This window comes from Panthera pardus, unplaced genomic scaffold, assembly GCF_024362965.1.
Source record: "Panthera pardus isolate Hobbes unplaced genomic scaffold, ASM2436296v1 HiC_scaffold_27, whole genome shotgun sequence".
NCBI classification, from domain to species: domain Eukaryota; kingdom Metazoa; phylum Chordata; class Mammalia; order Carnivora; family Felidae; genus Panthera; species Panthera pardus.
This window is the reverse complement of record NW_026526843.1, coordinates 98,747,789-98,882,046: the sequence shown is the minus strand read 5'-3', so window position 1 is coordinate 98,882,046 and position 134,258 is coordinate 98,747,789. Positions and strand designations below refer to the sequence as shown.

Below are 134,258 nucleotides of genomic sequence, written 5' to 3'. Positions count from 1 at the left end.
TGCCTCCCTGTTTTGCTTTCTGAGGACCCACCAGACGGTTTCCCAGCGCAGCTGCACCGGTGGACATTTGCTGGCAAACACAAGTGCTCCAATTTCTCCTTATTCTCGGCAGCACTTAGTATTTTCTGGGTTGTTTTTGTTTTTGTTTTGTTTTTTGTAAATAGCCATCTAGTAGGTTTGAGGGTTGTATCTTCGCTGTGATTTTAGTTTGCAATTCCCTAATAATCAGTAACGTTGGACATCTTTTCACGTGCTTCTTGGCCATTTGTCTCTTTTCTTTGTAGAAAGGTTTATTCAAGGGGCGTGTGGCTGGCTAAGTTGGGAGAGCATGCAACTTTAAGTTTTCTTTGTCTTTTTCTTTTTCTTTGTTTTTTGAGAGCCAGAGAGAGAGAGCCCCAAGCAGGCTCCGCTGACAGGGCAGAGCCGGACGCAGGGTTCGAACTCACCAACCGTGAGATCGTGACCTGAGCGGAAGACTCAGACGCTTCATGGACTGAGCCACCCAGGTGCCCCATTTTAACCGGGTCTCTGTTGTTGTAGAATAATGGATCATATAAGCATGGGGTTATTTCTGGCCTTTTTATTCTGTTCCTTTGATCTACGTGTCTCTTTTTTGTGCCCGTATCATACTGTTTTGATGACTACAGCTTTGTAGTATATCGTGAAATCTGGGATTGTGATGCTCCCAGCTTTTTCCTGTCTTAAGTTTGCTTTAGCTATTCGGGGTCTTTATTGGTCCCCTACTGATTGTGGCATTATTTCTTCTAGTTCTGTTGCAAAAGTCGGCACGTGGATAGGGATTTAATTGAAAGTGGAGGTGGCTTTGGGTAGTACAGACACGTTTAATGATGGTAATTCTTCCAGTCCGTGAGCATGGAATGTCTTTTCATGAGTCTGTGTCCTCTTTAATGTCTTCGTTTACGTACTTTGATTTCTTTTCTTTCCTTTGTCGTTACACCTAAAGGTTTCTGAAGTTTATTTTTCTTTTCAGAGCGCCAAATTTTGGTCTCGTTGTTTCGCCTATTTTTGTATTCTCTACTTGGTTTATCTCTGCTTCGGTCTGTATTATTTACTTTCTTCTGCAAGCTTTTCATCTAGTTTGTTCTTCTTATATTCCTGAAAGTGGAAATTTAGCTTACTGACTTGAGATCTTGGCAAGGTTTTTTTTTCCTAAGACAGGTACTGATGGCTCTAACTTCCTCCAAATCCTTAAAGATGAATCAAAAAGAAAATACAACTACCAAGTCACTGTATCAGCTTTTGCTGCTTAACCAAAACCCCCAAATCTTAATTGTTAAAAAAAAAAAAGCTTTGGTAGTTGTATTTTCTTTTTGATTCATCTCTAAGGATTTCCTTTTTTCCGTTGTGATTTCTTCTTTGATGCGCTGGTTGTTGAAGAGTGTGCATTTCCACATACTTGTGAATTTTCCAGTTTTCCTTTTTTTTTTTTTTTTAATGTAATGACTAATTTTACTCCATCGTGGTTGGAGAAGATACTTTCTGTGGTTTCAGTCTTTTAAAATTTATTGAGACTTGTTGTGTGACCTCACATATGATCCATCCTGGAGAAGGTTCCATGTGCACCTGTGAAGACCATATTTTCCAGGGTTGTTGGATGGAGTGTTCTTTGTGTCTGTCGAGTGTAGATAGTTGATAATGTTGTTCCTTTTCTCGATTTCTTTATTGAGTTTCTGTCTGGATGTTTTATTCATAACGTATGATGTTGGACTGAAGTCTCCAACTGTTTGCTGAACGATTTCTCCCTTCGGTTCTGAAAGTTTGCTTCATAGGTTTCCTAATAAGAATAGCCTTTTTAAAGTAAAAAGGACATAATGATAATAGCCAACAGCTTTTGAGGATTTAGATTATACTAGGAACTATTCTGTGGGCCTCAAATACAGTAATTCATTTCCTCTTCGCAACAACCCAGGGAAATGGAGTGCTGTTACTATCCATATTTCACAGATGAGGTGACTGAGCTTGAATGAAACAAAGCAGTTTGGAGAAGATCCTCTAACAAAGACAGAACACCGTTGGAAGAAATTGTGTGGCATAAAATCGATATATACAGTTTGTGTGCTTATAAGTCGAGGACTATGGTTATTTTAGAGAGTAAACACAAACGGAGGCATGAATGCGATGCTTGATTCATCATAGCTGCTCAGCGGGTAAGCTTCGGTTCTTTGTACCTAAACGTTAATCCTAAGGGTAATTCGTATTTGCTCTTGGAAACTAGCATATTGACTCACTTCTGAGATGAAAATGTTCTGGGATAGATCGTCAGAAATTGTAACTTTCTGGGCCCTAGAGAACTACCCTATCGCATTAAAAATAAAATGGACAAGATTTGGTAAGGTGGGAAAGGTACCATTTGCTTGACGGTAATCTGGGTAGGTCCTGTAATGGTGTCTCACAGATTCCTAAACGAGGACAGTCCCATCCCACATCACCTCTTCATTTTTCCGTACGTTTCTTGATACTGATTAGAATGAAACTCTTAAATGCCCATTAAAAATAACAACAGTTCCAGTATGCACTTGCTTACGTTAAGGCGCGGTCCCTCTAAACTCATTTTGCTCAGAGTTTGTGTCATAAATACATGTTGGATTTTGTCAAGTGGTTTTTTCTGCATCTATTGAGACGATTAGATGGTTTTCATCTTTCCTCTTGCTAATGCGATGCGTCACATTCGTTGATTAATCAATTTTGAACCACCTTAGTATCTCTGGAATAAATCCTGCTTGATCTCGGTGAATGATGATTTAATGTATTGCTGAATTCAGTTTGCTACTATTTCAAGGAGGATTCTTGCATCTGTGTTTATCAGACATATTGGTCTGTAGTTTTCCTCTTCGTAATGTCTTTGGTTTTGGTATTAGAGTAATGCTGACCTTACACAACGAATTTGGCTATTTTCCTTCCTCTTTAATTTTTTGGAGGAGTTTGAGGAGAATAGGTATTCTTTTTTACATGTTGGCTAGAATTTACCTTTGAAACCATGTGATCCTAAACTTCTGTGTGTTGGGAGTTTTTTTATTCCCGTTCAATTTCATTACTAACAATTGGTCTGTTGAAATTTTCTCTTGCTCCCTGATTCACTTTTGAAGGATTGTACATTCCTAGGAATTTATCCACTTCTTCTAGGTTGTCCAATCTGTTTGCATATAATTTTTCATAACATCCTCTTACAATTCTTTGTATTTCTTGGTAGCCATTGTTATTTATTTCTCCACGTTTATTTCGTTTTTTTCAAAGCCTATCTTTTTTTATTTTTTAATGTTTCTTTTCTTTTCTTTTTTTTTAACGTTTATTTATTTTTGAGACAGAAGAGAGAGAAAGAGCTTGAGTCGGGGAGGTGCAGAGAGAGAGGGAGAACCCACAAGCTGTGAGATCTTGACCTAAGCCAAAATTGGACGCTTAACCCAATGAGCCACCCAGGTGCCCCTGCTTATTTTCTTTTTGAGAGAGAGAGAGAGAGAGAGTGTGAGCAGGGGAGTGGCAGAGAGATGCAGGGAGAATCCCAAGCAGGCTTTGCATTGTCAGTACAGAGCCTGACTTGGGGCTCGACCTCATAAACCATGAGATCATGACCTGAGCCAGAATCAGGAGTCAGACACCCAAACAACTGAGCCACCCAGGCGCCCCTCTCCACCTTCATTTTGTTTATTTCAGTCCTCTCTCTTTCTTTCTTGATGAGCCTGGCTAAAGGTTTATCAATCATTCATTTATCAAAAGAACTAGCTCTTGGTTTCATTGCTCTTCTGTATCGTTTTTTTTAGTCTGTATTTATTTCCGCTCGATCTTCATTATTTCCTTCCTTATACTAGCTCTGGGCGTTATTCTTCTTTTTCCAGGTCCTTCAGGTGTCAGGTTAGCTTGTTGGAGGTTTTTCTGGTTTCTTAAAGTAGACCTGTGTCGCCATAAAGTTTCCTCTTAAAGCAGCATGTGCTACATCCCAAATATTTTGGACACTTAGGTTTTCGTTTTCATTTGTCTCCATGTATCTTGTTAATTCCTCTTTGATCGCATTGTTGACCTGATTGTTGTTGAGTAGCATGTTTAGTCTGCATGCATTTGTGTTTTCTCCGCATTTTTTCCCCTGTAATTGATTTCTAGTTCCATACTGTTGTGGTTGCCGAAGATGCTTGGTGTGATGGCAGTCTTAAATATATTGAGACTTGTTTTGTGTCCTAACATGTGATCTCTCCTGGAGAATGTTCTACGTGCACTTGAAAAGAATGTGCATTCTATTGCTTTAGGATGGGCTATTTCTATATATCTCTTAGCTCCATCTGGTTTCATCTGTCGTTCAAAGCCACCGTTGCCTTGATGTTATATTGGGATGATCTATCCATTGATGTAAGTGGGGTGCGAAAGTCCCCTATTATTACTTTATTACTGTCACTTTCTTCCTCTGTCCTTTTAGATCTGTTAAAAGTTGCTTTATGTATTTAGGTGCTCCTCTGTTCTGTACATGGATTGATATTTCTGTTGTTACATAATGCCCTCCTTCTTTACCTGATGTTAAGTATTGCTACCCCTCCCTTTTTTTTTTTTTCCACTCCCATTTGTATGCTATGTTTTTCCAACATTGCACTTTCAGTCTGTATGTGTCCTTAGGTATGTAGTGAATCTCTTGTAGCCAACCTATACGTGGGTCTGGTTTTTTTAACCATTCCGTGTTTTGATTGGAGCATTCAGTTCCTTTACGTTTAATGTTTTTAATGTTTGTTTGTGAGAGAGAGAGAGTGCGGGAGCAGGGGAGGGACACAGAGAGAGGGAGACAGAGAATCTGAAGTGGGCTCCAGGCTCTGAGCTGTCAGCACAGAGCCCGACGTGGGGCTCAAACCCCTAACAACGACATCATGACCTGAGCCGAAGTCAGATGCTTAACCGACTGAGCCACCCAGTTGCCCCGAAAAGCACTGCGTTTTTACTCCCCCCTCTGCATTTTACCAGTCTGATGTCACGTTTTACATCTTTCCTTGTGTGTATTCCTTGACTACATTTTGTAGGGCTTCTTGATTTTGCTACTGTTGTGTTTTATGCTCCCTATCGGCTTTATAAGTGATTAATCGCCTACCTTTATGTTTGCTTTTACGTGTGCAATTTTTTTCCTTGCATAATTTTCTACTTGGGGTTTTTCCCTTAAAGAATCTCCTTTAATATTTCTTACAAGGCTCATTTAGTGATGATGAACTCTTCATCTTTTTGTTGGGGAAACTTTTTCTCTCTGCTTTTAGTTTGAGTGCTAACCTTGCCCGGAAAAGTGTTCTTGGTTGTAGGTATTTTCCTGTCAGCACAGAGGATATATCTTGCCACTCCTTTCTGGCTGGCAAAGCACTGAAAAAAAGCAGTTGACGGCCTTAGGGGCCTTCCCTTGTATGTGATGGAATTGTCCTTTTCTCTTACCACTTGTAAAGTTTTTTCTCGATCATGGCTTTTTGCCATTTTCATTGTTACGTGTCTTGGTGTGGACCTCCTGGGATTGATTTCATTGAGGGCTCTCTCTCCCCCTTGGATCTGGTGGTCTTTTTCCTTCCGCGGTAATTTGGAAAGTTTTCAGGTATTACTTCTTGAAGCAAGTTTTCTTCTCGCTCCTCTTTTTGGGACCTCTGTAACGCAGACGTGGCTGTGCTGGATGACGTTGCCGACTTCACTCGCCGCGTTCCCGTTTTGCATTCTTGGCCTGGCCTTCGCTCTTGAGCTCGGTTGCTTTCCATTCCCCCGTCTTCCAGATGGCCGCCCGCTTGTTTCTGTATCCTCTGATTCGCTGTCAAGTCCTTCTCGTGTATTGTTTTTAATTGCATTTGTTGAATTCTTCATCTCTGACTGGCTCTTCTTTACATTTCCGTCTCGTGGCTGAAGTTGTCACTGGGATCTCCCAACCTTTTCTCCAGTCCAGTGAGTATCTTGATGACCATTGACCGTTACTCCGAATTGGACCAGGCACATCGGTGATCTCCGTTTCATTTCGCTCTTCTACTCTGGTTTTGTCTTGTTCTTTGGTTTTGGAAATACTCCTCCGTCTCTGTTTGGTCTTTCTTTCTGTGTTGGTCTCTTGAAAGCAGTGGCCTTGCTGTTTCTTGTGGCCTACCATCCCCCACCCCCCAGTGGGCAGAATCAGGTGCTCCGTGGGGTATCCGTTCTGTGGGCTACACAGACAATACGGTTGTAGCTGGGCACCGATCGTCTTCGGCTGAGCCAGCTGCAGTGAGCTCCTTCGACGGCTATGGGTGCACTGCCCTGGCTTTGGTCCCCGCGTTGTCGACAGGTCTGAGGCCACCGTGAGCTCTTCGGTGGACAAGGCTGGCAGTCCGCCTCGGTGTCTGTAATTAGCCTCTAGGCCACAGTTACAGATGCACCAACCATCAGGGTTTGCTCCCTGGGCAGCCAGCTAAGAAGCAAGGCTGCGGAAACTTCTGGCGTGTGGGGTTGTACCACCTCTCCCGAGGGCAGGAGTCACTTGGGAGTGGCACTGGTCCCTGCTAGGGCTGCCTGAGGTTGTGGCAGGGCAGGAGCTGCTTTGGAGGGGACACTTACTCTGGCACGTGGGTCGGATGGGATGAGTCCGTGGGGGACCATGGGCTTCCAGCTATCTAGGCTGGGGGAGGAGAAGGAAAATGGCGCCCACTAGCACTCGTCTTCCTGGAGATACTTCCCGGAGATCCCTGCCCCTCCAGCATGTTCTAGGATTAGTCAACACCTCTCCTTCACATAAGCCCCACGCGCTTTTCAAACTGCCGCTTCTGTGCTGTGTCTCGGGGGCAGTTATTTGACTCTTGAAGGGCAGGGACTCCGTTTCTTAGAGCCCTCCTGTTCTGCTGGAGGTAAGCCCTCTGATTTTTAAAGCTCTCAAAATTAAACCAAACTGGTTGTCCTCCCTCTCTCTCTCTCTCTCTCTCTCTCTCTCTCTCTCAAGAACAAATAATTTTAAAAAGGGGGAGGGAGGTGCCTGGGTGGCTCAGTCAGTTGAGCGTCCGACTCTGGCTCAGGCCACGATCTCGCTTTTGTGGGTTCGAGCCCCCGCGTCGGGCTCTGTGCTGACAGCCCGGAGCCTGCTTCGGATTCTGTGTCCCCCTCTCTGTCTCTGCTCCTCCCCTGCTCGTGCTCTCTCTCTCTCTCTTTGAAAAATAAATTAACGTTAAAAAAAAAAAAACACAAAACCAACTGTTTTTCAAAGCCAGACGTTAAGGGGAGTCATCTTCCCAGCGTGGGTCCCCAGTGGCGGGGGCACCCCAGGTGTGGGGTCTGCTCTTGGTTGTGTGGGCTTGTGGTGTCTCTCCTGTTGGTGGGTGGTCTTACCGTGGGTTGGGTTCCCAGCTGCGTCTCTGCCTTCCTGTGTTTTTTGATGTGGCCTCTTCTCTACGATTAACTGGAAGCTCCACCAGTCTCCAGGCCATTTGCAGAGTTAGGCGCATGCATGGATGTGTCTGTCTCGCTGTGTCCGTAGGAGGCAATGAGCTGAGGATCCTCCTCTTCTGCCATCTTCCCCCGCAGTCTAGCCTTTCTTCTTCCTTTTTCCTTTTTCTTCTTTTTCTTTCTTTCTCTGTTTTTTTTTTTTTTCCTTTTTAGAGAGAGGAAGAGGACGCGCTGCAAGCGAGCACAGGCGGGGGTGCGGGGGGCAAGGAGAGAGAGAATCTCGAGCAGGCTCCACACCCAGCACAGCCCAATGCAGGGTATCAGGCTGTGGCGACGCCCTCGGCTGAAACCAAGAGTCGGACGCTTAACCCATGGGGCCCCGAGCCTTTCTTGGCGATGAGATCAGTGGTTTGGGTTGAACTGGAGTTCTTCCACAGATAATCACCTATTTATGTTTTTTTCCTACATGTGTGTGAGAGGAAAACTAGAGACAACGCATGCCTGTCTGTGGGTATGACACACGAAGGGCTTCCGTCTAGTATTCCTATGACCTGATAGGCCGGTGTGCTGGTGTGGGCATAGCTTTGCCATAGACCTATGGCTTCTTACTGCCATGTGTCCCTGCATGAATTTTGAGATTAGCAGAAGTTGTAAGTTGTAGATAACATACATCACATTTATGGGTTTTTTTTTTTCACCCCAAATGCTTGCGATTCTGGATGAACAACCAGCTTTTTTTTTTTAATTTTTTTTTAACGTTTCTTTATTTTTTAGACAGCGTGAACGGGGGGGAAGGTCAGAGAGAGAGGGAGGCACAGAATCCGAAACAGGCTCCAGGCTCTGAGCCGGCAGCACAGAGCCCGACGCGGGGCTCGAACCCACGGACCGTGAGATCATGACCTGAGCCGAAGTCGATCGCTTAACCGACGGAGCCACCCAGGCGCCCCGAAAAACCAGCTTTTTTAGCAAAGGCTTGATCACATAATTCACTTTCGTATGGTTTCTCAAGTGTATGGCTGGCTCCTGACATGGCTTTTTAGCTGGTTACATGGGTGACTATCTTTCCACACACGTGGCAGCCATAGAATGTGACTCCTTTGTATTTATTCACATACCTTCTCAAGCTCTTGGCTCGTATAAACACTTTGCCATATGTGACGCATCAGCCTGGCTTTGGAATATGGGGATCGCTGGCTTTTGTGCAATATCCCACTTTGGTTTTAAAAAATTCATACAGGTTTCTGCTGACCAAAAGAATTGGGAAGAGGACTTGAACTCTGATCAAAAAAAAAAGGCAGCACAAAGTGTTCGGCATGCAACCCAAGTGGTGAGAGGGGACCCACCAAGCCCCCTTCCTGGGAACCACTCTCAGCAGCTCAGCGTCGAGCCAACCATAGCTTTAACGTGGGAGCACCTGTGCTCGATCCCGATTTATTTTGTGCGTCTGTTAGCAAGATGTGTCCGAAAGGTATCAGAAGAACCTTAAAAGATGTTATTTGGGAGACGGTGGCGGGGGGGGGGGCGGTCTGGGAGGGCTCAAAAACTGTTGCCTAGAAATGAAGGGTAACCGCTTCTTTGCTCTTTGCCATCTCGGCTTGCAAAGGTTTTCGTAGGAATGCTCGACTTTTGGGTAGCCAGGAAACCCGGACCCCGATCCGGCTTTTCCTCAGGATTCCCGACACTGGTCACATTAGATGCAGCGCGTTCTTTCAGAGCGCAGTCGAGCTGCGCCTTGCCGCATGTCTCCTTCGCTGTTAAGAGTCGCCACCAAGATGCCTTGTGCCGCAAATGTCTTTCACTGAGTTCGGAATGATCGTGTCTTGGTGCGACTGGTTCTGTTACGGGTGTGGACAGTTGATTTGCGTGTAGACCTTCAACAGGTGCGTTCTCTGAAACAGAGACGGTGTCATCTTTCATTCTGCCCCGTTTTCTGGGACCTGAAGGCCGCCTTGTCAGTCGGAGACACCATCTGGCCTAACGCCCCTTGTTGAGGATTTGCCTCCTCTAAATCTGGTTTAATTCCAGCTCTTCATCAGGAGCTGGGTAGAAGAATTTTTCGTTTTCTTTCTGGTGGCTTGATTGGTTTTCAGATACCGTGTCTTGCAGTCAGAACCATGGGGCCTGAGTGTTTGAAAGATCGGGGTTCTCTCGATTGAAAAGAATCGGCAAACATTGGAAAGACCATTTGGTTCACGTGAGCTAGATAATTTTATCGTATGGAGATGGAACTGAGCCGACTCCCATACGTCATTTTGTCTGTTTTGCACGTCAAACTTCGTCCCGTTCAAGTTGTACCGAAATGTGGGACGATTCTGATACCACGTGCGTTCATCTCTGGAGGTAAGTGTTTGTTTAACTGCCCCACGCCCCCGTTTTTATGTATTGCTTCTTGGTCTGCTGTTCATTCCGTCTTGCGTTTTTAACGACTTCTTCTCCGAGGTCTCACATTTGTTGTGGGTCAGCTCTTCATTGCTGTCGATTGTGTTCGGGATTGACATGGGAAGTTCAGGTTTCCTCTTCGGCTGCGATTCTGGAGGATGAACTCCTTCTTTCAGAGGGCTGTATCTTTCCATACGGTTACTCATTTTTAAGGAGTTTTAGAAAAGATTATGTGGGTCACACTGTTCAAACCTCGTAATCCTTGATGAAAAACGAAGCTCAGAGCTTTCTCCTTTGTTCCTGGGGATTGTCCTTGATGAGAAGGTCCTTGGTTACAGAGTATAGGAAAGATCAGGAAGTTTCCTGTTCTCCTAGGCACTTGTTTCTAGCCACTCAGTAGGCAGGCAGCACGGGTACCGCGTTTAGGTGTTTACTGGGGGGTTGAAAATTGTTCGCTGGAATCCTTAGCGAGGCCACACCAGGTTTTCCCCCACGTTCGTCGTGGGACCTTGAAGTCACTCAATGCGTCCTGCCCCTTATCTCAGGGACCAAACCACGCCTTTATGGGCCTTGCTTTTTTTTTTTTTTTTAAAACGTTTATTTTGAGAGCGAGCATGTGAGCCCGGGAAAGGCAGAGAGAGGGAGAGAGAATCCCAAGCAGTCTCTACGCTGTCAGCACAGAGCCTGACAAGGGGCTTGACCTCACGAGCACGAGATCCTCACCTGAGCCGATGCCAAGAGCCGGACGCTTAACCGACTGAGCCACCCAGGGGCCTTGGCTTCTCGAATGAGCCATGCTGCAAGTGAGGGAAAGACAAAAGCTGCTGTCTCCTTGCTTCCTGTCCAGCACAACCTTCTCCCATTTGTGTGCTGCCCAGAGTTTGGGGGTCTGCACAGGCTCTACTGGGGAATCCCCCGGCCCTGCTTTGCCACTTTTCCTCGATGGCTTTCATCCGTGACCGGAATTGTGGGCTGGCTCGTACTCATGGCTTACCACCTTCAGCGTGTCCCCATCTGTGCCTGTCATTTCTGACCCTGACAACCCTTCCCCGTTCTTCAGCCATTAAAGACGTTTTCATTACCTACTTGAGAAGTTGGGAAGAACCACTCAAATTGTCATCTCAAGGTCGTTCCCCTGCCCCGTGTGACCATTTGATTCCTTGTCAAAGCGTACAGGGAATGGAGGCGATTTCGGTACGCTTCACCCAATTTTCCCCTCCCAACCCTAAACGCCGTTCAAATGAAGATCTTTTTTCGAATAAATAAACGCAAGGTGGCAGGCCATTCTTAGCGATTTAAAAGAAATCAAAATTGGAGGATGGGCTTTTAACAAGGCTGTGTTCGTGGTTCTTGAACAGTGGCCCCGTGCTACCTAAAACAACCTGTGTCCCCAGGAGGGTGAATGCACACACAGATCAGTGAACACCAAGCACAGTAATAGAGAATAATGAGCACTTGGTTGGCAAACCACAATGCAAAACTGGAGGAAGGGAGGCTGTGGAAAAATGACCCGATTTCCCCCCAACTTTCTGTATTTCTGAACCAGCAGGTCAGGAAAAGGTGGCCAAAGGCGAGCCGTCACCCTTTAAGAGGCAGAAAAGGGGGAGGTGGTCTGCCTGATGGGAGACCCTGAAACTGGTGAATCAGAATATCATCCACGCATTATATACCTTTATTAAACCCTACAAAACCCCTATCACAAAACGTGACCGGGGCAGTGTCCTAGGAAATGGCCAAAAGGCCAAGGTTAAGTAGAAGTCCTTGGAGGAATGCAGAGGGGAGACCGACACCAGGTGCCCTGTGTCCCTTCTGTGTGGGAAACCAAGCTCCCCCATACCCGGAGAGGCTTGCACCAAGAGTGGGATTACAGTGTAATTCTCACAGATGCCTCTTCATTCCAAAAACGAGCACCGTAAGGAATCAGTGTCGTTAACAGATTTGAAGTAATTTTCTATTTCAAAACAAATCCATTATTTATTAAAGCTTGAGAGAAAGAGGAGAGAGAACGAACCAGTGGGGGAGGGGTAGAGAGAAGGGGGTGGGGGACAGAAGATCTGAAGCGGGCTCCGTGTTGACAGCCCGATGTGGGGCTCGAACTCACAAACCTCGAGATCATGACCGGAGCCGAAATCGGACATGTAACTGAGCCACCTAGGCACCCCACTAAATCCATTATTTAAAAGGGACAACCTGAGCTGTGGGAAATCATAAGAAAGGGGGATAAAAAAATAGTTTCTATGCTGCTTTTAAAGTTAACTTTGCTGTTCTTTCTATGCATTACTGTACTGGAAGATGTGGTGGGAAGGCAACGACATAGTTGACAGAAAGTTTCCTTACGATTTCAGATACGCAGACAAAACACGTATGCAGACTCAAGATGTAAAAGACAATTTCAAGTATTCTACACGAGCCCTAATCTAAATATGCTTGTTGAAAAAAAACATTGTGAGGCTCCTTGGAAAACTTAACACTAGATATTTGATAATATTTTGTCAGACACGATAGGAGTATATATGGTGCTTCTGTTAAAAAAAAAAAAAAAGTTTATTTACAAGGGGTGGGTGCCTGGGTGGCTAAGTCGATTAAGCATCCGACTCTTGGTATTCTGCTGGGGTTATGATCTCGGAGTTGGTAGGATCGAGCCCTGGGTCAGGCTCCTCGCTGACGGTGTGCAGCCTGCTTGGGAGTTTCTCCGTTCCTTGCTCTCTGACCCGCCCCCAATGTCTTTCTCAAAATCAATAAACTTAAAAAGAATAACGTGTATTTACAGACGAATTGCTACGATGCCTGGGATATGATTCAAAATAAGCTGGGGTTAGAGGGATAAGAATACAGATGAAATAAAATTGCTTTTTATAGGGATAATTTTGGAAGCTGGGCAATGAGTAAAATGAAGGATGATTCTACAGTTCTTCGGTATTTGGGTAGGTTTACAAGTTTTCATATATTGAAAGCACGTAGTAGAAACTTTTTCAGATATGCTTACTGAAAAGATCAGAATTGATCCGTGCTGATTTCTGTGTAGACGTTGGAAGGTTGACTACAGACTCTAGCACGAGGAGGGTCACGTCCTCTGTGACTGCTGACCTCTGAAAAGCTATCGCTGACCGTTGCACAACATGGGGGCATGGATGTCCTGCACGGTTGTAAATCTTGTAACTTTGGAGGCTCCCAAAACTTAAACTAATAGTGGATTGTTGACTGGAAACCTTACAGATGGTAAGTCGTTTACTGCATCTTTTGCATATACATTATATACTACATCGTTAAAGTAAGCTAGACTCAAGGAAACAACAGGAAAATCATAAGGAAGACAAAACACATGGGCAGTACGATGCTGGACGTAGGACACAAACCCACATGTAAGAGGACCTGTGCAGATCAAACCCCTAACGTTCAAGGGTCCACTGTAGCTATGGAATGATAAGTAAGTTTGTTTAATCTGGATCTTGCAAGTAATATATTGAAGTAGAATGCAAAATGTAGGTTCCTAACATATTCCACTTTATTAAAATAAAGTTGGTTTTTATATACTTCGACCCAATTTCTAAAATTAACGTACACTTACCCCCAGTCTAACATTACTACAGGTATTAACGGAGGATTCGGAAGAGGAGGTTTTGCAACAGCCTATTTCAGTCGAGTGTGATACCGTATACTGTAAATCATTTCTAACTACACAGAAAAGAAGCAGAATGTAGTGTTTGCTTTTAGTTTATTAATTTATTTTGCAGGAATCTTTGACTTTCCGAATATGTACTGTTTGGAAGTACGATGCATGCATAGCCTTTTAAAATGCCTTTGTACAATTTCACCTCAAAATAATGATTCACAGCATACACGGAAACCTAAAAGAAACATGGTATTTACAAGATTTAATAGGTTCTTGCTGTTTCAATGAAGAAACTGATCAATTCTTTTACAGTAGGGAACCATGGACATTGGGTCTCATTATAAATAAGAATTCAGAATTGTTCAGTCTCAAAGCAACTTTTCATGGCTTTAGAAACTAAAATCGAGTCATCATCCTATTAATCTCTGAATGCCCAAGCCATGCAAAATTCTACTTGTATTAAATATTTGGGGATGCAAATAATAAAGAAAAAAAAGGCAGGTCTAGTGAATGTGAAAACATCATCAGAATTAACTTTCACACTAAGAAAATTCTGTCAATTCTTTCAAAAAGATACAGTAGTGGTGCAACAGACAGTGCCCAATTTATTGATTTTTTTTTTTTTAATCGTAACATTTCAGTGGTCATGGTTCTTGCTCGACTGATATACCAATATACCCTTTCACTACGAAGGGACATCTTCACATTCCAGGATACATGACTGATGTTTTCCAAGGACAATTTTTTTATGCCTTATATTCTTGCTTTTTTGTTTATACTGTCAAAGACATTACAGTTACCTTTTAAAATGCTATAGAAAACTGAGGTGCCACAGAAAGTTGGATATGAACCCTAGATCATGGGGACAAGATGATGACAAAATTGAAGAAACGATACTTTTTTAATAATTAAAAAGTACTAAAACTGAGACCAGCTCCTTAAAAATTAAACTGCCTATCACACTTCCCACTTCATTCAGGGAAATAAACAAATGAGCAACACTTTGCCCCCCTCCTTTTCCTCGTCTAAAACTACCTTTCCTACGACGCAGTTCTTCTGTTTAAAACCCCCTGCCTCTTTCCTCTCCCATACAAGGCCATTATCAATGCAAACATTTTACACTGCTTAGGAAGTTTCTGGCTCCTCTATTACCACTTGAAACTCTTAAGACCTACTCCACACGTTAAGGGACAATGTACTTGGAACAAAACGGCACGTGTGCTTTCTAAAAACCCAGTTTACAAAACCATGAAATAGTGTAAAACGTATAGTCAGGTCTATGTGTTACCAGATACATCAAACTAGACACGTTTTAAGAAAAAAGACGTTTCGCTAGCAACCAGCCGCGCCCCGGCCTACGCGAAGAGCAGCGGGCATGGGCGGACAGGGGCGGCCCGGTGTCCGCCGTCCTGCCGCCGGCCGACTGGGCACGCGCTTCAGTCCGACCAGGACGGCCTTTCCAAAAGGCACCTTGAAAGTTGACCGAGTCCTCCTTCAAAGTGGTCAGAGGCAAGAAGTCTATAGAGGGGACACAGTTAAAGAGCTCAAACGTGTCCGTGGAAAACAATTTTGCTTCCTTTAAAAACTGAACGCAGCCTAACTTGGCCTACGAGACTTGGGCCCAACCAGAAATGAACACATACGGAACTTCTTGAAAAGCCATCTCTGATGCCTCCTACCCCACCGTCTACACCTATCCGAGAGACTGGTTTCTACTCCTTTTTCCTGGCAGGGGCAAACAACGATCGACTAGATAGATCACCAAAGGACTGGAACCATGCATCTACTGTATGACGACAGCTTATTGACCCGGATGTGTGTTCATGCAATAGTTGTAAAGTCACCTACGTGGTTCTAATACGGCATCCGACTGTTTCCAGACATGCTACTTTCATTCTGAACTGACAGGCGCCCAGTTAACTGCTGCCACTTGAGCGTATCTAAGAATACTGGTAAACCTCGAGCTAGAACACCAAGCAGGATAGAGATTTTCCCCCTAAATTGTTATTTAATACCAAGCGGGGTAGATCGTCACCGAAGAGATAGGAAACCATACAAAGGCAAAGGCATTGGCATATTACAGAAGAGTAGGACTGAGAGACGGCTGCTGGAGACAGACACCAGTGTCACAGAAGCTTTTAAAGAAAGCGATTTTCAGGTCGACGCTTTTAAGCCCATCTGCTTTCTCTCTGTTCTTCTCACAGTCTTGCCACAGTCGAGTGAGGGATGTCTTAGCGGCGTAATCACACAGCCACGCGTACTTGGCGAGACGAGTGGATATTTGGGGAATTTTCCACATACGAGACGTTGGCAAAGCGGTAGGTAGAGGGTGAAACGATGATTTTGAAGGAGAATGGCGATGGGTTATGATGCCTTTGGTTTCATTGTGCATTTAGGGACAGCTGGCGTTTCCAGGTCTGCCCGACACCCCTGGTACCTTACAATACAACGACAGCTTCAAGAGTGTGGGTGTGTGTGCGCGTGCACGCGCGTGTGTACAGGGGGGCACGTGGCATGCGAGGGTGGCTACTCCTAAAATCTGAGCCTCAGGTAACATCCTTCAGGATTCAAAGCCCTACTGATCGTATTGCCGTTCACATTCACCCAAATGATGGGAAGATTCCAAAATCCAATTCTAAGCCAGGAAGGAAATTCAATGACGGAGACCTTAAAGAAACGTCCTATGAACGGTCTTCCAGTGGTGCACCCTAGGGGGCCACACGGTTTTCTCTCTCTTCAGTTACTCATACCCTAAAGTTTTGGCTTCACAAATAAGGAGTGCTTTAGTATCACCTGAGCTACCCGAACAAACTCATTATTACCTCTGAATACACCCTGTTAAATTTAAACAGCTCTGAGTTGTCAAGTCCTTTGCGCTCACCTCTCTCTAATCTCGTTTCTTCACCAGCCTTCTCCTCCTCCCAAGTAACACAGTAGGCAACTGGATGACATCGGCCAACTGTAATTTCCCTCACGCCGGTTCATGAACATGTGCAAATAAATCTGTACTGAACAGCTAATGGTGATTTTTTTTTTTCAGCTACGTTAGGATTGTGGCACAAAACACTGTGCTGTAAACATCGTGAATTCGTCACAAAATTGGAAGGAGGGAAAAAAAAGGCCCTATGGACTGCACACATTTCTTACAGAACCGCAGCTGAGCTCAAGATCTCCAAATGGATTCTGGAATGGATTTACATTTGGCATACATTCACTGTGCTATTGGCAAAGCGCAGTTTTATGAGAAGGTCATTCGTAAAATTGTTCTCGGTAAGGACTTGTTATTTTTAAAGCCAATGGCCTAACAAAAGCATGCAGTAACATAAAAATTGTATCTATCGTGGCGTAATTAGGTCTTAGTTACCAGTGTTGATTTAGCTTGATGAATTACTGTACAAGCAACAGGGATCTTCTCACCTCGGATTGTACTCTGGAACAAAGGGCATGAGGTGCCTCATTCCTGACAGTTACGAATCACATTTTGAACTATCGTGTGTGTTTGAAATTACCTCTGAAAAAAGCAGCAATTAAAAATACCCTTATTACTTAGCCCCCGCCCCCCCCAAAAAAATTGTGGGTGCTTTTTCCTGTTCTTCTCTTTACTAGGAAACACCGGGAAGAAGCATGGGGAACCTGGGTTCTCCAGAGAGCTGTGACCAGGTGAGTCTGCTCTGGGAATTCACAGTTTGTCTAATAAACTGTAACAGGTCACACCATGACTGAAAGTTCTGGTTTATAAAGTAAGGGCTACTCAGCAGTAACTTTAACAATTGGGATTCCACAGAAGAGCGCTTGCCCTCTCTGTGTACATTCTTTCAGGAGTGAATCCTTTCCCGGTTTCAAGTATCCCTTTCTATCTCACTCTGCAACGAGTTGAGAAAGGAAAAAAAAAAAAAGAAAAAAGAAAAAAAAACCCCACCAAAAAAAACCCCACCAAAGAGAACTCCCCATTTTTCCTTGAGTGAGCACAACCAGCTCCAGGGTCCTTCCTCCTCCCCCCGTGGAATCTGCCAGGGAAAGGCTGGGCAGATGAACAGCTTCCCAAGGTTTTCTTTTCTTCGAGTGGGGGCTGCAAGTTTCACTCTCGAACTGACGCGGACCCATCGGAGTTCAAGTGTACCGCGGCATCTCGCACTGCTCACAGCGGTTGAGGGCGGGGTGGTTCAGGAAGGTGCAGCTGTCGCAATTCCACGGAGCCCCTTCGTAGTCCTCGTCTCGGGGCTGTGTCCGAGGACTCTGCTTGGAGCCGGATAGATGCTCTGAGGGAAGTTAGGATGGAGAGAGAGAACAGACTGAACACTGCCAGGTATAATCCAAGCGGAAACACTACGAGAAAACAAGGGGGGCGGGGCACAGTTTGCTACTTGACCTCCTGTGAAAGCCAGCTGGTACACAGAGCAACTCGACACAGGCAGCTCAATGGGTTTATGAGACAAATTCTACTTTGTTCAAAATAATGGACTTTTTTCAGAAGAAGATAAACAGAAGCCAAGTACATACGACCTTCCTCATTCATGATCCTAACAGCAGTTATGCTATGTTGTAGCCAAATGAACCAAACGAGAAATCTCACAGAACATGGGAGATTCTTACCATCTCCTTCGGTTTGCCCTGACATCCCCCAGTACTAGCCAAACTGTCATCAACCTCTGCTAGGCTGGCCTCCTCCCTTGAGACCTTCAGCCTCACAGTATGCATGCAGAGTTTTAATCAGAATGGTAAAAAGAGAGACTCCACAGGTTTTCAGAAAAGCTAAACTCATTCAAAATAAGATTATTTTTGATCCTTAGCTTCTTTCCTACCTCTTTGGCATTATAATTTCCTTCAGATATAGTTTTTCAAAATGGATATATCTGAGGGTGCCTGGGTGGCTCGGTCAGTTAAGCGTGAGACTCTTATTTCGGCTCAGGTCATGAGCTCACGATTCTAGAGTTCAAGTGCCCCCGCCCCCCCCCCCCCCCCCACTGGGCTCTGTGCTGACAGTGTAGAGCCTGCTTGGGATTCTCTCTCTCTCTCCCCCCCCCCCTTTTCTCTCTGCCCCTCTCCCATTGGTGCGAGTGCTTGCTTTCTCAAAAAAAAAAAAGGGGGGGGGGCAGTCTATCTGGCCATATAAAATGCTGGCAACCCTTGGTTGGTCCTCAGGATTTTCTTTATAAACACTTGAAACTTAGATTCCTCTTAGGGCCTCACTCCCTCTGGCCTTGTGTTCAAAACGGCTTTTGTCTTCTGCAGTTACTTTGGAAATTCTGCTTTTTGAGGAACATCCCTACTGAACGTGGTATCTGGGACCAGGAGGCTAGAGCCCTCTAGACGGAAATGACCCTGGAATCCGGAGCAACTCAGGAGGCTGGGAAAAATCTACCTGTAAAACAGTCCAAATCCTCACTGTGAACTGGAAAGGAGGTGAAGATCTAAAGTCAGCAGCCTTCCTAAGCAGGTAACAAACTAAGATGAAAGGCTTTCATCAGCCACCATTTGGGGTTAAGTGTATATTCTTTTGGAAATTAACGACCTGACTTGGTGTCAGCAATGTGCCTTTCCTGACAAATGGCTGCAGTGAACATTCGTTCCCCAACAGGTAGAGAGAACTGAGTTTCAGACCCGAACTTTCCAATGGTCATAGTAGGGCTCAGGTTCACCCAAGAAGGAGCTGTGAGCTTGACAAGAGAACAGAAAACCACTGGGTTCGTCAACCTACTTGGGGCTTCTCTTGTTTTATACTATAGGAAAAGAAAAAATAACTTTCCCTTTATCTTTCTGAGTTCTTGACGGAGACCCCTCCACCCCAGGTAAAAAAAGACAAGCGAAAAAACAAAGTTCATCAACATGTGTACCTCACATATCAGGGCAGAGACCTAGGAAAACTAACTCCCCAAAGGGGGCCAAGCGGCCGTTTAAATAGCATCTTCAGCTTAAGACCAAGCAAAATGGTAGAGGGAGGGCAGGGGAAGCCTGTTAGAGGAGGTTATCTGACAAGCACGGGAAATAGGGGTCTATTCCCTAGGCGTAAGTCCCGTCCTTTCTCCACTGATAACCATTCTTTTGATTCAGTCATAAGGCTCTCTCTGGTACAGACAAGGAGACTCCTCTAAGTGGAGACTGCCTTTATAAAGGTCACCCTCATGCATGTGTGGAATTTGAGAAAAAAGAGATGAACAAAGGGGAAGAAAAAGAAAAATAAGATAAAAACAGAGAGGAGGCCAATGGTTAAGAGACTCTTAAATACAGAGAACAAGCTGAGGGTTGCGGGGGGGGCGGGGGGGGGGCGGTGTAAATGGGTGAAGGGCACTAAGGAGGGCACTCTTCGAGACGAGCAATGGGTGTTGTATGTAAGAGATGAAACACTAGGCTCTACCGAAGCCAAAACTACACTGTATGTTAACTAACTTGAGAATGAATCAATGAATGGAATGAATGAATGAACGAACGAGTGAGGGGGAGTGGTAAGTGTACATGTAACTGTTCCTGACAAAAGGGTAACTTCTATTCTGTTGTCACAGCTTCTCCTGCCTTTGCAGTTTCTTACAATAAATCTTGACGGCAAAAATGGCCTATTTTATGGTGCCGTTTTCTCCCCTTCAGGACCACCATGACTGAATTTGGAATAAATCACTCTCAACTGACTTACCAAAATAGTTAAAAGGCACCTAATTTAGAATTAGTATTGGTAAGACACTGTGCATTTCATCCCAAGGAGGTACTGCTGAAATAGAAGCATCTAAAACCCAAAAGACATTTTAGATGTCTGTTTTCATTTGATTTACAGTTGTGAAATCTTTTCTTTCTGTGGCCTGTGTAAGAAGCAAAATCTTTCAAGCCTCCTAGAAAACAAAAACTTAAAAAGAGAACTGAAGTAAATAGGCTTTTCCTTTAAGACTAATTATTTTTAGGGGTGCCTGGCTGGCTCTGTCAGAAGAGCATGTGACTCTTGATCTCGGGCTCCTGAGTTCAAGCCCCACATTGCACGTAGAGATGAACCCATTTAGAAGTAAGCAGTGTTTTTTTTTAAAAGTTTAAAGAGGCCAAACTTCCATACAAATAACCATCTTCACAAATCACACAAATCAAAAGTTAAATCAATAATGTTTATAATATACTCATTAGAATACAGAAAACAAATTGCCTAAAAGGATGCTAGTAAAAACTTCAAAATTGGTAAATAACTTCTACCCAAAGAGAAAAACTCATTTTTCCCTAATGGGAAATATGCCAATGGTAAAAGAGGATTTTTTTTTTTTTTTTTTTTTTTTTTTTAACTAAAATAAAGTACAAGGTAGTTTCATGTTAGGTTGGTTCTTAGGCTGGGATTTTTTCCCCTACTTCTGTAATAGTCAAGTAAAATACTTGTATAAACTCATATATATACAATACTTTTAGAACCCTTATTTTAACTGAATCCCAAGGTAAAATTCAAGAAGCAGGAGAAAACTGCAGTGAGGGGTTATAAAAAAGTAATTAATAAAAGCTTTTTTAAATGTTTATTTATGAGAGCGCGAGAGCACATGCATGTGAGCAACTGGGGGAGGGGCAGAGGATCCAAAGCAAGCTCCACACTGACAGCAGAAAGCCCCATAAGGGGCTCTAACTCCACAACTGTGACATCATGACCTGAGACAAAGTCAGACACTTAACCGACAGAGCCGCTCAAGGGGCCCTCAAAAAGTTATTTAAAAACATTTTTTTTAACCTTTATTTTTGAGAGAGAGACAGAATGAGAGGCGGGAAGGGGCAGAGAGGGAGACACAGAATCCGAAGCAGGCTCCAGGCTCTGAGCTGTCAGCACAGAGCCAGGCGTGGGGCTCGAACTCACGAATTGCGACATCAGGACCCGAGCCGAAGTCAGATGCTTAGCCAACTGTGAGCCACCCAGCAGCCCCAAGAAGTTATTTTTTTAATTAATTACTTGGCCTTGCTTTGTAGATGCTATTCAAGCAATCCATCCAATGTGGTGGACTACTGGCCACTTAAAAAGCGGCCACTTAGATGTGCTCTTACTGCCAAACGTACACCAGACTGCAGCACCTGGGTGGCTCAGTCGGTTAAGCATCCCACTCTGGATTTTGGCTCAGGTCATGAAGTCACAGTCTGTAAGTTCAAGCCCCGTGACGGGCTCAGGCTCCAAGCTCCGCAATGACGGTGTGGAGACCTGCTTGGGATCCTCTCTCTCTGCCCCTCCCCCACTCATGCACGCTCTCAAAATCAATAAAATAAAAAAAAAAACCCCCACCAGATTACAAACACTGTTTGAAATAACATGAAATATTTCATTAATTTATGTGGACTTGCTACTGAAATATTATGTTGTACATACTAAATAATCTAATTTCACTTTTTAACGTAGGAAATTTAATATATCTAGCTTGTGTTGTATTTTTATTGGGCAGCGCAGCCTTAGAAACTCATCAGAGAAGATGAGTTTTAATTTTTTTATTCAGAATCCCTACATGCAATGTGGGGGTCACGCTACCAACCCTGAGGTCAAGAGTCACGTGCTCCATGGCCTGAGCCAGCCAGGCACTCGGAGAGAATAATTTTCTAAAAGGAAAAAAAAAGGCCTTTCCTTGTGGTAACTCTACGTGGGTGAACACGTGTGTTTGGACGTTGTGCACAAACTCCGGACACACAGGTACAAACCATCTGCAGCTGCTGCCTGGGTGTCATGGACGTCTGCCTGTACTTTGGAGGTCACGCTAATTCTCCGGGCTTTCCTCTCAATTGTGCAAGGGTCTGATGAGTCTGCATGAAAAGAAGCAAAGCCAGTAGGAAAGGGATTAAAGCCGTTCATGAGAAGAGTGGACAGGCTCCCAAGGATCTGTCATGGGACACGCACACCTGAATAGTTACCCTATTACTTCACGGCAGCGTCCGCGCTCGGGTCAGGTGCGTGCCCGGTTTCATACTGCTTCGACAACCTATGTAGAACCGTGGCTCTTTCGAGCTTTTCCAGCCTCTACAATTACTTGGAGTCAATGTCTCATTTCACCACTTTGCCACTTTCCTGGTGTAAACTCGGTGAGGGTAATTAAAGGTCAACGTGAAGGCAAAATTTGGGGGGTGATACTTGAGCCGATAGCCTGATTAAGCAACAGTTCTTAGAAAATCATGGGTTGAAAGCACATGATCTGTAAGGCTAGCCGAAGAATCCATTACAGTAATAACAGTAAGCTACAGTACTTCATAATTAATGAGTAAGCAGAGCAGTGATTGAAAAATCAGCACCAACTGAGAGCAGTATGGACTGCAGGCATCCCTTGCTAGAACACTGTTTCTGTGAATGCACACCTTATTCGTAAGCAGTCCTTTGTGTTATCTGCCCTTAGAAACCAAAGAAGGATCTCGGCATTTTCTGATTCGTTCTGAGCCCACAGGCAATCCCCTAGTATGATCCACCTTTGGAGATTACTGCCCCTGAATCCTCAGCCTGGTGCCTAGGTATTTACTCCACTATCAGCGTAAACAAAAGCAGACTAAATGGTCTCCTTAGGCTCCAAAGAATACTATAAACTTCTATTTCTTAAGCTTCTAAAGCACTTTTATAGTGTCATATGCTTACTACTCTCCTAGACCCTTAGGACAGCCATGTAAAATACATAAACTAATGAGGATTTGGACTGATCGCCTCTCCGGTGCACAGACTAGACCTGAACAAGGTCAGGTGGCCGTAATAAGCAGGACCAGGGCTCAAATCATGGGATGACAAGGTCAGTGCTCTCACCGCTGTGTTACCAATGAAAGGTTGGGGAGGACTTTCTAAGGCAGCTGAGAAGCTTACATGTACATGGAATTGCTTCACTACAAAGTTCGGTCCAAAAAGGGTTCTTGGTCACCTTTTTCCTTAGGTTTCTTTTTCTTCCTTCCCTTCCCGCCCCCCCCCCCCCCCCCCCCCCCCGCTCTTCGCCCCCCGAGAGAGACAGACTGTGACCAGGGCAGGGGCAGAGAGAGGGAGACAAAGAATCCAAAGGCAGGCTCCAGGCCGCGAGCTGTCAGCACAGAGCCCGATGCTGGGCTCGAAGCCACGAACAGCCAACTCATGACCTGAGCAGAAGTCGGATGCTTAACAGACTGAGACACCCAGGCGCCCCTCATTCTCTTTTTATTATCATACTTACTATTCAGATAAACATCCATATTCCACTTGGATTTATCCATGTAATAATGCCAAGACATTTATTTCAGCCAATAAACCAATTCTGTCAGTTATTTCTATTTTATCTTAAGTGGCACTGCAAGAAAATCTACCTTAAAGTACATAAATGTTTTTGAGAAGAGGCCAATTTAGGTTTTGAAATGTGAATGCTTAGAAGACAACGCACCTGACTTCACAGAGAAAACCAAACAGCTTTTGATTTCAGCTTCGGTCATGGTCTCATGGTTCCTGAGATGGAGCCCTGAATCAGGCTCTGTGCCATCCATCACATTTCATTACAACTGTCTCCTCTGCCTCTCCCCCATGTGTGCGTGTGTGTGCTCTCTCTCAAAATAAACACACCTTTCACCTTTTGTTTTTTTTTAGTAAGTTTAAAAACTACAAGGTAGGGTACATAACAGGACACTATTAGACTAGTACCACTTTATGTTCTCACCAACAGTATATCTAATGAAAGTTCAATCGGATTTCTCGAGTAGAAATTCATTTCTAGTGAGGATGTTAGTTTTCTAGTCTACTTTGTATTAAAACTGTATGTAGGGGCGCCTGGATTTAAGCGTCCGACTTCGGCTCGGGTCATGATCTCACGGTCCGTGAGTTCGAGCCCCGCGTCGGGCTCTGCTGACAGCTCAGAGTCTGGAGCCTGCTTCGGATTCTGTGTCTCCCTCTCTCTCTCTGCCCCTCTCTGTCTCAAAAATAAATAAAGGTTAACAAAAAAAACCAACGTATGTAGACTAGGATAAGCCACTTGGGGTAAGCGTAAATGATCCATATACCTACTGACTACTGGATACATACTTTACAAGTTGACTACAGTTGGAATTTAATTACAGCTCACTGTGAGGACTACTCAAAGCTGCAAGGACTACAGCCGCCTTACTAAAGGTACTTAGAGTCACACGAAGCTGGATATTATGGCATCCTAACGATATTCCTAACTGAGTAGTCCAGCAAAACAGGAGCTTCCACCTCAAGTATATGCTGTTGGTCTCCAAGGCAGAGGCACAATGACCTGTCTGCAACACCGATATGACCACTGCTAGAACACTCTTCGGGCCCCTGGCAGCTGACCTGCCACGTGACGTCAGGACATTTTCCTCATTTCTTTGTGAGTGCTTAAGGTAAAACTTAGATAGTGAAATACACATACCGTAAGCGTGCCATCTGAGTACTTTTGAAACTTGCACATACACCTCAATAATCCGAATCCCTATCCAGACATTACCATTAGCCCATAAAATCCTCCCATGCCTTTTCCCAGGTAATCCCCAACCTCCACTCCCAGAGACCAAAGCTGTTCTGGTTTTTAATAGAAACTAATTTAGTGTATGAATTGCAGCATGTCAACAGAATCATCCAGTATGTATTCTTTTGGATTTGCTTTCTTTCTTTCAGCATTATGTTGCTTAGGTTCCGGCACGTCGTGTGTGAAAAGAGTTGATTTGTGTTGCTGACTAGTATTCCCTCATGCGCATATAGCAGTCGGTTTCCAGTCACCTGCTGAGGGCCACTTGGGCCGTTCCCAGTGTTTGCTTAATTTGAACACATTCGCTATGAATCTTCTACTACAAGCCACTTTGTGGACATGGTTTTAAATTCTGTTGGATAAATTTTTAGAAGTAGAGTTGATGGGCTACAGGGCAGGTGCATCAAGGTGTGGTTTTACAAGAAATGGTCACACCATCTTCAACTTTTACCAGAAATGTAAGAATTCTGATTGCTCTACATTCTAATGTTTTAGACCTCGTGCTTTAGGAATCTACGGATTTGAATTTGCATTTTCTTAATGTCTATTCAAGTTGAGCATTTTCATGTGTTTATTAGGCCATTTACATATGTTTGTGAAGCGTTGACTCAAATGTTTTGATCTTCGTAAAACTGGATTGCCTTTTAAGGTTTTTTTTCCAACGTTTATTTTTGAGAGAGAGTATGTGCGCGTGTGCCTGAGCACGTGGGGGAGGAGCAGAGAGACCGAGGATCCCAAGCGGGCTCTATGCTGACAGCAGAGAGCCGGATGCAGGGCGGGAACTCACAAACAGTGAGATCATGACCTGAGCCAAAATCAGACGCTTAAGCAACTGAGCCACCCAGACAGATGCCCATGGCTTGTCTTGTTATTACTGTGCTACGGAGGTTCTCGATACATTCTAGATACCACTTTTTGTTTTAACCAGGTATGTTTTCAATATTTCCTCCCAGTCCATGGCTTGCCTTTTCACTTTCTTCACAGTGCGTCTTGACGAGCAGAAATGGTCAACTTCAACGAAGGCCAGTGTACCAAGTATTCTTGCTGTGTTGCTCAAAATTCTTAGCTAAACCCAAGTTGCAAGTATATGTTAGGTTTTGTTCTGGAATCTCTGTAATTTAGCACTGACACTTAAGTATGTATGACCCATCTTAGATTTCCGTGTATAGTGAGAGGTAAGGATCAAAACTGGGTTATTTTTCCATATGGTTAACCAGGTTCTTGAATTAGTTGCTGGAAAGACTTCGCTTTCTCCCTTCACTGCTTTGGTGCTTTTGTCAAAATCTGGCAGTGTAAGTGAGGGTCTCTATCTGGGCTCTCCATTATTCTCTATCTACTTTTTATCCCTATGCCATTAACATACTACGATGACTGTAGCTTTATATTAAGTCCTGAAATGAGTTAGGGCTGAAACTTCCAATTGCATTCTTTTTAGAGATTGTTTTGAGTATTCTATGTCTTAGGCAATAAGGTATGAATTGCAGAATCAGTTTGTTACTTTTGCCCAGTACAGTTAAAATGGGTATAAGTACAAATCACTAGGGGAAGAATAAGTTTCCCACTTGTGATTTAACTGCAAACACGGTGTATTACCCTAATTTCTTCCGGCAATGTTTTGTAGTTTTCAACATCTATCACTGGTGTTGAATTTCTCATTTTTCACTTGTTTGCTGGTACATAAAAATAGGGTTCTTGTAGATTCACCTTCCATCCCAAGACCTTGTTAAAGGCACTTATTAGTTCTAATAGTTGTGTTTTAGTCTCCTTATAGCTGGAATAGGGGCTGACTTTTGTCAGATGCTTTTCCTGTATCTAGTAAAAGGAGCATGAACTTTTTCTCCTTTACTGATAGCACATTCCTGAGCTAAAAGAAACTTGGTCATGATCCATTATCCTTTCTATATATTTTGAAAATTACGAATTTTTTTTTTTTTTTTTTTTTGCTTTAAATTCTGGACAGGTATTGATGTGTAATTTTGTTTTTTTTCTAGGGGTGTGGGGGGTGATGAGTAGATAATACCTTGATCAGGTTTTGGAATCAAGGCTCTGCTGATGATACCCAAAACAAACAAAAAACTGAGAAGCTATCTTTCCTCATCTATTTTCTCAAAAAATTTGCATAAGGTTGGTAGTATCTTTTCAAGTACCAATGAAACCATCTGGGTATAGAGTTAATGGATTCAAATTCTTTAATAGACAGCTATTAATATATCCTGCATCATCTTGTTGTCAGTTTTGGTAGATGTGTCCATTTCATATAAAGGGCTGAGTTTACTGGCATAAAGATGTTGATCACATTCCCTTATTATGTTAATGGAGAGCCATTATTTCTCTTACTATTTTAATAATTTGTGTTCTTTCTATATTTACCTTTCAATCTCCTTGACTTTATTCTTTGCTAAAGGTGGAATTTTAGGTAACTGATCATTAATCTTCATGGCTTGAGTGTGTCTTCACAAATTTCCTTCTAAACACTGCTCAAAGAATTTGGCCTTCCCTGGCATGCATGGGTGGTTCAGTGGGTTAAGCATCCGATTTTGGCTTAGGTCATGATCTCACAGTTTGTGGTTTGAGCCCCACATCTGGATCTGTGCTGACAGCGCAGAGCCTGCTTTCTTTGTCTCCCTCTGCCCCTCGTCTGTCTCTTTCTTAAATTCACATGAAAAAGTAAATTAAGGAAGGTAGGGGCGCCTGGGTGGCTCAGTCGGTTGAGCATCCAACTTCGGCTCCGCTCATGATATCACGGTTTATGAGTTCCAGTTGTGCGTCGGGCTCTGTGCTGACAGCTGGGAGCCTGCTCCCGATTCTGTGTCCCCCCACCCCGGCTTGTGCGCTCTCTCTTTCAAAAATGAATCAACATACATACATACATAATTAAGGAAGGCCAACTTCTTCTTGTTAAAGAGAGGTAGAGCTTTAATGCCCAGCTCCCGGGAGATAACCACTAAAATCTTGGAATTTCCCCAAGCGATAAGGAGTGTCTCTGTTCTTTACGGTGGGCCCTTCAGACCATACCGGAGAGTTCATGCTAATGAGATGGCTCGTGGTGGACACACTGCTCACCAACTTGGTCGCTCTTTCCAGATGAACAACTTGTCAATGCATTCTGTTACATAGGGTGATTCTTTGGTAACAGCCCTTGAATCAATTAACTGAAGTCTGCTGGATTACCAATAGGTAAGACTTCTTTAGTAGATACTCAGGCAACACCGAGTTTAAAGAGACCCATATATATCATTGATGACTTTATCCATTTAGATTAAAAATGTAACTCAGTGACTTTCAACTTGAAACTGTATAGAATGTTGTCACAGTGCCAAACCTGATACTTGGTAGTCATCCACTACATACATACATAGAAAGCTATTCAACTAAAATCAAGGTAACGTTATTTAGCACAGAATTTATCCATTACCTCCTGAGTAGGGAGTCTAACAAGATTTGTAAATATTCTACTGGTCATTTAAAAAAAAGGCATTCTCAGGGTGCCTGGGGGGCTCAGTCAGTTGAGCGACGGATTCTGGGCCAGGTCACGATCTCACAGTTTGTGGGTTCAAGCCCCAGGTCGGGCTCTGCACTAACAGCACAGAGCCTGCTTCGGACTCGCTATCTCCCTCTCTCAAAAGTAAATATGGAAAAAAAAATTAGGGGCGCCTGCTTGGCTCAGTAGCTTAAGCATCTGACTTCAGCTGAGGTCATGGTCTTGTGATCTGTGGCCTCAAGCCTGTCCGTGTGGAGTGTGCTTCAGCTCCTCTTTCTGCCCCTTCCTCACTCGAGCTCTCTCAGAGAAGAAACATTAAAAAATAAATAAATAAAACACCTCATCCCTAATTATTATCTTCACCTGTTGGGCACAGAAGGCTTCCTCTGTGAGCTGCTAACTTAAGAGGCTTAGATCTACAACTCAAACTTTGCATTCTCAGGTAAGACCTTTCAAGTTCTCATTATTTTAGAAGGAGGATTACAGTTAGGATCTAAACTAGGATCCTAGAGTTTAGGATTACAGTTATGACAGAGGTAAGTAATTTTACAATGTTAGCTATCTAATATATTGTTTCACTTAAAAAAATTAAATTGGATATCCCACTTAATTACCTTTGACAACAATTCCAGGAGTCATTAATTTGTAGTGCCTTTGAGAAATTAAAATATGGGGGACACGTGGCACAGGAGTATCACTATGGTAACTTTTTTTGTGCTGAAAAGTTAATCTCGCTGACGGAAATTTCTTCAGCTAAACATTCTGATACTTATTTCTCTGTTTGTGGCATTTCCCTACTCACCTTTTTTAGATGGCTTGGGTGGTACAACTGGGCCAGGTTCTATGTTGTCATAAAAATTATTCATGGCTTTTGGATCAAAGTTTCCTATAAAGAAAATAAAATCACCATATGCATTTAGGGCTCTTGTTCCTATTTGGCTTTTTTGTTAAAGAATATATAGAAATAAAATATGTAAGAAGGGAAACTTTTCCAGGGTTCAAAACTCCTATCCTCTTTCCACTGAAAATGTTTTCCTGATCACTGTGAGAAAAGACCCAAGCAAACTACCCCATCAGTGTTGATCAACAAACCATCACCTGAAGGGATATTTTTCTAACTGCAAAGCTACTCTCTTGCAGGAGGATTATGTATGTGACACACGTAGGGGAGGTAAATGAGGAAAAAGGACGGCTGAACTATTTGGCGTTACTTTGGATTTTAAGGAACAAACCGTGAGAAAGAAGGTATCTTTCATGCCATTCATGGTTTACCTTAACAAGTTACCCATGATAAAGTAAACTGTGGAAGAAGTGAAACAGAAATTGACAAAGAGGAACCAAGTTACCGTAGCAGCGGCTCACAGTTTTCTTATCTTGAAGAAAAGGAGAATACTGAATGGTGCCTACAGATTCATCCAAGATGATAAGGTGCCAATTTCAGAGTAATAAAGACGACAATCCCTGAGAATTTTGTCTTGCTACAAAATTTTCAACTCTCTCAGGATGTTCACTCCCTGGCCTAGTGTCTATTTCAGCCCCACCTCCTGCCATGAGTCCTCCAAGGTGGGTTGTGATGCACTGTCAGCTTTGGGTCCCGCTTCGACTTCTGCAAACCTATCACCGTAATCTGCTTGTTCTGCGCAATTCCAATGAAGGTTCAAAACTACTCCTGCTTATTAGCTACAGAGAATGCTGTAGGGTACTGACAATTCAAATATATTGGATGTCTTGATGTCTAGACATTATTTTGCCCCCACGAAAAGTTTTCCAACATGAAATAATTATTTGCATCGAGGTTCAAGCTCTTCATTTCAGCGTAAAGTTTTTCCGGAGTATGGAAGAGTAGCATTCAGTAGAAAATGGATCTATTTGGACCCCTTATGAAAGGGGATTCAGAAACACTTCAGCACCAAAAAGAGCTGTGTGTGGCCCAATGGAGACCAAAACCCCAGCTCTTTGCTTCTAAAACCTTAATAGTGCTTTCCCTTGCAGGTTTTATCACAAATGCGTTTTTGCATTTGGAAGACAAATGAAAGCCACAATGCTCTAAGATGCTGCCTATGTATTTCCTCAATTAAGTTACAGCTGATGTTTTAATTTCTAGGTCTCATAAGGCTTACTACAAATGTCCCAACCAACTGTTTGAGTGTTCCTTGTTTTGCTTCAAAAAAACACCCAAGCAAAAAAAATGGACGTAGTCTTTCCAAACAGTGACAATACTTAGTATCCACCCCCCACACCACACACAGCAATTCTTCCAGCGCTTAAAGCAAGGAGTCTCTAGGATTACCTTTGGGGGAAAAGTGAAGGGCAGGGGACCAGACTGTGCACCTTTCACACTCAAATTTGCTTCTATTCAGACTGTTCCCTATCTTTTACATCTTGCCTAAACACGGCAACAGGGTAGGTTATTATAATACTCTTAAAATAGGGTAGAAGCTCTCTTAGCTGCCATAATTAAGAAAAGTAAGTGGTGGTAAAAGGGGAGGGGCCGACTGAATCAGACGTCGTAAGAAAAATGACTTGTCACCTTCAATGTCGGCACAAGACTCTAATGTGTGTTGACTAAAAAGTTTGCTATGGTCCTTCTTACGTAAACTGTACACCTCTAAGGTCCCCCAGGGGAATGGGCCAACTCTTTCTCGTGTGAGGTCCGGGGAATAAACGTGTCAGGCTTTGCGGACCTGTGACAGTCTGGAGGCAGCCCTCAACTGTGCTGCAGAAGCACAAAAGCAGCCCCAGACACCATGTCCACAACGGAGTGTGACCGTGTGCCACCAGAACAACCAAAAGAGGCGGCAGGCTACTGCGCTGAACGCTGAACCGACAATTTTGTCTTATTTTGAGTAACGGAAGAGAATCCTCTGAGGTTTTTATGACTTATCCCCTTAACCCTGGGCAGTTTTCACCCGTAACTAGCTCGCAGACCTCCTCCTGCCTTTTTTCTTTTTTTAGTGATCTGCCTTTGGTTTTTTTATAGGAAGAGCAGATCCTCCTGCGTTCATGTGAGCTCAAGAAAGAATAGAGAAATACTGGAAACGGCATATACAGGCGAGGGAAAGGGCACGACTAACTGCCGCGGAGCAGACCGTTCAACTGCCACAAGCGACAGGACAGGCACAGGCCGGTGTGCGGCCTCCCGCTCAGGAGTGCGCAGCGGCTGCGGACTCGGAGCAGGTATCTCGTGGGGGGAATGAACACCTCCGGCCCGGGGAGCTGGGTACACGAGAGTCAGTTAAGAGAGCTTCTACCGTAATACAATTCTATGAAAGAGCCAAACAAGAAAAGAACCTCAAAATCCCGAAGGTATAAAATATAGCTGGATGTTTTCATGTGATGGATACACAAAAAGGACATGGAATTTCTTTTAAAACTGAGGAATCAGACAGTCGGATACGTGATTCCCGATGTTTACAGATACTTTCGATGAGTGACACGTCAATCTAGTAAGTTTTATAATTAAGACCCATCAATATAAAATATTCACAGTAAAGGACTGAAACAGGAGAAATGCAGAGTAACAACACGGAACAGTCTAAACGATAAGAACTTAATGATGAAACTGCCCAAGTATAACTATCTTGCAGCCCCCAAATGTATGGCCATGGAGCAGAGGGATCTCTTTACCAGGATTATAATGGAGAAAAACTCTCTCTTAAATCTGTAAAACCAAAATGACGGCTATTTAAGCAGCTTAACACACCACACTATTACTTATGGTTTACCAAATAATCAAGTCTATACCTCTAGATTGAAGGAGGTCAACTTCTTTCAGTGTACAGTCAACATTTATCTGGAGTTGTCTGTTCATGCTTCTCAATCTTGTCATTTCCTCAGGCTAGTAAGAAAGGACCCAAAATAGCAATTGTGGGAAAGTCATTATCAAGCCCAACATTTAAGAACTGCTATTCACGTTAATCGTTCTGACTGGTTATTACCAAGATATATGGCCTTAGTCCAAAAGAGGGCACGCTGAAGAAGTCCTAAACGCTGAAAGGAACAGTCAGGTAAAACGGGGACATCAGTATGGCCACGTAAACACAAAACGTGCATTGTAATCACAGAGCATGGTAAGGGAAGCTATGAGGATCAATCTGTAAAACAAGCAACGTCCACGATTGTAGTCTCATCCAGGCTTGGAGAAATGACAACAGTACTAAGTTAAATTAATGTGGAGTGTCAGACACTGTTCACCAGAGGTTTCTTACTCGTTCCTCACCACCATCTTTCAGGGCAAGCATCGCCAGTTTATAAATGAGGAAGCCGATGCCCCAAGCAGACCTAAAACTTTTCCAAGGTTATCAAAGAAAGGAAGTGGTAGAACCGGGATTTAAACACACTTTTTCTCCTACATCAAACAAGTGGGCTCCACTCTTCCTCCAACTTCCTTTCCTTTTTCATTGACTTCCAGCCCAACCTACTCCCCTTAGGCGTTTCAGGGGCGTACACGAGACAAATGTAAAGAATGCTCTATTCTTCAGTTCAAGTTTTCTGGAAGACTTGACTTCCTCTGGCCTTCTAAGTTTCTTTACATATATACAGGAAAAAAATAAGTGAGGTTTTAAATTCCAGAGGCATAGGGACTAAAGCGTTCACCACAGCCCAGATATTAACTCAGTTACTAATGTGCTTTGAGCTATATACGGTAAAAGATGAATATCTGTTAGGACAGAAGTTGTTAAAAACCTGTATTTTTCTACACACCATGTTAATATGAGAGTCAAGAAAAATGAGCAAAAAGGCTCTCCATTTACAATAATACAAGCTCTCACACTGGAGGTGTTCTCGGAATAACTGGGACCGCCCCTTAAATTCGCGAGTATGCAACCTTTAAAATAAGGGATAGAACACAATATAATAAGAGCTGCAATTCCTTACACTGCTATGGGAACACGAAAGTCATTCAGAAATATTTATTAAGGACTGCCTGACTTTTTCCTATCTGCAAAACACGGGACATTACCACATAAAATGCTTATACCTTGTCTACCAGGCAATAGCAAGAGTTTAAAATATACGTGGGCATCTTCACTAAAGATAAAGCACTCGGATCAGTGCTAGGAGTATGTAAAAAAAAAAACCTCATTCTTTGTAGAATCTTACCCGGAAAGTCAAGTACCTAAACGAGTTGAATCTTCCTATGAAGGTGCAGGAGGAAGGGGGGGGGGGGGGTGTTTCAGACGCAAGGGTCCTAAATAGTGAAGCTACATAAGTAAGTATGGAAATACTAGAATACACTTGATAGTCCAGAGGCTACGAGCACATTTCCCTGTAAGAATACCAGCAGCTCTAGTCAACAGGATCATTTCCAAAGACAGGAGAACCACCAGAATTCCCTAAAGAAGTAACTTCCCTGTAAGATTCTTAGGTCCTTTTTCATAGCTTCTGATGAAACCAAGGGGTGGGGGAGCTATTTCTGAAAAGTCAGTACCATTTGTAAACAAGTGCACTGTATTTTCGAGGAGGACTTTCAAGATTGGCTGTGTAATTTAGAGTTGTTGTAAAAGACCTGACAAAGTCAAAAATTCTAAGCTTTTTTTCAGAAGGTGGCAGAAATACCTTAAGTCAACTGAGCACTTGAAGAAGTTGTTATCACAGAGAGCAAGGCTGACGACCACTGTTGTTGTTTGGTGGCTTGGCCCTCATTATGCATCTGGGGCTGGAAAATGTAAGTTAGTCCAAAAACCCGCTTAGAACAAGATGAAGGAGAGGAAAAACTTGGGGGAGGGGGAACTGGCAGCTCTCTGCTTAGTGAAACCTTATTTATCCTTCAAGGTTTAACTTGCATTTTCCCCTCCACCATGAAACTGTCTCATCTTTGAACCCTAACAGCAAAAAGCTAACATTGCTATCGCAAAACTCTCAAAGTACTTAATATCCCTACCATTTAGCTGGCCGACACTTCCGATTCTCTTTTCTCTCACACAAAAACACAATGCTTTGCAAAGAACAGACTGAGGCCATCTTGCACTTGTGCCCTCCTTAGATCATTTCACTCTTTCTCTAAATTCTACAACTGCAACCTGTAGCTGGTAACCAATGTGCATTTCAGGCTCCTGAGGTACACACGGTTTTTTTTTAATGCACTGCTTGTTAAGAAGCTGATTTGCAAACTTGAAGGTAGAGATAGGAGCTTAGTAGCGCACGCACACACCAAAACCCCGCAAAACTATTCTCTTTTCTGTAATCCCACATGTGAGTGGGACAAAGACAGCCACTTACCGAGCACTTCACTCCATGCCAAACACTTTTACATATGTTGTCTCTTTATCTTGACAATATTAAAAGATAATTCCCTTTTACAGATAGGGAAAATCAAATGCACAGAAGAGCCAGTGATTGCCAAAACTATTCTGCCTCCAGAGCCTATGTGGACACTCTGTGAACTATGTCCTGGTGCCTCAAGTGAGCCTCCATCAACAATAGGGAATTCTGACTAAATGCTTTACTTCTGGATTAACTTCCTCTGTAACATACCCTTATGTTATACATGTTCCTAAAGCTACAGTTTTGCAAAATGGTTCTCATCGGTGTGTGTTTTTCCAGTGTTGTCCAACCAACACTTATAAGACTATTCACTATTTGCTGGGTACTACATAAATTCATTACTATGTATTATTTAATCCTAACAAAAATCCCAAGAGACAGGTATTCACAGGTATCATAGCTAAGAAAGTTGACAGTGAAGAGAGAGCCACTGTCTGAACATCCATCTAGAACTGTCCCTCACCCATGCGTTGTTAATAGTCCCTCCTTCTACTCTACGGCTGGCAGCACACACGGAAGGGGATCACACGCTTAAATTTCTCGTCTCTCAAATACCGTCAGTTACTTGGCAGGAATTATCCAACAGCCATAGGTCAGTAAACACAGGGCCCACGGTTACGTGAGGGAAAATGCCTTTTATGCTAAGAAAATCTGTTTATGCTCCATAAGTACCTAAAAGACTGCAAAGTGCCCAACCACCAGGGTAGATTCTCGTGTGGGTTATATTCTTCAATACCTCCCTAGTCACAGAATTCAATGAAGATTTTGAGTGGAGGAAAAAAATGAAGAATTCATCACCTTTTAAAGACAGCTTTGTAATTTTCTAAGCATTTTAAGTAAAATCCTCCCTTCTTATAACACTATTCTTTGAAATTCTTTCTAATACTGACTAAATTCCTTTCAATTACTAAATATACCTGTTTATCAATAATTTCTTTCTGGCAAATTCCACCGGTTTCCCCAGGACCAGCAGAATAATCTTCAAACACCTCAGCCTCAACATCTATGCCCCACCCGACCGATGCACATTAACCCGTTAACACTCCAGAAACCTCGCCTTACGAGTGAGACCTGTATGTGCTACCTCCTGAAGGTCTGCGTGTCTTAACTTCACACCTTTGTTAGCTCAGTGCTCTCTTCCCTTAGCAAACGCCCTCCCTGAGGAGTGGGTCTTTGGCCTTTTCCCCTTCCCTCTATTCACCGTAGGAAAATCAGCTGGAAACCAGGGACCTGCTTCCATATAAAAACACATCATGAAACTGCATGTAATTTCAGGAGTTCACAGATTTCCTTTGAGAAGCCACAATTCTCCATTAAAAACTTGTCTACAAAGGCAGAGCCGCATGCTGTCTGCAAGAGGCCCGACACGCAGGCCACTTCTCTAAACTTGGAAATGCTCAGAAACCTCCCTCAGTGTCGACACGTTGGGAAAAGAAGGAACGGCCCTATGGAAAGAAGCCAAGTGTAAGGTGAAGCCCTGAAGAAGACGCAGGACTTACCCATTTAGAGCTCCAGAAGAGGACGCGGGAAGGCAGAAGTGCACAGAGTACACACACAGACGAGGGGCCGGGGGACTTGTCTCATCACCCGCGAGCGTAAACAGCACTGACCCCACTGTGTTAGAATTATCTGTTGACGGATCTACTCGTCTCGCTGGCGGGTATGCGCTAAGCACCCAGCACAGGACCGCATTCATCGACTAAAAACGGCCTGCTGCACAGAGGAATGTTCAAAGGTGAAGTGACAGATCGGATCACAGCAAGCTGGTGTTGTCACAAGATTTTAGGAGGCTGGTTTCAAAACTTGCCAGGTTGCTTAACAATTTTTAGAACTCATCAGCAGTACTAAACATGTTAAAAACATACCGTCTAACTCTTTGCGTGAGAGCAGTGACCGTTAGGACTGCGGTCAAAACTGCTATCTTAGTTTCTACAATTATTTACACTTAACAACACTTCTCTGCCTGGAAATACTCTATGGTCAACACTTTCCAAGATTCATATCGATAGCGTTCTAAGTCATTTGAATTAATGTGCTTAAATAAGTAACTTTTAAACCTTGGCAATTTATATGTATATTACATGCTTAAAAGAAAAAACGGACACGTGAGAACAAATGACAAAATACTTAGTAGGGTGCACTTTCCTACTTTGACAAAAACTTACAGTTAATGAGATGCCATACCTTGATTATAAATGTCAGTTATTTGAAAATACGGATGAATCTATGGAATTCATACAGGTGAAAAAAAAATACAAGCATCGCATTAGTTTGATGAGAACTACTGAAGGCCACAGTCCCTTGTCCGTCGTTTAAAGAGCACAAAGCCCCTGCAGGGAAGAGAACCTGCAAGAGAAACGAGTGACCTGGACAGCCACCATCCCCACCTTCCCATCCACACACCGCCACCGAGGACTTACCGTGGGAATCGCCGTGGTACAGCTGACCCTTCGGAGCCGTCTCTGCATCAGGTCATGCTCCATACCGTTAACTTCGGCCTTCAAGCGCTCGAGCTCCTCTTTCTCGAGTTTCAACTGCTTTGCTAACCTCTCCATCCTTGCTCGCTGATGTAACAGCAAGGCTACAGTGTTACAGACAGAGTCATTGCAGAGAGGAACAGTGAACCAGTGACTGGGAAAGTTCTCCATGCACTGCCAACGCGTAAAATACTCCAAAGGAACCCTGTCCTCAACCTGAGCGGGCACTTACTCTTGTGTCTTGCTAATGCTGTCTTACCTTTCCCAGATCTGCTTGACTTTGGCTCTCGTACCAAAATGACACCCGCCGTAGGTCCCGCTGGCTCTGCCGTCCTTTGTTTCCCTAAGACTGTGTTTTTAACTATGCCTGACTACCAGGCATATTTAATTACAATCGTAATTACTATCCGCCTCACATACTGAAAGAATAAATTCTCAGCTAGCTTGAAATCTGAATAGACTTAAAAAATCCTGTCTTTTTCTTTAGTTAGGCTCACTATTAACTAATCCGACAACGTTCTTCATCACCAGTCCCACTTGTAAGTAGACAGCGCTTATAAATATTACACGCTCCAGGCCATTCTCTAAAACAGACACAAATTCTTTGACTTTGATCAACTACAGCCCACCCTCTTTTTCCTACTGTGTAGTTTGTTTTCTGACAATATTGACTTCGCTTGTCTGTATTTTTGTCCCAATGCACGTTCTTCCTAAAAAACAGCCTTATAAGGTCACCATTATCACGCCTATGTGTTCATATTTTAAAACCGAGAACTCTGAAAGCAATAACCCTATTCTTGACAGCTATGCTACTGCCCAATATTTAATCAACACTAAACATTTAAATAAAACTAAACAGCTAATCCGGGGGCGCCTGGGTGGATCAGTCGGTTCAGCATCCGACTTCAGCTCAGGTCATGATCTCGCAGTTTGTGAAGTTCATGAGGTCAAGCCCAGCATCGGGCTCTGTGCTGACAGCTGGGAGCCTGGAGCCTGCTTTGGATTCTGGGTCTCCCCCCTCTCTCTGCCCCTCCCCCACTGGTGCTCTTTCTCTCTCGAAAAATAAATGAAAACATTAAAAAAATTAAACAGCCAAGAAATGTGTTTTTTTTTTCAACAGGAGACTGCCACCTCACCACAAAGATGAAATTTCATAGTAGGGCTAAATGAAATTACCTTGTGTATAGGCATAGTCATCTGATCCAGAACTAGAACTCCTCTGGTATTTATGGCTTCCCTTTTCTCCCCCAGAACCAGGTATCACTGAAATGGGTTGAATCGGTTCTGGGGCTGCAGAACGTTCTTCTTGGTCCACTAAATTTAAAAGATTTTCAGTCGTCGCTCGACCTACGGTAATTTTAAAAACTGTAGTTGGGTTTGGTATCATTCGAGGAGACGGTGACGGAACACATGAAGGTCCAGTTGGCTGTGTATACGTAATATACACAGGATTAACACTAAATGGAGGTTTTGGTTGCCCGGACATGCCTCTTGAAGGGGAACTTGAAGGTGGCGTGGTGGCTGTGTACAGTGAGTGCTGATTCCGTGGAGACGGCTGATTACTGATAGGTGAAGGACTCCTGTTCATGGCTGTCCCAGGTCTCTGAGAGGGTTCAACTGTAATTTCTATCTTCTTCATGGATCCTTTGGGTAAGCTGGACGGTGCGTACGGGAGATAGGCGACCGAATGGCTCCCCTGTTTCTGATAGCTAGGAGGTCCTTGTTGATACAGATGGGGTGGCGTGGTGGAAGGACTAGGTGGCATAAAGACATGGGAACCTGGATGGCCCAACTGGGAAGGCTGCACTTGATGTTGCGGAGAGCTGAAGGGCGAAGGACACTGAGAAGGGGGCGGTGAATGGTAAGCAGGTTGAGGAATCTGCTGCTGTTTGGGAGAATACTGAGAAGGCTGATAGTTCTGTTGATGTGGATAAACGGGTAAGGGACGCTGGCTGTAATGAGGCACCGGGCCCTGGGGGGAGGACTGCCACGGCGTACTCTGAGGAGTTTGTCTCCCTGATGAACTCTGAGATGTCTGTCTAATATAAATAGAACCAGGAGGCCCATAGAGATTGCTTGGAATCTGTGGCAGGATTTGTAAAGCTCTTGGTACAGTCTGTCCGGAAGGGAGGTTCTGGGATACCGTAACAGTAATGGGATTGGTACCATACCGAGGTATGTGCATGTATGAAGGAGGAGGAGGGGGTGGTGGCGAAGGCCCTTGCATAGCAGATGGACTCATTCCTGTTTGCATGGAAGATGGCTGTTGAGGTGGCTGTGAAGGAGGAGTAGCTGCACTTCTGTTCTGTTCGTTCATAAAAAAGGGATTGTAGTTCGGAGCAGCAGCCACAACAGCTGGAGCTGAGTGTGGTTCCTGAACTAAGCAGATCAGCTGTTTACTTGCCGCATGCTGTGGATCAATATGTCCATCGCTTGAGCTGTGTACCAGTGTTCGACCACCGTTAAGTTGGGCTCCATCTGCTGGGTGGTAGCTACTAGGAGAATGGATACCCAGATTAATATGCAAAAGGCGATTTCGATTCATCCTGTTGTCCTCTGGACTATGGTATTCCATATATAAGTATTTGCTACTCTCCTGGGAAAGGGCTCGGCAACAGGCTTCAAGATTGTTGTTGTTCTAGGGGAAAAAGACAGTAACGTTGGCAAAATTAACAAATCTTAATAGTGGAAGTGAAACTTTGCCGGTTACGCAAATACAACTGTCCTAGAATAAGTAGACGACGGTACTTTCGGCAGAAAAAGCTTCGCGGTCATCTATTCTGACCAGGAGATCCCAAACAATTCATCCGGTTCCACAGACCGGAAGCTCACAGGACTATTACTACCACGACTGCTACAGAAATGTCAAGAACCCGCCAATGAACTTTGTGACTCAACTCCCAGGTTTCTGACTCCAAGTCCAGGGCTCATTTTATGTCTGTTGCATCTCAACAAACTAAAATGTTGGGCTAATCTTGGACTCACCACAACCGCTCTGAAATACAAGTTAAAGTAATACTCGTCATTAATAGTTAAACTGGAAAACATGAAAACAACCATGCTTTAGTTTTCAAAAAGCACTGAAACTACAGAAGGAGAAAAATTATAAAATTCCTGGAGTCAAAACAATAAAAACTCTAAAGCAGTCTTTTTTAACCAAATTGACCCCTACATCACTTCAGTTATCGTTATGAAAGAGTAAGCTAAACAAAGAAATCAGTAAAAACGAATACACTTTTTGAACTATGGTTCCACGACTTTGCCAAAGTTATGGTAAATTCTAACAGGAAACCAGGTCTCAACTGCCTTAATGAAATTCACTCACACTCCCAGAGTCTCAAAATTTTTTACCCACTGAAAGGCTGGTTGCTTGGTAAACCTTCAACATCACTGGAGGGTTTCAATTTTGTGAGTTAGGCACATACTCACAGATGATAATAGCAGAGTGACATTTTAGACACTCCACTCAACAATAATCATTCTGATGAAGGATTCCTTTTTTGATTTAAAATGCTATAAGGTAGTTTTCCGTTAAAATACAAAAATCTCAACTATTTTATCAGCCTCAAGCACCGTATTATTTATTGCCTTCACAATAATAAAGTTTGTCAATTACTGGGACTTTGTAGTTCAGAAATATACACACAGATATGCACATACATACGTGTGTACTGCTACCTATTTTAGGAAAAAGCACATTTTATAGAAAAATGAAAGGAAACACTTTTACTTCTGCTAAGGAGCACATAAGGTTAAACCCAAAACAGAACACTGAGTGCTATAATTTTGCCACTGGAATAACTTCTGGGTTCATCTATTTCAACTCATTTCCACATGAGGAAAGAAATGCCCGCGGAGTTACATGGCTTGACAACAAGCACTCGACTAATTGACGGGGAGCCAGTTCGAGATTCTTGGTGTCTTGCCTCCCACGGCTGCTTCCACTGTAACACAGTCATTTCAAGGGAGAGGATGTTGGGCCAAAAGCAAATTGTTCTAAGGCTTCAGAGGAAGTAAACGCAGATTCAGTTAAGCAACCCTTCATAAAATGAATTCTCAGAAATGTAAAGAATTGGCTTTATCAAAACCCCATACACAACTGGTATCTTTTTCCTTACATAAAGCTTCTGATACTAAAATTCTGAGCCAGAGAAAAAAGTAATTGTTGAAATTTAAAAAGAAAATTATTACAATTCACAGTCTGGCCTTTTTCTTATCCTGCATGAAAATCACTCTGATCTGATCAAGGAAGAAAAGCTAGATATTTAGCAAATTTGGATCCAAAGGATTCAAATCGATTGCCAACTAGAAAATGTCACTGACCGATATCTGAGAGAAAAGAGTATGAGAAGTGAAGATAAAGTATCTCTGCGATTGGATTAAAAGGAGAACAAAAACTAGACAGTTTTATATGAAACCTAAAGCAGTCGTGGGTACTTCACTATTTGACAATTGTCTTAGTACTGTTGAAATTTCGTGTTTTCTACAGTGAATTAGGCAGCCTAAGTAAAACAGTATCCTCACAAGAGGACCCGAATTCAAAATGATACAAGGCTGACTTGCTAGCCTATTCAAATGCGTGTCTACAGTGACAAGGTAAGTCAATTTTCTCATCAAGAAAAAATGTAAACCACAAGTACAGACATTTAAGTATTATTTTTATGAAAGCATTTTTAAAATAAAACCACCAGAATGAAAGATCACATTTAAGCTGCTGACTGCCTTCAAAGAAAAACATGGATATAAAATATACCAGTCAGTATGAAGAATAAATCAAAATTATTTAGTTGGATAAAGACATAAAAATAATTAAGAAAACACATAAAAGGTTTTGAAAAGACTGGGGCAAAAAAGCATATTCCTAAAGTGACTGTAAATTGAGAGGACAGCTCAGAGAGACTTTAAGACTTGTATATTAAATGTAAACTACTCAGTCTTTAAATGTAAACAGAAAAACTTTTCAGAGCCAGGAACTGGTAAGTCTCTCTACCAATAAACTGTATTAATCCCAACGGAACAAAGAAGAGAAAGACTTGGGTCAATGTAAAGTAATAACAAATGATCATTAACTTGAATTTAAAGTCCATTCCTTCAGTTTAGAAAGCGTGATAAAGACACTAAGCCGTGAAAAAATACAGGTGATAATGGGAAAAATTAAATTTGAAAAAACAAAGTCAGAGCTGGGGGGAGCTGGTTAGGACAGGTAAGGAAGGTGATTGCTTGGAAACGGTTTTAACTAGAAGCCTCACTCTTGCTTGATTTCATTCCAGCGGGAAGCACCTTTACTCTACCAGAGACCAAAATGGGGCTAAAATAGACAACAGAAAGACAGACTGGGAATGTGTGCTAGAAAAAACAAAGGCAAGTTATAATACAAAAATCACAACCCAAAGGTCTAGACCTAGTAAAAGGGCTATGAAGCACCACTTTTGCCACAATGATTCTGTGAGTCTCTACTGGCAAATAACCTCAACTGTATACAGGCTTAGGTGATATCCTGAGCCATTCACACTGCAATTAGGTAGAGTTGGCATATTACGCAGTAAGGAACGATTTGAACTGACTGCGTGTGACAAAGACCAGTGGGCAGCAGGATAGTAGTGTAGACCCAAACGTAAACCAAAAAGGGAAATTCTATAACCCAAAACACACCAAGATCCTGTGGAGGATGATGCAAAATTCAACAGGGAGAGAGTATCAGGCCTGTTTCTCTGTTGTCCTTGAATGGGAAAACATATTTTATCCAATATGAAAGATTTATTTTAATATAAGACAACAAAACCAAAGGACTATGGTTAAACTAGAGAAAGTGGCCTTATACTTAAAACTGCATCTTAGTAACCATTTATGAACGAGAAAAACACTAAGAAAGGGACAGGACTCTCTATAGACCTTTAAACATTGGCTCAAAGTTAAAATGATAACTCTGAGATTCAAAATTCAAATGTAAGAATTTGGGGACTGATGAAACAAACTCCAATATGTAAGAAGGCAAATTGTGAACCGAATCATTTTTCCTTTTGCTGCATGCCTTTACTCTTTTCTTAACGGGTTCTTCATGGGGTAGGTTTTGCCTCCCATGAGGACTTTATCAATGTGTGGAGACATTTTGAGTTGTCACAACCGCAGGAATACTATCATCATCTAGTGGTAGAGAGACGAAGAATGCTGCTCACCGGCCTACGAAGTACAAGGCAGGGCCCCACAACAAAGACTACCCACCCAAAATGTCGATGGCACCAAGGTTGAGAAATCCTGCTCTGAATGCTTCCCACTGCCCTCCTCCACACACACAAGAAAGGTGAACTGACTTCTAGTCACCACAACACAAAGCCAGCCCTAATAAGGAGAAATGTAGCTTAATATCACTATCATTGCTGGGTAATCTACCTGTAACATGCATTGAGACACAACACCCTCTGGAATCTCCGGGAAACGTTGTCGGAGGTCATGGAGAACCTGCATATCAAGCTGTGGACTGCTTTGCGCCATGCCAGAACAGATGGTGGTCAAGTATCTGTTAGGAAATTGATGCTAACCGGCCTTCCAATAGTAATGATCTTCCAACACCGCCGTCATTTTCTATTGAAAGAAATCAAAGTTAATCACTGTGCTATACACCTGAAACTCATGTAACATTGTGTCGACAATACTTCAATAAAAAGGTAAAAGAAATGAAACTATGGTTGCATTTAAGTACATATTTCACTTGACTCAAAAAGAAATGACCAATATGTTAAAATGGAAAGACCCAACATGAGCACATTTGATTCCAAAGTTATAAAATTGAGTTCAACTTAGCCAGACTTTTCTGACGTAATATAGCCAATCACCGGTTTCGAAACAAAAAAAGCCAAACTGCATCCCAAAACTTCAGTTTCATTTTAATGCTTAAAAAAAAAAAAACTGCAGCAGCCAGTTTAAACTACAGATTATTAGTTGGCAACCAAGTTTTTCTAGCCTTGAGAAATGCTACTTAAATATAATCACTTATGTTTTACCAAGGGCTATTACATCACTCCTCTAAAGCAGAGTAATCATTTCAAATGTCTGAAAACAAGGACTTGGTAACACCACAAAGCATACTTGTCCTGTCTGCCTTACATTCTGCTCGTATTTTGAGGCCAAAAGGTTTGAATTTCAAGTGTGAGTAAAGGAAACCCAATGTCTAAAGGAAATAACTTAGCAAGCAAAAATGAAAATGTAGACTCCTTTGTTTTTAAAGATGATGCTAGTGGCCCAGCATGAGCCAGACCTAACTAGGTAGGCTTTCACCTACTTCTGATGCCACCAGCAGAAAGGCTAAAATGGAAGGATTTGAGATTACAATTTGAGTGTAGAAAAATAACATCTAATCTCACTGGCACTACTCAAGTTAAGCACTCATATAAACAAGGCAAGGAGTGAAATAATAATGAAATCATAAATTAACTGGCACGGTCAAGGATCAATAAGCCACTACACTTTTTAATACAGCTGACCTTTGAATGACAGGGGGATCAGGGGCACCAACCCCTGTGTAGTCGAAAATCCACATATAACTTTTGACTCGCCAATAACTTTACTAATAGCCTGCTACTGACCTTACTGATAATGTAAACAGTTGATTAACACACATTTTGCATGTTAAATCATGTATTATATATGGTATTCTTACAAAAGTAAATTCAAGAAAAAAATGTTAAGAAAATCACAAGGAACTGAGGTGCCTGGGTAGCTCAGTCGGTTAAGCGGCTGACTTCGGCTCAGGTCATGATCTCACGGTCGGTGAGTTCAGGCCCCGCGTCGGGCTCTGTGCTGACAGCTCGGAGCCTGGAGCCTGTTTCGGATTCTGTGTCTCCCTCTCTCTCTGACCCTCCCCCATTCATGCTCTGTCTCTGTCTCAAAAATAAACAAACATTAAAAAAATTTTTTTTTAAAGAAAATCACAAGGAAGAAAAAATACATTTACAGCACTGTACTGTATTTTTAAAAAAATTTCTTTTAATGTTTATTTACTTTTGAGAGAGAGAGAGAGCGGGTAAGCAGCAGAGAGAGAGGGAGACACGGAATCCGAAGCAGGCTCCAGGCTCTGAGCTGTCAGGAGACAGCACGACGCGGGGCCCGAACCCACAAACTGTGAAATCATAACCTGAGCCGAAGTCGGTCGCTAAACTCCCTGAGCCACCCAGGCACCCCTGGACTATATTTATTTTTTAAAATCCGCATACAAGGGCACGTGGCTGGCTCAGTTGGTAGAGCATGCAACTCCTGGATGGCGGGGCTTTGAGTTCAAGCCCCATGTTGGGTGTGGAGATTACTTAAAATCTTTAAATAAAAAAAAATAATAAAATTTTTTAAAAATCTGCATATAAGTGGACCCATACAGTTTTAGCCTGTGTTGTTCAAGGGTAAACTGTACATATCTCCCATTTCTTTAACGGGAACAATGCAGAATAAACCATACAATCTCATAATATTTCTGCTGTGTTCACTCACTACGTAGTCAAATATTTTTAAGTATAAGAAGTAAACACTTGCATTTTCATTAGAGGCATGGAAACCATGATTATAAGATATGTATCTAAACCACACACATAAGGGAGGGTCATTCCACACCAAATCTTCTATTTCTTGCAAATAAGCCCCAAAACTTTAAATTATAGCATTACTTGGGGGCAATGTAGACAACTACAATCAATGTTTTAAAAATTAAAAATGTTTGCATCGGTCCAAGATCCAAAGCACCACAGGCAGACCCTGAACTCATCTCTTCCCATTGACACACTACGTTTACACCTACATATAGATCCATTCCTCCACAAGAACCGAAGGCTGACTGAACACCTTACGCACAGTAAACGCTAGGGAAACCTCAATCAGAACGGCAAGAGAGACAGATGCACGCTACCAAAGGCAACTCCACCCCGATGTTACAGGATGCGGTAGTGACATCACTGACGGACTGATGCATAGATTCACGTGCCTGGGGCACAGAAAATAAGCTGCAGTTTAAAAGGTAACTAGACCAGAAGTGAAGAAAAACCACTTATTAACTCCAGAACGTCCACCCGACAGTGGGGTAACTACTGGAACTCTCCCAGGGGTTGGAAATGCTGGTGATCTCCACCGTTTACCTCCCCTCTCCACCTTGGGAGTCCAGCCAAGAGCAAGGTCCGGGTGTTCTCGCTGCGCTGCCACTTTGGCTAGTCCCGGCCCCCAAGCACCTACCAGCTCCAGCCATCCAAACGGGGCAGTCCCCGCGGGGCGCACACCGGGGCACGCCAGGCCTTTTTCCGCTACGACTCCAGTCATCTCACCAAGGGGGCTAAGTGCAAAGCAGCCCGACGCCTCTCCCTCCACACCAGCATCGCCCACGGGGGCAGCCCTGACGCAGAGTGCCCCGGGACCCACAGACCACGCGCACTACCGCTCCAGCCAGCCAGCCAGCCAGCCAAACGTGCGTGGAGCACACAGTCGGGACAGGGGATGTACCTACACAGGGCCACTCCTTCAAGACCGGCAGAGGGAGCTGTTCCACCTAATTCATAAGAAATAAGCACAGAAAATCAAAGAAAAAAGGGAGCAGAGGAATATACACAAACAAAATTAACACAAAGTTTCAAGAAAACAACTAAATCAAAATGAGATAAGCAATCTACCTGACAGAAATTTCAAAGTAACGATCATAAAGTTGCTCACCAGACTTGAGAGAGTAGATGAACCAAGAACTTCAAGAAAAATATTTTTAAAAACCTGAAAGACTGAATAACTGAAACAAAAAATACACTACAGGTAATCAACAGGAGATTAGAGGATGCAGAAGAAGAGATCAGCAATCCAGAAAACAGGGTAAGAGAAAACATTCAAAACTGAGGATCAAAAAAAAAAAGGAATTTTCAAAAATGAAGAGGGTTAAGGGACCTCTGTGACAAAATCAAGCATATTAACATTTGCATTATAGGGATTCTCAGAAGGAGCTAAGAAAGAAAGGGGCATAAAACTTACATAAAGAAACAATAGGTGAACACGTCTCTAACCCAGGGAAGGAAACAGACATCCGGGTCCAGGACTCAGAGAGCCCCAAACAAGATAAACCCAAAAAGGTCCATACCAAAACACATAATAATTAAAATGTCAAAGATTAGGGGTGCCTGGGCGGCTCAGTCGGTGGAGTGTCTGACTTCAGCTCAGGTCACGATCATGCCGTGAGTTCGAGCCCCACATCCAGCTCTGTGATCACAGCTCAGAGCCTGGAGCCTGCTTCAGATTCTGTGTCTCCCTCTCTCTCTGTTCTTCTCCTGCTCACACTCTCTCTCTCAAAAATAAACACGAAAAACGTTTTAAAACATAAAATGTCAAAGATTAAACAGAAAAATTGTAAAAGCAACGAGGAAACCAATTATGAACGTACCAATTAGGTACAACAACAAAAAACCCGTGAGGATATCAGCTGATTTTTTCAGCAGAAACTTTGCAGATCAAAAGACAGGGACAAGATATATTCAAACTGCTGAAAGGAAAAAACTTACAACCAACAGTCTACAATACAAGGTTATCACTCAAAAGGAGAGACAGAATTTCCCAAACAAGTTAAAGGAGTTGACCACTTTGACCTCTCTTACCACGAGTGAACCAGCCTTACAAGAAATGTTAAAGGGTCTTAGCCAAGACCCAGAGTTAAGAAAATTATGAAAGGAAAAACTTTCAAGGGTAAAGGCAAGCATATAGTACATCAACGACTTACAATGCTAGTATGGAGGTTAAAAGCTAACAGGAGTTAAATTATTTGTATCTAAAAAATTAAGGGAGTCACAAAATAAAAAGATATAAAATGTACAGAAAAGATAGATAGAAAAGTAAAATGCAGTGCTTTTAGGAAGTATTAGAACTTAAGCAACCATCAACTTCACATAGACTGCTATATACTTAGGATTCCTGTTCTATATGAACCTTTTGGTAACCACAACACAAAAACCTGTAATAGATACACAAAAAAAACTAAAAAGAAAGGAATCCAAGCATAGTATTAAAGAAAGTTACCGATCACAAGGGAAGAGAGCGAGAGAATAAAGAAACAAGAGAACAACAAAAGCAATCAAAAAAATTAACAAAATGACAATAAATACATACCTATCAATAACTACTTTAAATATGAATGGTCTAAATATTCCGATCAAAAGCCACAAGGTGACTGAATCCATTAAAATTGACACCCATCTCTATGCTGCCTATAAGAGACTTAACTTCAGACAAGAAGACACATATAGACTGAAAGTGAAGAGATGGAAAACATTCCATACAGATGAGAGAGAGAGAGAAAAAGAAAAAGCTTGGGTAGCAAGACTTCTAATACTTCTATTGGACATAACAGACTTTAAAACAAAGACTGCAACAAAAGGAAAAGAAGGACATTGTGTAATAATAGAGGGATCAATCCAACAAGAGATTATTACAATTGTAAATATACACCCAACATTAGGGCACCTAAATACACAAAACAAACAAAAAGGGAGAAACTGTGAGTACTACAATAACGGTAGGACATTTTAACATCCCGCTTACATCAATGGATAGATCACTGACACAGAAAACCAATGAAGATACACTGGCTTTGCATGACACATGAGACCAGATGGAGCAAACATATACAGAACATTCTATCCCAAAACAGAAGAATACATAATTCATCTCAAGTGCACATGGAACATTCTCTAAGACAGATCACATTTTAGGCCACAAATCAATTCTCAATAAAGTTAAGAAGCCTGAAGTTATATCCAACATATTTTCTTTTCCTTTTTTTAAAAATTTTTTAGTGTTTATTTATTTTTGAGAGAGAGAGACAGAGCACAAGCAAGTGAGGGGCAGAGAGAGAGGGAGACACAGAATCCCAAGCAGGCTCTGGGCTGTTAGCACAGAGCCCGCCGTGGGGCTCGAACTCATGAACCGTGAGGTCATGATGGGAGCCGAAGTCAGATCCTCAACTAAGCCACCCAGGCGCCCCTCAAACATATTTTCTAATGACAATGATATGGAACTAGAAATCAGTAACAACAGCAACAACAAAAATTAGAGAAACATGACCATACAGAAGCTAAAAAAATATGCTAGTAATCAATGCATCAACAAGGACATGAAAGAGGAAATTTAAAAACACCTAGAGACTAATGAAAATGAAAACACAACAGTTCAAAATCCTTGTGACGCAGCAAAAGCACTTCTTCTAAGAGGGAAGTTCATAGTGAAACAGGCCTACCTCAACGAACAAGAAAAATCTCTACAGCTAAAGGAACCAGAAAAAATAAGAACAAAGCCCAGAGTTACTAGAAGGTAAACACAGTAAGAAACAGAGTGGAAATAAAGGAAGTAGAGGCTAAAACTCAATAAGAATCAGTAAAACCAAGAGCTGGTTCCTTGAAAAGAAAAAAACAAAACCGATAGACGTTTAGCCAGACTCATTTAAAAAAAAAAAGGACCCAAGTACATAAAATCAGAAATCAAAGAGGAGAAATAACAGACACCACAAAAATACAAAAGCTTGTAAGAAACTACTACCATAAATGATATGCCAAGAAACAGGACATCCCAGAAGAGATGGATAAATTCCCCAAACCAAAAAGCTTCCAAGAATGGATCAGGAAGAATAGAACATTTGAACAGAGTGATTACTAGTAACAAAACTAAATCAATAATCACAAAACTCTCCCAAAACAAAAGTCCACCACCATATGGCTACACAGGTAAATTCTACCAAACATTTAAAGACTGAATACCTATATGTTAACTACTTGGACTTACATAAAATTTAAAAAAAAATAGATAATTGAAAACAAAAAACTTAATACCTAACCTCAAAGTATGCAAAAAAAAAAAAAAAAAACAAAACCAAACCAGAAGGAAAACTTCCACATTCATTCTATGAAAGAAGCATTAATGTGATATCAAAACCAGATGAAGACACTATAATAAAATTACAGGGGTGCCTGGGTGGCTCAGTCAGTGAAGCGTCCAACCTTGGCTCAGGTCATGATCTCCCGGTTCTTGAGTTCGAGCCCGGCATTGGGCTCTGCCCTGACAGTGCACAGCCTGCTTGAGCTACTCTCTGTCCTTCTCTCTCTGCCCCTGTCCCGCTCGCTCGCGTTCTCGCTCGCTCTGTCTCTCTCTCTCTCTCACACACACACTAAATAAATAAGCTTGAAAAAAAAGGAAAAGAAGGGGCACTGGGGTGGCTCAGTCGGTTAAGCGTCCTACTTCAGCTCGAGTCATGATCTCGCAGTTCACGAGGTTGAGCCCCACGTCGGACTCTGTGCTGAGAGCTCAGAGCCTGGAGCCGCTTTGGATTCTGTGTCTCCCTTTCTCTCTCTGCCCCTTCCCAGCTTGTGCTCTCTTTCTCTCTCTCAGAAATAATAAATGAATCAACTGTATTAAAAAAAAAAAAAATTAAGGGGCGCCTGAGTGGCTCAGTTGGTTGAACAACTGACTTTGGCTCAGGTCATGATCTCATGGCTTGTGGGTTCGAGCCCTGTGTCGGGCTCTGTGCTGACAGCTCAGAGCCGGGGGCCTGCCTCAGATTCTTTGTCTCCCTCTCTCTCTGCCCCTTCTCTGCTCACATTATGTCTCCCTCTCTCTCTCGTTCAAATACGAAGATAAAAAATTCTTTTAAATTAAAATTTAAAAAAGAAAATTACAGAGCAGCATCCCTGATAAATATAGACACAGACCTCAACAAAATATGAGCAAACCAAATTCTATACATTGAAAAAGTCATTTACCACAATCAATGGGGGTCTATTCCAGGGATGTGAGGATGGTTCAAGATCCAACAACAAATGAACGTGACACACATTAACAGAATGAAAGATAAAAAGTATATGATCATCCTATGGGGCGCCTGGGCGGCTCAGTTGGTTAAGCACCTGACTTCAGCTCAGGTCATCATCTCACAGTCCATGAGTTCAAGCCCCACGTCGGGCTCTGTGCTGACAGCTCAGCCTGGAGCCTGCTTCGGATTCTGTGTCTCCCTCTCTCTGCCCTTCCCCTGATTGCACTCTGTCTCTCTCTCTCAAAAATAAATAAATGTTAAAAAAAAAAAAAAAAGTATATCATCCTAATAGCTGCAGAAAAAAATAGATGACAAAATTCAATAGACATTCATGATAAAAACTCTCAACAAAGTGGGCTCAGAGGGAGCATGACTCAACATAATAAAGGCCATCTATGAAAAACCCACAGCTAACAGCACACTCAATGGTGAAAAAGTGAGAGTTTTTCCACGAAGATCAAGAACAAGACAAAGATGTCCACTCTCACCACTTTTACTCAACACAGACTGGAAGTCCTGGTTGCAGCAATTAGACAGTACAAATAAGAAGCATCCAAAGTGGTAAGGAAGAAATAAAACTGTCACTATTCACAGATGACATGATGCTATATAGAAAAAATGCACACTGGGGCGCCTGGGTGACTCAGTGGGTTGAGTGTCTGACTTCGGCTCAGGTCATGATCTCCCGGTCCGTGAGTTCGAGCCCCGCGTCGGGCTCTGTGCTGACAGCTCAGAGCCTGGAGCCTGTTTCAGATTCTGTGTCTCCCTCTCTCTGACCCTCCCCCGTTCATGCTCTGTCTCTCTCTGTCTCAAAAATAAATAAACGTTAGGGGCGCCTGGGTGGCGCAGTCGGTTAAGCGTCCGACTTCAGCCAGGTCACGATCTCGCGGTCCGTGAGTTCGAGCCCCGCGTCAGGCTCTGGGCTGATGGCTCGGAGCCTGGAGCCTGTTTCCGATTCTGTGTCTCCCTCTCTCTCTGCCCCTCCCCCGTTCATGCTCTGTCTCTCTCTGTCCCAAAAATAAAATAAAAAACGTTGAAAAAAAAAAATAAATAAATAAAAAATAAATAAATAAATAAACGTTAAAAAAAACAAAATTAAAAAAAAAACGCACACAGGACACCAAAAAATTATTAGAATAAATGAATTCAGTCACGTTACAGGATATAAAATATACAGAAATCTGTTGCACTTTAATATACTAATAAAAAAGCAAAGAAAAGCCCATTTACAAGTGCCTCAAAAAAGAAGGAAATACCTAGAAATAAATTTAACCAAGGAGATGAAAGACCTGTAACTCGGAAAACTGTAAGACATTAATGAAATAAAATGAAGATGATGCCAACGAATGGAAAGATAACACCATGCTCATGAAGTTATATAATGAATACTGTCAAAATGTCCACACTACCCCAAGCAATCTACAGGCTCACTGCAAACTCTATCAAAATACCCACAGCAAGGCACCCGGCTGGCTCACTCGTAAGTATCTGACTTTGGCTCAGGTCACGATCTCACAGTTTATGGGAGCTTGTGCCCCACTTCATGTGAGCTCGAGCCCCACCTCGGGTAAAGACAGGAACCGTGCTTCGAGTGAGACCCGCTTCTCTCTCTCTCTCCCCTGCCTCGTGGGATTCTCTCCCTCTCTGATTCTCTCCCTCTCTGCCCTTCTCACTTGTGCTGTCTCTAAAATAAAAAAAAAAAAAATACATAAATACCCACAGCATTTTTCACACAACTAAACAAATAATCCTAAAATTTGTATGGAACCACGAAAGGCTCATGAGAAAGAAGAACAAAGCTGGAGCTATCACAATCGCAGATTTCAAGCTATACTACAAAGGTCTAGTAATCAAAACAGTATGGTACTGGCACAAAAACAGACACAGAGATCAATGAAACAGATTAATCTACGATAAAGGAAGCAAGCATATACCATGGGGAAAAAGTCTCTTCAATAAACAGTGCTAAAAAAACAAAACTGGAGAACTACAAGCATAAGAATGAAACTGGACCACTTTCTTACATCACATACAAAAATAAACTCAAAATAGATTAAAGACCTCAATGTGAGAGCTGAAAGTATAAAACTTCTAAAAGAAAACATAGGCAGTTATGCCTTATACTTTGGCCTTCGCAACACTTTTCTTGATATGTCTCCTTAGACAAGAGAAACAAAAGAGAAAATGAACTATGGGGACCACATCAAAGTAAAAAGCCTGTACACAGCAAAATAAACCATCAACAAAACAAAGACAACCCACTGAAGGGGAAAAAAATATTTGCCAACGATGTATCTCGTAAGGGGCTAATATCTAAAATATATAAAGAACACATACAACACCAAAACAAACAAACAAACAAACCCAAACATTCTGATTAAGACACGGGCAGAAGACCCGAATAGGCATTTTTGCAGAGACATATGAATGGCCAACCAACACGTGGAAAGACGCTCAACATCAATGGTCTTCAGGAAAATGCAGATCAAAATCGGAATGAATTATCACCTCACTCTAGTCAAATGTCTGATATCAAAAAGGCAAATAAGTATTGGCAAGGACGCGGAGAAAAAGAAGCCCTCGTACACTACTGACGAGAATGTAAATTGGTGCGGCCACTCTGGAAAACACTATGGAGATTCCTCAAAAAACTCAAAATATAAATACCATACAATCCAGTGATTCCACTGCTGGGTATTTACCTGAAGAAAATGAAAACCCTAATTTGAAAAGTTATATGCACCCCTATTCTTAGTGCAGCATTATCTACAACAGCCAAGGTACAGAAACAACCCAAGTGGCCACTGACAGCTGAACGCTAAAGAACATGTGGTGTATGTACACAGTGGAATATGACTCAGCCATAAAAAAAAATAGTAAAATCTTGTCATTTACAACAACACGGACCTAGAAGGCATTATGCTAAGTGAAATAAACCATTCTGAGAAAGACCTATACCATATGATTTCACTTACATGTGGAATTAAAAAAACCCAAAACAAATGAATAAGCAAGCAAGAAAACAGAAACAGACTCCGAACCACAACAGAACAAACTGGTAGCTGCCAGAGGGGGAAGGGGATGGGCAAAACACATGAAGGGGATTAAGAGGTACCAACATCCTGTTATAAAATAACTAAGTCAGGGCAGCTTGGGCGGCTCAGTCGGTTACGCGTCCAACTCGTCTTCATTTTGGCTCAGGTCACGATCTCAGGGTTTCTGGGACTGAGCCCCATGGTGGACTCTGTGATAACAGCGTGGGACCTGCTTGGGATTCTCTCTCCCTCTCTCTCTGCCCCTCCCGTGCTCACATGCATGTGCTCTCTCATTCTTTCTCTCACAATAAACAAACTTAAAAAATAAATAAATAAAGTAAGCCACGGGGATAAAAAGTGCAGCATAGGAAATACAGTCAGTAATACTGCAGTAACGTTGTATCATGACAAATGGTAGCTACACTTATCGTAGTAAACACTCCTAATGTACGTAATTGTTCTATCACTGTTGTACACCTGAAACTAATATGACATGGTAAGTCTTCAGTAAAAGAAAATGTTTTTAAAGAAGTGAATGAATCTTTGAAAAACAAATGAAGAAATAAAAATGTTTAAGGCAACTACTCAATTACTTTTGCTCGTTTATAACTAAGTAGATACCCGAAAAACCACCATCCTGTAATCTCAAACTTGATGTTAATTACAGGCAGGGTATTTCATTTTGCTTGCAATCTGTTGGCTTCTACTGGACATCTAGCTTGCTCTCTTCTTCCTTCCAAGCCAAGGCTGTCAAGAGTTACGTACGCTCTTTTTGTCTACAAAGTGGCCCCAAAGCCCCTATGTATCAGACTCTGCCTAGCCACAGGTAAAAAAAGAGTTATTAGTTACTGTTTTAATAACTCCCAGCCACCACATGGAACAGGTCTAATTAACATGAAGAAATACTGACAAGTTGGGGATTACAATAGGTACCCAGATGGGCTTTCTGTCGACCCTGTACTCTTTGGCTCCCTGCAATTCATTCCTTAGTCTGCTTTTATCTAGCTCTTATCACTGTTCCACTGACATGCCATCATCTCCCTGATGCTAAGTCCAGAGGATACACTTTCTGGTCCCTATGCACCCTTGACCTCTGTAGCATCTGACAGTACTGATTGCTGCTGCTTTTTTTTAAGCCTCTGTGACAATATCCTAGCCTGGTTTCTTCCCACCTCTTTTGTCCCATTAAGGTTCCTAGGTTTTTGCCCTAAGCTGCTTCCTCTTTTCATTCTACATTCTTTATTTATTTATTTATTTATTTATTTATTTATTTATTATTTATTTTTAATTTTTTTTTTCAACATTTTTTTATTTATTTTTGGGACAGAGAGAGACAGAGCATGAACGGGGGAGGGGCAGAGAGAGAGGGAGACACAGAATCGGAAACAGGCTCCAGGCTCCGAGCCGTCAGCCCAGAGCCTGACGCGGGGCTCGAACTCACAGACCGTGAGATCGTGACCTGGCTGAAGTCGGACGCTTAACCGACTGCGCCACCCAGGCGCCCCTCTTTTTTTTTTTTTTTTAAGTTTATTTATTTTGGGAGAGAAAGAGAGAGAACACGAGCACAAGCGGGGGAGGGGCAGAGAGAAGGAGAAACAGAATGCCAAGCAGGCTCCGTGCCATCAACACAGAGCCCAAAGAGGGGCTCGAACCCACGAACTGTGAGATCATGAGCTGAGCAGAGATAAAGAGTCACACGCTTAACCGACTAAGCCACCCAGACGCCCCTACATCCTTTTAAACAGCGATCACATCTACTAGTAAGCTTTCAATAACATTTAAAGGCTGATCATTTCCAAACTGGGATCTTGAACATCATGCTCTCTCCGAGACTCCAGACGCATACAGCCAAGTGCCTACTCCAGAGCACCATCTGGATACGCCCAAAGATAATTGTCAATATGTTCAAAAAGGAAACCCTCACCACAACCCTTCCTCAAATGCTCTCTGTTCTGTCCATGAATGTTACCACCATGGAGTCAGTTAACGATACTAGAAACCCAACTGCGATCCCTGACTTCCCATTCTCGTACGACCAACTAGAGCGTGAAATGAAGCGGTCAGGGTTTCTACCCCAGTTCTGCAATTTGTTAGTCTCTATGAAATATACTCAACTCGTATGCCTTGGAAACTTCACCTATAAAATGGAAAGAACGGTAGAGCTGTCATCAAATTCCTACGTCAAACATCAATAAGTCAGAAGGCATTAGTTACTATTATTCAAGGCATTTCTGAATATTGCGGTCATCGGCATTATAGCTGCAACTTCCTGCTGGGCCTTCACCTGTGATCTTGCCTTCGTCCCTCCACATCATGGTCAGAGTATTGGTTTTACAAGATGCCGCACTGAGCATGTCCCCTCCACTCTGCGTCCCAACAGAGCCGTGCCGGGTGTGATCCTGTGCCACCTTCTCTTCAGGCATTAGACTATGATCATCCACCTGCCGTAGATGTTTTCGTATCGTCCTCCCCCTACCACACACACGCACGGTTTCTCGGAGCCACAATGATCCTGTCCATATTGGTACTGATGGTGCTCCTTCTAAGGAGGCTTCTACGGACAACCTCCTCCCCCGAGTCCTGCTGCCAGGCCTCTCCTCCCCTACGCTACGCTAGAGGACCCTCCATTATGCTGCCACAGCAGGTTGGGCTTATCTTCATGGACGCACCAAACACATTATACTGAAGCTGCCTGTGTATCTAAAGGACTCTCATATAAAACTGTAGCTCTACTTGGAACGTGTTGTCATGCCAAAGTGGGGAAGTACTCAGAAAATGATGGGAGCTTGTCATAAGGACCTGGGAGCCAGCCTGAAGAGGCACCCATTGGCCAAACCTGTGACAATCGGAGTACCCAAATAATTAAGGACAGTAATGAATTACAGGCCTCTAGAAAAGAGAAACCCATGAGTCGCTATCAGTATTAAGTACACACATACATAAGTGGAGAAGGGAGGGCTTTTGTTTACAGTAGAATCCAACTGGTAAACACGCAAGGAGTGGTAAGACCTAAAAAATCATTTTGCAGACAACACACTAGAGACCGCTTCAAGCAAAAATCATCAATGGATGCTACATCTTGGAGGAAATTTGGATGAAGAGTAGGATGCATGAATGGTCTTAAAATATCTCCCCCAAAGAACTGCTTATTAGTTTCAAGGGGTAAAAATTATGTGGTAGACAAATCAAACAATGTCATGCCTGGCTGGTCAAAATTAACATCAATGAGGGAAAGACAGACAGTGGGCACTTCCAGATGTGACACCCTGAGAAAACAGAGTAATATGGTTTCTATGCTATACTATTCCAGGCGGGAATGCAGAACCTGAAACTAGTTATGAGGAAATAGACAAACACAGAATGACAAATGTTCTATTATTTAAAAAAAAAAAAAAAAAAAAAAAAAAAAAGAGGGGTGGGGACAGGGTGAGGCTGTCATCTGAAAAATTTCAATGTCATAAAAGAAAAAGGCAAGACAAGTATCACAGATTAAAGGAGACAGAGTACATGACAACTAGATCTAATAACTGATCCTACACTGGATCCCATACGAGGTGGGGAAAGTGTTAGAAAACAATCTGTGGACAAAATTGAAATGGAGATGACAGGTGATGAGTTTTAGGAATTAGGCAATGAAATATTTAGGGGTAAAGGGCATGACAACTTACTCTCAAACGATTCAGGAAGAATCCATACACCATGTATGTGTACACGCACGCATGTACACAAACACACATGCACAGAGAGAGGGAACAAATAAAGCAAACAGGGACAAATGTTAATGAGAGGTGAATATGGACAAAGGATATAAAGTCTTCTTTGCATAATTTTTATTCTTGCAACCGCTGTACTTTTGGAATCATTTCCAAATAAAAAGTCAAAACAAAACAGAACAACAGACAAAAAGTCTGTAGTTATATTCAGGGGCTGTGCCTTGTTCGCCCACGCACTCCCACAGCCCGACGGAGTACTTGCTCAGATGTCTGTTAAATAATGAAGAGTCACTCTTACTGTATGTAGCAAACCAATCTACACATAGAGATGACTCTTGCTCCCTACCTCCTGCACACACCCCCAATAAAATACTGGGGCCCTCAGGGACCACTGATGTAGAACAATCTGTCAATGCTTAGGAAAAAGGAAAAATAGGTTAAGTCACTCCACCAGTGGGTATGTATTTCTAGCTTTTCACTTTTAAAATATCTCAAATTTGAAATGCTAAATTATTCCCCCAGATTAACAACCTAGGCTTAATTTAAAATAAACATTTCAAAGTCCTGGGTGTTAATTCAAACCTGTTTGAATTACCTACATTGTGATCAAAACAAACATTATTTGCCTTTTTCACAGTAAGATAATCTGTAATTTGCATTAGCCACAGGAGTCCTAACTAGATGAGTTAACTCTGCCCAATCACTGAGGCTGTAAGACAGCAGTGTCTAATAAAAATATAATGCAAGTTAAGTGTTCTAGTAGCCATGTGAAGGAAAAACAAACAGGTGACATTTTAATAGATTTTATTAAACCGGATACACCAGAAATAGTACTGTTTTTACATACGATCAATATAGAAATCACTGATGAGCTATTTTACTTATTTCTCTCAAACTAAGTCCTTGAACTCCAGTGTGTAATTTATACTAACAGCATATCCCAGTTCGGAACGGCCACATTTCAAGTGCTCAGCAGTTACCGCCAGTTACCGGCGGCTACCTTACTAGACAGCACACCTCTAAGGCTTTGCGATTTTCATTCGATTAAAAGACTAACATGGAAGCGCCTGTGGGGCTCAGTCGGCTAAGCATCTGACTCTTGATTTCACCTCAGGTCATGATCCCAGGGTCATGGGATTGAGCCCAGTGTGGGGCTCTGCAATGAGCATGCAACCTGCTTAAGATTCTCCCCCCACCGCACTCCCCCCCACCCCCGGCCTCTCTCTCCCTCTGCCCCTCCCCCTGCTCCTGTTCTCTTTCTAAAATAAATAAATAAAAGGCTACCAGGTACAACTCTTTGATTCTAGAATTCAGTATGTCCTCTGACGGTAGACAATCAATCAATTAGGGACAGGGCCTGGCAGAGACTAGGTGTTCAATGAGTCTCTGTAAGGTCAAATAGAAAAGAAAAGTAGAATTCATTGAATTTAAAGGTACGAATGACTTTAGTAATCAGATCCGCTTTGATTTACAGAGATAATGACAACTTTCCCACAGGAAATGACACTTCTAGACTCGAGGGGCTAACCACATTCAGAACACCTGATGGCTACTTAACTGTCATCGCTAAAGAGCTTTCTCTTGAAGCACCCAAAAGCTTAACTCAAGCTGTCCCAGTGGCTCCAAAAACCAGTTTTATTCACTTCTCAACCCTAATTTCAAGGGTTTAAAACGTAAGGATAATACAGTTGACTTTTTGTGAAAAAGCAGCCAAGGGTCCCCCAAAACAAAGAGGCTCCGGGTGCGAAGGGCTTGGGTTCGCTCCTCTTCTCGTCTCTGGAGCCTCCGGCTCCCCGCCGGCTCCCTCCGCCTTTAGAACCTCAGGCGCTACGGAAGCCAAAGTTCCCGTTCATTTCACCGCTACTGCCGTCAGACACCCAAGACGGAACCCGTGTGCCCTAAAAGGCAGCTCTGATGATCTGGAGTCTACAAGTAAGAAAACAAACTCAAAGGACGGGCCTATGGCAGAATCACGACTCAAATCCAAGCCTGCCTTCTCCAAAGGCTGTGTCCTCCCCAGGGGCAGGTATCAAGGACGCGGCCAGCAGGGTGAGGATGAGCGCCTTTGACCGGGAAAACAAAAAACAAGAAACCCCACCAGCTTATCAACCAATTAGGTGGTTATCGGTGTGGGGGGTAGGGCTGGGAGGGGAGGAAAGAATCCTGATATAAATAAGCTGTTTTGGGACACACGAGAAGCAGAGCTAAAAGGAAAAAACTGGCCCTTTTTTAAAGGTTACAATTACTGTACTCTCCTTGGAAAAAAACACTTAAAAGGCATCTTTCAAATCAAAGCCAACAACTTACATACCCACAAAGACGGCTACCACCGGAAAAGATGATTAACAGTAGACAAAGATGAGCCTAAACTGGTAAAAACGTCTGCGCTTAAAGGGATTATGTACATAATCTGAACACTGGACAGCACTCTGCCCTATACAAACACTCATTCACAGTTAGTAAGCACTGACTGACGTGGATCATCATTAAGTGTTTCACAATATACAGCACTCTCAAACTTAATAATTTCCTGATAATCAGAAAATGTTACAAGACTTCTTTAAAAAAAAAAAAGCCATTTCCTTTCTGCTCACTGGGAGGCTAAGACAGATAGTTTACAAACAGAAAATATTCTAGCCAGTAAGATGAGCCTCTTTTCCTAAAAAACAAAGTGAAGCACTACACTATATTTTTGCATTTAATCCCACAGCACGCAACTAAAAGGAAACACTGCCATATAGCATGTTATAGATTTCAATATGACGCTCATCAAAACACACCGTCTATTCTTGTCCATATATTATCAACATGTGCAACGACCATGCAAAATACATACGGACTTTGTTTCTTAACAACACTTTAATGGGCTGCTACTCTTTATACAATTCGAAAGTGGTGAGTGATGATCTGAAACCAACCAGAGGACTCCGGCAGTATGTGAACTGTACTGGCAAGGCTAGGCTGCGACCTAACTCCTGGGACACCCTTGAAACCCCACCACCACCCACTAAAGCACAGATGGCCACAGCTGTGGACTGTGGAACTGTGTAGGCGGTAACCCTAGATCAAAAAAGAAACACTGGAGGCATAACCCCACGATCGTCACAGGGTTCCAAAGCCAGATGAACCAAGAGGTTCTGCAACGTGAAGCCTTTCTTGTCTGTCGGCTTTGCCGGGACTCCCAATTTCTGAGGGCAGGGTGGAGGTGGGGTCGGGGGCTGGGCTCTGACGCTATGCTTAGCAGTGGAATCACTCTGAGGTTTCCTTCAGCGGGGAGGCTACCGTGCCCCCCGCATTCAGGAACGTCGGCACCAAGGCGCAGTGGGTTCTGTTCCTCCAAAAGCAGCTACTGGGATTTCTCCCAACAGAATTATTCCTCCCGGCGGGAAAGCTCCCCCAGAGCTCTGCTCTGATGCTGCCGTTCTCCACACTCTAGAAAATGAGCTCACACCTAGTGCTTTGTGTCCACAGCCTTGCCTGAGATCGGCAAGTATGCAGGGTAGTGCGGTTCCGGGTCTGAGTGTTTACTTCTGCCACACTGTAGCTCACTTCCTAAAATAATTATAGCAGAGGTTATAAACCAATGGTCTGTAGGCCAATCCAGCCCGCTGATGTGCTTGGTCTGACCTCAAAAGTGTTAAAGAAAAAAAGCAAAAAAAAAAGTTGAGTCGTATTTTTTATTTTTATTTTTTATTTTTTTTTAATTTTTTTATTTTATTTTATTTTTGGGACAGAGAGAGACAGAGCATGAACGGGGGGAGGGTCAGAGAGAGAGGGAGACACAGAATCGGAAACAGGCTCCAGGCTCCGAGCCGTCAGCCCAGAGCCTGAAGCGGGGCTCGAACTCACGGACCGCGAGATCGTGACCTGGCTGAAGCCGGACGCTTAGCCGACTGCGCCACCCAGGCGCCCCGAGTCGTATTTTTTAAAAAAGATGTTTTATTTCTTTAAGTAATCTCTACATTCAACATGGGGCTCAAACCCACAACCCCGAGATCAAGAGTGTCATGTTCCACCGAGCGAGCCAGCCAGGTGCCCCAAACACGCTTTCACATAGAGACATTTTACATGACAATCTGGCTATCCAGCTTTCCCCAGAAAAAATGAGAAGCTGGAACAGTATCAAGTGGCGAAAAGTGCAGCATGGAAGAGACACACACTTTCCAGCCTGCCTACTCTGCACGCTCCCTAGGGCGTCCCCAAGTCAGAGGCCCGACTTTGCTGTTACCCGCAATGTGCTCCATAAAAGGTGCAAAGCCAGTACTGTGGAAGTCCAGGCTACTGTGTCTCAACAGTAGGCTGCTGAGGCGGTAATGTGGGGCACAAGAATTCTTCGTCGTGCAAGCCTATCTGATGTATCGTAAGGTGGTGAGCATCCCGGCCCCTCTTGCGAAATTGCCAGAAACACCCCAGGCTTCTTTAGAAAGGCAAAAGCATCTCAGGCTGACACCTACTGCTAGCATGTTAAGTTTGGTGACACGACAACTTCGGAGGATTGAAGAAAAGTTAGCCTGGTCTTGGGAGGACTTATAAGTAAAGGCATCATTCATTTTTCTGATTAGTCTGGCCCAGCTAATAACCAGTGAACAAAAATACGTATACTAGTATAAAACTTTGGAACTTTCATCCATTTCTTGCTGCTTCGGAGGTTTTGGCTTTTGATGATACTTACTGAGCCCTATGTATGTACCAGGCACTGTGCTAAGTGCTTTGTCTCATTTAATCCCCCTTATCCCACAGGAGAGGCCACGATATCACCCACAAATTTGAAAACGAGGAAATAGGAGGTGCAGAGAGGGTAAATAATTTGCCTGTAGTCACATAGTTAATAAGCAGCAAAGCTAGGATACAAACTTAAACATCATTTTCCTTCCACCTCAAGTCAATTAGGACTTAAAATTTCCTTTATTTCCGGGTACGTGGTTAAGACAATGATGTCAAAACTCTGATGATGTCAAAACTCTTTTTTTTTTTTTAGTTTTTAAAAATGTTTTTGGGGCGCCTGGGTGGCTCAGTCGGTTAGGCGTCCGACTTCGGCTCAGGTCATGATCTCACGGTCTGTGAGTTCGAGCCCCGCGTCAGGCTCTGCGTTGACAGCTCAGAGCCTGGAGCCTGTTTCAGATTCTGGGTCTCCCTCTCTCTCTGACCCTCCCCTGTTCACGCTCTGTCTCTCTCTGTCTCAAAAATAAATAAACGTTAAAAAAAAAAAATTTAAAAAAAAAAATGTTTTTATTGCTTTTTGAGACAGAGAGAGACAGAGCATAAGCAGGGGAGGGGCAGAGAGAGAGGGGGAGACACAGAATCTGAAGCAGGCTCCAGGCTCTGAGCTGTCAGCGCAGAGCCCGACGCGGGGCTTGAACTCAAGGAGTGTGAGATCATGACCTCGGCTGAAGTCGGACGCTCAACCGACTGAGCCACCCAGGCGACCCTGATGATGTCAAAACTCTTAAAGACAGTTTGTTTGTTTATTTATTTTTAACATGTGTTTATTTTTGAGAGACAGAGCACGAGTAGGGGAGGGGCGGGGGGGCAGACACAGAATCCAAAGCAGGCTCCAGGCTCTGAGCTGTCAGCACAGAGCCCAACTCAGGGCTCGAACTACAGACTGCAAGATCGTGACCGGAGCCGAAGTCAGCCGCTTAACCAACTGAGCCACCCAGGTGCCCCAAGACAGTTTAAAGTTCAAACCAAAACCTGATTATAAAGTAGAAGAGTTTTTTCAGATGAACATAAGGGAAGGGAGACAAAAATAATATAAAAACAGGGAGGGGGACAAAACAGAAGAGACTCATAAATATGGAGAACAAACTGAGGGTTCCTGGAGAGGTTGTGGGAGGGGGGATGGGCTAAATGGGTAAGGGCACTAAGGAATCTCCTCCTGAAATTATTGTTGCACTATATGCTAACTAATTTGGATGTAAATTTTAAAAAATTAAAAATAAAATGAAAAAAATAAAATAAAATAGAAGAATTTTTTGTAGTAGATAAATTCTTTGAGGTAAACAGCAACAAGAAGTGGCCTGAACAGTGAAACATAAAAAGCATCTTTTACTGGTACAGGTAAGGGTTCCAATTTCGGGACTTTTCATGCATGTATGTAAAGGTGTAACCAATTAACAAGGGAGGGACAGGAACATGATAGTTGTTATTTCCCCTACATGAGGCCTTCCAAATAACTTATAATCGTGTCACAGGATTCTGATTAGAGGGAAAAACGTTTTGAAATAGTCACATTTTCACTGCATCTATCTCATATTCTATTCTCAAAAAATATATATGATGGATCAATATAATATTCATGTTAAAAGAATCAAGAGCATTTTCATGTTAAATATAGTCCCCCAGATGCAAAAAGAAGCAGATTCACTTTTAACTGAACTTAACACCTCCTCCCAAGTGAACATCTGTTTGCCAGCTGTCCCCTATACAGGATCTATCATACATGTCACTCCTGCCTTCCCCCACCAGCCTCCTCAACAAAAACACAAATGAAGGTACTTGGGATCTCCTCCCAATTCTGAGTCTGGTAACCAAAAAGTAGGGTATGATTATTTGTTTTTTTAAGTAAGCTATACGCCCAACATGGGGCCTGAACTCATGATCCCAAAATCAAGAACCGCACTCTCCACCAACTAAGACAGCCAAGTGCCCCAAAGAAGCAGGACATTAAAAACTAAAATGAAATGATGTTACACAGTGGTATATGAAAAAAGAAATGGGAAAGCCTTGATTCTTATTAGAAATAGTTTGTTCGTTTAGGAATACTGAGTGGGTTATAGGAAAAAAAAAAACAGTATCTAGGTTAGAAAAATCAGAGATTTCCTTCATAAAATGACTTTAAAAATATCTCAAGAACATTCTGGAAAAGACAAAACTACAGAGTCAGTAAAAAGATCAGTGAATGCCAGAAGTCTGTGGGGAGGAAGGGTCCACAAGTGAAGCAGAGACAATTTTAAGGGTGGTGAAATTATTCTGTATAATACTCTAATGGTAGATACATGACATTTATGCACTTGTCAAAACCTACAGAACCTGATAACACAAAGAGTGAACCTTAAAGTATGCAAATTTTAAAACAGGTCAAGGGATCCCAGGAAGGAACAGAGACCATATGATGTAACCTAATTGTATTACCAATGTATGAAACAATATCACTGCAGGTGGTAGAGGGGAAAGGTGCTGACCTAAATAACGTTGGAAAGGAGCGCCACCTCTAAGAGTAAAGTCAAGGCAAGAGGAACTGTACATAAGCACTGTACTCTAGTTGATAAAGTTGTTTCTTATGGGGGTAGAGGTTAACAAAACTGATATACATCTATACACGTATACTAGGAGAGAACAATTAAGTACATGGATGGTGAACGTTGGGAGCCAGGTCTTACTGTTAGAAGTGGGAGGTCACAGACAAGCAACAGGAGAAGACTAGTAGGATCCATGTAGTAATGGATTAGGTTGGAGACATCAGTAGCAACTCATGTTTAGCTTAACAGCTTAATACTAACACAGATATATAAAAACAGACATAAAGAAACGTTTATAGACATGCATAAATATATAGTCTATATATGGGCTTTCAGCTAGCAGAGTCCAGAAGCACCAACACCCCGAAAAGGCAATGAGCACATCTAGTACTCAGATCTTTATTTTTTTTTAATGTTTATTTGTTCTTTCAGAGAGAGAGACAGAGAGCACGTGCGAGCTAGCGGGGGAGGGGCGGAGAGGGAGAGACAGAATCCGAAGCAGCCTCCAGGCTCCGAGCTGTCAGCACAGAGCCCGATGTGGGGCTCGAACTCACACACCATGAGATCATGACCTGAGCTGAAGTCAGTCACTCAACCAACTGAGCCACCCAGTCCCATCAGATCTCGATTTCTAATAGCATTCTCTAATAAAAGGAACCAGGGCTTTGTGGAGAAATGGATGATTCTAGAACTGGAAGGGAGATACACAGGATAAGCCCAGAGTATGTTATAATGGTAGAAACTTACGAAGTGCTCAAAAGGCACAACCCCTCCCCCCCATCACCGTGGAGGCATGTTAAAGTGACACAGGGACCATCCAAAAGAGTTCATCAATGGCCAAAGCTAGAAAAAGCTAAACCACAAAATAAAGTAGTAATGGATTATGATCCAAAGTATAAAATAATTATCCATGAACCCATACTGATATAAATAAGTGACTAAATGAACAACTAAATGGGGGAGAGGGGACAGTCTTCCATGCAGAAGACTTCCCAATAATTTATGCAGAACACCCTCAGGAGATGGACCATAACTTCCCACTCACGCGGGGACCACACGGTGACTTCGTTCCAAACAACACAGTGCGGGAAAGAATTTAAAAAAAAGAAAGAAAAGTAACACTACAGTGGAGAACCCTGACATAAACCTTAGCCAGGTGACCAAAGTGAACATGAACAGTGACAAATCATATTGAAGCAGACACTCCTGATGTGCTAAGAAGAGAAGAATGGCACTTTACCTCTGTGGTCTTCCTCCCCCAAACCCACAACACCAATCTAAACAATGAGAAGAACAGGAAACAAATCCTGACTAAAAGATATTCTACAAAATACCTGATCGGTTCTCTTCAAAACTGACAAGGTCATCAAAACAGTGAAAGTCTGAGAAACTGTCACAGCAAGGGGAGCCTAAGGAGACATGGTGACCACACGTGATGTGGTGTCCCGGGGGGGGTGGGGGACCCTAAAACAGAAAAAACCCATTAGATAAAAACCAGAGAAATCTGAATAAACTGTGGAGTTAATAACAATGTTTCAATATTGGTTAATTAACTGTAATAAATGTACCGTTGCTAATGTAATCTATTCATTAATTAGAAGAAACCGGGTGCTGAGTAGACAGGAACTCTGTGTATTACCGTCTCCGTTTTTCTGTAAAACTAAAACTGTACAAAACCAAAAATCTACTTAATTAAACAAAATTTACCTGAAGATGATTTATAAGCTCTGGCACGGCAGTCTTATTCACATCTCCAGCTCGAAAAGCACCTTCTTTTCAGTAGTCTGTAAAGGTGACGAAACGAGGAGATAGTTATCCTTGTGCTGACTTCCCGACTCAGTATGCAAAAACGACAGAACCCCACAGACTTCTGGGGCCTTAAGGTGACAGGAGACGGGATGCCAGACCACACTGTGAAGCCAGGTGGTTCTTTCCCAAGTATCCTCACAGGCTGAATCACTGTCCTTTTTGTCAGCTCACAAATCTCTCCCACGTTAATTCTACGTTATTCCGAGAGAGCAGCAGTTCAGGAAAACAAGAAAATAATCCACCACTTGTTTTCTTAAGGCTTTTGTAGCACGCCTGGTTGTGACTTACCATCCTGACCCCCCATTCATCACAGAAGATAGGAGGAAGCCCAGACCTCACAAGCTATGTATGAAACTTTAAACCGTGTGGTCAAAAGAGTAAATACCTTCATAAAACATGTGGACTACAGGGGCGCCTGAGTGGCTCAGTCGGTTGAGCGTCCAACTCTTGATCTCAGCTCAGGTCACGATCTCACGGTTTTTGAGTTTGAGTCCCGTGTCAGGCTCTGAGCTGACAGTGCAGAGCCTGCTTCAAATTCTCTCTCCCTCCCTCCCCACCTTCCTCTGCTCTCTCTCCCTCACCACAAATAAACTTTAAACAATTTTTTTTAATGTGGACTATAATACAAACTATTTCTGTTCCCCAAAGGGCTATTTATACAAAGAAGAGTAACCTTACAGGCTTCTTTTGACAGATGAGCATTCTCTCTCCCCATCATTCAGAAACTACAGTAGTCCCCTCTCACACATGGTTTCATTTCCTGCGCTTTCAGTTACCCATGGTCAACTGCAGTCCAGAAGCAGATGATTCACCTTCCAACTTACCATGAGAAGGTCAACAGCAGCCTAACACTATGTCACAACGTCTACGCCTTTCATCTCACTGTAGCTCATCACGTAGGCATTTTATCATCTCACATCATCACAAAAATAGGGATGAATACTATCAAATATTTTAAGATGCCACATTCACCTAACTTTTATTATGGTACATTGTCATAAATGTTCTCATTTATTATAGCTCATCTCTTCCTGTGTCTACTTCATAAACTTTATCATAGATATGTAGAGAAAAAACCATAATTTACATAGAGTTCGGTACTATCCATGGTTTCAAGCATCCATTGGGGGACTTGGAACATGTTCCCTGTGGATAAAAGGGGGGCTACTGTATCTTCATCCCAGTAAACCTGATAATCCAATGTTAACTTTACCATTTGGGGGTAAACACTGGGTTCTATAAGAGGTATCATGGATACAAGTCTCTACTTAATCTCCTGACTGAACCTCATTTTATGACCACAGGAGAGCTAAAATAACACACCCTGTTTATACTGTATATTTTTAGTACTTAACCATATTCTTCTGGGGCACCTGGGTGGCTCAGTGGGTTAAGTATCCGACTTCAGCTCAGGTCATGATCTCATGGTTCGTGGGTTCGAGCCCCATGTCGGGCTCTGTGCTGACAGCTCAGAGTCTGAAGCCTGCCTCGGATTCTGTGTCTCCCTCTCTCTCTGCCCCTCACCCACTCGTGCTCTCTCAAAAAAAAAAAAAAAAAATTAATGTAACCACATTTTTCTTGTTTTTTAATTTCTCAATTCCTTTATCTTAAACATTACCCCAAAAATGAACTTCAAGTAGGAGCAGAAATCCCAGACACCTACATGAATGCTGCTTCTTCCATATGTAATGGCTTTTTCAAATCTGATAGAACACAAAATCCACCCCACATTCACGTGAACTTTCTCAACCTTAATCACCGTAGCTCTCTCCCCTTCCTAAATGCCCAACAAGTTCAGTGTGCACCACCCCTATTTGCACCTGAAATAATGTGTGTTAACTTTTCATCGTCCTCTAGGGTTCAGCACTGTAAATCTTAAGAAAAATCAAACATGCTCTTTTAGTTACAGTGCCTTATGCACACTAAATACTTAGTGTAAATGATTAAATACAGGATTTTAAATTAATTGGAAATCTAATTTGCTCTGGTTGAGGTGTTTTAAATTTTTTGTTTTTGGTTTTTTAAACAAAGAGGTCTTTATTTGTAAAAAGCCAAAGGGCTCCTGGTCGATAGGACAGGCCAGCTTCTCAGGGCTTGGGGGCATTTGGGCAGATGTGCTTGGGGTAGGGGATGCCCTGTGTCTGTGTCACCCAGGGCTCCCCTGGGGACAGGTGGCACTGACTCAAAGACAGGGTAAGCTGGCGGGGGGGGGGGGGGGGTTGTTCAGCCTCTAGCAATTCTGGAACAGGGTAAGATGGGGGGGCAGTGCTCAGCCTCTAGCAATTCTCGAACAGGGTCCTCCTTGGTCAGCAATGGGAGTGCACGGGTGCCGCCTGCAGTTAGGCCCCCAGGATCTGTCTCTCGGCACAGCCGTGGGGGCTGAGCATGCTCTGGGGCCGCTTCAAGTGGTGGGGCAGGAGCCACGGGGAGGCTGGGCTGGTGGGTGTCCCATGGGCTGGACTCGGTGCCCTTTTGCAGGGAGGTCTCCGAATGGAGAGTGTGGTTACTGTTTTCATCACTGAGACCCAGCAGGATGAGGGGGCCACCCTAAGGGACTGGCGCCCCTACCCCGCACTCCAGGGCTCAGAATCTCTCTGTCCCCACCACCTGCCCTCTGTCGCTCCCCCTCCTGGAGATCCACCACTGGCACCCAACTTGAAGATACAAAGGGAAGTGTGGCCTACAGTTGACCCAGCACTCCTCCCATCTCCAGACTTTCTCCACGGTCACCATCACCTCCGTGAGGTCATCCTTGCCCCAGCTCCAGGTCTCAGCCCGCAGGGTCCCACCGGCCATGCTGGTGGGGCTGGAGCGGAGACCGAGGCCACAGCTGGGCCGCCTCCCGTCCCACGGGCTTGGGCTCAGGGCCAGAGCCAGGTGCCGCTCTCTCGGCCTGCCGGCCCTCCCTCCAAGGTCTTTAGTCTCAAATAACATTATTTAAAAAGAGAGACAGGACAAGCGACTAGTAACACATGCCAGAGGCAGATCATCTCCACATTTTATAACTTAAACAGATTACTTAGCACACTTTTTCAAAAGGGAGGTTGTGGCCTATTAGTGAAACGTAGAATACATTTATTGGGTGATGGTAAGTATGAAAGAAAAAAAAAGTCACAGAAAATAGCAGAGTGCTTGATACATAGTAATGGTAAATCTGGATTCAGAAGTCTTGTATGAGGTGTAGGTATGTATTATTAGATCATGATTAAAATGTGTTGTGTTGTTTTCCTCCCCCCCGCCCCCACTGTGGGTTCTTATGAGGAATACTTAGAACATGGGGAGGTATTCTAGGCTACGTAAAAAAACAACAAACATTTACTACCTTTCTATTTTACTTTTATCTCAACAGATGACGATTTTCGTAACGTTTTAAAGGTTTATTCTGAGAGCACATGCACACACCCGCGGGGTAGAGCAGAGAGGGAGGGAGAGAAGAGATGGCAGCAACTCGGCGTGGAGCTGAGACACGTGTGCATATGAAAGCTGAAACAACTCTCGATGTTACGAATTTCTGTGTGACTTTGTCTTTCTCACATGCAGCCTCAATGGGTTCTAGGTGGCTCCCTCACGTACTACTGGAGGGTTCCTGCCTCCTAAAAAGATTTTTAAAAGGTGAGCCCGGGCGGCTCAGTCGGTTACGCGTCCGACTCTTGATCTCAGCTCGGGTTCCTGGGATTGAGCCCCTTCTTGGCCCTGTGTTGACAGAGGCGAGCCTGCTCGGGATGCATTCTCTTTCTCTCTCTCTCTCCCCCTCCCACCCCCAGCCCCTTCCCTGCAAGAGCACGCACACACTCTCTCTCAAAATCAATAAATAAACATTAAAAAAAAAAAAAAAAGATTAAAAAAAGTAATCAGTTTCCTGGGGCGCCTGGGGGGTAAGTCGGTTGAGTGTCCGAATTCGGCTCAGGTCATGATCCAGCCCTTCCCGAGTGTGAGCCCTGAGTCAGGCTCTGGGCTGACAGCTCGAAGCCTGGAACCTGTTTCAGATTCTGTGATTCCTTTGCACTTTCTGCCCCTCCCCCACTCGTGCTATCTCTCTCCCTCTCTCAAAAATAAACAAACATTTAAAAAAAAAAAAAAAAAAGTAACCCGTTCCCTAAACCCAGAAATTCAAGATCACAAACCGTGGGAACTTCATACCGGAAGGGTATGAAAGATGAACAAAAATACCGTTTATAATCATTTCTTTAACAATGTCAAACCTGATGATCCTCCCGAATCCACTGTTCATTCATTTAACAAGATCTGAGCAGTCAGGTTAGAGGCACAAAAGACGGATGCCGTCAAAGAAACACAGTGACAGGTATAGGAGAGGGGTTAAGTCATTTAAAGAAACAAGGTAAGACAAGGAAAAAGCTTCATGGAAGAGATGACATTTAAACTAGGTTGCAAAGAATAGGATTTTTTTTGAAATAAAAACAATAGAAATATAAAGTCGGAAGGAACTCTAGATGTCGCGTAACCCAGTGGTTCCCAACTGGGGATGCTTTTACCCCAAAAGGCACATTTGGAAATGTGCGGAGACAATTTAAGTCGTCATACTGGGGAGGGACGCTTCTGGCATCTTGTAGGCAGAAGCCAAGGATACTGCTCACCATCCTACAGGCCACAGACAGCTCCCGACGACAAATTACCTGGCCTCAAACGTCAATAGTGCCAAAGGTGAGAAACCCTGAATCCAGCCTCAGTATCATGTCCTTGTTTTATATAAGATGACTGAAAGCCGCAGGGATTTTAAAAACTTGCTAAAAAGCTAAAATCACACAACCGGCCTCACAACATCTTGGCCGGCGTTTAATTCACACACACAGCCACACATGTTATTATACTAGGAAAGAGATGTTTTGTAACAGTGGCAAAGTTTCTGTCATGTGGAAAAACTAGGTGGAAATCAAAGCTGATATTATTATTCAGTCTTTCTTGAAACGGATCTACCAGTGGCTCAAAGAACTACAAAACCATATAAAAAAGTATACCCGTACGTGTTCATTATACGAGATTTACCGTCTCCACAACTCTGTCACTGAGCATGGACCGAAAAGAACAATTACCACAAAAGCTAGGCAGGTGGAAGATGGGCATGTGCACACAGCACACTCAATTACTCCGCAGGGCAGGTCTCTGAAGCTCCACCAGCTCCAGCCACAGTCACCGAGGGTCTGGGACCTGGGTGGGATTTGCCCCTTTAGTCCAAAACCATACGCTAAGTTACCCTTCCCTCTGCTGCTGAGCTTTCTAGTAACAAATTACATGTACAAAGACCTTCTCAGGGGCCTGATTTAGGGCCCAAATCCAAACACGTCAAGTTTCCCGGCCATCTTTTATTTTTCCATCCTTGCTCTTCCATGCCCAAAGGGGTGAGAGGGAGGGCATGGGGTAAATACGTGTTAACAGCAGTACAGATTAGATTTCGGAACGGTTTTTGGCCCTAGTAACTACCGAAATGAAGATATATATACACTCCTTACCTCTCATTTTTCGATTGCTGAAACTTCAACTAAGATGCCTTGTCCAGTTTGACACACAACAATTCACGGTGAAACGCTTGAGAAAAGGCTGCAGACGCTACCCTGAAAAAACTGAAGACCAAAGAGGTTTCAATTATAAAAGGTTTAAAGACAGCCTGAGCAAATGATAGTAGATAAATCAAAGGTCACGAAACAGAAAGCAGTGTTTGTACTCCTTTACTGCCTGAAATTCCAGGGAATACGTTTACATTCAATCAATACCAACAGAAAGTTCACCTGACTGCATCAGCCACCCTGCCCCTCTTCCCACTAAGTCACGTCTAGTGCCTAAGGGAGAGCCAGCAACAGCAGGGAGGACAGCCACAGCTCCTGTGAGGTTTCTGTCTTCACAGAAAGCTAGCGAGGCTGGGGGACGCCTGGGGAGCTCAGGCACTTATGCGGCTGGCTCTTGGTTACAACTCAGGTCATGATCTCACAGTTCATGATTTCGAGCTCTGCATCAGGCCCTGTGCTGACAGCGAGGAGTCTGCTTGGGATTCCCCCCCCCCCCCTTCTCACTCACTCACTCAAAACAAATAACCTTAAATTTAAAAAATTTAAAATTTTTTTAAAAAGCAAGCAACAGGAACTTTACTTGCATCCCCGGCAAACTATTGGGGGTCCCTGCAGCTCCCCATTTATACTAGTCATTAAAATGTAATGAGTTTCAGGCTCCTTAAGAGCCAGAGGTCTTAAAATTTAAATGACTCCATACTGAATCTAATTTACTCTCTGGTAAAGTAAAGGCATTTTTTAAATTTCCAAACCCCCAAAGGAGCACCACACCCACACTGCAAAGCCCAACAGCAAAGGGGGTATATGGCTTTTTGTCACCTGCTCTATCTTCTCAATAGAATTCAAAATGCTCACTGAAGACTGGGAGGCCCTTCCCATAACCCAACTCACAAAATCACACATCATTTAAAAATACAGAAAAAAAAGTATTTGATCATAAGCCTCAGTGAAATAATAAATAGTCTTAGATACAGAGGAAACAATACATACCGATCAATAATTACGTTAAATGTAAATGGACTAAAGCTCCAATAAAAAGATACAGGGTGGGTATCTACTAACAGTATGCTGGACCCACAGGGGCTGAACAAAGTGCCGGGGAACAAGCCCCCACAGAGCCAGTGTAACCTGGCCTTGGACGACCTGACGCCGGCCTACGTGAACCCGATCGGCATTATCTTCAGCACGTGCAGCCTCGTGCCCAAGGTGCAGTGGTACGCCCGGGTCACCGTCTTCTGCCCGTTCATCGGCGTGGCCAACGCCTAGAGCTCTGAGGACAGTGCACGGATGATGAGCAGCCACGCTGTCCATCTCTGCCACGGTGATGTCCTATCTGCGGAACCCTCAGCCCATGACGCTCCCCCGGGGATGTCAGCAAAGGACTACTCTAGCCACCTTCCCCCAGGCCCGGCCCCCTGGCTGCTCGGCTTGCTACGTCACCTGCTGTCCTGGGTTTCCCTGAATGAGAAAGTCTCAGGGTCCACACCTGCATGGAGGGAACCTGACCCTTTCCCTGGGGTTCCACTTCAGCTGGGCAAAGAACACCCTAGGCCTACCGTTCCTGCCTACCTTCCCCAACCTGCCTGCCAGTGAGGGAGATGCTATCCATGTTTCTAAGTGTATCCACTTGTGGTTTCTTTGTTGTTGTTGAAAACAGTGAACGATCAAGTTCTGCATTCTGGCAAAAGAAAAAAAAAAGATATAGGGTAACTTGAATAAAAAAAAAAAAAACAAGACCAGAAGCACCTGAGCGGCTTAGTCAGCTGAACCTCCGACTTCAGCTCAGGCCATGATCTCACATTTCATGAGCTTAAGCTCCACATCAGGCTCTCTGCTGTCAGTGCAGAGCTCCCTTTGGATCCTCTGTCCCCGGCTCTCTCTGCCCCTCCTCCCACTCATTGTCTGTCTGTCTGTCTGTCTCTCTCTCTCTCAAAAATAAATAAAACGTGTTTAAAAAATAAAGCAAAGGGGCGCCTGGGTGGCTCAGTCAGTTAAGCATCCGACTTCAGCTCAGGTCATGATCTCACAGTCTGTGACTTCAAGCCCCACGTCAGGCTCTGTGCTGACAGCTCAGAGTCTGGAGCTTGCTTCAGATTCTGTGTCTCCCTCTCTCTCTGCCCCTCCCCTGCTCATGCTCTGTCTCTGTCTCAAAAATAAATAAAAACTTAAAAAAAAAATAAATAAAGCAAAGAACAAGACCATCCACATATGGTCTTACAAGAGACTGACTTCAGAACTAAAGGCACATGCAGAATAAAAGTGAAAGAATGGAAAAGCATTTATCATACAAATAGAAGTGAAAAGAAGAGCCAGGGTAGCAATACTTATACCAGACAAAACAGAGTTTAAAACAAAGACTGTAGCAAAAGACAAAGAAAGACACTACATAAAGATAAAGGGAACAATACAACAAGATGATATAACAATTGTACATATCTATGCACCCAACACAGAAACACCAAAATATGTAAACCAAGTATTAACAGACACAAAAGTAGAAACTAACAGTAATACAGTAACAGTAGGGGAGTTTAATACCCACATACATCAATGGACAGATCATTCAGACAGAAAATTAAAAGGAGAGTGGCTTTAAATGACACATTAAGCCAGATGGACCTAACAGATATACAGAACATTCTATCCAAAAACAATGAAATACACAGTCTTTTCAAGTGCACACGGAACGTTTTCCAGAATAAATCACGTTAGGCCATAAAACAAGTCTTAGTAAATTCAAGAAAAGTGAAAACACATCAACTATCTCTTCTGACCAAAATAATATGAAACCAGAAATCAATTACAAGAAAAAATCTGGAACAAAACACCAGTACATCTCTGCCCCTCACTCAGTCGCACCTTCTCTCAAGAGCAAAAAGATGCAAAAATCCTTAACAAAGTATGAGCAAACCAAGGTCAACATTACACTAAAAAAAAAAAAAAAAAAAAAAAAAAAAAAAAAAAAAAATCATATTCCAGGGATGCAAGGATGGTACAATATTCACAATTTAATGTGATACATCACAGTATCAAGAGAAAGAATAAAAATCTTTATGATCACGTCAAGAGATACAAAAAAAAAGCATGTGACAGAGTACAACATCCATTCACAATAAAACTCCCAACAAAGTAGGTTTAAAGAGAACAACCTCAACATAATAAAGACCATATATGAAAAGCCCACAACAGCATAGTGAGTGGTAAAAAAAGTGAGAGCTTTTCCTCTAAGATCAGAAATAAGACAAGGATGTCCATACTGAACACTTTTGCTCAACATAGAACTGGAAGCCCTAGTCAGAGCAACCAGACAAGAAAAAAAAAAAAAAAAAAGGGGGCAACAAATTGGTAGGGAAGAAGTAAAACTCACGATTTGCAGATGACATAGTGCTATATAGAGAAAACCCTAAAGACTCCACCAAAAAAAAATAGAATTGATAAACGAACTTAATAAATTGCAGTCTATAAAGTACACAGAAATCTGTTGCATTTCTCTACACTAATAATGAAGTAGCAGAAAGAGAAATTAAGAAAACAATTCCATTAACAATTGCATCAGAGAGAATAAAATACGTAGGAACAAACCTAACCAAGAAGGTGAAAAATCTGTACTCTGAACACTCTAAAACACCAATGAAAGAAACTCAAGATGACACAAATGGAAGGATACTTCATGCTCATGGATTATAATAATTAGCATTGCTAAAATATCCATACTACCCAAAGGGTTCTCCACATTCAATGCAATCCCTATGAAAATACCAAGAGCATTTTTCACAAAACTAGAATACTACTAAAATCTATATGGAACCACAAAAGACCTTGAATAGCCAAAACAATCTTGAGAAAGAACAAAGCTGGAGGTATTACAATCCCAGATTTCAAGATATATTCTAAAGATGTAGTAATCAAAACAGTATAGTACTGGTACAAAAAGAGACACATAGATCAAAGAAACAGAGAGCACAGAAATAAATCCACACTTAAAAAGCCAATTAATGTATGAGAAAGGAGACAAGGGAGGCTATACGATGGGGAAAGGACAGTCTCTTCAATTAAACAGTACTGGGAAAACTGGACAGCTACATGTAAAACAGTGACACTGGACCTCTTTCTTACACCATACACCAAAATAAATTCAAAAGGGATTAAAGACCAAAGTGTGAGACCTGAAAATATAAAACTCCTAGAAGAAAACATAGGCAGTAATTTCTTTGGCATCAGCCTTAGCAACATGTTTCTAGATATGTCTCTCCAACAAGGGAAACAAAAGCAAAATTAAACTACCGGGACTACACCAAAATGAAAAGCTTTTGCCAAAAAAGAAAAGCATCAACAAAATGAAAAGGCAACCTACTGAATGGAAAAAGTTATCTGCAAATGATATTAACTGATAAGGGGCTAATATCCAAAATACATAAAGAACTAAAACTGAACACCAAAAAAACCATCTGAGGGGCACCTGGATGGCTCAGTCAAACATCTGACTTCAGCTCAGGTCATGATCTCGCGGTTCGTGAGTTCAAGCCCCACATTGGGCTCTGTGCTCACAGCTCAGAGCCTGGAGCCTATTTCGGAATCTGTAACTCCCTCACCCTCTGCCCCTCCCCCGCTCATGTTCTGTCTCTCAAAAAACAAACAAACAAACATTAAAAAATAATAATAATAACAATCCGATTAAAAAATGGGCAGAAGACCTAAATGGACATTTTTCCAAAGATGACATACAAATGGCCAACAGACACATGAAAAGATGCTCAATTATCAGGGAAATGCAAATCAAAATAACAATGAGATACCATTTCACGCCTACGAGAAAGGCTATTATCAAAAAGACAAGGGGTGCCTGGGTGGATTAGTCAGTTAAGCATCTGACTCTGGATTTCAGGTCAGTCAGGTCATGACCTCATGGTGGTGAGATCAAGCTCCACATCAGGATCCGGGCTGATGTGCAGCCTGGTTAAGATTCTCAGTCTCCCTCTCCCTCTGCCCCTCCCTTGCTAAAGAGCGCAGGTGCTCTCAAAAAAAAAGAGAGAGAGACAGACAGACAAGAAATAACAAAAGCTGGCAAGGATGTGGAGAAAAGGGAAACTTCATGAACTGTTGGTGGAAATGTAAACAGGGATAGCCACTGTGGAAAGCGGTATGGAGTCTCCCCCCAAAAATTAAAACTAAAAATAGTATACAATACAGTAATTCCACTACCAGGCACTTACCCAAAGAAAATTGAAAACACTAATCCAAAAAGATATGCACCCTTATGTTTACTGCAGCATGATTTATAATAGCCAAGATATGGAAGCAACCCAAGTGTCCATCCAGAGATGAATGAATGGAGAAGATATGGTATGTATATATGTGTGTGTGTGTGTGTGTGTGTGTGTGTGTGTGTGTGTGTGTGTGTAATACTACTCAAACATAAAAAAAAAAAAAAAGGTATCCTACCATTTGAGACAACATGGATGGGGACCTAGAAGGCATTTTACTAAGTGAAATAAGTCCAAGAAAGACAAATACCATAGGATTTCACTTACATATGGAATCTAAAAAGCAAAACAAACAATAAAGCACTCTTAAATAAAGAGAACTGCTGGTTGCCACAAGGGAGGTGGGTGGGGAAATGGGTGAAACAAAGGTGATTAAGATGTGCAATCTTCTAATTGTAAAACAAATAAATCACTGAAATGAAAAGTAATGCAGGGAATAGAACCAGTACTATTGTGATCATGTTCTTTGGTGACAGATGGTGACTATACTTGCGGTGAGCACAGAGTAACGTACAGAATTGCTGAATCAATGTTATACACCTGAAACTAACATAATGTTATACACTAATTAAACTTCATTTTAAAAAAGGAGAAGAAAACAGTCTTCAGTTCCCCAACAGGCAATATTAACAACTCAAGAACTGACTAGATATTGCAGGTTAACCAAGGAGCCTTAGTGAATGAGGGAAAAATTCTCCCACAGAGAAAGATTTCAGCGAATAATGGCAGAAGCGAGCAAATTAGCACAATCACAATTTTGTAACTTTTTTTATTTTTAAGTAAACTCTAGCCCCAATGTGGAACTCGAATTCACGACCCCACGATCAAAAGTCTCATGCTCAACCAGCCAGGCACCCCTCACTTTTGAAAATTTTCATTAAATAATCCTTGCAATGGTAATCGGTAGATGGTAAAAGAATTCGGTAAAAAGTGGGGCTTCATGAAAGGATCAGGAGGTTATCACCTGAGCCCTCTGACAAATCAAACTATACAAAAACACTTGTTAGGGAACTGGGGAAACTCGAACATGGACTAAGTATGGTATGAGCTATTAAGAAATCATTCTTGGGGCACCTGGCTGGCTCAGTCGGCTGAGCATCTATCTGACTTGGTGTCAGCTCGGGTCCTGTTCTCACAGTTCCTGGGACAGAGCCCCGAGTCAGGCTATGCACTAACAGGCGAGCCAGCTTGGGATTCTCTCTCTTTCTCTCTCTGCCCCTCTCCCACTCAGGAGTGCATGCAAGTGCAAGCTCTCTCTTTCAAAATAAGTAGTTAAAAACAAAAAAGACATCCTTATCAGGTGTGTTGTGTATGCTAGTGCATTGCGGTAATACAGAACAACGTGTCGTTTTATAGACACATTTAGGAATAAAACAATATCTCGGACGTGGTATAAATTCTCAGCGAAAGAGACATTTGGAAATGTTCACAAATAAAAAAGTAAAAATAAAAGCACTTAACTAATAGTCACTACAGAGTCCTTTAAGGAGAAAACATCAATGAACTCAAATTAATATTTAAAAGATCATTTTCATTATTTAGTAAAGAGATTGTAGAATAAGAAGCTAGAGATATAAAACTAATGCAAGGGTTCTTAAGGCAATCCTGAGATAAAACCCTTAAAAAGCCAACACCATTATATTTAAGTATCAACTTAATAATCCTGTCAGTAATTATAATTATCAATATTAACATTTATAATTGATTATAATATTAAACATGTTAACTTAAGCACTTATTGAATTATTATATGCCAGGCTCTGCAATAAGCAATGAAGCAAGACTATGGCACCCATGCCCTGTTTTAAAGCTTCCACTTGCGCTGGTAAAAAAAATAACATACTCCATACCCCGGTTGAGGTAAAGCAAGTTTACTGAAGAAAAATAACCAAAGTAGACAAGAGAAAAGATACAGGATTTAAAAAAGAAAAGGAAAGAATGCCAATACTCTGATGAGGATATTCAAGAGATAACAGCACGGGTCGCAGTTCTATCAACAGTTTAAAGCACGACAGGTTTGTCAGTGGGACAAGAGGGGACACTAACGAATGAACTTCCGAAAAAAGAATCCTCAGGGATTAAAAGTAACTAGTTCTTGAAAGACAATGGAGTAATACTGAATGTGAGGAGGCCACATCCTCATACCCTGAAATCCGTAGTAACTGAACACCATACTGACTGACTACTCCCAGTAAACAAGGGCATTTGACCTTCACAGACCTAACTGTTCAAAGTTACCGTAACAAGGACAGGGCATGTGGAATGCAAGCACCACGTAGAAGCAGAAGCACCACCATATTTCTGGTGACGCACGGACTGCAAAACGGGTCCAAGGCAGAAAAGCTTCTTGTTCTCCCAAAGGTTCAGATGGTCAGAGCAAACAAGATTTTGGCTAGGATCTTCATCAAGGGTGATTACAGAAGGAAAAGAAGCCTCACAGAAGATACCCAGTAAGGGAGTTAGAGGGTTTGAGTTTAGCCACATGAATGACAAGGATGGCAAATGTGTTGGAGAGAAAGGAGGTATCTTTTTTGAAACTGGAAAAACTGAGGCACGTCTAAAGACACGGGAAAGAGACTGCTGGTACACGTGGGGATGCAAAAGGACTAGCGACAAAGCAAGCTTTCCAAAAGGACAGAGGAGTTGGCAAATTCCAGAGCCAGTGGAATCATGAACTAGAAATGGGGGCGAGGGGGGGTTACTGAGGATGGGATATGAAGGAGTAATCTCCCCATTGTCCCAATCTTTAGGACACGAGTCACGAAGTCACTGTATCATTTAGTTTACAGGAAGAAGAAAGCAGAACATGACAAAACTGGGACATCAGTGAGTATGCACAGGCAAGTGTTAACTGGTCACAAGAGGTAAAAAATGCCCACGTGGTCCCAGACAAAGAACATATGCCATTAGCCAGGTGTGGGGCCACAACAAGTCACTTAACTTCCCTTAGGCTTTGTTTCCTATTTTTTTGCTTAAAACTGCCTAACCATCGCACCTCACAAGGCTCCCGTGGAAATTACACAAAGAAGGAAAATGGTTCTCACCTGTAAAGAACCACATTCATTCCCAAGGCTGTCTGAGAGCTCTCACAGGACAGCAAAGAGGAATCTCAGCAGAAATATATCCGTGTTTCCTATTTCAAAAGGACAGATACGTATTATACCTACAAACAGGTCAACTATTACAGATGTAACGATGGTACAAGCACGGCTGGGAAAGCTTTCTTTTACGTGACAGAAAAAAATTAGCTGATACTGTGCAACCCAATAGCCATTAAGAGGGATTTCATGTTCCAAGAGTAACTCTAGACACTATTTTTTTTTTTTAATATTTATTTTGAGGGGCACCTGGGTGGCTCAGTCGGTTAAGCGGCCGACTTCGGCTCAGGTCACGATCTCACACCTCGAAGGCCCCTGAGTTTGAGCCCCATGTCAGGTTCCGTGCTGACAGCTCGGGGCCCGGAGCCTGCTTCCGATTCTGTGTCTCCCTCTCTCTCTGCCCCTCCTCTGCTCACGCTCTGTCTCTCTCTCAAAGTAAATATATATATATTTTTAACGTTTATTTATTTTTCAGAGAGAGAGAAAGAGGAAAGACAGAGCGCGAGCAGGGGAGGGGCAGAGAGAGAGGGAGACACAGCCTCGGAAGTAGGCCCCAGGCTCTGAGCTGTCAGCTCACCGCCCGACGTGGGGCTCAAACTCACGAACCGTGAGACCGTGACCTGAGCCGAGGTCGGACACTCAACCTACCGAGTCACCCAGGCGCCCCCCTCCAGACACTATTTTTAGCTGAAACTTAAAATACAACAAATCTGTCCATTGTCAGGATCTAGAAACTGCCTAAGGTTGAAGAGACTTAAAATGCTGCTGAGTATTGTTATAATTTTAGATTTATACACACTCATAGAACAGAATATACACTTTGAACACAAATCTACAAAATTAGCCAAGTGAGTACAATTCCGTAAAACAAAACTTAAAGAGAACTAGCGGCTGAGTCTGAAGTCTTAGAGAAGCACGTCCAAAGCGTACTCTGCCATGAAGAGCCAACAGGACTTCCTCTCTCAGTTACAGCACATTAGGGGATTTGAACCAACCTGCCTGCCGAAGACCTATAAATAGAGCTGCACAAAATGTAAGAAACGACTATCTTAAAGGACTGAAGAGCCAACAGGATAGTGCTTTCAGATGGATTAGAGGACCAGAAAATTCAGAGAGGTGACCCCAACAATCCGAAAGAAACCAGAAGCTAAACTGCATCGGACAGCCTGACAGGCTTTAAGGGACAAAAGGAAAATCCTCCCCCCAGCTTCAGGTTAGGAACCTGAAGATCAGCACCTTAGAAGTAAGGGTGAACCAGAAATGAATCAGTCCATACACTGAATGCACTCTGGCTTTGAGTCATCTGGTTGGCCCAGAAAAACCTTGACAGAGATTAGACTAAGTAATCCTGGATTCCCTCAAGCAGATGCCACAAAAATAAATCCTTTCTGGAAGATATCGTCCTTGGTGACAAATAATTTGTCAAATAACTCTTCAAATCCAATGCCCAGCATACAATTAAAGACAACAGAGCACTTGAGGAGACAAGAAAACAGGATCAAAAGCCATAGAAAGAGCAAACAACAAAAAGAGATTCACAGGAACTCCAGATACTGGAATTACCAAACAGAAAATTTTTTTTTTTCAAACAAAATTTTAAATTACAATTTAATCTCAGTAATCAACTAAAAAACCACAGTAAGTGACATAATCGATTTTTAAAAGACGCAAAAAAGTTACTGAAAAATCCAAAAACTAAAATTAAGAATCCAAGAAAGAGGTTTAACAGTCAGTGAGAGAGTAAATCAGACAGTGGAGACAGTACCTCAAAGGATAGATTGGTGGGGAAAAAGCTCAGAATGAAGGGAGGGTAACAAACATGAAGATACGGTAGAAGGTCCACCATACAACACAGTTAACTGGAATCCAGAAGAAGAGGTAGTATGGGGCGCAAGCAATATATAGCTAAAATCTTCCAATAATGATGAATAATGTCAAACCACAAACTTAAGACTCTCGATGAATTCCTAGCAGACAACCAACAAAGAAACACTTAAAACTGTCCTGTGGGGTGGGGTGGGGGGAATTACTTTCTTTCTTTTTTTTTTTTTTTTAATGTTTATTTTTCAGAGAGAGAGAGAGAGAGAGAGAGCGCGTGCGCATGCGAGCAGCGGAGGGGCAGAACAAGAGAGGGACACAGAACCCGAAGCAGGCTCCAGGCTCTGAGCTGTCAGTACATAGCCCAACGCGGGGCTCAAACTCATAAGCCGTGAGATCATGACCTGCGCTTAACCAACTGAGCCACCCAGGCACCCCAAGATAGCTTAGTTTGCAACAATATAAATCAAAGCTAATAAAACAATCTCTAAGGAGCAGAAAGAAAAACTGCCAACCTAGTATTCCAGTGCAGAGAAAATATCCACCAAAAATGGAAATGAAGGGGCTCCTAGGTGGCTCAGTCCGTTGTGTTCAACTCTTGATTTCGGCTCCGGTCATGATCTCACAGTGTGTGGGTTCCAGCCCTGCATCAGGCCCTGTGCTGACTGTGCAGAGCCTGGTGGGGATTCTTGCTCTTTCTCTCTCTGCACCACCCCACCCCCCATCAAAACAAATAAACATTAAAGAAATGGAAATGAAGTATATTCTCAAATAAGAACGAAGTTCACTTCCAGCAAACCCCACTCAGAAATCACAAAGCAAAAGAAAACTGATCCAAATTGGAAGCTCAGAGATGCAGAAAAGAATGAAGAACCATGCAAGTGTTAAGGAAATGGGTTTAAAATCTAACGGAACACTGTATAAAATACTGTCTTGTGGAGTTTAAAATGCATATAGAAACTTAACTCCAAACTCATTATGTATATTAAATATGTATGCCTTTTGTAAAAAAAAATTTACAGAAAATGAAATTACAGGACAAAGCATGTATGTCAGGAGGTGGTTAAATGGAACTAAGGAGTTTTAATGTTCTTGCTTCAACCAAGAGGAAAGTGAAAGTATCACTTACCACTAGACTTTGATAAATCAAATACACATGCTGTACATGCTGGGGTAATCACAAAAAGAATTAAAATAAATATGTGGTATTTGAACCAATAATGGAAAAACTGATACAAAAATAACGGAAGAGAAAAAGAAATACAGAACAGGTAAACTGGAATGTTCAGAAATGCTGGAAGTAATCTCAAAATAACAGTAATCATATTAAATGTGAATCAATTAAATGTTCAAAAAAAAAAAAAAAAGAAAGAAAGATTATCAGACTGGATTTAAAAAAATCCCTACAAATAGAGGTTGTTTTCAAGAGAGTCATCTAAAATATAACACAAAAAGATTAAAAGGAAAAGGAAAGAAAAATACATCATGCAAACATGAGCCACAATAAAGATGGAACAGCTAAATTAGTTTCAGACACCAAACAGACATCAAAGAAAAAGCATCCCTATAGTTAAAAGAGTCACTTCAAAAATGATAAAATGTTGGGGCGCCTGGGTGGCTCAGTCGGTTAAGCATCCGACTTCAGCTCAGGTCACGATCTCGCGGTCCGTGAGTTCAAGCCCCGCGTCGGGCTCTGTGCTGACAGCTCGGAGCATGGAGCCTGTTTCAGATTCTGTGTCTCCCTCTCTCTGACCCTCCCATGTTCATGCTCTGTCTCTCTCTGTCTCAAAAATAAATAAACGTTAAAAAAAAAAAAAAGAAGTTATCTAAGGAAAATGTGATAAAGCCAGAAACCAAATACAAAATATGGATACTTAGAAAATTCTCATTATTACTAGAATTTAAGAAATATTTTTAAAAAATATTTATTTATTTTGAGAAAGAGAGAGAACACGTGTGGGGAAGGGGTAGAGAGAGAAGGAAACAGAATTGCAAGCAGGCTCTGCGCTGACAGCACAGAACCCAACACAGGGCTCGATCTCACAAACTGTGAAATCATGACCCGAGCTGAAATCAAGGGTCAGATGCTTAACTGACTGAGCCACCCACACGGCCCAAGAAGTACAGTTTTCAATAACTCGCTGATCAAAGAAGAAACTGCAATGGAAATTAGAAAATGATGTGAAATAATGAAAATATTACCTATCAAAAATTATGGGATTCAGGCAGAGCAATACTTGAACATGAAATGATAGTTTTAAATCCCTGTGTTGGAAATTAGGTTGCGAATTAATACCTAACTACCACTGTTAAGCAGTAAGAAAAGCAAAATAAACCCTAAAGAAGTAAAAGGAAATAGTGGACATAAAAGCAGATATTAACAAAATATAGTGTTTTTTTGGGAAAATTACTATTAATTGCTAAACCTCCCCATGCAAATTATTTTTAAAAAGCAGGAAAAGATACACTTACTCAGTAGTAAGAATGAAAAATGCCCGAGAGATGAAAATATACATTTGGACAAAAAAAACTTGTACATGAATGTTCATGACAGCATTATTCTTGATGGCCAAAAAGTAAAAACCACCCAAATGTCCATCAACTGATGAATGAATAAAATGATATATCCACCCAGTGTACTATTTTCTCGCAATAAAAATATAAAACTGACACATGCTACAATACAGATGAACCTCGGCATTATGCTCAGTGAAAGAAGCCGGTCACAAAGTAGCACATATTGTATGATTCCATTTATATGAAGATTTCAGAAGAAATAAATCTATAGGGGGCAAAAAAGATTTGTAATTACCTAGGACTGATGAGGAGGGAAGGGGCTGGGGGATAATAGGGAATGAATGCTAATGTTCTAAAATTGCTTATGATGATGGTGGACAACCGTGTGAATGTATTAAAAACCACTACAATGTATGTTCAAGTCTATTTAAAAAAAATAAAAAATAAAAGGGAGGTTTATCACTAAGCCATCCGTACACATTAAATGATAAAAGAGTATAACCGTAATGCCAATACATTTGGAACTTCAGCTAAAACAAATTTTAATAAATATATGAGATTTGCCAAATGGTTATAAGAAGAAATAAAGCCATATTAAGCATCTTTTCCCAACTACAATTGTATGAAACTAGAAACCAACTGCAAGAACAAAAACAGCAAATTCACAAATACTGAAGTAATGTGTCAACAAAGAACTCAAAAGAGAAAAAAAAAAATACTATGAGACAGCTATCTACGCATTTAATGCAATCCCTACCAAAATTACCACCAGCATTTTTCACAGAGCTAGAACAACCCACCCTAAAATTTGTATGGAATCACAAAAGACCCCAAATTGCCAAAGCAATGTTCAAAAAGCAAAGCAAAGCTAGAGGCATCACAACTCCGGACTTCAAGCTGTATTACAAAGCTATAGTCATCAAGTCAGTATGGTACTGACACAAAACAGACACATAGATCCATGTAACAGAATAGAAAACCCAGAAATGAACCCCCAATTATACAATTAGTCTTCAACAAAACAAGAAAGAATACCCAATGGGAATAAGACAGTCTCTTCAACAACTGGTGGTGGGAAAAGTGGACAGCAACATGCAGAGGAACGAAACTAGACCACTTTCTGACACCATACACAAAAATGAATTCGAAATGGATAAAAAACCTAAACATGAGACCTGAAACGACAAAAATCCTAGAAAAGAACACAAGCAGTAACTTCTTTGACATCAGCCACAGTTAACTTCTTTCTAGATATGTCTGAGGAAGGGAAACAAAAGCCAAAGACAACTCTGGTGACTGTATCAAAACAAAAACTTCTGCACAGCAAAGAAAACAATAAAACTAAAAGGCAACCTACTGAATGGGAGAAAACATTTGCAAATGATGTACCTGATAAAGGGTTAGTATCCAAAATATAACTTATAAAACTCAACATCTGGAACACCTGGGTGGCTCGGGTGGTTAAACGTCCAACTCTTGGTTTCAGCTCAGGTCATGATCTCACAGTCTGAGGGTCTGAGCCCCATTTCAGGCTCTGCACTGGTGGTGCGGAGCCTGCTTGGGATTCTCTCTCTCTCTGCCCTTCACCCAGATGCATGTGCTCTCTCAAAATAAACTAAAAAAACAAAAACAAAAAACCCCTCAATACTCAAGGGGCAACTGGGTGGCTCGGTCAGTTGACTGTCTGACTCTTAACCTCAGCTCAGGTCATAATCTCACAGGTCCTGGGATGGAGCCCCGTGCTGGGCTCTGAACTGAATGCACAGAGCCTGCTTGGGATTTTCTCTCTCCCCCTCTCTCTGCCCCCTCCCCTGCTCATGCTCAGTCTCGCACTCTCTCTCAAACATTAAAAAAAAAAAAAAAACAACCCTCAAAAACGAATAATCCAATTAAAAAACAGGCAGAAGACACGAATACACATTTTTCCAAAGTAGACATACAGATGGCAAAAGACACATGAAAAGATGCTCAACATGACTGATCATCAGAGAAATGCAAATTAAAACTACAATGACGTATCACTTCACACCTGTCAGAATGGCTAAACTCAACAATACAAGAAACAACAGGTGTTGGCAAGAATGAAAAGAAAGGGGAACCCTCTTGCACTGTTGGTGGGAATGGAAACCCGGACAGCCACCCTGGAAAATAGTATGGAACTTCCTGGAATATATAATGAAATATTACTCAGCCATTAAAAAAAAAAAAAAAAAAAAAAAAAAAAAAAGAATGAAATCTTGCCATTTGCAACGACATGGGTGGAGCTAGAGAATATTATGCTAAGCTAAATAAATCAGAGAAAGACAAACAGCTTATGATTTCACTCATGTGGAATTCAAGAAACAAATGAGCAAAGGAAAAAAAAGAAGAGAGAGAGGCAAACCAAGAAGCAGACTCTTAATCATAGAGAACAAACTGATGATTACCAGAGGGGAGGTGGATGGAAGGGTGGGTGAAATTGGTGGCGGAGATTAAGCAGGGCACTTGTGATGAGCATCAGGTGACGCATGGAAGTGTTGACCTATATTGTACACCTGAAATTAATACTACAGTGTATGTTAACTAGAATTTAAATAAAAAACCTTTTTTAAAAAGTACCTTGTCAAATGAAAATGTAAAATACAATATACCAAGATTTATGCAATGCAGCAAAAGCAGTTCTAACAGAAAAGTTCAAAGCAACAAATACCTATATATATTTTTAAAAAAGAGAAAAGGAAAGGAAAGGAAAGGAAAGGAAAGGAAAGGAAAGGAAAGGAAAAGAAAAGAAAAGAAAAAAGCTCTCAAACAGCTTAACATATCTCAAGGAACTGGGACAGGGTGGGGGCAAGTCCACACTCAGGACAATGAAGGATAACAAAGAACAAACCAGAAACACGTGAAATAAAGACAAAAGAAACAACAGTAAAGATCAATAAAACTAAGAGCTGGTTCTGCGGAAAAAAATAGAGAACCGTTAGCTAGACTCAACAACAATAAAAAGAGGGCTCAAATACATAAAAATAGAAATCAAAGAATACATTACAACAGATACCACAGAAATACAAAGGATCATAAGAGACCACAATGAACAATTACATGCAAACAACCTGAAAAACCTAGACAAAATGGATAAATTCCTAGAAACATGCAACCTTGTAAGACTGAATCATGAAAGAATAGAATAAATAAGTGGAACAATTACTAGGAAGATTGAATTGATAATCAAAAACCTCCCAATGAGCAAAACGCCAGGACAGACAGTGACACTAGTGAATTCTACCATTCAAAGAATACCAATCATTCTCAAACTCTTGCCCCCAAAATAGAACACTTCCAGACTCATTTTACAAGGCCAGCATTATTCTGATACCAAAACTAGACAAGGACACCACAACTGAATAAAACTATAAGCCAGTATTATTGACGAACATAGATGCAAAATCCTCAACAAAGTATTAACAAACCAAATTCAACAATACGTGAAAAAGACCATACACCAGAATCAATGGGATTTATTCCAGGCACACAAGAATGCAAATAAACCAACATTATATATCACATTAAGAAAATAAAGGATAAAAATCATATGATCATCCCAATAGGTGCAAAAAAAAAAATTCAACATCCTTTTATGATAAAAACTCTGAGCAAAGTGGGTATAAAGGGAACACACCTCAATATAACAAAGGACATGTATGACAAGCTCTCAGCTAATATCATACTCCAACGGTAAATAGCTCAAAGCTTCTCCTCTAAGATCAGGAACAACACAAGATGCCCACTCTCACCACTTTGATTCAACATAGTATCAGAAATCTTAGCAGAGCAATTAAGCAAGAAAAAAATAAGAAGCATTCAAATTGTTAAGGAAAAAGTAAAAACGTGTCACTATCTGCAGATGACATGATATTATGTAGAGAAAACCCTAAAGACTCCACCAAAAAATTGTTAGAACTAATGAATGAATTCAGTACTTGCAGAAAACAAAATCAATACACGGAAATCTGTTGCATTTCTATTAACTAATAACAAACTATAAGAGAAATTAAGAAAACAATCTGATTTACAATTACATCAAAAAGAATAAAACATGTAGGAAAAAATTTAAAGAGGTGAAAGACCTGCCTGTACACTGAAAATTATAAGACACTGATGAAAGAAAGGGAAGACACAAATAAACGGGAAGATATTCCACGCTCATAGATCGGAAGAATATTGTGAAAATGTCCATAACCATCCAAAGCAATCTACAGAGTCAATGCAATCCCTATCAAAATACCAATGGCAGTTTTCATACAAATAGAACAATCCTAAAATGTGTAGGACTGACCTCAAAAGGACCCCAAAATGGCCAAAGCAACCTTGAGAAAAAGGAACAAGGCTGAAGGCATCAAACTCCAGGATTTCAAGCTATATTACAAAGCTATAATCATCAAAACAGTATGGTATTGGCATAAAAACAAACACACAGACCAACAGAACAGACAGCTGAGAAATAAACTGAAGCATATATGGTCAATTAATTTATGACAAGGGAGCCAAGAACACACAGGGAAGGAAGGAGAGTCTCTTTGATAATCTCTTGGCAGGTTGCTTCAGATTCTGTCTCCCTCTCTCTGCCCCTTCCCTGCTCACACTCTGTCTCTCTCTCTCAAAAATAAACAAATATGAAAAGAAAAATTAAGAAAAGAAAAAAGAATGGGGCACCTGAGTGGCTCAGTCAGTTAAGTGTCCAACTTCAGCTCAGGTCATGATCCCACGGTTAGTGAGTTTGAGCCCCACATCGGGCTCTGCGCTAACAGCTCAGAGCCTGGAGACTGCTTCACATTCTGTGTCTCTGTCTCTCTCTGTCCCTCCCCCGCTCATGCTCTGTCTGTCTCTCTCTCTCTCAAAAATAAACACTTTTAAAAATTTTTAAAAATATAACGTCTGTCAGGAAAACTGGACAGCTACAGGCAAAGAATGAGACTGGATCACTATCTTACCCCATATGCAAAAATGAACTCAAAATGGATTAAAGACTTGAACATATAACACACGAAACCATAAAACTTCTAGAAGAGAACATAGGCAGTAATAAGCTTGACATCAGTCTTGGTGATGATTTTTCTCAATCTGGCTCCAAAAGCAAAGGCAACAAAAAGCAAAGCAAACAAGTGGGACTACACCTAACTAAAAGGCTGCTGCAGAGCAAAGGAAATCATCAACAAAAATGAAAAGACAACCTACTGAAAGGGAGAAAATATTTGCAAATCAGATCTCTGAGAAGAACTCCTCCAACTCAACAGTAAAAAAACAAACAACCTAATTTAAAAATGGGCAGAAGTTCTGAATAGTCAGTTTTCTAAACAAGGCATGCAGATGGCCAAAAGCTACATGAAAAGATGCTCAACATCACTAATGATCAGGGAAATGCAAATCAAAAGCACAATGAGGAGTACCAAGTTGGCTCAGTTGGTAGAGCACGTGGCTCTTGATCTCAGGGTCATGAGTTTGATACCCACATTGGGCACAGAGGTTACTTCAAAAAAAGAAAAAAGTGGAAAAAAACCCCACAATGAGATAACATCTCACACCTGTCACAATGCCTAATGTTGGGGTGTCTGGGTGGCTCAGTTGGTTAAGCATCCAACTCTTGATTTTGGCTTAGGTGATGATCTTGTGGTTCATGAGATCAAGTCCCATGTCAGGCTCTGGGCGCTGACAGCGCAGAGCCTGCTTGGGATTCTCTCTCTCTCTCTCTCTCTCTCTCTCTGGGCGCTGACAGCGCAGAGCCTGCTTGGGATTCTCTCTCTCTCTCTCTCTCTCTCTTTTTCAAAATAAATACTAAATAGGGGCGCCTGGGTGGCTCAGTCGGTTGGGCATTTGACTTCGACTCAGGTCATGATCTCACGGCTCCTGAGTTCAAGCCCCGCGTCGGGCTCTGCGCTGACAGCTCAGAGCCCGGAGCAAGCTTCAGATTCTGTGTCTCCCTCTCTCTGACCCTTCCCCGCTCATGCTCTGTCTCTCTCACTCTCAAAAATAAATAAATGTTAAAAAAAATTTTTTCAAAATAAATACTGAATAAATAAACATTAAAAAATAAAAAAAGAATGGCTAATATCAAAAAAAAAAAAAAAAAAAAAACAAGAAATAACAAGTGCTGGCAAGGATGTGGAGAAAATGGAACCCTATCTACTGTTGGTGGGAATGCAAATGGAGCAGCCACTATGGAAAAGAGGTTGGAGGTTTCTCAATAACTTAAAAATAGAACGATCATATGATCCAGCAATTCCACTTCTGGGTATTTACCCAAAAATAGAAAAAACACTAACTCCCGTATTCACTGCAGCATTATTTACAATAGCCAAGAAAGAAAGTAAAATACCATATGATCTCACTTATATGTAAAATCTTAAAAAAAAAACCAAAACTCAGTGATACAGAGAACAGATTAGATTAGAGGCTGCCACATACAGCAAGTAGAGGTAGGCAAATGGATGAAGGAGGTTAAAGGTACAAAATTCCAGTTATAAAATAAATGAGTCCTGGGGATGTAATGTACATCATGGCAACGATAGTTAATAATACAGTAATGTACACGTGAAAGTTACTAAGACTGTAAATCTGAAAAGTCTTCATCAAAAGTGGAGCACCTGGGTGGCTCAGTGAGTTACAATGTCCACTTCAACTCGGGTCATTATCTCATGGTTTGTGGGTTTGAGCCCCGCATCTGGCTCTGTGCTGACAGCTCGGAGCCTGGAGCCTGCTTCAGATTCCGTGTCTCCCTCTCACTCTGCACCTCCCCTGCCTGTGGCCTCAGTCAGTCTCTCTCTCTCAAAAATAAATAAAGATTTTTGAAAAAAAGTCTTCATCAAAAGAAAAAAATTAGAGTAATAACTATGTACGGTGACAGATGTTAGCTAAACTTATTGTGGTGAACATTTTGCAATATATACAAATATGGAATCATTGTGTTGTGGGCCTGGAACTAAACTGGTATGTTATACGGGGCGCCTGGATGGCTCAGTCGGTTAAGCGTCTGACTTTGGCACAGGTCATGTTCTCAGGGTTCGTGAGTTCAAGCCCCACACCGGGATCTCAGCTGACAGCTCAGAGCCTGGAGCCTGCTTCGGATTCTGGGTCTCCCTCTCTCTGCACCTCCCCCGCTCATGCAATGTCTCTCTCTCTCTCAAAAGTAAACATTAATTTTTTTTAATAAATAAGTAAATAAATAAATAACTGGTATGTTATAGGTTATGTTTATACCTCAATTAAAAAAAACAAAAAAACAAAAAAACCCTGAAGTATACTACTACTACTTTAAAAATTCAATCTGTACTTAAAACCTTTCTGACAAAGCAAACTCTAGGTCTAAATGGCTTCAGGACTCATTTCTATCATAACTTTAAAGAAGAAATAAAACCAATCTTATCACACTCTCTGAGAAGAAACAGTATACAACTATACACAATATATAAATAAGTCCCACATTCATAATGTTGCCCAAGAGTATACGAGGATTTCATTTATATGAAGCACAAAAGTAGGCAAAACTATATGATGTTAAATGTCAGGAAAATGGTGAAGGAAAGTAAAAGGTACAAACTTCCGGTTATTTAAAAAAAAAAAAAGTCAGGGAAATGACTGGGGGTGTAGGGTAGTAAGCGATCAGACAGGCACACATAGGAGCTTCTACATGACTGATAATGTTCACTTTCTTGATCTGGGACAAAAGTGTGCTCGGTAAAAATTCACTGAGCTGTTTACCACTGACATATGCTTTCTGCACATTTAGTGAACTTTTAATAAGTTCTTTTTTAAGTATGAAGGAGTACTTATTTTTCAAAATCTGTTAAAGGATGGGGGAGTAAAAAAGTCTGAAGTTCACTGCTTCAGGGCAAAGAAATCAAATAACTAACAAGAACTTAAAAAGCAGGTATCAGACAACATGCTAACTAGCAAAAAGTATTCACAGAGGTGCCAAACCAGCTAGGAACTCTCAAACTTACAGTAAAATTGGTTTGATACTACTCAAATCCAAAAAGATAAATTGATTTATATCTAGACTTAGTGAGTAGTATTGGTTCATACAGATCTAAGACAAGCCACTTGATATTTTTATTAAGTAAGAAGGTCTTTCAAATGTTAGAAATCAACTAACAGACTCACACCTATAGTCAAATCTCCTAATTTTATAAATGAAGAAAACAAACTCCTTTGAGTCGGGCGATTTGTCCAAGGTCATAAGCAGCTCTCCCTAAGTAAAAACAAAGTTATTTAATTAAGTTCATCACTCTCCCAATTTCTTTAAGTTCTAGAGGACTGCCACCCAGCAAGAGAATTTGTTTACTGGCAGTGTCCCTCAATAAGGCTATATTCAATTTAAACATTTTCAGCCAAGTGTTACCAACTCAAAATTAATTTCTGTGCCATCCAAGACTTATAGCCAAAAGCTATTTCTGGAGCAGAAAAGATAAGACTTTCTAAAAGTAAAGTTCACGATGTGCAACCAACCGATAACTTTCTGTTTACACTAAATAACTCTGTGTGGCATGCGTCGTCATTTACAATGACAATGGCACCTATAGCATAAAGTGTCCCTGAAAAAGACCAAAAGAACCAATAATGATCATAACCTGAAATCAGTACACAGTGGAAAAAAAAAAAGTGCTAAATCTGTGACAATACATTTTTGTACTAACTTAATATTCATTTTCTTATTAAATCAGTTTTAAAAAATTAACTTCTACAATTCATTCCAGTTAACTTCTATATCCAATATGAAGAAAGTATGCTTTCTATGTAACTTTAACATTTTTAAAATTTTTTTATTTTACAGAGAGAGAGAGAACATGAGCAGGGAGGGGCAGAGAAATAGAGAAAGAAAAAGAGAAAGAGAGAGAGAGAGAATTTCAACCAGGATCCTGACATGGGGTTCGATCCTACCACCTTGGGACGATGAGCCAAATTCAAGAGTTGGACGCTGAACCGAATGAACCACCGAGGCACCCCAACTTTAGCAGCTGGAAAAGAATGGCTTGTCATTGTGAAACTAACTCCATCAAAAGTGTACGCATACAACAACCCATTTAGTCCTGTAAAAACATATTTTTAAATTCTATACATGCTTTGGTCTCCACTCTATCTCCATAGCATTCTTTCCACTATCATCGGACTCTCTCTTTTTATTTCAAACTATAAAGTTCAGCACCAAGATGTATCCCTACACTTGCAATCCCCAGGGAAACGCCTGGCCTTCTAAAGATCTGCAGAAAACTTAATACACAACATGGTTTTAGGGCCACAGACACTTGTTCACTAAAGAATTGGGAGGTCTTAATGATATAAATACAAACATTAAAAGTGACTTAACAGGGGTGCCTGGGTGGCTCCGTTGGTTAAGCGGCCGACTTCGGCTCAGGTCATGATCTCGCGGTTTGTGAGTCTCAGCCCCACTTTGGGCTCTGTGCTGACAGCTCGGGGCCTGGAGCCTGCTTCGGATTCTGTGTCTCCTTCTCTCTCCTCCCCTCCCTAACTTGTGCTCTGTCTCTCTATGTCTCTCGAAAAATAAATAAATGTTAAAAAAAAAAAAAAAAAAAAAAAAAAAAAAGAAAGAAAAAGGAAAAAAAAAATCACTTAACAATTGGGGAGCCTGGGTGGCTCAGTCGGTTGAGCTTCCAGCTTCGGCTCAGGTCGTGATCTCGCAGTTCGTGGGTTCTCTCTCTCAAAAATAAACATTAAAAAAAAAAAAAAATTTCTAATGACTTAACAACTAATGCAACATGGTATCCTGGATTGGATCCTGGCACAGAAGAAGGACATTACTGGAAAAGCTAATGAAATCAAATAAAATTGCAGTTTAGTTGATAGAAATGTACCAATGTTAATGTCTTTAGTTTTGACAAATATACCATGGTTCCGTATACCTGGGTAAAAGGTATATGGAAACTCTGTGCCGTCTTTGCAACTTTTCCATAAATCTAAAGTTATTTCAAAATAAAAAGCTTACTGAAAAAGAAAATTTTGACAGCAAAAACTACTAAAAGTTGAGAAATTTTACATCAATTCTAATATCAAAATATCCAGTCAGTATCTTCACAAGACCTAAACAGGTGAGATGGGCACATTTATGAAAAAAGACTTTTTAAAAAAGTGTTACCTATTTTTCCAATATTACTAAATAAAGCCTGGAAAAGCTTCAAAGAAAAAAAAGATGCTTACATTAGGCAGGTATGAAAATGAAAAGCTATGAAACCATTTCTCAGTGGAAAAGGGGAACAATACTATTTAAGTATAGAAGACAGAGGCAGTGGACAGCCAAGCAGAGAGGGGTATTTTAGAGGCTGTAACACAGTAACACTTAATAATAAATATACGTGTAACATTACTTGTGCACTGGCCTATGGGCTAGCTGGTATTTTCAGTGCTTTATATATATTACCACGCCGAACCCTCCCAAGAACCTATAAGGTAGGCAGTACAGTACTAATAAGTACAATCTACAGATGAGAGAAGTTCTGTAAGTGAAGGAACAGAGGTTTGAGGGCAACCACTATACTAAACAGCCTTTTGAAGACCCACACCAGGAAAAAAGTTCGGCCTTCTAGAGACTAGGTCCCACTACTCACCCCGTCCTCTGCATCCACTAGAGAAGCAAGCTCTCTGCCCACGACTTGGGAGTCCTTGCTAGGATCCTGAAGGAATGTGACTCCCCCATCCCATCTTAAAGATTGTATTCATAATCTAACAGTACCTCCTGCACTCAATGCAGACTCTTGTTGAGACACTGTTCTACAAAGAAGTTAGTTTGTATACCACTATCAGTCTTCAAATTCAGATATGTGAGACTGGCCTGGGAATCTGAAGGCCTTACGTGACATTATTTCTGGACCATTTAGAAACTGAGGCTCCCTCCACACAGCATTTTGCCTTATAGGTGCCGAGATAATTAAATGAATTTTAATAAAAGACACTGCAGTTACTCACACAATCCAGTTTTGCTCATATATCAAGGCGGCACAGTTTCTTATACTTAACATAATAGGAATGGTGTTACTGAAAGAAATTAGCTCAACATTTTAGGCATTTCCTACACTACAGCCAATTTTGGATGTATCCAGCAGTTAATATGCTGCTCTCCCTGCCCCCCTCCATCAGCTTTGCGCTAAAAAGGACTACCCAGGGGCGCCTGGGTGGCTCAGTTGGTTGAGCATCCGACTCTTGACTTCAGCTCAAGTCTCATGTGACCCCAGGGACAGGGGATCCAGCGCTGCGTCAGGCTGCACACTGAGCATGGAGCCTGCTTAAGATTCTCTCTCTCTCTGCCTCTGCCCTTCTCCCATACTCACGCGCTCTCTCTCCCACTAAAAGAAACAAATAAGGGGCGCCTGGGTGGCTCAGTCTGTTGGGCGTCCGGCCTTGGCTCAGGTCATGATCTCATGGTCTGTGAGTTCGAGCCCCGCATCGGGCTCCGTGCTGACAGCTCCGAGCTCCGAGCTCCGAGCCCGGAGCCCGGAGCCCGCTTCCGATTCCGTCTCCCTCTCTCTCTGCCCCTCCCCTGCTCACACTGTCTCTCTCTCTCAAAAATAAATGAACATTAAAAAAATTTTTTTAACTTTATAAAATAAATGATTTTTAAAAATTACTACCAAATACACAAATGTTTTCTTTCTCTCTCTCTCCCTCTCCCTCACTCACCCACATCCAGCACAGAAGGGGTCTCATCTCAGAAGTTAGTAATAGCAGTAGCGACAATGATGATGACTGTGTACTACGAAAAACTGACTCTTCTTGAGTCTTTACCATTGCTAGTTATGTTGTAAATATGCACGATACATCCTCTGTCTGGCTCATTTCATCCTCACAAAAACCCTGTGAGGTAAATATTACACTACCCCAATTTCAAAAATGAGGAAACAGGTCAGTGATTAAGCAACTTGCCTAAGATCACAGAGCTAGTGTCAAAAGTAAGATTTGAACATTCGAGCATTTTACCCCAGAGATGTTTTTAACCACTGCGCTCTGGGTATAATTAAATAATTTGGCAAACTCTGAAATAAAGCGTGCTTACTCCATTTTTAAAACAAGAGTGATTTGGAGATTTGAAAAAAAAAAAAAAGAGAGAGAGAGAAAGAGACCTATCTTGCCTTTCAGTAGAAATACATCTTTCAACCAAGCCAAGACTGAACACATTTATACAGAACAAATTTAAAATGTATTCCGCTTTGCTTTTAACACTTCGAAATCTCTCACTTGTCCGAACAATGCAAACAGTGGTAACGGCATGTAATTCCAACAACAGACTAATAAAACTTTATTTTAAAACCTTCAGGTAAAACAAACACAGTCCCGGTTTACCATTAAGTAAATGGGTCTAAAATAACTTCTACAGTTCAAATACCCTTGAAAAGTTTCAAAACAGCAACAAGAGATAGTGGGAACAAGATACGCTTTTATGACAAAGCGAAACTCTGTTCTTTCCACAACACTGTAACATCTGCTTTGAGAACAAATATTAACCTGGGATAGACTGAACCACTATATTTCAAAACATGTGCCTGAATTCAAAACTGCTTCACTGACCATCTAAAAAGGCTATCTGTTTATCTCCCAGAAGAGCCACCTGATCCGCACAACACATCTAATTGTGGACGGCGAAAAGGTGTGCTCCATACCATCCCACTGAGTAATTAACAAAAAGCAAGCAACCCCCAACAACCTCTGGAGCACACACGGATTTCCTAAATCATCTACTTGAATCTCAGAACTTGACTTTCCAGCAAACAAAGGTCTTTGTGGCAGGATTCCAAACCAGTCCACAAAAACTAAAACACCCATAAGGTTACCGAAGTATAATAAAATACCAAACCTGCACGGGCAACGCTTCTCTGGGAAAACTCATTTTGCAATCGGCTTTAGAATAAAACCAACTACTCCTGCCCCACTCAGCCCTCCGGTAGCAACCAATTCTTCACCCCCCGCCCCAGGACCACAGGCCCAGGCTTCCACGATCAAGGCAGAGCAGGAGAAAAGGCAGGGAAGATGGCAGTTGGCAGTGCACGAGGCTTCCGAGTTAGGACAAAAAGGCAGAGCTGCGGCGGGAGGAGATCCTGGGATACGGAAGGGAGGACCTAGTTGGGAGAGCAGGATGAAGGGCGGGATGGCAGCAGAAAGGGGCAAGAGAAAAGTGTGAGGGTCAGGGTGGGTGACAGAAGAGGACAAGAGAGCAAGGCCCACTCCTGGAGCAGATGAGCTTTCACAAACTTTCCTTCTTCGTGCTTAAGAGAGGGAAGGAAAAGAAAAAGAGAAACGGTGGCAAAGATCTTGACACTGCCCCTCTCACTCTGGCTACTCTCACTCTCCTTTTCAATAAAGGATGGAGGAGGTTCGGTAAGGGGTCCTGTCCAGGTCCTCTTGATCCCATAGAGCACAGGGATTCGGAGAAGGGGAGTGGACCTAGAGGAGTTTTGTTTTCCTCCTTGTCAGCATCCACTCTGCCAACGACTTCAGGGACAATTAGAACCAAGGGGGCTAAGGGCTCCCAGGTACCAGCAGGAACAACTAGTAGTAAAAAGAGAGGAAGGAACCTAGGGAAATTTGGCACAGGAAGTGGGATGGTGGAGGAGGGCCAAATAAGTCAATAGAATTGCCAACGAATTAAACTATAATCACCGTTCTCAAATATTTAGGATTAATTCGTTTTGACAGTTTCCAGTATTTCATCAGGTCCATTCCACTTTTAAATAAACAAGTATTTGTGGCCATAGTAATAGATTGAGGTTTATTATGTGGACGATATGAAAATATACTTCGAAATACATATGAGATAATTTCCTGGTGCTTTTTTTTTGTACAGTGGCAATATAAATCATTTCAGAAAAGGCTTGTTTCCTGAGTGAGCATTCAGTTACTTTATCATTTGTCAACTTTTTCACCCCAATAGCCCAAATATCATGAGTAATTACCTTCACAAATAAGGAAGGATAGTTAACTCTTTCTTGGGAGTATAACTATAATGAAAAACTTGCTCATTCAGACCAAACACTGCCTGGCAGGACTGAAAGTTATTATTTCAAGCAAAGCTCCAAACCCATACACACAGATGCATCCTGAGGAGCACAGGACTTCAGACTCTACCACCAGCCTCTAATGCCCACGTTTCCATCAGACAAGGCTACTTAACCGCAGGTCCCCCCCAAACAAGTTACTTCTTAAAGGACGGCCCCGTAAATCCCAACTCCATAATCACATTCCCACGACTCCCAACCAGGGATAATTAATTCAAGAGGTAAACCTAACGAAATGACCTGCTGGAGGATGAGTGCCAGACACTTAGCATCCTCCTTCCCCCGTGTTATTTTAGCTGCTCCCCTTCCACTTGAAATCTCTCCTGAGCAGAGATAATGGCCAGGAGGCAAACTCAGCAGCACATCAAAGATGCAAGAACAGAGACCATCAGAGGACAAAAATGACCATCGGCCATGCACTGGCAAGATGTTCCTGCTGTTTCACCAACATCTCAGATACTGCTTGGGAACCGGGAAGATTTTTCACCCCCTAACCCCACAGAAGACCATACTGGATCCCAGAATAGCTGCCATATTTTCTGCAAACGACAAAGTGGATCCAAAACCTCTGGACTGGGGCGCCTGGGTGGCTCAGTCGGTTGAGCGTCCGACTTTGGCTCAGGTCATGATCTCACGGTCTGTGAGTTTGAGCCCCACGTCAGGCTCTGGGCTGAGAGCTCAGAGCCTGGAGCCTGCTTCAGATTCTGTGTCTCCCTCTCTCTCTGACCCTCCCCCGTTCATGCTCTGTCTCTCTCTGTCTCAAAAATAAACATTAAAAAAAAAATTTTTTTTAAACAAACAAAAAAACCCCACAAAACCTCTGGACTAAATTAAAGAGAAGAAAAACAGCGCCTGTTATCAGATACTCCACTTGTTGGAGAAGGTAGGTGGGTGGGTGCGTGTGTGTATATACCTCCAAGCTATGATAAAGCAAATTCAAACCCCTAGAAATAGTTGGTATTTTATTTTAGTAATGTAATTTGCAAAACTATGCAGGACCAGAATAAACGAAATACTTGATCTTTGAAGTATCCTGGCATGCTGAAACTAGAGGCAAAGTTACTGAAAACATCTGAATTTCACATAGGTCACTACCGGCTACTGGGAATCCTTACTGATCAGCAGACTTCTGTTAAAATGTTACCTCTGGCTAGAAAATGAACACGTCTGAAAAGAAGGGAAAAAAAAACCCAAAAACCTTGAGATTATCTTCAACCAAGAGCACTGAAATCTTTCAAGATTACCGACAGAACTGAAAGGTTTCTTTGTAGCAAAAATTTCCATTTCATGAAATTTTTATCACTTAGCACACACACTTATGCAGGGTATAGTAGAAAAAGCCCACATTCTAAAATCAGACACACATGAATGTGGGCTCTAGGTCTGCAATTTTCCAGCTATATAACCTCCTGAGGAAAATTACTGAAGAATACGAGAGGTTAGTGTGGTTATGTGTACAACAGGCATAACGTTACCTGCACAGGAGAGCTATAGGTAACCCACCAAACCCAGTGCCTGAATATACACAATACCAGCTTCCTTAGCTCCAACACACGCTGCACAGAATATGCCAATGAAAAATATACGTAACTGAGAAGACTGTGTCAAATCAACATGTGAAAGAAAATTCACAGTGACAGAACATAGATTATTATGTTCTGTCCAATATAAAGATGAAACTCATATATTTAATATTTATCTTCACGGAAGTCTTTTCCTTTGATTAAGCCAGTGGTAAGCAAATGGGGCTAGGGGACTAAAGTTGAAAAACTTCCTATGTGACACTGCTTGAAAATGTGTACGTGGATTTGCTTGCATTCTTCACATCATCACAAAATTTACCATGGGTGACGATGCCTTTAATAATACTGTTAAAAGCTAACCTCTCATCTCAAAAGCCTTTTCTTGATTGACACGTTTGTTTCTTCTTACAAACGTTCTGGTGTACGATTGCAAAACGTTTAGAAGGCAAAGAAAAAAATAAATCCCTTTATTCTCCTAAAATGAAAAAGTGAGAAGAAGCTAACTTTGTCAAATTGTTCTTCGTTCTCATTCATTCTTGTTCTTTCACAAACCAGAACTAAATAGATCGCATACCAAAATTATTGTCGGATTGACAAACGTCACTGAAGAACACAGGGAACTGACAACCCGTCTGGACCAAAGGTGACAAGTATTCTTAAGCAATTTCAATAAATTAAATTTCCGTAAAGACAAAAATGCTTTTTATCAACACTATGAACTTTTGACTTTATATGCAGCCTACTTGATAACCCACCTTATCCCTCATCCCAACGCCCCAAATCCTGTTTCTTACGCCCTTTTTAATGAGCTGGCACACAGGACTAAACTACACAACTCCAACCGGGAATAACTAATCTGTTGTCGGACCTCAGAGGACTGTTTGTGCGATCTTTGTTTTTTAAAACAAAACAAAACAAAACAAAACACGGACACCAGGTTTTCGCCTTACTCCACACCTGCCACCAATTGCAACCCCCCGTTTAGAACAATTACTATTACTACTAACCTTCCCCCACATCTCTCGAGAGCCTCAAGAGACTCAACCTTGATGCTGATTAGTCCTCATCGGCAAACGCCTTGCTGGGGCTTGAAGCCCGTCCACCGACGTTCACTCTCCGCAACGTCCAGGGTGCGGCGAGGAAGGACATCATCCCCTCTGCTTGGGGGGCGAAGGCCAAGCAAGGCCCCCGGCCACTCCCTCTCTCCTCGGCCTCCCAGGGCGTCTGGGGCGGGCGCGCCAGGCCCTGCGCAGACCTCCAGCAGCCCCGCAATTCCCGGTGTCCGCCGCAACCCCAGGCCGAGCCGAGCCCCCGGGACGCCCGCATTCGAGCGCACACCTAGCGCCCGGGCGCTGGGTCACCGAGACGACCCAGGGGCCACCCCCGACGCCCCGACTGGGACAGGTGCCGGGCCCTTCTTGGGGACACTCACCCGGCAGCCGCTGCTCCCTGTCTGCTGCTGCCGCTGCCTCGCCTTCTCGCCCGCCGCCTGCTCCCGCGGGGGGGTCCGGGCTGGCGCCGCCTCCCCGCCCGACCCCCCTCGGGTGCGCGCCGTGCGGGGCCCGGTCTGGTGAGAGCCGCCGCCGCCGCCGCCGCCGCCGCTGCCGCCGCCGCCCCCTTTCCTTCCCTCCCTCCTCCCTCCGTGCGTCCCTCCCACCGAGGCCCGCCTCGTATTTCCTGGATCCGGCCTCAGCGAGAGCTTGGCAAGCGAACCGCCGGCTTCAGGACTCTCGTCGGGTGCCGTCGCTCGCCAGACACAAAGATGGCGCCGCCGGGGACTGCCGAAGGCGATCTCGCGAGACTTCTCCTACAGCGACTGGAGAGCGGGGGCCCACAGGAAAGGTGGTCAATTAGGGCAGCCTCAGCTGCCCTCAGAGCAAACGCTCCTCCAAAGCGAAAATGGGCGGTACCGGTTACAGCGGAAGTTATTGCGGCTGCGCGGAACGGGGAGTGACGCATGCTCAGAACGGCTCCTGAAGTAAGACCCAGTTCTCCGTGTTTTACCTGTTTCCTCCCAGAGGCAAGGGGCGGAGAAAGGGTGGGCGGAGGAACCAGAAATGAAACCCGGGAAAGGGTTGGGCAGGACTGATTGGGAAGTGGGAGGTGTCCCTTAAGACCGGGTCCTCCCTCCGGAGCCTGAACGGCCAATTTGGCGTCCCCAGGAGTCCCAACCCTTTCCTTCTCCCTTCTCTCCCAGTCACCAAGTATTCTTTGGAAAGTCTCAGCTGCCCTTTCATCCTGTTGTCCGATTCCCGTTGTGGTGGTTTTTTTTTTTCTTTCTTTTTTCTTTTTCTTGTTTTATTGAGAGCTCGCTGTGTGCTCAGAGCAGCGTTCGCTGCTGGAAGCCACAGCCCTCCAGTTTCTCACATTACCAAATAACTTTCTCTTTCATTTTGGCGCTACGTGAGCCTTCCAAATGGCATACACTTAACTGCTTCTGCTCCTGTGTTATTTTTTCTCTCTCATTCATTTATTCGTTGATTCAAACGTATGTTCAGAGTTTCCTGCGTGACAGGGACTGGAGACACGGAGACGTGCTCTGACCTCAGGGAGCTATTGGCCTGGGATAGCGATGGATGAGAAAAAAACAATGATGACAGTTCAGCACAGTGAATTCTGTAACAAAAATAGGTACCGAGAGGAGTGACAGGTCCTGGGAGCAGGGTATCATGACATGCATCAAAAGAGAAAATTCTTTGAGGGCAGTCTTATAGGCGTGGGATTTAGTCCATTGAATCAGGGTAATGTCAGGGAACAAGCCACCCGATTATTTTAACAGAATTTAATATAAAAAAGTGATAATTAGGTAACTGAAAATGCAAGAGGAGAGCTTAATACACGACGGAGATAGCCACTGTGCCACAGTGGCCTAACAGCCACTCTGCTGAGAGCCAGGGGGACCAACCAAGGGGAGACGTTGGGATTATTACAATTTAAATGTTTAGAGAAGGGGCTGCGTGGAGCTGAAATTCAGACCACTGAGGAGGGAAGCGCACCTCCCGGTGCTGGTGTCTCTGATGGGGGCTCAAGATGCTGTGTCTGCCCTTGTGGGGAAAACTGCAAACTGGATCCAACCGCTGCTATGGGAAGAAACTGCCGGTGTCCTAAGAGTCCCAATCTCCCTCTGACCTGGGTCTGAGAAAGACACTAGAGTGGAGCTGGACTTGACCCACAGCCAGCAGCAGAGCGACTCTGGTGTTGAGAGTCATTTTAGAAGCTGGATGTGGCCCAAAAGGGAGCCGTTCGCTCCTGTCCCCCTCCCCACGTAGTGGGCACCCTGGTGTTCAAACACGGATAGAAAACTTGCTTTGAGTTCAGGGTTTCGTACCAAACAAAGCTGCCCCTGGGAGCCCGCTCACAAAGCAATGAGTGAGAAATAAATGTGCAGTGTGGTATGCCCCTGAGACTTTTGCTTATTACATGGCAAAAGCAGAGTACTAACAGCAGCTCTGTTCCGCAGAGTGAGCGGAAGTTTCTTTTCTTCTTCTTTTTTTTTTTTTTTTTTGTCTTCTTGCTCCACCGTCCCTATAGTGCTGACCTAGCATGTTTGGTCCACAGTGGCTCAGCACCACATCACATTCCAGTCATCAGGAAGGGGAAGATCTACCCATTTCCTTGAAGGGTACAACCCAGAAGTTGGTAACATCATTTATGGTCACAGCCTGTCAGCCCGAACTTATTCACAGTAATGTATTTACCCGCAAGGGAGACCGAGAAATGTGTTCTTATTTTAAGCAGTCTTATACCTAAGCTACAAATGCCATGCCTCTAGAAAAAAGGTTGGTGGGTTGCTGGCGGGAGGGGGGGGGGGACAGTGGGGAACCAGCGGCCCCATAAAATAGTCAAATCTCAGAACTTGATCTAAAGTTATGTCTTGTCCTCTCTCCCAGTTGGGTTCTGCCCCCAGGGAGGGGCTTAAAGTCAAAGAAGCGAGTATAATCCTCTTTCTGTTCCTTGGGCTTCTACTTCTCCTTCCCCAGTTTTCTAACTAGGAGTTTCTTCTCCTCCAAGCATGAAGATGGCGGGAACGGAGACAGCCAATTTCCTGCTTTGCAGGTTACAGTCACAAGATGCTTTTGTCCTCTCCGGACACAGCAGATGGCCAAATTGACTCTATCTCTTGATTGCTTTTGGTTCTTCTTAGGCTCCCACTGGGAAGATTTGATAGTACATCCTAGGGCCCATATGGCGTTCTTCCCTCTGTCAGGCCTCTCTCTCCTCAATCCCTGGTCTCCTACTTTTTGATGTTGCTAAAAGTCGTCTCTTGGTTGTCCGTGTCTTCGGTGTGGCCGGCACCCAAATGCTGGCTCTCTTAGGAGGTGAGTGTGATTCTTCAGCACCCTCCTCACGGCCTAGTTCTTTGATATAAACTCCCTTTATGGGATACCCACGACGTCTTACTGCCAGGATCCCCTCACCCCTCAGCAGGGCCTTTGGCAGGGCAGAAGCAGGAGGCTCAAGCTTTTTTGCATTCTGGGACCATCACGTGATCCAAAGGAAACGTGCATATCCTTGCCACGCCACGCTAAGTAACAGCCAGGCCGCCCTGTCACTGCTGCACCCGCAAGCTTCCTGTCTTTAGAACCCTTCTGGCGCAAGGCAGGCAGCAGTGTCTGTGGTGACTCTGGTGTCTGAACTCCAAGGACATGTGGCCAGCTCTCGCTGAAAGTCTCCGCCTCTCCCCTAAATTTCTCAAATAGCTACAGTTCAATCAAGCAGCCGCAGCGTGACACATGTTTAAGACCCTCCTGACTCAGCTCTTCCGAGAGGCCCCCCTCCCTTTGGCTTTGCCTTCTCCAGGGGAAGAGAAAATCTACAGTAATTCCTGAGAGGTGAGAACTACCGAAAATCTTCCTTCGAGACTTCTCTTATGTCAGCTGGAGGAAGCGTTTGGGTTATAGTTCTAGACCCGGGTTTGCTGCCTCTTGGTGAGCCTCTAGGGAGGAACCTAGAGCTCTCATTACCGTAGGACAGAGCTTAGCAGGTATTTTCTTCAGCTGTGTCAGATACCTCTATGTACCGTTGCAGATATTTTTGGCCTCGTTTGTGTTAATAATCTATCGCCACATAACACACCTTTCCAAAAAACATAATAGTCTAAACTAATAACCATTTGATTTGCACATTATGCAGTAGGTCAGCAATTCAAGGATTGGTTCTTTTTTTTTTTTTTTTTTTGGTAATCTCTGCACCCAACGTAGGGCTTGAACTTCCATAGTGTAATGGTGAGCACTCTGGACCCTTGAACTTACAACTCCAAGATCAAGAGTCGCACATCCCACCGTCTGAGCCAGGCAGGCGCCCCAGCAGTCAGCAATTTAGACTGGCCGCAGCTGGGCTGCTCTTCGTCTGGTCTCACCCAGGGTAACTCACGGTGACAAGAGCCTCTCACCAAGTTGCCCGACTCCACAGGGTACAGTCTAGAAGCTAAAAGGTTGCTTGTGCTCGCTCTGGCAGCACATGTACTAAGAGCTAAAAAGGGAGTTGGGCCTGTGATGGGCCATTTCGTCAAACCGTCTGCCTCTGAGTGGTGAAGTATATGATGAGACCACCGATTCTCACGGTCGGGCGCAGCTCCTTTGCGGTAACGCGGTCCGTCGGTTTTAAGCAACACTGCATGGGATACCATGTCAATGGATGACCATTTCATAGACGCTTCAACGGTAGCACTGCTGGGGGAACTGCGGATGGGAAAGGCAAACTCATAACTGGAGTGTGAATCAGTCCTGAAGAGAATGAATTCCTGCCCCGTAGTCACACACACCCCACGTGGAATCGATCCAAAGTAATTATTTGCCCAAGTGGCCGTCTGGTCCCCTTGAGGATGGTGCCATGCTGTGCCTCAGTGGTGGTTTCTGCAGGTGGGGGGTTGGGCCGGTAGCAGCTAAATGAGCCTTAGTGAGAGGGAGTCCTTGTTGGACCTGAAAGGTGAGCCTGGGTTCCATCGGCAAGATCCCTTCTCACAGAGCAAGCCTATGACGAACCTTGTTGGTGATGGACTGTTTGGACAGCTTGGTGCCAGGCAATCTGGATTTGGGGTACCTGCTGTTTATAGGAATTCTCCGGGACCTTAAGGTCAATGGGATGTCACAGTCCTCCTGTGAGAGGAAGAGGTCCTTTGGGAAGCTAAGCTTGAGTGCAGCCTATCTCTCTGGGAGAAGGGCAGATCTCTGGTTCCAGTTACCTTTTTGCCTGCAAACCAGCATCATAATTTGTCAGAATCACTTTCAGACAAGTGTGCTCTTTGTACGAAAATATTCTATCGAGATTATGTTAATTTTCACTCCTGGGTGGACCCCCTGATTGGTTTTTGCCTCGCGATTTGGTGATTCTCAATGGGAAAGAGGTTGCTCATAACCTAAATGGCTCCCTGTGTTCTACCTCCTATTTTGCTTCCCGCCTAAACTTCACCTAGCACTTGTCCTGTACTGGCCAGTACCATAAATAATGAGTGTGCCCAAGCGCCTCCTGACCTTGCTGGAAGAAGTAAAGGCAACCGATTCTAACTGCTCCTGTCAGAACCGCAAGGAACAATAGAATTCAGCCTCTTATACCAAGACATTTGAAGAGGAAAAATGAAATTAGGAATTAAGTGCAAAGGAGCAAGAAGGAAAAGTTACCAGTTGCCCAGCCCCAGCACCTTTTCACCCCTGGTTCCAGGGCAGGACATGCTCATTGTCTCATGTTTCAGCATTCTCTGACTTGGGAGTTATGATCTGGTGATGGATAATGGGTTAGTGCTCTTTCTGGAACATGACTCATCTATACTCACTAGAACTCTTTTTAGAACAGGCCAGACAAATAGGATTGGTCTCGGGCCATCTCCTGAACTGCATGGACAGAATACACCGATCTCTGCAATGCCAGCTGTTGACCAGGATCAACCCTTTCACATCCATCCCTTTGCTTGCTAGTCCCCATTCCTAACCACCTATGCCCCCATCCGATGGCCAACTCCCTGCTGGCTCATCTCTACCAAGGCTGTCATCCCAGGAGTGGAAACCTACTTCTCTTAATGTAGCTTAATTCAAATAGGCTCAACGTCTTTTTCTTGTTTAAAGTCAAAGGTTAATTAATACTAGGAATAGGGACCTGGATGGCTCGGTTGGTTAGGCGTCTGACCCTTCATTTCAGCCCAGGTCACGATCTCATAGTTGGTGGTTTGGAGCCCCACGTCGGACTCTGTGCTGACAGCGCAAAACCCGTTAGGGATTCTCTCCCTCTCTCTCTCTGTCCCTCGCCTGCACTCACGCTCAACCTCGCTCTCTCTCTCAAAAATAAATGAAGAAACATTTAAAAGGACATTTAAAAACAATAAAGTGAGGAAAAAAAGATTCCCTCTCTGTCTGCCTCCCCTCAAAAAAATAATGACACTAGGAATAAAAACATTTAAGGGTATAGTTCTTTTGACCAGTACAAAGTAAGCTCTAATTCCTTTTCCAAAAGAGTCCATTTCAAATAGAAAATACACTCGGTATTTACTTCTAAATAAATTCACTGTGACTCTCGATCTATCTTTCCTTAATGCTGGATAATCTCCACAATGCTCTGAGAGAATCCTAATGCACAGGCTGACAGTTGCCCACCTTGCTTCACTCTCAAGTTGAGGGAATCACAGATTTCTTTGAAAAATCTCTGTGGGGGTGCCTGGCTGGCTCAGTCAGTAGAGCATGCAGCTCTTGATCTCTGGGGTTGTGAGTTCCAGCTCTGTGTTGGCCATAGAGATGACTTAAAAAAAGAAAAAAAAAGTAGCTTAAAATAAGTAATAAGGGGCGCCTGGGTGGCTCATTCGGTGGAGCATCTGACTTTGGTTCAACTCACGATCTCACGGTTTGTGAGTTCAAGCCCCAGGTCAGGCCCTGTGCTGACAGCTCAGAGCCTGGAACCTGCTTAAGATTCTGAGCCTCCTCTCTCTCTCTCTCTCTCTGTCCCTCCCCTACTCGTTCTCTCTCTCTCTCTCAAAAATAAACATTAAGAAAAAAAAGTAAAAAATGAAATAAAATCAAATAAGTAAGTAAATAAATAAAAATCTCTTCTCTGGGGCGCCTGGGTGGCTCAGTCGGTTAAGCGTCCGACTTCGGCTCAGGTCATGATCTCACGGTCCATGAGTTTGAGCCCCGCGTCGGGCTCTGTGCTGATGGCTCGGAGCCTGGAGCCTGCTTCGGATTCTGTGTTTCCCTCTCTCTCTGACCCTCCCCCATTCATGCTCTGTCTCTCTCTGTCTCAAAAATAAATAAACATTAAAAAAAAAAAAATTTTTTTTTTTAAATCTCTTCTCTAACGAGCCAGCAAGGTAGATTTGCACAGTTACAGTGGGTGACAGATAACAGTGGTAGGAGAAGACAGGAGCGTTAAATACCATTTTTGGCCACGCAGGCAGAAGAGAATGAGTGAGGAGGTAAATTAGGAAAAGTGCATATAGAGTGACCTAAGATCATAGCAATGGTAGACAGCGTTTATAGTGGACACTGTAGTGCTCCACTGAGATCCCCTCTTCAGAGCCATGCGCCTATCCCCAAGTCTCTGGGGCTGTGACATCCGTGACAAGTGACATCCGTGTAGCTCACCGGGAATTGCCTTTGCTTCAGGGATCTGCGGTGCAAAAGTTACGCACTTTCCCGGTGGGTGGCCCACGGGCCAATGACTGGCTGATGTAGAAATGCAAAGGCCTGGCAACCTTTCATTCATTTGGGACAACTCTGAAAGACCATTCCAGCTTCAGAGCTCCACGTGAGGTAGGCTGAGGTCTGGGTTGCATCGTCGTCGCGGATCTGTGTCTCCCCCTGTCCCCTTTTGTTTTGCCTTCCTCACTGGTGTATTTTCTAAGAGAGTTTCTCACTAAACCTCCCGCCCTCAGGTATTCATCTCAAGACGTCTCTCGAGAGAAGCCAATCTACGCCGTCGGTACAGTAAACCCATGTGTATTTGACTGAGTTGGTTTTATTGTCAAGCACTTGCAAACCCTTCTAATAATTGTCCCAGATTTCCCGTGGTGAGGGATGGAAGAGACTACTCCCTTTTATTAGTGCGTGTGCCTCTAATGAAGTTCCTCCACCTCCAGCTCGAAGGGTCATCATATGATTCACTTCTGACCAATCAGAGCCTCATAATCCTTTGGCCACCACCTTTCGGGGGTGGCACATGACTTAGGCAGAGCAACCCTGATGCCGCTGTGAGGCTTTTGCTGAGGCATCTGGGGAAGACTTTCCTACTTCTTCTAGAGGCTGGAAGGTGGGGAGCTACAACACCCATCTCATGACTACGGACGGAACTCCTGTCCGGAACTACGGAAGGGTAACAACCCAAAAGAAGTGACTTGAGAGGTGAAGAGAGAGACAGAAAGGAAGTAGGTCTGGGGGATATAATTTGAACTCTTGTATCACACAGTACTTAAAACCAGCCCTATCCCCTAGACCATTCAGTTAGACGGATCAATACGTTTTCCTTTCTGCGTAAGCCCGCTGAAGATCAACTTTCCGTTGCTTGCAAGCAAAAGATTCTAAACCGATAGACCACGAAAGAATGAGCATAAGAAATGAATGGGTGGAACACGCAAGACCATCGTTGAGATGGGGAAGGCCAGTTGACTGCAAATACTTATATTCTGTGTTAATAAAATGAATTCTATCTTTTCCGAGTATTTTTGGGTCTCGACATATAAGTGCTCAAGACTAAGTGCTCCATGAGCATCTGTTAAATTACAAGTAACTCTACAAAAGGAAGCAAACCTGGAGAACTCAAGCGACACAGTGACTTTGGGCAGAGGCAAGATTTAAACCCCTCCTCACCAAAAAAGTTGATGATTTCTGGATTAATATACTTTATAAAATATTGTACCTGAGAATCTTCCTTGCTCTTGGGAAGACTAGAGCCAACCCCTCAATACATCTAAAAAATGGCTTCTGTTTTAGTCACTGTTTTCCCCAGATGGTCTTGAGGTCTTTCTGAAGCACAGAATTGCCTTTTCATAGTAAACATGTGGAGGGGAGGAATCATTTTATTCTAACCTTCAAGATTCTTCTAGCTGGCCTAAGAATACACGAGACGGATTAACGGGAGAAAAAAAAAATGTTTAATGATGTGTACATCGAGGACGAATAATAAAATTGAGACCTAAAAAGAAGGAATAAGGCAGGCAGTTTTTAATACATTTTTTCAAAAAGTTTTATTTATTTAAGTAATCTTGCACCTCACGTGGGGCTCAAACACAGGACCCTGAGATCAAGAGTCACATGCTCTTCAGACTGAGCCAGCCAGGTGGCCCCAGTTTTATGCTTTTTAAACAAGAAAACAATAACTTTGTGAGAAATTGACAGGACAAAGAAAACTTAGGTTTGTGAGGTTCAATTCATAAGGAATTCTAAACAGATTTTGGGCTGGGGTAGAATATGAGTAAAAGTAACACAGTTCCTGGGATGCCCGGGTGGCTCAGTCGGTTGAGCATCTGACTTTGGCTCAGGTCATGATCTCCTGGTCTGTGAGTTCGAACCCCACATCAGTCTCTGTGATGACAGCTCAGAGCCTGGAGCCTGCTTTGGATTCTGTGTCTCCCTCTCTCTCTGCTCCTCCCCTGCTCATGCTCTGTCTCTTTCTGTCTCAAAAATAAATAAACATTAAAAAAAAATTTTTTTTTTTTTTTTTTTTTTGAAAAAGTAACAGAGTTCCTTTAGACAGCCTTCTTGGCTGTGAATTCCCTATCTCTGGTGATAAGGTTGTCTCTTTACCTCCTGGTACAGGGAGGGTTCCTTTCTCATGGGAAATTTATTTTCTGCTTTCTGGCAGCAAAGGTCAGGGTGTTCTTCCTGCACTGGTTGTTTCTTTTTATTTATTTATTTATTTATTTATTTATTTATTTATTTATTTTTAATTTAATTTTTAATTTTTAATTTTAATTTTAATTTTTATTTTTTTTTAACGTTTATTTATTTTTGAGACAGAGAGAGACAGAGCATGAACGGGGGAGGGGCAGAGAGAGAGGCAGACACAAAATCGGAAGCAGGCTCCAGGCTCTGAGCCATCAGCCCAGAGCCCGACGCAGGGCTCGAACTCATGGACCGCGAGATCGTGACCTGAGTTGAAGTCGGACGCTTAACTGACTGAGCCACGCAGGCGCCCCTTAATTTTATTTTTAATTTTTTAAAATTTACATCCAAATTAGTTAGCATATAGTGCAACAATGATTTCAGGAGTAGATTCCTTAGTGCCCCTGACCCATTTAGCCCATCCCCCCTCCCACACCCCTTTCAGGAACCCTCTGTTTGTTCTCCATATTTATGAGTCTCTTCTGTTGTGTCCCCCTCCCTCTTTTTATATTATTTGTGTTTCCCTTCCCTTGTGTTCATCTGTTTTGTCTCTTAAAGTCCTCATATGAGTGAAGTCATAGGATTGTTGTCTTTCTCTGACTGACTCATTTCACTTAGCATAATCCCCTCCAGTTCCATCCACGTGGTTGCAAATGGCAAGATTTCATTCTTTTTGATTGCCGAGTAATACTCCATTGTATATATATATATATATATATATATATATATATATATATATATACCACATTCATCCATCGATGGACATTTGGGCTCTTTCCATACTTTGGCTATTGTTGCTAGTGCTGCTATAAACATGGGGGTGCACGTGTCCCTTCAAAACAGCACACGTGTATCCCATGGATAAATGCCTAGTAGTGTAATTGCTGGGTCGTAGGGTAGTTCTATTTTTAGTTTTTTGAGGAACCTCCATACTGTTTTCCAGAGTGGGTGCACCAGCTTGCATTCCCATGCACTGGTTGCTTCTTAAGTAACTTCAATTCATAATTTTTTTTTCCAAATATTTCAAAGTAATCTGTGTACCCAACGTGGTCCTCAAACTCAGGACCCTGAGATCAAGAGTCACATGCTCTACCAACTGAGCCAACCAGGCACCCTGACTTTAATTCAAAATAATCAATATGCCAGAGTAGCACATTTTGGGCCAGACTGCCCTTGGTAGCACAGATGGGGAAGTACAAAGAAAATTGAAAATGAAAATTGAGGTTAAGAGAATTGCCTAAGGTAATCGGTAACTGGACCAGTCAATATGGGACTTGGATCCTTTCCTTCCCAAATGCAGTAAGCTCTCTGCCAGGAACACCAGAAACAGCAAGTGTCATTTGCTCACATCTTAAGAATTTATTCATTGTTCCACAAAGATTTATCAAGCCAGGTTCTGAGGCTACAGAGATGGATAAGGCAAAGTCCTTGGCTTCAAGGTCTATTGGAGAAAAATGTCACAGAAACAAATGAGCATAATAGAATGAAACAAATGAAGCTATAATTTATACATTTGATGTTCTAGAAACTATGGTTAAAAGGAAGTGTTTGGCGTAGTGGGGAGTGGGCAAAGTTGTGGGAAAGAGACGATTGTCTGGGGAGAGTGTTCCCAAGGAGGTCTTGTGTAAACTCATCATGAAAATGAATAAACAGGGCACCTGGGTGGCTCAGTTGGTTAAGCGCCCGACTCTGGATGTTGGCTCAGGTCATGATCTCACGGTTCCTGGGTTCGAGCCCCGCAGTTGGTCTCTGTGCTGATAGCGCGGAGCCTGCTTGGGATCCTCTCTCCCTCTCTCTCTGCTTCTCCCCCACTTACACTTTCGCAAAATAAATAAACTTTAGGAAATGTAATGATTAAATATATGTTCAGTTATCATAAGTGAAATAATAAATACTCAAAATTAAAAGCTTATTATTATTTCAATTTTACCAGGGAAAAATTATGTATAGTCTCTAAAACTTCTCTTTTTGGTATCCTGTTTATTCTCAAATCTCATCCTCCCAATCAGAGAGTAGTGACATCACAGGAATTCTTTTTAAACTTCTGATTCTATAATTTTCTGACCCATTGTCATGAGTCTAGAGATGTGGGGGGTAACAGCTAGGAGATGATAAATCAGGGTGCATGTGACTAGATCCTCCTTATATTTTGATTTATAATAAGAGATGCATATTTGGTCTTGGTCCCCATTCCTGGCATAAAGATCTAAAACCCTTGGAATTCCTAAGTGATAAGAGCTATAAAAGTGCCTTTTGTTATTCATAACAAGCTCCTTTCAACCACACCTGAGTCTGTGTATAAAGGTAACTTTTGGAAAACCCCTAAGGATAGGAGCTCGTTGCCAAAGGAACCGACCTTGTGATTAAAGGGTACTTTCAACCCCACCCCCAAAACTCTGGGGAGGAGAGAGGGGCTGGAGGTTGAATTAATCATCAATGGCCAAAGTTGGGGTTTTTTTTTTTGTTTTTGTTTTTTTAGAGAGAGAGAATGAACGCAAGTGAGAGAGGGGCAAAGGGAGAGAGAGGGAGAGAGAAAGAACTGGGGCTCCCCTGAAGCGGGGCTTGTGCTACACCCAAAGTGGGGCTTGAACTCACAACCTGTGAGATCATGCCCTGAGCCGAAGACAGATGCTTAACCAACTGAGCCACCCAGGTGCCCCCGGTGACCAATAATGTCATCAATCATGTCTATTTAATGAACCCTCCCCCAAACCCCAAAAGACAGGCTTAGAGAACCTCCAGGTTGGTGAATCTGTGGAGGTGCCCCATGAGTTGCCTTCCAGAGAGGGCATAGAAGCTCCACCCATGCCTCTTCCCCACACCCAGGTTTGGGGTGCCGAGGGGGTGCGGCCAGCCCCTCCCCACACCCAGGGGGATATTCCAGGAGAAGCTCCAACTTGTCTTCAAGGATGGCGGACTGTGGTGTTGAGGGGGGAGCGGCCCCACCCCCCCCCCGGGGCTCCTCAGCTCTAAAATGGGGGTGACAATAACCAGGTGACGAGTGAGCTCTTTCCTTTTTCAGCAGAAATGTACTGAACACCCAGGTTGGGTGGGAGCCTGTGCGGGACGCTGGACACAGAGGACCCTACACAGCTCTGCCGTCTGGCTGTTCCTGAGTTATAGCCTTTTATAACAACCTTGTAATCCAGTAAGTAAACTGTTTTCCTAAATTCTGTGAGTGACTCTAGCAAATTAATTGAACTGGAGACGGGAGTCATAGGAACCTCTGACCTATAGCTGGTTGGTCAGAAGCGCAGATGACAACGTGGACCTGTGATTGGTGTCTAAAGGCAGGAAGGGTAGTCCTAGGGGACAGAACTCATAACCTATGTACTCCGATGGCGCTTCCAGGCAGATAGTGTCGTTGATTAGAATTTAGTCATCTGGGGGCCCCTGGGTGGCTCACCCGGTTGAGCGTCCAACTTCGGCTCAGGTGAGGATCTCACGGTTCCTGAGTTCGAGCCCCGCGTCGGGCTCTGTGCTGACAGCTCGGAGCCTGGGGCCTGCTTCAGATTCTGTGTCTTCTTCTCTCTGCCCCTCCCCTGCTCACACTCTCTCTCCCTCTCTCCAAGAAAGAAAGAAAGAAAGACACATTAAAAAATTAAAAAAAAAAAAGAACTTAATCACATGATTACATCCAACTGCATATGCCCAGGAAACAGGTTAGAATGGATTGTGATGGACAGCTAGCAGACCATACCCCACTACTGTATGTAAAACGTTTTTGTAAATTTTGCTTATTATGTTAAACATTTTCCATTTTTCTTCATAGCCTTCATTATCGTCGTAGATTAATTTATTGTTCAAACGTATTTGTTGCCCCCGTCCTCTGGATCTTTTTCTACGGAGCCAGTTCCTGGCGGGCCTCCATATAGGAGCAGTATCTGCCTTGCTGTATTTTTTTAAATGTTTATTTATTTATTTTCGAGGGAAAGAGAGGGCGGGGAGGGACAGAGAGAGACAGGGAGACGGAGAATCTGAAGCAGGCTTGGAGCTCTCAGCAAGGAGCCCAACGTGGGGCTCGAACCCATGAACCGTGAGATCGTGACCTGAGCTGAAGTGGGGTGTCCCTGCCTCGTTGATATTAAGCTTCGTCATTATGACTTGCTTTGGAGAGTGGGATTTGAGCAGAAATGCCATGTTCCACATTTGAGCTTACTCTTTAAGAGCTTTTCTTTTCTTTTTTTTTTTTTTTTTTAACATTTATTTATTTTTGAGACAGAGAGAGCATGAACGGGGGAGGGTCAGAGAGAGAGGGAGACACAGAATCCAAAACAGGCTCCAGGCTCTGAGCTGTCAGCACAGAGCCCGACGCGGGGCTCGAACTCACGGACCGTGAGATCATGACCTGAGCCGAAGTCGGACGCTCAACCGACTGAGCCACCCAGGTGCCCCTAAGAGCTTTTCTATTACCCCATCCTTGCTTTTTTTTCTCCTGCCTGGAGACCAACATGAGGCTGGTCCTTCCAACTGGGACCTGGGGTTAAACAGAGCTGCAGCTAGCCTGCCCAGAATAGGTACCCGAGTGAGAAACCTGTGATAAATTATACCTCTGGGGATCATCTGTTACTGCGGCATAATGTGGCAAAAGCTGACTGATGCAATGATTATAATGGCTGCATATTATTCCGTTGTGTTACATATTCCAATTTTTTAGTCCATTTTCCTCATATTGAACATTTAGGTGGTTTCCAGGGTTCTGCCATTATAAATAATGCTGAAATGGACATCTGTGAGCACATTTTTGTTACTGTTTCTATGAAATTATTTCTTTAGGCTACTTTAAAAAAAAATCTGTATTTATTTTTGAGAGAGAGACAAAGTGTGAGCAGGGGAGGGGCAGAGAGAGAGGGAGACACAGAATCGGAAGCAGGCTCCAGGCTCTGAGCTGTCAGCACAGAGCCCGACGCGGGGCTTGAACCCACGAACCGTGAGATCATGACCCGAGCCGAAGTCAGACACTCAACCGACTGAGCCACCCAGGCGCCCCTGGGCTACATTTTTAAGGGCAGAAAACTGGGTCAACATGTATGATCGGTCATCAAGATTGCTCTTATTCCCGAAAGGTGTGTGTTGTCTGTATATTAGGTCAGGTTCCGGCAAAACCCCACAAAGACCACTCTAGTACTTTTGACAGAAGGAAAATAAAATAGGAAAGTGACTTTACAAGTAACGGAGAAGCTGAAAAGTCAATGGTAAATGAGCTCAAAGATCGGCAGCAGCAGAAAGGTGCAGCCACCCCCGAGGGCTGGACGGCCACGTGGATGGGGTGGTATTGCCAAAGCTCAGAAACCAGGGCCAGCGGAAGGGAGCTAGAACCACAGCTAGGTATGTCTGGTCAGAACTGTCCAATAGTAGCTTGAACCTTCAAGGGAGGTTTGGTCTAGCAGGGCTGGGCTCATGGAAGAAATGCTCCAAGCAGCAGAAACAGGGAGAAAAGTACTTTGAACTCTTGGTTCTCACTCTCCAGTCCTCTGCAGATGTTGTCCACCGGGCAAAATGACCCAGAAGTCAGAGAATAAAGGAGTCCGGGAACTTTGGTTTCCTATGATACAGAACAGAGCACGAGCAGGGCGGTAGGGTTGTCATTATAAATGTTCTTTTGGCATGGAGACAATATAGTTTAGTGGTTGAGGTGCTGACTCTAATGTCAGACATGCCTGGCTTTGAAATCCTGCTCTAAGCATTTCCTAATTATGTGACCTTGGGTGAGTTGCTTAAACTCTTCAAGTGTGAGTTCTTCATCTATAAAATGTCGTGAAGATTAAATGATCTAACGCACGTAGCACAGTACCTAGCATGAAAGAAGTCCTCAATAAACCCTAGCTAATACAAGTACTAGGTACAACATGAAATCTGTAGATTAGTTGAATTTTCATTTGTTTGATGTCTATATAGGATAAACGTTTTCTACGTGACTTTCCTTTCCCGTGTGTATTTCCTCAAGACTCAGTTGACTGTTCCTTCTCCTAACTACGGGGTTTAGGTGTCTTTCTTATAAATTCGCGTGACTTCTCAGAAAACTTTTTTTTTGAATGACTTCTTAACATGGTATAGCTGGGAATTTTTTGTCACATGTTACATTTCACGTTGCTTGAAGCTACAAAAGTTGTCCTTCGTACACAAAGCTGAAAAAGACTCCATTCTGGGTTTCTAGAGCTGGATTATGATATATTAGCATATCAGTATATTAGCATATTAGTAATTTGATAAGTTTGACTATGTATAACAGAGAAGTAACATCTCTTCTGTACAAGTCTAGGCCAGGGCGGTACGTTATAGTATCAGAAAACCAGATTCCTTCTATCTTGTTCTGCCATCTATAAAGCGCTGCCACCGTCTCCTGACCCCAGATGGCTCTCTACCGCCTCCATCTTCCAACTAATGGGAAGCAGAAGAGGGAAGGACCTGTGTCCTCCCTTTAAGGGCATAACCTGGAAGTTGCCCACATCCCGCTACTCACATCTCATTGGCCAGAGCTTAGTTTCATGACCGCATCTAATGACAAACAAGACTGAGAAATGAAGTTCGTATTTGAGAGGCGACGTACTCAGCTCAAAATTATATTACGATCAGAGGAGGGGGCAAACAGATTTGGGGGGAAACCGGTGGCCTCTGGCATTCTGATTTTCTGGACACACGAACATCTCTGTGTACCCTCCTTCCCACACACAGAACATGCCCACTGCAGACTCACCAGTACAATCCCATTTCTAGTAAAGGGGGGCAGATTATGACACCCTAAAAATATTCCTCTTCGTTATATGGACCATCTTGAGAGCTAGTTAGTTTTAAGAAACCCCAGACACAGGAGAAGCTCTGAAACCCAGTAGACGTTACTCTTTTGTAAGAGACATTTACATTTATAAAGGAAATCTCCATCTGTAAGCCTCTCTCCCTAGTACCCGGAAGAGGAGGAGAACTGAAACCTGAGACTTCAGCTGTAACAACCTTATCCTTGTTTGCTGGGCTTTTCCTCCTCACTTCCCATAAATGGCTCCCCTCTCCCCTAATGCCTTTCTTTTATCTTTATCTGAAGGTATTTAAGGGGGTGGCTTGGGCCGTTTCAGGGACTTACTCAGTTTTCCTGGGTCTCTCCCAGGTGTACGGGAGATACACATGTTATTAAACTTCTGTTTGTTTTTCTCCTGTTAATTTCCCTCTTATGATGGGTTGGAGGCGGGTCTCAGCCGAGAATCTAGGAGAGTAGAGAGAGAATTATTTTTCCTTCCCTACACTACATACATTTCGATGTTCAGGATCTCTGAGGAATGTGTGATCCCCTGTGTTAGGTTCAAATGTATCTTCTTGTGATGCTGCGATCTGTAAAAAAATAAGACAAGCAGTGTGTCCATCCACAGCATACTGGTGGATTAGGGGCAAGGTAACAAGAACAGAAACAGTGATGCCAGAAAGAGAGAGGTAGAAACCCCCAGCAGTCATCAATTTGAGGGGATTTTTGGAGTGATGGGTGGGGTTCGAAGCCGCAGGCCAAGAAAGAATTCTTGAGATGTCTTTGGTGCAAAAAAGTTGATTTTTTTTTTTTAAAGCACCAGGACGGGACCTGTGGGCAGGAAGGGCTGCCCTGGGACCAGGAGGTGAGACATAAACTTGGGAGTTGGGAGAGATGAAGTCGAGGGGAAGTTTCCAAAGGGATTTTCTTATGTTAAAGAAGATTCACCGGATACTGGAGGCCTAGCTATTATCAAGCTAAGCTTTTTTTTTTTTTTTTTTTTTTTTCCCCTCTAGCAAAGCATTCACATTAAGACGGTAGGAGTTCCTGGAGAAACGTTTTCCTTTGCCTGCCTCAGGTGTTTGTCGACGGGCTGCAGGTTATAAGGAAATTTAACTGTCTGCCATTTCCTTCTTGCCTTTGTTCCCCACATCAGGTTCAGGGCAGTTATTGAGTGCGACTGGCTTGGAAATGCAAAAGCTCCTTGTCCTAGCATTGGGTTAAATTCCTTAATTAGCTCATCTGATCGCCCTTAGCTCTGCTCCCTTAAAGAAAGCCCTTGTCCACTGTCCTCTATGGCCCTCCAGAAGGTTCATTGCCATTGATTATCATGGCCACATTTGCAGTGGGCCTTTCTTGGGGATTGATCAGTTTTCGCTGTCTGTTCTTTGGTGAGCAGTTTGGGGGTCCGAACACTGCTTGAAGGTGAGCAGAATTTGCCACCCCAAAGCATACCGCTTTGGCATAAGGATTATTTGGGGCTGATTATTTTTAAGACACTGCAGACATAGGAGAAGCTCCGAAAACGAAGTAGAAGTTACCCTTTGGTAAGAGACAGTTCCAGGTATAAGGGGAATCTGCATGTGTGAGGGTGTCTCCGTCTTTTACCAGGAACTGGTGGTGAACTCTAAGTCTCTAGAAACTGTCCTCAATGGAAAAGGCAGGGATTTAAATCTGCATAACAACTACGCCCTTGTTTACCGTGCTTTGCCTGCTGGCCTCCCATCACTGACTCCCCACCCCCAACATAGTTTGTCTTTTGCTGAAACTGGTATTTAAAGGATGGCTGCAGCCATTTCTGGGAGTTACTCCATCTTCCTGAGTCTCTGCCGTGCAGACAGGAGGTATGTATGTCATCAAACTTCTGTTTGTTCTTATCCTATTAATCTGTATTTTATTAGGGGGGGGAGGGGGGTCTCGTCCAAGAACCTAAAAGGATAAAGGGAAAATGATTTTTCCTTTCCTGTGCAGGATCTAATCATCAGAGGCATTTGCAAACCCTGCGCTTGGTTTCTTTGGCTTTCAGATGCTAACATTTAATAGGCTTCTGGTCTATTTGCTGCTTGTCAATTACAGCCAGAAAAAAACCCATCCCAGGGGGTCAGCCTCAGGGCAGCAAGAGTCTGTCTTGGCGACGAACTCCTCCAGAGGAAGGAGGCAGGAAGCTGCAGGGTCCAGGGGTTGAAGGGCTCACAGACCCCAGGAACTTGACCGAGATGCGCAACTGCCCAAGGCTCTCTCCTATGCCCTGCACCCCTGGGTGCCCTCCCACAGCTACCCCAGTTCCACACCTGTGCAGCTAGTGGTGGCGGTTTGCCCCCCCCCCCCCCCCCGGGGTCTGCCTAGCTCTGACTGGGTCCCTTCCCTCTGGTAGGATTTTCCTACAAGTAGCAAGATGTAGCGGACGGAAGCTGTTCAACATTATAAATGTTTCTTACTTATCCCGGTGCTATTCTTCTGAGGCCTGTGAGCTGCTTTCCAAGATCTTGCTGACCTTTGTTATTGCTGTGCCTAGCTAAAATTTCTTTTTCCTTAGAAGAAAGAGAACATGGATGTTGGGGGGAGAACTAGAACTCTCTGCCACAAGTGCCTATTGATTCAGACAGGTTCTTAATTCCACTCCATCAAGTGAGTCAGCAACTTATAGGAGGCATGGGGCCAGTGAAATAGAAAACTGGCTCCCTCAGATTGCCATATCGTACAGTGTCAGAGGACTCACTCTGGGAAAAAAGAAAAAAAACCAACCCAGACAGCCTCACCCCATGCCCCCACCCCCCAAAGCTGCAGCTAGTTTTGGTCTGATTGATATAAACGCTCAAAGATTATGTTAGAACTCACAATGAGGCTGATTTTCTGGGGCCTGTCAAAAACTTGACTTTGAAAGCCTGGTAAAACAGCTACACAGCGACTTTAAAAACTAAGGTTGAGGAAACCCAGGTACTGGTATAATTTTTCGACATGGTTGTCATATTGCTTAAGATACTTCTGAAATTCTTTTATTCTCTTTTAGGTATATTTCATGTGGATCTGTAGCTTGTAATCTATTCTAAATGCTTCATGATGTTTCCTCCCTTCTTAAGATGTAAAGTAAACCTTTAAAGAGAATGAAAAATGAATGATTGTCACAAAGAGATTTTTCCTCCGCTTCCCAGCATGTTCATTTTCTTTAGATGTCATTTTCTGGATGTTCATTTCATCTAATAAATCTACTCTAGATCCCTTCATCTCTAGCACTAAAGATAGCTTCATTAGTTTGCACTGTCAAAATACAAATTAAATACCAATGTTATCTGAGAATGGAGACGGTGGCCGTTCTAAACAGAAGTTCTGAACCAAGTCAAGAGACTTTGAGAAGTTTGTATCATTATAGTTGTTTATGCTGGTGTGAAATGTAAGGGAGTTGATCTATTTTGTTCCCTGAGATACAGCTGGCACATAGAGCAGCACTTGGTGGGCACTCAATAAATAGCTATTGGGTTTAATAAATTAACGGGCTTTCCTTTTTCATAATGCTAAAGTACACTGGAAAATCTTCAACCAAAGCAGTTGAATAGAGCTGGATCTTTGCGATTCCTTACAAGGAGAAGGCATGGTGGCATTATATAATTCAGACTATTAAAATTCATGAAAGCATTCAGACTGGGTGAGAAGATATTTAACCTCAATTTGATGTCTCTAAATAGTCATACCAGGAGAGAGGAAGAGGGGCACAAAGTGTGGGAACACAATTATGTGATACGACAGTGTTTCAGATGTGCCTCTGGTGGAAGATAATGGCCGAGAAGACATTGACCCAAATGATTGGCAACATAGTATTGAAATAAATATTTTCTTTAAAAAAAATTTTTTTTTAAATATTTATTTTTGAGACACAGAGAGACAGAGCATGAACGGGGGAGGGTCAGAGAGAGAGGGAGACACAGAATCGGAAGCAGGCTCCAGGCTCTGAGCTGTCAGCCCAGAGCCCGACGCGGGGCTCGAACTCACGGACCGTGAGATCATGACCCGAGCTGAAGTCGGACGCTTAACCGACTGAGCCACCCAAGTGCCCCGCGAAATATAGATTTTCAAGTGTTCTTCCTAGAGTCTCCTGGTCTCACAACAAAGTTGAGAGTGGTTTTTTATTACTGTTCTCATTTTACAAATGTGGAAATCGAGCTTCCAAGATGTAACTTGTCCAAGGTCCCCGGGGCTGATGATTGGTAGAGCCAAGACCTGAAGGTCTTTGACAATCAAGGTCATGGTGGGTTAGAAGGCCTCCTTTTGTTCCTGGCATCCAGCTGCTCTGCAGTTCTCTCTCGGCCCCTCAACCCCCTTCTGCAGCGTATCTCTCATTCTTTTTGTTAAGGATATTGTACTGATGTTCTAATTTCATTATGTGCCCTGAGTTAATAGAGGACTTCTTTTGTCTTCAAGTGTCCGAAAGGATATATAATATTTGCTGGGTCTTCCAGAAGAAAATAATGATAATTGGAACCCAAGTTCATTGTTCTCCCCAAGCAACCTGCCACATTATGGATTCCTGGGAGAGCTATTTAGTAGGAACTCTATCAGGGGCTGAAGATTTGTGCCTTCCTCCCATTCATATATTGAAGCCCTAATGTGATGGTTTTTGGAGACAGGACCTTTGAGAGGAAGTTGGGTTAGGTGAGGTCATGAGAGGGAGGCCCTCATGATGGAATTGGTGGCTTTATCAGGGCGAGAAGTGAGAGCTCTTTTGGGCTCTGCGCATATGCACTGAGGAAAGGCTGTGTGAGGACATAGAATTTGGCCATCTGCAATCAAGAAGAGACCTCCCCAGGAACTGAGTTGGCGGGTACCTTGATCTTGGACTTCCCACCAAAATTGTGAGAAAATACATTTCTGCTTTTTATTTTTTATTTATTTATTTATTTTTTTTTTTATATTTTTTTCAACGTTTTTTTATTTATTTTTGGGACAGAGAGAGACAGAGCATGAACGGGGAGGGGCAGAGAGAGAGGGAGACACAGAATCGGAAACAGGCTCCAGGCTCCGAGCCATCAGCCCAGAGCCCGACGCGGGGCTCGAACTCACGGACCGCGAGATCGTGACCTGGCTGAAGTCGGACGCTTAACCGACTGCGCCACCCAGGCGCCCCCATTTCTGCTTTTTAAATCACCCAGCCTATGGTGTTTTTTTAAGGCAGCCCAAGCAGATTAGTATACGCTCCGCAGTGCTTTGGTCCCCAAACCTCTGTGTGGACATCTTGGCCCAGGGGATGTAGATTATATCACTAGTGCGGAGTGAGCACGGTTTTTGCCTGGACTAGAACGTGGCTTTTCCCGTGTGTTCTTTCTCCAGAGACTGAATCTAGGCTTCTAAGGGGATGGAAGTAGTGGGGGGGGGGGGGCTTCTTCCTAGCCAAGAGGGCAGTGATAGAAGAGGTGTGGCCTCTGTCATCTTTGGTCACCAAAAGAGGCCAAAAATAAGAATCTCGAAAAAGAATCCAGGGGAAGAGAATTCATATACAGAGAATGAATCTCTGTACAAATGGCTTGTTACAGTCCTTTAACTTCCCAGCTAATCATGGAAATTGAGGCCGTTGAGTTCAGACTTTTCTTCTTTTGCCAGAACCTTCCCTCTAAGCACTGTTTAAGGTACATCCAGCAAATTTTAATATGTCCTGTTCCATTTTCATACAGTTCAGAACTCTTATCTAATTTTTCTTGATTTCTTCTTTGTCTATGGACTATTCAGAGTTGTGTTATTTGGGAATTTTCCAGAGATCTTTCTGTTTGATTTCTAATTTAATTCCATTGTGGTCCTATAACACACTTTGCATAATTTGAATCTTTAATTTATTGAGACTTGCTTCATGGCCCACACTGTGATTTATCTTGGTAAATATTCCACATATGCTTGACAAGATTGCATATTCTGCTCTCGGTGGAGGGAATATTTTATAAATGTTAATGAGGTCATAGGAGTTGATAAGTTCATCTCTCCACGTACTTGCTGATTTTCTGTTGACTTGTTCTGTTAATTATTGAGAGGGGTATGTACATATATGTATTTTGAGAGACAGTGTGTGCACATGTTTGAGCAGGGGAGAGGGGCAGAGGGAGGGAGAAAGAGAATCCCGTGAGATCATGACCAGAGCTGAAACCAAGAGTCAGATGCTTAATCGATTGAGTCACCCAGGTGCCCCTCCAGCTTTATTTTGATTAATGTTAGCATGGTATATAGTTTCCCATGCTTTGACTTTTAACCTATATGCATTTTTATTTTTTTATTTTTATTTTTTTAAAATTATTATTATTTTTTTTAACGTTTATTTATTTTTGAGACAGAGAGAGACAGAGCATGAACGGGGGAAGAGCAGAGAGAGAGGGAGACACAGAATCGGAAGCAGGCTCCAGGCTCCGGGCCATCAGCCCAGAGCCCGACGCGGGGCTCGAACTCACGGACCGCGAGATCGTGACCTGAGCCGAAGTCGGACGCTTAACCGACTGAGCCACCCAGGCGCCCCTAACCTATATGCATTTTTAAAATCGAAGTGAATTTCCTGTAGATAGCATATTTGGATCTTGGTTTTCATGCAGTGTGATAATCTCAAAAATTATCTGAAGTTCTATACATACGTAGTTATGTTTTAAACTGAATGAAAATTGTGTGTGTGTGTGTTGACACATGTAAATATTTTATAAATAAAGGTGTCTACGTATATTGGAGATTGTGACTGAAAATCTTTTTACTGATGAAGCAAACAATCCAAAAAGCATAGAAACTTTTACGGCTTTAACGGCAATGCAAACAAATGACCAATCCTGTTTCATGCGAACAAAAATAGAACAGAGGGAGTGACAGGGCCTAGACACCACATAACTCTGGTTGACTGGCTCCCCTTGGATCATGTATGTGAATGGTGCTCCCTGCAATTGTGTTAAGCTATGGCTTTTGCCAGAGAACCCATTTGGAGGGAAGAATTAGTCACGTGTGGAAAAGGCTGAGAGGAGTCTTCCTGAGTGGACACAAGGCCAAGCAAACTGTCTCAATGCACATCATTGCCCATGTAGGTGAGGAAAAATAATTTTACCTCTATCCTTCCACGTTCTTGACTGAGACTGCCCCCCCACCATAATAAAAGATTAACGGAAGAAAAACAGAATTTCAATGGCATGTATATCTCCTGTATAGACGGGAGAGGCCCAGGAAAACTGAGTAACTCTCCAAAATGGCCCAAGCTACCCCCTTAAATAACCATCTCCAGCTAAAGAAAAAAGAAGATGGGGCTCTTGGGTGGCTCGTTGGTAAAGCATGTGACTCTTGATCTTGGAGTCCTGAAGTCAAGACCCAGGTTGGGGGTAGAGTTTAATTAAAAAAGCAAAGATGTTAGTCTGGGGAGTCAGTTATGGGGAGGTTACCAGGAAAGCACCATAAACAAGGTTATGGTTGTTCTACAGATTTTAAGTCTTTGCCTTCTCCGCTGATCTATTTCTAGAGATTTAGAGACATTCTTTTCCTGGTACAGAGAGGGAGACACACGGACAGATTTCCCTTATAAACGTAAATGTCTTTTACGAAAGAGCAGCTTCTGGGGCACCTGGGGGGCTCAGTTGGTGGACCGTGTGACTCTTGATCTCAGGGTTGTGAGTTCGGGAGCCTCACGTTGGGTGTAGAGATTGCTTAAAAATCTTTAAAAACAAACCAAAAACGCCCGAAAGGGCGAACGTCTCTGTTTTTAGGGATTCTCTTGTGTCTGACGTCTCTCAAAAATACTCAGCCCCAAATCATCAATACGCCGAAGAGGCTTCTTTTGGGGTGGCAAATCCTGCACCCCTTCACCCGTGAAGTCCAGAAAGACTGTCCAGTGAAGAGAGGTGTGTATGCCACACAAAGTACTGGAGGGTGAGGGGACTAGATAGAAAAGATCCCAAAACCTGCATAGGGATCCCTTTGAGGGCTATAGCTGAATACTAAGCTGTGCATGTACAAAGTTTAAGTACATAGTCTGTCCAAAAGTCATGAAGGCAAAAGTTGAAACTACTGCCTCTGAAAAGGAGATATTTTATAAAAGCTAATGCTTATAAAACATGCTATTCAAAGAGTTTACTCTTCCTAAACAAGTACATTCAACTGAAGAACGTTGGTAATCACCTATGTTAAAAGGATAGTTTTAGGGTCATCTGGCTGGCTCACTTGCTAGAACGTGACTCTTGATCTTGGGTTCATGGGTCTGAGCCCCACACTGCGGGTACAGATTACCTTTAAAATAAAAGGATGGTTTTAAAGGCTAAATGTGTATGTGGACCGTTTAAAGATCACCTCACTCAGTATCAGGGTTCTTGAATTTATTCTGTAAACTTCCAAAAGTAATCTAAAGCCTGATATTTTCCAAATTGTGGATTGAAGGTGCACATTTCCCTCTGCCCTTGTAGGGAAGTCCTTTTGAACTCATTTGCTCTCTCCAAAGCAATTTTGGAGGGAACCATTAAGTGTTTTTAATCAGAGCTGTGTAGGAGCCCATTTAATCACTATGTAATAGAAGATATTAAAGGGAGGCGCCTGGGTGGCTCAGTCAATTAAACCTTGATTCTTGGTTTTGGCTTGGGTCACAATCCTGTGGTTCTCCTGGTTTGTGGGATCGAGCTTCGCATCGGGCTCTGTGCTGACAGGGCAGAGCCTGCTTGGGATTCTCTCTCTCCCTCTCTCTCTCTCTCTCTCTCTCTCTGCCCTCCCCCCACTCTCTCTTAAAATAAATAAACATTAAAAATTAAAGACATTAAAGGAACAACGTTTTGTTTAAGGGACTTAATTGACTGAGGAGTTCATTTAAACTAGGTCTTTCCTTCTCTGGCTTCCCATTTTGGACATGTTCAGTCGAGATTGAACGAAATATTTGTTTGCTAGCTCTCCTGCAGCCCACCCCGACCACCCGGCCTCCATCTTTAGCCTTCATACTCTAAATGGAAACTCACATGTTTTGGGTTTTGTCCTTGCAAGTTATAGTTGTCTCTGACAATTCCCTTTCTGTTTGAGAAAAGCCAGAGTGGTGCTGTGTGTTTTCGGTCATATTCTCTTTGGTATCAAATGTCACAGCTGGGTTGCATGAGGTTTATTTATATTATAATAGCATTTCCTTTAGATCTCAAGGGGCCTCTATCTCTAAAATCACTTGTCTACAGGAACTTCGGGGAGAATAACTTGACCTTTTTAAAAGTAAACTTTCCAACTGAATGGCTCCCTCTGGATCTAGGTTCAGATGGTTCTGTGTGTGTGCGTGTGACTTGAGCTTTTAGGTTAATGTAGCTTGTGACTTTTCAAAGTTACAGAGTGCGTCACCCAGAAAGGTTTTGTCGATTGTGGTGAAGAGTCAACAATAAGCATTGTGGGAGGATAATTTTTGGAGATTTTAATGTACGGTCTTCTCCCCACCGCCCCCCCCACCCCATTCCAGAAAGTTAGTCAATTCTTTTTAGTTAGTTTAGTTGATAATTCCTTCCTCCAATTATATTTATAGGCAGAAAGGGTGACCAGCTGTCCCAGTTTGCCCAGGATGTGGGGAGGGGGAATTCCTGGCATGCAGAAGAACTCTCAGTACAAAAACCAGGAAAGTCCCAGGCAAACCGGGATAAGTTGGTCACCCTGGGCAGAAGTCCTATGCGAGGCACACCTCCCAACCTGGAATGTTTTCTAAACCCTGAGTTCACTGAAGGGACGTGTCCCTGGGGCAAAAGGAGCGCAGAACAGCCTATTAATGTAAACTTGTTAAAAATTTTTTGATTCCAGCATAGTTAGCATGCAGTGTTAGTTTTAACGCGGACGACACAGTGATTAAACTATTGCAGAGGTCACCCAGGGCTCATCATGACAGGTGCACTCTTTAATCCCCACCACCTGTACCACCCATTCTTCTCCCATATTAATTCGTCTATCCTGTTAATGTAAACTTTCTAATTCAAATACAACATACGTGTAATGTACAAATCCCAAGTACGTAGATGTACAAAATCTCACCAAGTGTGCCCCCACACGGAAGTACGTACGTAGTATCCAGATGTAGAAAGAGAATGTTTCCAGAATCCTAGAAGCCCCCTTCTGCATCCTTTCACTAACTACCTCCCTCCTTGTATAACCACGTAAGGGAAGAGGGGGGATAATTTTCCCTCTACCCTTCTGAGCTCCTTCTGAGCTCTTGGCTGAGACCACCTGTAATAAAAGGCAGATTAGCAGGAGAAAAACAGAAGGTTAACAATACGGACGCCTCCTCTATACACGGGAGCGACCCAGAAAAGGGAGTGAAACTCCCTGAAAATGGCCGAAGATGCCACCTTAAATAGCCAGGTCAGCTAAAGACAAAAGAAAGACTTTGGGGGCTGGGGGAGGCCTGATAAGGAAACTCCCCAGAAAAACACAGATTGTCGTACAGATTTAAGGCCTTGCCTTTTCCACTGATGGGGTTCTTGCAATCGAAAGTCATCCTACCTTTCCTTGCACACGGAGATTATCTTTCTGAATGTAAATTTTTCTCACAAAAGAGTAAATTCTACTTTGGTTTTAGAGCTTCTCCAGTGTCTACTTTTTCTCGAAAATACGCCACCTCAAAATAATTCTTGTGCCAGAGAGACATATTTTGGGGTGGCATATTCCACTATTCTCCAACTATTATCCTTACTGAAAATAATTTAGATTTACCTGTTTTTACAATTGATACTAGTTCTCCATGACGTGATATGAGGTCGGGAGTGAACGGGTCAAGGCAGAATTCTTGAGACGTTTTCCATGCAAAAATGGTTTTATTAAAGCACTGGGAGAGAACCCTGGGGCAGGAAGAGTTGCACCGGGGTTGTGATGAGCAATTGTTTGCATACTTGTAAGTTGGGAGGGGCACAGATACAGGAAGTTTCCAAAGGATTTCCATAGGTTAAAGGAGACTTACAGGCTTCTGGATTTGCCTCTAGCAAAACATTAACCTTAAGGCAGTTGTGAGTTCCTTGAGGAATGTCACGCTCTGCCTATCTCAAGTATTTGTCAGTGGGATGCAAGTTGTGAGGAAGTTTAATTTTATCTGCCTTTCTTTCTGAGCCCTTTTTTCTTATCACTCCAGACTGCCACATCTGTCCAAGACTTCCGGCATCTACTTCAAGGAGTTTCTTTCTTTCTTTCTTTCTTTCTTTCTTTCTTTCTTTCTTTCTTTCTTTCTCTTTCTTTTCTTTTCTTTCTTTCTTTTCTTTCTTTCTTTCTTTCTTTCTTTCTTTCTTTCCTTTCTTTTTTTCAGTTTTATTGGGGCATTGTGTGTGTGTGCGCGCACATTTTCTTCATCCATCCATTGATGTGCACTTAGGTTGTTTACTTGTCTTGGCTGTCGTAAATAATGCTGCAGTGAATACGGGGGTACAGATAGCTCTTTGACGTAGTGATTTATTCCTTTTATAAATGAAAAATGGTTTTTAAGTAGGCTCCATGCCCAACGTGGGGCTTGAACTCAGAACCCTGAGATCAAGAGTTGCAATGCTTTACCGACTGAGCCAGCCATTTCTTTTAGATATATACCCAGAAGTGGAATTCCTGGATCGAATGTTTTGAGGAACCACATTCAGGTTGGATAATTCCCTGGAAAGACGCACAGAACCCATTAAAACCTATTATACCCGCAGTTACAGGTATCACGGGAAAAGGATACATTGAAATCAGTCAGAGATGCATAGGGCACAGTCTGGGAGGGGCCCAAAGTGCTCCAGATCCAAAACTTCCATTTTTCTCAACATGCTTTACCCTTCTGACATAGACGTGCGGCAACGCGCACAGGGCATTGTTGACGCTCTCCCATGTCTGTTGTCCATCCGGGAAGTTCACCCGAGCTTTGTTCAGACTTTTTATTGGGATTTAATTATGGTGGTGTGATGGATTGATTTGTGGTCAAATTCAGTCTCCACCCCACCTCCTATCACATGGTTAAGTCTTTAAAGTCTTAACCTACCTCCGCCCCGATTCATCTTGTTAGCATAAACTATCCAGTGTGGTCTAAAGAGCTCACTGTGAAAAAGAGACAGTCCTATCACACAAGAATTTTTTTTTTAATTTTTTTTTTTAACGTTTTATTTATTTTTGAGACAGAGAGAGACAGAGCATGAACGGGGGAGGGGCAGAGAGAGAGAGGGAGACACAGAATCGGAAGCAGGCTCCAGGCTCTGAGCTGTCAGCCCAGAGCCCGTCGCGGGGCTCCAACTCACGGACCGCGAGATGGTGACCTGAGCTGAAGTCGGACGCTCAACCGACTGAGCCACCCAGGCGCCCCCCCTTTTTTTTTTTTTTTTAATTGATGCGGGGCTCCATCTCACGGACCGGAAGATCACGACCTGAGCCGAAATCAAGACTTGGACATTCAACCGAACGAGCCACTCAATTGCCCCTCCCAAGAATTTTCCAAAAGGGCACTGGGGGGAGGACGGTTTACGGCACCTGCACGGTTATTGTCTACAAAGTTTGGACACTAGTTCACAGATTTTATAGAACAAGGGGACATACAGAAAGAGGCACTGTGGTGAGATCAAAGGGTTCTCATGCACCTAATTGACAGCTAGCTTAACAATTTTTTTTTGTTTTTATTTACGTTTGAGAGAGAGACAGAGGGCAAGCAGGGGAGGGGCGGAGAGAGAGGGAGACAGAGAATCAGAATCAGGCTCCACAGCGCAGAGCCCGACACGGGGCTCCAACTTCTGGACCGCGAGATCATGACCTGAGCCGGAGTCCGAGACTTAACTGACTGAGCCACCCAGGCGCCCCTCCATAGCTAATTTTTAATTAGATTTTGTGGCACTACCTGTGCGTTGGGAGTGGGAAATACTATGTTATCTCTAACAGATTCAGGGGAGGCCGAAAGAAGCCTCCCCCTATCGCAGCCTTGGTGGGCATTTTTAAGCTATGTACGCTGATCTCCGAGGGACCCAGAACACATAGCCCCAAGACAGGTCATTGACTGAACATGAGCAAGATGGAGGGCCAAAGATGGAGTCACCCTTGTCAGCATTCCTACAAAAGGAGAAAGAAAGGAGAATCATTTATTTTTGTGGTACCAAATAGGCTTTTGAAGTCTCTGAGCTGATATTCATGAGAGAAACGGTTTTTGGATTACAAAACCCTGAGTGGTTCGGGTGTCAAAAGCCAAGGCCCTGAAGGCTTCAGGGTAGATACAGAAAGATCTGGAAAAGACCAGATCAGTCAAAACAACCTAAAGCCATACAAAGGCTTCCCAGGACTAGACTAGAGGAGAGGCAGAGAGAAAAAAAAGAAACTCTAGAAATGTGTACCTACCCAGGCAAGGAAAACGAAAAGGCAGAAACGTGTCGAAAGTTGCTCAGACCTGACACTCTCAGTGCCCCATCCACAGCCCTCCCATCTTAATCGTCTCAGTGTGGTCTCTCTGACCCCACTGGCCAGTAACTGCCTCTCTGTGTGTAAAGGGTTTTTGTCCCTGGAACTATTGTGCTTGGTACAGCGGGACAGAAGTGCCAGGGAATCAACTCTCTGAGAACAGTCCTTAGTCAAAATTCTCACAATTGTTATCCCCTGTTGTAAATTCGGTCTCATTATTAATACCCCAGCTGTGTCCCGCCTTGGGGGGGACAATTTCGGGGATATATGTTTTATACCATTTCTCTGAGTTGCCTCCTGGGTTAAGCCGCAGGTGGCCCCTCCAGGAGTCGGCTTAAAAAGGCACCTTACCTGCTTTGCCTTCCTTGCATCACGCCCCAGCCTCCCAGGGGATTTCTGTACTGTTCAAGTGAATTATTTGCGCTCGAATCCTTGTCTCTCGGCTTGGGATTCTCTCTCTCCACCCCTCCCTTTCGTTCTCTCTCTCTCTCTCTCTCTCTCTCTCTCTAAATAAATATTTTAAAAAAATAAATAAAGCTGGAGTGGTTTATTAATATCAAATTGGATTCTGGAGAAAAAATTAATACGAGGCATAAAGAGAGTTTGGCCTCACGTTGGGCTCCGCTCTGACAGTGCAGAGCCTGCTTGGGATCGTCTCTTTCTCCCTCTCTACCTGCCCTTCCCCTGCTGGTGTGCTAGCTCGCTCTCTCAAAATAAATGAATGAACTTAAGGAAAATAAAACTAAGGGAAAAGGAGAGAATAGTTCCTCCATACCTATTAGATTTCTCTGTGGCTCCTTGCAATAGATTCTCTGATTAATAGCATTACTCAGGGCAGACATACAGGGCAGAGAGCGTCCTCATCTGCTTTGTAGTTTTTTTGCCGTGAGCTCAGTTTCAGCAGGAATTATCTTCCAAGAGAGTCCTCACTGTGCCCTGGGTTGAGGAAGTCTCTCAGTTGGATGGCTTGACATTTGCCTCTACCCTGGGCTTGTAAAATTCGTAGATTCAAGATTAGTTTCAAGTAAATTTCCCAGCAGAGGAAACTCCTACTCTAAAGTAGCGCAAACTTTCACCAGCCTGGGCGGTGGTCATGCTTGGGCTTCCAGTTTTTTGCAGGTAGCTCTATTTTCTCCAGTGGCCCGACACGGGCACCCGGCTTGGATATCCTCTGCGTCTGCTCTCCGAGGACATGGAAACACCTTCCTAGTGCTCGCCTTTATATAGACAGCCCAGGTCTGGTTTCCTGATTTGACTTGTTCCTTTAGCCTGGATTCCAGTGTTCTGTTCGGTCCAGACTCTGACTTGTGTCTCCAGGCTCAGTCCTCCAACTTCCTGCCTTCAGTTCTTTCTCACTGCTTTGATTCTAAAATTCCTTGTTCTTGTGACACCTGAGATTTGCTCTCGACCTCATCTATGGTTTAAAAACATTTTTTTTTTTTTTCCATAGCTTATCTAGCATTTCTATTTGTTAGGAGTAGAAGGGGCTACAGCATCTTACCGGGCAACAATAGTTACCTTGATGTAAAGCAATGTAAACTCTCAGCATGTCGCCCTGCCCACAACGAAGACAATTTTTTACATTTTACAGATGAGATTAGCTCCTCAAGGTCCATTCTGGAATAGAATCTTGGCTTCACTTTTAGGTATCCCCGGGGCTTCCAAATGCAAAAGGACCCTCAAAGAAGAATTTAAGCCTCTGCTTCAATGACATAGGCTGTATTGCAAGATTTTACAAATTTCAGAAACAATTTTTTTAGAGAGCTCTCATGGTCAATGTACCCAGGCTATCCCTTTTACCACAAGTTTCTGCAAGAAGAAAACTCTTCTCAAACACCTGGCCCAAGATGGAGGCCTAACTTTGACATGGGGAGAGATAACTAGCCCAAGCTATCTGTCCCAATTCTAGACAAAAACCTCAGGGAGTCACAAGTTTATTCCTGTTCCAATATGTATCAGCATGCCCATCTTGAAAGGTCATCCAGTATCAGCAAAGACCAAGGACTTTGAAGTCAAACACCATAGTGTCAAAAAGTGATTTTCAGGGGCGCCTGGGTGGCTCCGTCGGTTGAGTATCCGACTTCGGCTCAGGTCATGATCTCACAGTTCGTGGGTTCGAGCCCCGCGTCGGGCTCTGTGCTGACAGCATAGAGCCTGGAGCCTGCTTCAAATTCTGTCTCCCTCTCTCTCTGCTCCTCTCCTGCTCATGCTCTGTCTCTCTCTCTCCTTCAAAAAATAAATAAGAAAGCATTAAAAAAATTTAAAAAAAGTGATTTTCAAAAGTTAAAAACATGGTGCTCATTCAAATATAGAATGGGTGTATGTCAAAGATTGTATTCAATTTGTTAATGAGGGCATCAGTAAGGTGGTAATGCTGGCTCAAAAAGCATTTTGAGGACTGGCATATTTAAAGTCCACTAGGGGGGCGCCTGGGTGGCTCAGTCGGTTGAGCGGCCGACTTCGGCTCAGGTCGTGATCTCACGGTCCGTGAGTTCGAGCCCCGCGTCGGGCTCTGTGCTGACAGCTCAGAGCCTGGAGCCTGTTTCGGATTCTGTGTCTCCCTCTCTCTTTTTTTTTATTTTTTTTTATTTTTTTTATTTTTTTTTAAAAATTTTTTTTTCAACGTTTTTTTATTTATTTTTGGGACAGAGAGAGACAGAGCATGAACGGGGGAGGGGCAGAGAGAGAAGGAGACACAGAGTCGGAAAGAGGCTCCAGTCTCCGAGCTGTCAGCCCAGAGCCTGATGCGGGGCTCGAACTCACGGACCGCGAGATCGTGACCTGGCTGAAGTCGGACGCTTAACCGACTGCGCCACCCAGGCGCCCCTGTGTCTCCCTCTCTCTGACCCTCCCCCGTTCATGCTCTGTCTCTCTCTGTCTCAAAAATAAATAAACGTTAAAAAAAAAAAAAAAAAAGTCCACTAGGAAAGGCAGTTTGAAATAAATTGACTAAGTCAGAGACAAAATTGACTAATGTCCAAAGGGCAATGAAACTAACTTTGGGGCTATATTTTCTATTGGACAGAAGAATTACCATATAAC

General features: G+C 43.0%; 1 protein-coding gene and 2 pseudogenes across 6 annotated transcripts; 1 reads left to right on the top strand and 2 right to left on the bottom strand.

Moving 5' to 3' along the window:
- Positions 1-13,439: 13,439 nt before the first annotated feature.
- Positions 13,440-101,940, bottom strand: TAB3 (TGF-beta activated kinase 1 (MAP3K7) binding protein 3). Of its 6 annotated transcripts, none has more exons than XM_019419760.2 (10): positions 101,779-101,940; positions 72,043-72,153; positions 66,473-66,549; positions 43,363-43,554; positions 38,149-39,610; positions 36,916-37,076; positions 31,973-32,066; positions 29,031-29,114; positions 21,989-22,090; positions 13,440-17,613 (listed from the first exon to the last, which is right to left on the bottom strand). In XM_019419760.2, exons 4-10 carry the CDS (start codon positions 43,462-43,464, stop codon positions 17,465-17,467), a joined length of 2,154 nt encoding a protein of 717 aa, XP_019275305.2. In that variant the 5' UTR covers positions 43,465-43,554; positions 66,473-66,549; positions 72,043-72,153; positions 101,779-101,940; the 3' UTR covers positions 13,440-17,464. The 6 variants fall into 6 exon arrangements, 4 of the variants coding, with proteins under 4 accessions (XP_019275305.2, XP_053747706.1, XP_053747707.1 ...); XM_053891731.1 differs by lacking the exon at positions 101,779-101,940 and adding an exon at positions 80,405-80,493; XM_053891732.1 differs by lacking the exon at positions 21,989-22,090.
- On the bottom strand, positions 66,558-70,608 carry LOC128773850 (B-cell CLL/lymphoma 7 protein family member C-like; annotated as a pseudogene).
- Positions 71,026-73,558, top strand: LOC109249336 (PAT complex subunit Asterix-like; annotated as a pseudogene).
- Positions 101,941-134,258: the final 32,318 nt, after the last annotated feature.

Excerpts from the sequence above, each read along its gene's own strand:
- TAB3 (XM_019419760.2), bottom strand. The coding sequence starts at position 43,464 with ATGGCGCAAAGCAGTCCACAGCTTGATATGCAGGTTCTCCATGACCTC. Across the intron at positions 37,077-38,148 it reads TGACTATGCCTATACACAAG|CCTTGCTGTTACATCAGCGA; the intron begins GTAATTTCATTT and ends GTAACACTGTAG. Across the intron at positions 22,091-29,030 it reads ACCCAAGCCATCTAAAAAAG|ACTCATCAGACCCTTGCACA; the intron begins GTGAGTAGGGAA and ends CTTTTCATGCAG.